The sequence below is a fragment of the Dermacentor andersoni genome, chromosome 1, assembly GCF_023375885.2.
Source record: "Dermacentor andersoni chromosome 1, qqDerAnde1_hic_scaffold, whole genome shotgun sequence".
In the NCBI taxonomy this organism is placed as follows: domain Eukaryota; kingdom Metazoa; phylum Arthropoda; class Arachnida; order Ixodida; family Ixodidae; genus Dermacentor; species Dermacentor andersoni.
Genome location: NC_092814.1, coordinates 145895712 through 146019340, shown reverse-complemented (window position 1 = coordinate 146019340; position 123629 = coordinate 145895712). Strand labels below are relative to the sequence as shown.

The following is a 123629-nucleotide window of genomic DNA, read 5'->3' as shown; positions in this document are numbered from 1 at the left end:
AAGCAGTAGGTGCTCTAGCAACGTTCTTTCTTTTTCTTTTCTTCCAAAGCGCGAGCGCTGCCGCATTCTTTGTTTTGCCTAACGACCGGGCTGCCTTCACAGGGAGTCAATGCTCGGGCGCTCCTCCTCTCCACAAGAGGATGGATACGGCGAAATGGGCTGCCCGTTTTAGAGATGCGACCTCAATACGGTCACCTATAACCGAGAAAGGCTCTCTTTCCTTCTCGTGAACGGCTCTTATTGCTGGCACCGTGTCGTGGATCCTTTTTTCTCTCGTCCTTCCGCTGTGCAAGCACAAAGAACTATTTCTGCGCCTCACTCCTGTTTTCATCGTTGCCCCTTTTATTTTAGCGATCGAGCGGCGGAGTGGGCACCGAGGCCGGCTGTGGCGCCCACTGCACGGCACGGGCCGCGCGCAATGACATTCCGGGGGAGAAATAATACAGCCACGTATACAGGAGCCACACTGGATCAGCCGTCGTTCGAGCCATATTTAGACTGCATCGCAGCTGGCTGATGGAAAACAATGGATCTGATTCTTTCTTATGCGAACTCCAGGTCCAAAAATATGATCAGTGAGCGCTCGCAAGTATCTATAAGAGCGCGATCCTTCCCTAAACCTTTGTTCCAAACTGGTTGCGCCGTTGTATTTGATTTTCCCACAGCTACACGCCCATTCACGTTGCGCGTGCCTTTCATTACTTGATCGTATCAGTCTCTTCTCCTTTCAGTAGTTTTCTTTTTTTTCTTTTTTTATCGTGATCGATGACATTGTTTCCTTCTACGCGGACTTTGTCTTGCGTTTCTTCCAGCTTGTCCTTAATTGCGATGTACGACTTCCTTTCTTTTCTGTGTGATAATGACCGCGCCCAGGAATACTGCGAAAGTGAATCACTTCAAGGAAGTGCTCCGCATTATATCCTCAAAGCATTGCAGCGAAGATTAATCTTCGGAACTCTCGCTTACGCGCAGCTTTGGAAGAGAGTTCCCTCAGCTTATGACTTGTAATGTCCACGGCCCCTATTCACAAAGTTTTTCGTTCTTAAGAGCCTTTTGCCATTTGTAGGTCACCTTCGCTAACAGCACGTCCAGTATCACAGTTGGGCATAATCCGCTGTTACGAACAGTTACAGCGTAAGAACGTTTTCGATACCGACCCACGTTGTTAACAGCGTTAGCAGGCTGCGCTTGTTCTAGTGTCCCGAGTTCGGCGTTCTGTTACACGTCTCTTTGGTAAGGGCTCACAACGAGAGTGGACAACCGAATGACTTCACTCTTTAAACCTTTACGCAGCCACGTTCTTAATAATTAGGACCGTTATGCTGTACTGGTCAGTGCTGCTCGCGCGCGCCATGGTCAGACTGATGGCCCATGTGTGCTATTATCAGTAAGGTAATTAACGATATTCATGAATCCTCATTTAATTCTCTTTATCTCCTCCGTAAACAATGCTCACTTTTTCGCCGTATATGACATCTTATGCGTTCTGGTGTGTACTCCGTAAGCGTGGGTGCAGGCTACTGAGAGCGTTGGTCAATCATGCGCAGGTTCTGTGTTGCGCCTGGTATGCCTGTACTTATACTTTGTTTTGCTTGAGTATAGTTAGCTGCGTTGGTGAGTTTTCAGTAGCAAGTGGGTAGATGTTTGATTGATTGATTTTGTAATAGCATGCAGGTGTTGTAGCCAACAAATTTCTTATTGTATCACACACGGACAGTGCAGGAGTAGGAAGCGTAGTTGGAAAAAAAAAGAGCATCACAAATGCGATTCGTTGCAAAGCGTTAGCGCATGTCAATGTGTGCATCGCGCGCGGCACTCCTTATCTTGAGTTAATATCACTTCTTTTTCCCCATACCTTCCGGCATATCGACCCTGATGTTTACGATAAGACGTTGGCGAACATTCTGCATGTTTGGAGCTTCTGCGACGTAAGCAGTGTCCTTGGCGAAGTGCACGGAACTCTAAGGAAAGATTACACCCTTTGGGGCGTATGCTATCTTAAAAAAGTGTGCACCCTTTGGGGCTTATCTTGTCCCACAACAATAATCGCCATCTGCCTTCCTGGCGTTTCCTTTCTTGAAAAATCTGCGCTCGCTACCTTCCTCTCGAGAATGCTATGTCGCGCGCTGATAACGCGCATGCCTTTCGTGACCTAGAAGTACAGGGCTCGCGGCGTTAAAGAAAGGAAACGTAATGACGGACCCACGTTGGACCCACGGACCGAGCAAGGCAGATGACGATTGTTAATGTCGGCCCACATACTCCCCAAAGAGTGCAAACATATTTAAGAGTGTATATCTGTCCTAAAACAATATTCGTTATCCGTTTGCTTGCGTTTCCTTTCTTGATAATAGTGCGCTCACTACCTTCCTCTCGATAATGCTCTGTCGCGCTGATAACGCGCATGCCTTTCGTGACCTAGAAGTACAGGGCTCGCGGCGTTAAAGAAAGGAAACGTAATGACGGACCCACGTTGGACCCACGGACCGAGCAAGGCAGATGACGATTGTTAATGTCGGCCCACATACTCCCCAAAGAGTGCAAACATATTTAAGAGTGTATATCTGTCCTAAAACAATATTCGTTATCCGTTTGCTTGCGTTTCCTTTCTTGATAATAGTGCGCTCACTACCTTCCTCTCGATAATGCTCTGTCGCGCTGATAACGCGCATGCCGTTCGTGACCTGGAAGTATACCGGGCACGCAGAGTTAAAGAAAGGAAATGCGTACAAGATAGGTGACGATTATTGCTGTGGAACAAAGTAAGCCCGAAAGGGTGTAATTTTTTTTTTTAAGTGTAGAGTGAGGCTTCAAGTTTTAATTGGGCTACAATGAAGATGCTCAAAGAGGGAGAGGAAGAGAGAGAAAAGGCTGAGCGAAACTAGAGAAAAGAAGGAACACTAGCAGAAAGCAACCAATGAGTCGGACGCCCGGCAAGGAGCTGCTTACTTGCCGTGATGTTCTCTGATGTCGCGCTTCACAATGTTCTTGACTGCGTTTTGGATGATGCTATATAGTAAATGAAGTTGATCGATGTTATAAGCACCGCTAAAGACAACCAGTGGTTGGCGAAAATTGGCATGGCAGGCATATAGATGGTGATCCAGAGATGTTTGAGTCTTTACACCCGTCATGTGCAAATAATGCTATCTATGCAGCGTCTTTGAAAATAAAGCACTTGGTGTTATATATTTCTGTAAAATTTCTGTATTCTACGATGGCGACTTGAATGTTATTTGCATATCTAACAAAAAATGTTATAAAATATATTTATGTAATATTGTTCTGATGTCATATGTCTATATGTCCAAATGTTTTTTTTTCTCTGCAATTTTACTTGTCTTTGTTCTGCCCCCGTTTTTTCCCCTTCATAAAACAATTGGTTATGTTGATCCTATTTAAAGAGAAGGTGTACTGCTACGTACGTGTACTGGAAATAAAGGTGCATTTCATTTTGTCGTATATCGATTTATAGCTGATGTACTGTTGAATTATTAGATTATTTTTTTTCACGAAGCGGTTGCGCCACACAGCTTCGCACAGTGACAAACGTGCAGTTGCCACTTTACCAAGAAATGTGGGTGAATTAATTAGTCTTCGCAAATGTGTTGTACCGATTACACCATCTGCTTTACGCCTCAAGCAAATGCGCCAGACATTCCCAGTTCAGGAATAATTCACGGGGCCGCCCTTTGTGTGCCTCGAAATACGCAGTCGCGTGCTGGTTATCTGGAACATTAACAAACTGCATTACAATGGCTGCTTACATGCAAGGTGATCTACAGGACGTGAATTCATGGCGTGATCGCTGCATTTACAGCACCTTTACGGAATGCTTGGATGTATTGCTAATATATTTCGTGTTGCCATCTAACAATGTTGGCGGGTTCTCTACTGACTCACTTTATTCACCAACGCAGCGTTTTACTGATGTTTCCTTCTATACATTCTTCCTTTTTTCACTGCGTGGTCTGTCCCGAATAAATATGAAGGTCAGGGAAGTAATACGAGTGAAAACGTTTACTGCGCTAGCAGAAAGCATGGCGCATTTACCGCTGACAGTTCTACAGAAGCTGGAGCTACCTTCGTTTCGTGCCCGATGCCTATTTTCCTGACGAAGTCTCACCGTAATGGAATGCACTACGACCTTTATCCGCTTGCGTGCACTCGCCACCAGTGGTTCAGACGAGCGCCGATTTTTGCGTCACCACGCGGCAGCCTGCATACTCGTAGGTGGAGGCGGCACCCGGCTTTACTGGCCCTCTTAGCAAAGTAAGTTGTTGGGAGAATTGGTACACGTTCGTGGTTCGTGAATAGAAAATAAAACTCCGATATGGAGAAAAACAACAGGAGGAGTGCCCACGTACATCTGGATATTTGAAGTGTTAATAAACGATGATAAACGATGATGAGCCCTCATACTGTCGTCATCCATATTTAGTGCACTCCTCGAGAGAAGCGCTAACGTAATTTAGAGCAGTTCTATAAGTGCACTGTGCCATTGCAATAACTCAGCCCACGCGAGCGCAGTATACAAACACGCTTCCGATGGGAACCCAGAAGCTCCGAACGGATCGCGCCGGTTCCGAGGAAGAGGCAGGCTTTCTTCTGCCCGGTAACACAAGGGGGGCCATGCAGCAGCGGCGGCAGCTTCTTGTCCGTATACAGTGGTCTGCTTCTCGAGAAACTAGGTTTACGCGATGAGGAACTCTCGTGAGACCTAGCTCCACATCCTAACGTTTATCGGCGCGCTCAATCTCGGCCGGTCAGCGGAAGCGGCATAAGAAGGCTTTCAAAAGGGAGGCATGCACTAAAACGAGAGAAAGAACGCTTGTCGTTGGATCTGGACGAAGGGAATAAAAAGAAAACTATAATAAGAGAAGCAAAGAGGCAGAGAGCGTGCTACGCAGTCCGGGGGATACATATTACTGCTCTTCTTCAAATAAGTTACCATGGTTCGCAGCTTGTATTTGCTTTGTGTGTACAGCATCGACGTTGCAGGGCGTTTGCGGTCACGGTGGGGACACCATGTCGGCGTCGTTTTCGTGCCTGTGGCCGAGATAAAGAAACGCAGAGCTCCGTGAAAGCGCTTGGGAAAAGGCTGGAAGAACAAAGGCCTTAAGCCGATTTCAGGAACAAATACCGCTTTTTTTCTTGTGCTTGTTTTTTTCGCTCCTTGTCTTCCTATAGGAAGTATGTTAAGAAAAATACACGTTTCTCTGTTGTCAGAAAAACAGGCAGAGCGTAAAGCTGCGCGAATTTTTTTGGTTGCGTGGCTCCCTTTGCGGTGTCGACCAGTCTGACTAACTTGTGAGAGCGTATAAAAAATGTAGGATGCGCAAACATAGAACAACAACAAGGCCACTCACTTTAATGCTCTTGCCGGCTTCCTAGAGGGTCCTTCGCAGTAAAATCTTTTGGAAGTAAATGAGCCGTTTTTCAAATTTGTCAACTGCAGCCACCCGTATAGAGCGAATCGTGGCTAAATGAGCGAGAAAGAATTCTTGTATATTGAATTTTTTGTTTCAAAAGCACTGTAGTCCGTTGAATAGACCGATCTGGAAGAATATAGAATGCTTCCGGCGTGCCCAACATCGGTACCGACGCATAAAGTTCATTCATGACATTAGAGCAGCACGGTGGATGCAGAAGAACCAGTACACATCGATAAATTCGAATGTCAACGCTGGACAGCGTCTTGCGAGTCACTAGAACCGCAGAAGCTGCTGCCTCACACTTGGACGACAGTGCGTGACCTGCGTTTACCTGGTGAACAACATTTCCCATTTAAAGCGTCGGAATATTTTTGTCGCAGAAAAGTTGTGGGCAAGGGTCATCGGCCAAGCACCCCTCTCCAGACTTCCGAAAGAAATAACTTTCTAAGGAATGTCAAAGGACTGTCAGTGACGCTGCCCTCAAACACAGGTCTTTAGCTAGATAACTTTCGTTCGCCTAGACTCCTTTGACGCCCAGACCAGAGTGTCCTTGCACGGGCGCTGCAGGCGTCAATAGTCGCTGTTTACAGCCTACTGGTATTCACGAGACATTAAGTTCCTACGCTATCAAAGTGCGTGATAGGCAGACGTGGTGAAATGCAAGCCTGAGGGATTGAGGAGAAGAGTGTGGACTACCACTCGGCGTATGTAGGCAAGAGTTCGGTAGCGCGAACTTTCATAAGTCAAGACCTTTGACAATCTCTGATTCCCCACCCCCGCCCCCCAATAGCCTTTTCAACAATTCCATCCAAGCTCAGTTTGAAGAAAGTAAACGTCCTAAAATTCTGCATGATTAACACGTGAAATAACCGGCTAATCCCGCAACGCTTTTGTTAAATTATGGCGTTTTACCTGCCAAAACCACGATCTGATGATGAGGCACGCCGTTGTGAGGGACTCCAGAAATTTTGACCACCTCGGGTTCTTTAACGGGCACCTAAATCTAAGTACACGGGTGTTTTCTCATTTCGCCGCCATCGAAATGCGGCCGCCGTGGCCGGCATTAGATCCCGCTACCTCGTGCTTAGCAGCGCAACACCTATAGCCACCAAGCAACCACGGCGGGTCGCAACGCTTTTGTCACAGTTTGAGAATGCCATTGGCTACAACGCCAACTCTTATATCTTCCTGGATCATAGGCGACAGTGTACTTGATGAGCTGCGCTAATGTGCATGAAATCAAATTATTGACGAAAACGGAGGGAAGAGAGCGGCGCAGGATCTAACCGCGCGCCCATGCTGTCCGACATCTGACTACAAATACCTCCAGCCACAGTGTTCCCGTAAAAGGGGCGCGCGCAGAGGGACGCGATATTTCGGTCGCACCGTAAACCACCTCCCGGATTCCATCCACAATTCACTCGCATATCTGTAAATGGAGACTCGTCGTGTTCGGCTCTTGAGTTTCACGCTTCATCACCAGGTGGCCGTGATCGCCGAACAAGATGGTTACGACACCGCTGCGTGCAGGTGCGGGCGGCCAAGCGGATTCTCTCGACCTTCTTCCGTTCGCGGTTGCGTGGCCGAAGATGTTGCCTTTGTTTTGAGAACGCGCACGCGAGCGAGGCTCTCCTCGGAGCGCGGTAGCGCCAGCCGCAGGCGCCCCGCGAGTGCATGTGTGCTCGCGCACCGCCGGGCGCATGAATGGGAGCAGGCTGAGAACAGGCGCCTACGCACGCGGCCATTGAGGCGTGTCAAGCGCGCAGCTCTTGTTGGCGCACTGGCCGGCTCTGCCGCAGAACCGGATGCCGCTCCGCCGATCATCCATGGTAGAGGCTGTTGGAATCGCACCGCTGGCCCGAGTTGTTGGGGTCTCGGTGCTGACGCCCGATATTGCCAATGGGTCGCAAGCCCCAAGGGTAGCGTTGGCCTGGCGGCCTGGGGCACTGGAAGCATCCGAAGGTCCCGGCAAAGCAAGAGAAGACTGGTAACAGAACAACTTGTTTATTCTAACATAGCAAAAGAGCGGCCGGTCAGGTCGACCGAAGTGGAGAGACGGGAGAGCACGTAACTCAACAGTACAAATCGGAGCCTCTCTCCTGGCGTCCGGGGGCAGCTGCTCTTATACTCCCGGCGTCGCGGTCCAAAAGGGAAGGAGGGAAGGTCACGGGATGAAGGTCACGGGACGGCGCAGCAGGAGCCCACGACGGCGCGAACTGTCGGGCCGAGAGACCTGCTGAACCGAGTGTAGTGACGCCTTGCCAACCCTCACCCACACGACGGCGCGAACAGTTGAGCCGAGAGACCTCCAGGCTCCTCATTCGGGGAACTCCGCTCCCCGGCTGCCGCGCTTTGACAAGCGAGGGCACACACACACACACGCACACACGAAGACACGTGGCACTGAAACACGCCTGGGCACGCTTGGCGGGTAGGCGTTGCGGCGGCGTCGGACGGGCCAAAATGTCCGCCGCTTTGAACAAAGCCCCGGCGTCCGTTGCATCCGCGCCGGCATTACCGCGCGTTGTAGGCGAAACGTAACAGACCGCCCCGCCGGGGGAAGGAGATCCCGAAGGTCAGGGGACTGCATCCGCTGTCCGGAGGGATGTCGCTCGATGATGCTCATAACCGAAGTTGGGCGTCCTTGGGCGTTTCTTGAGCGCAGCGCACAGAGAAGGCCTCGTTCTCACGTTCAGGTGCACACAGGACACTGCAAAGTGACTTCGGGAGAGTTGACATTTTTGTTCTCGTTTCCGGCAAGCGTTAGAACCACGCCAAAAGTCAACCGCTCAGTTAGCAAGCACGGCACAACCCTCACTAAGCCCTGCCAGGCTCTTTCCCCTTTTATACTGCTGCCTAGTTCCTTACAGTAGTTTAGCAGCACTCAGAACGCGTCCACAAATCGGAAAAATTGCACTAAAAAGCACATCATCACTTTGAAACACTACACAAAAGCAATAAGTTAAAAAAAATCCTGCCTCAGGAAGAAAAACATCAGTAACAAGCAATTTTGAGGCTGATTCCCACGTTAGGGGCTTCGACTTAAGCCATCGGCGTTACCGTTGAGACTCCCCTTTTTGTAACGCACCTCAAAGGAATATTGTTGCAAAGCGAGGCTCCAGCGCAGGAGGCGGCCATTTTTGGGAGAGATGGTCTGCAGCCATTGGAGAGGGCAGTGATCCGTCTCAATGATAAACCTCGAGCCAGCTAGGTAACATGACAATTTCTGAACGGCCCACACGATACACGCACACTCTTTCTCGGTGGCGCTATACGCCTGCTCACGACTCGTCAGCTTACGACTAGCATACAGGACGGGGTGTTCTACTTCTCCATTTTCCCGTTGGCACAGTACAACGCCCATGCCTCGCTCACTAGCATCACACTGAACAACGAACCCTTTTGAGTAGTCGGGCGATCGTAGCACAGGCTGGCTTGTTAGGGCGCTCTTTAGGGCGCTAAAAGCTCTTTCCTTCGTCTCATCCCAGACGACTGTTTGCGGCTCTGTCTTTCTTAGAGCATCCGTCAAGGGAGCCGCGATATCAGAGTACCTGGGGATGTACCTCTGATAGTAGCCGGCGACACCTAAGAACGACCGAATATCGGTCTTCGTGCGCGGTTGCGGGAAGTCTCGCACAGCGGCCACCTTTATTTCAGAGGGGCGGCGACGACCCCGACCAATCACGTGTCCGAGGTAGACAACCTCGGCCTGTGCTAACTGGCACTTGGGAGCTTTGACTGTCAAGCCCGCATCGCGCAGGCGGGTTAGCACTGCCCGCAAGTGCGCCATATGTTCCGGCCAGGATGCGGAGAATATCGCTACGTCGTCTAGATACGGTAAAGCGAATTCTTGCTGTCCCCGCAACACTTTATCCATGAGGCTTGAAAAGCAGTATGGCGCGTTCTTCAAACCAAAACTCAAAACTTTAGGACGGAATGTCCCCATTGGTGAAATGAATGCCGCATACCTACTAGCCTCTTCTGTAAGTGGAACCTGCCAATAACCCCTGACAAGATCTAGGGTGGAAATAAACTGAGCGCTACTCACTCTCTCAAGGCGCTCCTCGATGTTAGGGATCGGATAAATTTGATCCTTAGTGATGGAATTAAGCCTGCGGTAGTCGACGCAAGGACGAGGTTCCTTGCCCGGTACCTCAACTAAAATCAAAGGGGAGGTATAATCACTCTCACCCGCTTCAATAACACCGAGCTGTAGCATTTTCTTTACCTCAGCCTCCATAATATCGCTCTGGCGGGGTGACACCCGGTACGCCTTGGATCGTACTGGCTCTGGGGAGGTAAGTTCTATGTCATGAGTAAGGACAGAAGTCCTACCAGGCCTCTCAGAGAACAGACCTTGAAACTCTTGTAAGAGCTGGTGTAGTTCGGTTTTCTGCTCAGGCGACAGCGATGCTTTACTTATTAAGTCACTAATGACTTGATCGGTGTCTTTCCTGTTTGTCACTGAGCCTAGTCCCGGAAGCTCGACCGGAAGCTCTTCTAACTTTCCCGCATCGGGAATTTCCTCTCCAGTATCTGGTGCCTTTAACGCTACAGGCTCAATTTTATCCCGTTCGGGCGTGCTCTGAATACTAGCTTGCTGCGCCTCTGACCCTTTCTCATCGTTCAACAACGTCGGCCCCGCAACTACCGCCTTTGCAGCGAGCTCCCGAACCTTCGATCTGGTTAAGGCCTGAACGCTAGCCTCACCAAACAAAAGCCCCTTCTCGCGCAGGAGGTGATCGGACCTGTTCGAAAATAAGTACGGGTACTGGGGGGGCAGCATAGATGACACTGCGGCCTCCGTCTCAAGTGCTCCGAAAGGTCCTTCAATAAGCACTTTTGCTACCGGCAGACACACGCTATGAGCTTCCACTGCTTGCTTGATCCATGCGCACTCGCCCGTGAACATATCGGGTTCTACGTAAGAGGGGTGAACGACATCCATCGTAGCTGCGGTATCGCGAAGCACTCGGCACTCTTTCCCGTTCACGAGGAGGTCTCGCATGTAAGGCTCGAGAAGCTTCATGTTCTCGTCAGTGCTGCCTAATGAAAAAAACACGACTTTTGGTTTTGTTTCTGGGCACTGCGCCGAAAAGTGACCCGGCTTCTGGCACGTATAACACAGGCGCGCTTGCCTCGCCTCGAACCGCTTTCTGCGTTCGGCTTCGGCTGCCGCCGTCTCCTTACGTTCGGTCGGACTGCTTTCACTCGCATCCGCACTACGTGTATCCCCCTTTGCTCTCATGGGCGTGAACTTTGGCCTCTCAAACTTGGAGCCAAATTCACCCTTTTGACCGTCCTTAGCTCCGCGAGCCCGACGCGTCACAAACTCCTCGGCTAACTCAGCGGCTCTAGCCACCGTACTAACGTCTGGCCTATCCAAGACCCAGTACCGCACGTTCTCAGGTAACCGACTATAAAACTGTTCTAGCCCGAAACACTGCAGAACTTTCTCGTGGTCACCAAACGCTTTCTCTTCTTTGAGCCACTCCTGCATGTTTGACATTAGCCTGTAGGCAAACTCTGTATACGACTCACTTCTGCCTTTCTCATTTTCCCGAAACTTCCGACGGAACGCCTCCGCTGACAGCCTGTACTTTTTTAGCAGACTCGATTTCACTTTCTCGAAATCCTCTGCCTCCTCTCTCTCCAAGCGTGCGACTACGTCGGCCGCCTCGCCGGGTAGCAAAGTGAGCAAGCGCTGTGGCCACGTTTCCCGAGAGAACCCCTGCTTCTCGCACGTTCGCTCAAAGTTAACCAGGAACAAACCAATGTCCTCTCCAAGCTTAAACGGCCGCATCAGGTCAGTCATTTTGAACAATACTCGTTCTCCTGCACCGTGTGCCTGACTTCCATTACGAGCGCGTTCCATCTCTAACTCGAGACGCTTCATTTCCAAAGCGTGTTGACGGTCGCGCTCTTCTTTTTCTTTTTCTTTTTGTTCTTTAAGTTCGCGCTCATCTTTCTCTTTCTGTTCTTTAAGTTCACGCTCCCTCTCCTCAATGGTCTCAAGGCATTCCGACAGCTCGTCATCCTCAGCTTCTAACTCAAGAATAGCCCTTAGCAGTTCTGGTTTTCTGAGTTTGTCTGAGACATCCAGACCCAACTCTCTTGCAAGCTCCAGCAATATCGGTTTGCGCAACGACTTCAAATCCATGGCTGCTCTGAATGCTGCTTTCTCTACTGCCTACTATTGTCTTGCCGCAAACTAACCCGGTAGCAACGACAACCACAATTACCAGCTCTGTTTCTAACACTAACAAAAGCCTGGCAAAACTCAGAAGAAGAAAGTCCCGCACTCACCAAACCTTGCAGCCAAGACTTCAGCGCAGTCGTTCCGCTGCAGGCAACCAGTCATCACACAGGGCTGTTACGTTTCGCCTAAAACGCGCGGTAATGCCGGCGCGGATGCAACGGACGCCGGGGCTTTGTTCAAAGCGGCGGACATTTTGGCCCGTCCGACGCCGCCGCAACGCCTACCCGCCAAGCGTGCCCAGGCGTGTTTCAGTGCCACGTGTCTTCGTGTGTGCGTGTGTGTGTGTGTGCCCTCGCTTGTCAAAGCGCGGCAGCCGGGGAGCGGAGTTCCCCGAATGAGGAGCCTGGAGGTCTCTCGGCTCAACTGTTCGCGCCGTCGTGTGGGTGAGGGTTGGCGATGCGTCACTACACTCGGTTCAGCAGGTCTCTCGGCCCGACAGTTCGCGCCGTCGTGGGCTCCTGCTGCGCCGTCCCGTGACCTTCATCCCGTGACCTTCCCTCCTTCCCTTTTGGACCGCGACGCCGGGAGTATAAGAGCAGCTGCCCCCGGACGCCAAGAGAGAGGCTCCGATTTGTACTGTTGAGTTGCGTGCTCTCCCGTCTCTCCACTTCGGTCGACCTGACCGGCCGCTCTTTTGCTATGTTAGAATAAACAAGTTGTTCTGTTACCAGTCTTCTCATGCTTTGCCGGGACCTTCGGATGCTTCCAGTGCCCCAGGCCGCCAGGCCAACGCTACCCTTGGGGCTTGCGACCCATTGGCAATAACGGGCGTCAGCACCGAGACCCCAACAACTCGTGCCAGCGGTGCGATTACAACATCTGGTTGCCAGCGGTGGGATCGCGACAACGGAGGCCAGCAGCGAAGAGATGCGGTTGACTGTATGCTGAGCAGCACAACGACCATCCGGGAGCAGCGCAACGAGCCCTGTGTGATGACTGGTTGCCTGCAGCGGAACGACTGCGCTGAAGTCTTGGCTGCGAGGTTTGGTGAGTGCGGGACTTTCTTCTTCTGAGTTTTGCCAGGCTTTTGTTAGAGTTAGAAACAGAGCTGGTAATTGTGGTTGTCGTTGCTACCGGGTTAGTTTGCGGCAAGACAATAGTAGGCAGTAGAGAAAGCAGCATTCAGAGCAGCCATGGATTTGAAGTCGTTGCGCAAACCGAAATTGCTGGAGCTTGCGAGAGAGTTGGGTCTGGATGTCTCAGACAAACTCAGAAAACCAGAACTGCTAAGGGCTATTCTTGAGTTAGAAGCTGAGGATGACGAGCTGTCGGAATGCCTTGAGACCATTGAGGAGAGGGAGCTTGAACTTAAAGAACAAAAAGAGAAAGATGAGCGTGAACGAAAAGAACAGAAAGAAAAAGAAGAGCGCGAACACGCTTTGGAAATGAAGCGTCTCGAGGTAGAGATGGAACGCGCTCGTAATGGAAGTCAGGCACACGGTGCAGGAGAACGAGTATTGTTCAAAATGACTGACCTGATGCGGCCGTTTAAACTTGGAGAGGACATTGGTTTGTTCCTGGTTAACTTTGAGCGAACGTGCGAGAAGCAGGGGTTCTCTCGGGAAACGTGGCCACAGCGCTTGCTCACTTTGCTACCCGGCGAGGCGGCCGACGTAGTCGCTCGCTTGGAGAGAGAGGAGGCAGAGGATTTCGACAAAGTGAAATCGAGTCTGCTAAAAAAGTACCGGCTGTCAGCGGAGGCGTTCCGTCGGAAGTTTCGGGAAAACGAGAAAGGCAGAAGTGAGTCATATACAGAGTTTGCGTACAGGCTTATGTCAAACATGCAGGAGTGGCTCAAAGAAGAGAAAGCGTTTGGTGACCACGAGAAAGTTCTGCAGTGTTTCGGGCTAGAACAGTTTTATAGTCGGTTACCTGAGAACGTGCGGTACTGGGTCTTGGATAGGCCAGACGTTAGTACGGTGGCTAGAGCCGCTGAGTTAGCCGAGGAGTTTGTGACGCGTCGGGCTCGTGGAGCTAAGGACGGTCAAAAGGGTGAATTTGGCTCCAAGTTTGAGAGGCCAAAGTTCACGCCCATGAGAGCAAAGGGGGACACACGTAGTTCGGATGCGAGTGAAAGCAGTCCGACCGAACGTAAGGAGACGGCGGCAGCCGAAGCCGAACGCAGAAAGCGGTTCGAGGCGAGGCAAGCGCGCCTGTGTTATACGTGCCAGAAGCCGGGTCACTTTTCGGCGCAGTGTCCAGAAACAAAAACACAAGTCGTGTTTTTGTCTATATGCAGCACTGACGAGAACATGAAGCTTCTCGAGCCTTACATGCGAGACCTCCTCGTGAACGGGAAAGAGTGCCGAGTGCTTCGCGATTCCGCAGCTACAATGGATGTAGTTCACCCCTCTTACGTAGAACCCGATATGTTCACGGGCGAGTGCGCATGGATCAAGCAAGCAGTGGAAGCTCATAGCGTGTGTCTGCCGGTAGCAAAAGTGCTTATTGAAGGACCTTTCGGAGCACTTGAGACGGAGGCCGCAGTGTCATCTATGCTGCCCCCCCAGTACCCGTACCTATTTTCGAACAGGTCCGATCACCTCCTGCGAGAGAAGGGGCTTTTGTTTGGTGAGGCTAGCGTTCAGGCCTCAACCAGATCGAAGGTTCGGGAGCTCGCTGCAAAGGCGGTGGTTGCGGGGCCGACGTTGTTGAACGATGAGAAAGGGTCAGAGGCGCAGCAAGCTAGTATTCAGAGCACGCCCGAACAGGATAAAATTGAGCCTGTAGCGTTAAAAGCACCAGATACTGGAGAGGAAATTCCCGATGCGGGAAAGTTAGAAGAGCTTCCGGTCGAGCTTCCGGGACTAGGCTCAGTGACGAACAGGAAAGACACCGATCAAGTCATTGGTGACTTAATAAGTAAAGCATCGCTGTCGCCTGAGCAGAAAACCGAACTACACCAGCTCTTACAAGAGTTTCAAGGTCTGTTCTCTGAGAGGCCTGGTAGGACTTCTGTCCTTACTCATGACATAGAACTTACCTCCCCAGAGCCAGTACGATCCAAGGCGTACCGGGTGTCACCCCGCCAGAGCGATATTATGGAGGCTGAGGTAAAGAAAATGCTACAGCTCGGTGTTATTGAAGCGGGTGAGAGTGATTATACCTCCCCTTTGATTTTAGTTGAGGTACCGGGCAAGGAACCTCGTCCTTGCGTCGACTACCGCAGGCTTAATTCCATCACTAAGGATCAAATTTATCCGATCCCTAACATCGAGGAGCGCCTTGAGAGAGTGAGTAGCGCTCAGTTTATTTCCACCCTAGATCTTGTCAGGGGTTATTGGCAGGTTCCACTTACAGAAGAGGCTAGTAGGTATGCGGCGTTCATTTCACCAATGGGGACATTCCGTCCTAAAGTTTTGAGTTTTGGTTTGAAGAACGCGCCATACTGCTTTTCAAGCCTCATGGATAAAGTGTTGCGGGGACAGCAAGAATTCGCTTTACCGTATCTAGACGACGTAGCGATATTCTCCGCATCCTGGCCTGAACATATGGCGCACTTGCGGGCAGTGCTAACCCGCCTGCGCGATGCGGGCTTGACAGTCAAGGCTCCCAAGTGCCAGTTAGCACAGGCCGAGGTTGTCTACCTCGGACACGTGATTGGTCGGGGTCGTCGCCGCCCCTCTGAAATAAAAGTGGCCGCTGTGCGAGACTTCCCGCAACCGCGCACGAAGACCGATATTCGGTCGTTCTTAGGTGTCGCCGGCTACTATCAGAGGTACATCCCCAGGTACTCTGATATCGCGGCTCCCTTGACGGATGCTCTAAGAAAGACAGAGCCGCAAACAGTCGTCTGGGATGAGACGAAGGAAAGAGCTTTTAGCGCCCTAAAGAGCGCCCTAACAAGCCAGCCTGTGCTACGATCGCCCGACTACACAAAAGGGTTCGTTGTTCAGTGTGATGCTAGTGAGCGAGGCATGGGCGTTGTACTGTGCCAACGGGAAAATGGAGAAGTAGAACACCCCGTCCTGTATGCTAGTCGTAAGCTGACCAGTCGTGAGCAGGCGTATAGCGCCACCGAGAAAGAGTGTGCGTGTATCGTGTGGGCCGTTCAGAAATTGTCATGTTTCCTAGCCGGCTCGAGGTTTATCATTGAAACGGATCACTGCCCTCTCCAATGGCTGCAGACCATCTCTCCCAAAAATGGCCGCCTCCTGCGCTGGAGCCTCGCTTTGCAACAATATTCCTTTGAGGTGCGTTACAAAAAGGGGAGTCTCAACGGTAACGCCGATGGCTTAAGTCGAAGCCCCTAACGTGGGAATCAGCCTCAAAATTGCTTGTTACTGATGTTTTTCTTCCTGAGGCAGGATTTTTTTTAACTTATTGCTTTTGTGTAGTGTTTCAAAGTGATGATGTGCTTTTTAGTGCAATTTTTCCGATTTGTGGACGCGTTCTGAGTGCTGCTAAACTACTGTAAGGAACTAGGCAGCAGTATAAAAGGGGAAAGAGCCTGGCAGGGCTTAGTGAGGGTTGTGCCGTGCTTGCTAACTGAGCGGTTGACTTTTGGCGTGGTTCTAACGCTTGCCGGAAACGAGAACAAAAATGTCAACTCTCCCGAAGTCACTTTGCAGTGTCCTGTGTGCACCTGAACGTGAGAACGAGGCCTTCTCTGTGCGCTGCGCTCAAGAAACGCCCAAGGACGCCCAACTTCGGTTATGAGCATCATCGAGCGACATCCCTCCGGACAGCGGATGCAGTCCCCTGACCATCGGGATCTCCTTCCCCCGGCGGGGCGGTCTGTTACGTTTCGCCTACAACGCGCGGTAATGCCGGCGCGGATGCAACGGACGCCGGGGCTTTGTTCAAAGCGGCGGACATTTTGGCCCGTCCGACGCCGCCGCAACGCCTACCCGCCAAGCGTGCCCAGGCGTGTTTCAGTGCCACGTGTCTTCGTGTGTGCGTGTGTGTGTGTGTGCCCTCGCTTGTCAAAGCGCGGCAGCCGGGGAGCGGAGTTCCCCGAATGAGGAGCCTGGAGGTCTCTCGGCTCAACTGTTCGCGCCGTCGTGTGGGTGAGGGTTGGCGATGCGTCACTACACTCGGTTCAGCAGGTCTCTCGGCCCGACAGTTCGCGCCGTCGTGGGCTCCTGCTGCGCCGTCCCGTGACCTTCATCCCGTGACCTTCCCTCCTTCCCTTTTGGACCGCGACGCCGGGAGTATAAGAGCAGCTGCCCCCGGACGCCAAGAGAGAGGCTCCGATTTGTACTGTTGAGTTGCGTGCTCTCCCGTCTCTCCACTTCGGTCGACCTGACCGGCCGCTCTTTTGCTATGTTAGAATAAACAAGTTGTTCTGTTACCAGTCTTCTCATGCTTTGCCGGGACCTTCGGATGCTTCCAGTGCCCCAGGCCGCCAGGCCAACGCTACCCTTGGGGCTTGCGACCCATTGGCAATAACGGGCGTCAGCACCGAGACCCCAACAACTCGTGCCAGCGGTGCGATTACAACAGGGCTCGTTGCGCTGCTCCCGGATGGTCGTTGTGCTGCTCAGCATACAGTCAACCGCATCTCTTCGCTGCTGGCCTCCGTTGGCGCGATCTCACCGCTGGCAACCAGATGTTAGAATCGCACCGCTGGCCCGAGTTGTTGGGGTCTCGGTGCTGACGCCCGATATTGCCAATGGGTCGCAAGCCCCAAGGGTAGCGTTGGCCTGGCGGCCTGGGGCACTGGAAGCATCCGAAGGTCCCGGCAAAGCAAGAGAAGACTGGTAACAGAACAACTTGTTTATTCTAACATAGCAAAAGAGCGGCCGGTCAGGTCGACCGAAGTGGAGAGACGGGAGAGCACGTAACTCAACAGTACAAATCGGAGCCTCTCTCCTGGCGTCCGGGGGCAGCTGCTCTTATACTCCCGGCGTCGCGGTCCAAAAGGGAAGGAGGGAAGTTCACGGGATGAAGGTCACGGGACGGCGCAGCAGGAGCCCACGACGGCGCGAACTGTCGGGCCGAGAGACCTGCTGAACCGAGTGTAGTGACGCCTTGCCAACCCTCACCCACACGACGGCGCGAACAGTTGAGCCCAGAGACCTCCAGGCTCCTCATTCGGGGAACTCCGCTCCCCGGCTGCCGCGCTTTGACAAGCGAGGGCACACACACACACACGCACACACGAAGACACGTGGCACTGAAACACGCCTGGGCACGCTTGGCGGGTAGGCGTTGCGGCGGCGTCGGACGGGCCAAAATGTCCGCCGCTTTGAACAAAGCCCCGGCGTCCGTTGCATCCGCGCCGGCATTACCGCGCGTTGTAGGCGAAACGTAACAAGGCCAAAAAAATCAAAGGGGGGGGGGAGGGTATGACCAGACAGCCGTGATTCAGTCCGGCCGTCCTCGAGGGCTTCCCCGCCTGGGGACAATTTATCAGCCAAGAAAAACAATGAGCGGCGGCCCCCATCCCCCTGCGGGAGAGTCGTTCACCCTCCCCCTTTCACCCGAGACACTCGGACACACGACTGAGGATGTGTCCAGGCGGCTCGCATGCTCCAGTGACCCTCCCCCCTTGGCTCTGCAAAGCGTGTCAAAAGGAGCCGCCGCCATTAGGGGCCCAAATAGCCGCGAGCCAGAAAAAGAGACGCTGCTGGTGACGCAAACGACCGAAAATGACGACACTTGGCAGACCTCGCGGGTCCCACTGTCCGGTCCGGTGCGCAGACGCCGTTTTTGAGAGTCCATTGGGCAGTGGACGACGAGGACGACGCCTGGTCATTTCTCCCGCCGAGCGGTCTTGTTAGGTCGCGCGTTACTGCTTTTGCGCCCGCACGCGTTGATAAATTCTGTTATTTCATTTGTGATGAAAACGCTTGCAATGGGAAAAATGTAGGACACTGGTACTTCGATAACATGGCAGGAATACATTGGTGAACAAATAAACACGGAAGACACCACGGTGGGCCACTTGCGACTGATTTATTGGGAAGGATACGTGGAACTTTTGGACATCTGAACCCCCTTTCCCATTTCACCAGAATCACTCCCTCACCCCCGCTTGCAAGAAGACAATTTCTTCAAGCGATAAGTCAACCAACGAGACACTGGCGCATGCCAATTTGGCCTTTCTGATGAAGTTGGCGTCAATTATTTCACACACCGTGTTGTTTTTGTGACCTGCAAGTATTACGTGATCGACAAACGCGTGGAGCTGCACGCATGGCAGTGTACAGAAAGGTGGCCGCGCCGATAACTGCGCTCGCGTAATCCATAACTTATAGACTTGCTCGTTTGTAGGGCATACACTTTCGCACAACGCAATATAATCCCAAAGATCACCCCTTGCACGCACTCAACATATAGACTCCATACGTTTCTTTGCACAACGGGGCACAGCCTTGTAGGAAGGGCTCGTAAGTTTACCGAGCTTGTTCCGAATATGCAGAAGACCACCTTAGCGTTAACAGTGTTCCCCATTCTCTTTATTAGTGCGCGGTAGCAGTGAGCTGAAAGTCAGCCGTGCAGTCTGGGTGGAAGTCGTTGTGTTCTATATATACGTATGCGTGCCACTCCAAACCGGGGAGGATAATCTTTGACGTTGCTTTTCTCACAAGGAAGGAAGGAAGGACGGAAGGAAAAAGTGGAGAAGGAAAGGCAGGGAGGTTAACCAGTTTAGCTCAACCGGTTTGCTACCCTACACATGGGAGTGGGATGGGGGGGGGTGAAAGATGGCGAGGAGAGAGAGAGAGATCACATAGCACAGCACACACATAGTCAGTTACAGTTCGTCACTCTTGCGTCGTACGTGACATCACTGTCACAGCCGATCGTCCAAGCCCGTATCTTTCAAAAACCGAAGTAATCCCTTCGTCGCCTTCAGCTGCGATGTCTTCTGTCGGCGACATGTGAAATCGTTTCAACTGACAATGGTGTATTGTCAAGAAAAAACAGGCTGAAGTACCATTGAGCTAGCGCAAAGCACGTTCGAGAGGAGACTTGTCGCGCTTCAAGAACGGAACCAGGCGACCCGTATTCCATTCTTTAAGAACAATATGTATCTACACGCTGGCTAACGCGGTCTTAGCGTCATGTTCAGGTCAAAAGAAGCACAGGGTACATTTGATGCTAAATAATAGCGGAAACGCCTAATAGTCATTGTAACAACTGGAAGAAGCAAATATTTCACACTGTCGTTACCGCCAGCACCGGTCACTTGGCCTGACGGATGATAGGAACTGAAAAGAATCAGAAAAATAGAATCCTTTCAAAATACGGTCCCTGAAGCAGAAGCGCCTGTTTGAATTGTGCGCTTGAGAATGGCCGTTCCCGTGTACCCATCTAAAATATTATCAGCACGTGAGCAGCGGTTGACGTTTCGCTCAGCTTCTCAATACACGGAAGAATCCTAACATGACAACAAAACAGACTCGTGGACCTTCTCTTGTACGGTTCCGTTTCATTTTCCATTCATTCTTTCTTACCATGCATAGCGCCGAATTGAAGCTGCCAGTGATAACAGCCGCGTCGGAGCCAACCACGAAGGGCGTAAAGAATGGAAAAGGAAATGAATCGTTAGAAAATACTGCCCCAGGCTGTCTTTCTCTCCACAGCCGACAATAGCAGCTTCGTTTAAGTCAAACGAATTATTCCTGGTGCATCTCTCAAAGAACTGTTCCCAACGGTCCGTTGAGAACGGCGGCCGGGCAGCCATGATAGCAAACCCGCTGAGCGCTGAGAAACAGGGATGGAATTCACAAATATTTTCCTGCGTACTAGCTGTTTGCCATTGGCTGGCTGCCCTCACTAACATATAGTTCGTAATCACAATTTGCCGGTGTCTGATCTTCAATACGAGCCGCTCTGTTATATCGTACGGATAGCTTTGTCATTACCAGCCAGTTCTTCCTGCATGCAGCGAAAACTCTCGAGGATCCTGCCCCTCATAATTGAGGCACGGTTCGTGCGATGCGTTGGGTGTTCGGAAATGTCCGCAGCTTTCACACTGATGTCTAGCAGGCATCGTATTTAGCAATTTTGAACGTATTGGGGCCGATATGTATATACGCACTCGTCGAAAGGTGCATCTTGCGCAACATGAGAATGGCACTATATGGTAGAATGAGGAATGGGTGACGACTTTGAAGCCCCGAATGAAACGGCGCTCCTTGAGTCGCAAGCACTTCATGAGGGACGCTTGAACGGATATGAGCTTGAAACCGGGCACAGCGACGGATCCACGTGAAGCGTTGGCAGGGTGGCCCGCAGCGTCGTCGGCGCTTTGCATTCGCGCTATAGTGGCAGCGCCAGCAGGCGCGGCCTAAATGAGGAGAACAAGGTCGCGCTTGTAACACCGCCGAAGGATGCACGCGTCTCGACACACATCTCGCGTCGCGGGGCCCATTACGGGACCCCCGTGAATGGCGGGCCATGGCTGACCTCCTGATCGCCGGACGTCCGGCGTCTCATCCTCGAGCGCCCGTATATGCGCGCGCCTTGCTGCGAATGGCTTCATCTCCCGCCGCCGCGGTGATCCGGGGTGGTGGCGCTCTTGTCTACTTAGGATTCGCGTACGCTCCCGTTGAACATCTTACAGGTTACCAATGTTACGTCAGCGTCGGGCGTGTCCCACGAAGAGCGTTCCAGCCGCACGTTGCGCGGAACATTGGCAAACCCGACCATGGGGATATACGCTAAGAACGTACATATGGTTCCCTAGGCATCGTTGGCCTGTTTCCTTGTTTTACTTTCTTTTCTGTCTTTTCTTCCTCCTCCTTTTTGTGCTACAGGGTGACCCCCTGCTCGTGAAGGATACCTCGGTGTATGTCCAGATTCATCTTGACCAGCATGCATAATTCCTTAACGTGCTCCTAAGCACGGCTACTTTTTGCCTATTTTCTTCACATGCACTCTATCTTACTGCGGCCGATCGAAACTGCGACCCTGAACCTAACAGCACTCAATTGGACGGCAACCTTGTCTTTTTAATATGTTTTTTTTATGTTATCCGGTCGTAGCATGTGGCAATCGCTATTGAAGGCGCCTGACCGTCCCAGCAAACATGCGCTCTGACATGAGCACACGCGTGGCCTTCAAGAAAGAAGCATGTCCCTGCCCAATCAAGCAAATGAAGAAACCGCCATGTCATTTGTACGGAGTGAGTGGTTTATTCAATTCCTCTGACCTAAAGGACAATGTATGTATCGGGCAGACGAGCAGATGCTTTAACACGAGGCTTACAGAGCACAACTATCACTGCACAGCTTAAGATTCAGGACACTTGGCCTTTTATTGCAGATATTGTGGCTGCTCACCCGCACTCCCTTACAAAAACAGAGATTGTGCACAGGGAACGTAATAAGCAACTAATGGAAATTTTAGGGGCAATACAATTCGACAAGTGCAAGGACACGCGATATCAGCTGCCCTTCAGTGTCATTTTCCGAAAAAGCCCGCCGCTATCTGGGTATGTTATTCTATCTTGAGAGCACACAGTGGTGATCATCTAAGTCTATTTATTATTTTTTGTTCCCGTTTTCCTCGCCATGCACTAGGCACAGCGCGTGCGCTTAGAAAAGCGCTTACTAAAAAAAAAAAAAAAAAAAGCGCGCCTTTGAGCAATAAACCAATGGTTGCTACACGGTGCCTGTGTATTTGTACTCATCATTCGTGTTTGTGTGAACGTTTCTTTTCTTTTTCCCCAACTGCACTGATTCACCAGTATCACTACAAGACGCAGAGAGAGAATAAAGATGACGCTTCCTCCTGGTTACTGAGTAATTCCGGTCAGTATAGGGGGCGCGCGCACCAGCTTGTATTCCAGCAGTCGCAGCATGCCTAGGTACCAGTTTGATGGAGCTCATTTAACCTGTATTGTACGTCGGCCCTTCGTGTGCAGACTTTGGCACGTATGCGCCGCGAGTATATTCGCTGTCGCACGTGCGGGACAACACAAAGTGTTTGAGCACTACGCGCGCACCGCGTGCACAGATGGCCTGCCGCGCAAACGCGAGGATGAAATAAATAAATAACGGTGATCTTGACAACAGGCGCGGGGGTGATAGACGCGGACCACAAAGACCGAAATCTCCGTCCGTGACCTCATTTGTGCGCTCGTTGTCAAGAATGATTACCAACTAGCCCAAACTTCACGCTGTTTCAAATATTGTTTTAATGTTATTTATTTGCATAATACTGCCAGCCGCCTTTTGGCAGCCAAAGCAGGGAAAGGTAACAATTACAACATTGAAACAAAAGAAATATTAGCGAAGCGCGTGAATAAAAAAAGCGCGAATACATAATCTGGCTAAATATACGCAACTAAATAAAACGCATAGGCAAATAAAGGATCGGTTACAAAGGGCTGATACAAAGGCAGGTAGGAATGAAGTAACTGACGATGCGCGCGAAAAAAATAAAACGAAACAAGTGCATAATATGGTTCATTATACAGAACTAAATAAAACGCATAAGTAAATAAAGGAAGGTCACGAGCCATTCCACTCTGTGAAGGTCGATCACCAGCGATGCTGTTTAGCACACGGCACAGAGGTGACACGGAATGTTGAAGAAAGGTACGAAGACGACTATATATATATATATATATATATATATATATATATATAGGGCATTTCCTGCTCGCTTATGGGTTTATATGAGCCTTTGTTGATGGTGATAGTTTTTGTTGACGCAGAACAAAAATACATGGAAACCTAGCCATAAGCAGCTTCGCTGTAGTTACGGAGGCTAAGGGAGGTAATATAAGGGAGGCTGTCAGCTGTCACTGAGATGCGTTAGTGACAGCTGCCACGAAACACTCAACTGACAGAAGGCCAGCGACGTCATGTGGCAGATTATTCCAATGTGAGATGGATCTCGAAAAAAGAAAGGAAGACTGGTAGGCGACCATTCTGCCAAAGGGAGCTACTGTATATGGTCCTGTCGTCTTTTCCGCGAGTTGGACTAGCACTGTTAAGTGACATGTAATCGGTGGAGTGAAGCTTCGCTGTATTTTTCACTATATTGTGAAGCATTTCTAGCACGTGCATCTTACAGCATGATTCTAGAGTCCAAAACAACTGTGAAGTTCTGTTATGGATTGATGCCTCGCTATAGGTTAAAGGAATCTGAGGGCTTTGTTCTGACCTCGTTAAATTTTGTAAATACCAGCTTTTGCATATAGGTCCCGGATAACATCTGCATATTCCAGCAATGGCAGAACAAGTGAGGTGTAGGCAATTAGTTTAGTTTTATTTGTCGAATGCGTTAGTTTGCATTTAAGCAACTATAACCGCTTAAAAGCTACCGACGCTATATTAGTACCGTAGGTACGCCAGGACAGATTACTAGCAATAACTATACCAAGGTACTTAAACTGCTCGACTGCCTGAATTTCTTCATTGTTAATATAATAATAATAATAATAATAATAATAATCATCATCATCATCCTATTTTATGTCCACTGCAGGACGAAGGCCTCTCCCTGCGATCTCCAATTACCCCTCTCCTGCGCCAACCGATTCCAACTAGCATCCGCAAATTTCCTAATTGCGTCGCACCACCTAGTCTTCTGCCATCCTCTACCGCGCTTCCCTTCTCTTGGTACCCATTCTGTCACCCTAATGGTCCAACGGTTATCTAATCTGAGCATTTCAGGACCTGCCCAGCGCCATTTTTTTCTCTTAATGTCAATTAGAATATCGTCCATACCCGTTTGCTCTCTTATACAAACCGCTCTCTTTCTGTCTCTTAAAGTTATGCCTAGCATTCTTCGTTCCATCGCTCTTTGCGCGGTCCTTAACTTGTTCTCAAAGTTCTTTGTCAGTCTCCAAGTCTCTGCCCCATATGTCAGCACCCGTAAAATGCCCTGATTGTATGCCTTCCTTTCCAGTGATAACGGTAAACTTCCAGTCAGGATCTCACGATGTGTGCCGTATGCGATCCAACCCATTTTTATCCTGTGAATGTCCTTCTCATGGTCAGGGTTCCCTGTGATTAGTTGACCTAGGTAAACGTGCTCCTTCACAGACTCTGCATGCTGACTTCCGATCCTGAACTCTTGTTCCCTTGCCCGGTTATTCATCATTATCTTTGTCTTCTGTACATTAACCTTCAACCCCACTCTTACACTCTCCCTGTTAAGGGCCTGAATCATTTGTTGTAACTCGTCTGCAGTGTTGCTGAATAGAACACTGTCATCGGCAAACCGAAGGTTGCTGAGGTATTCGCCGTCGATACTTACTCCTAAACCTTCCCAGTTTAATAGCTTGAATACTTTTTCCAAGGACGCAGTGAATAGCATTGGAGAGATTGTGTCTCCTTGTTTGACCCCTTTCTTTATAGGTATCTTCCTAGTTTTCTTGTGTAGAATTGAGTTGGCTGTGGAATGTGTGTAGATATTTTCCAGGGTATTTACGTGAGTGATCTGTACTCCTTTATTACTCAATGCCTCTATGACTGCGGGTATCTCTACTGAATCAAATGCTTTTTCGTAATCTATGAAAGCCATATAGAGAGGCTTATTGTACTCTGCGGATTTCTCGATAACCTGGTTAATGACATGGATGTGATCCATTGCAGAGTATCCCTTCCTGAAATCAGCCTGTTCCCTTGGTTGACTAAAGTCCAGTGTCGCCCTTATTCTATTGGAGGTTATCTTGGTGAATATTTTATATAATACTGGGAATAAGCTAATGGGCCTATAATTTTCCAGTTCTTTAACGTCTCCCTTGTTGTGGATTAGTATAATGTTGGCATTCTTCCAGTTTTCTGGGACAATTGCAGTCGATAGACACTTCGTATAGAGAACCGCCAGTTTTTCTAGCATTATGTCTCTTACATCTTTGAATTAATCTACTGTTAGTCCATCTTCTCCTGCCGCTTTTTTCCGTTTAATGTCTTGCAAGGCCCTTCTGACCTCATCTCTAGTTATAGCTGGAGTTTCTGTATCCTGTTCACTATTGTTTCGAATGGAGTACTCCTGAGTCCTCTGGGTACTGTACAGGTGAGTATAGAATTCTTCCGCTGCTCTTATTATACCTTCCAGATTGCTGATGATATTACCCTGCTTATCATTCAGTGCATACATCTTGGTTTGTCCTATGCCAAGTTTCCTTCTCAGTTGTTTCAGGCTGCGTCCATTTTTTACAGCTTCAGTCTTTCTCATGTTATAATTTCGAATATCATTTATTTTCTCCTTACTGATCAGTTTTGACAGTTCCGCGAATTGTATCTTTTCTCTTGAGTTGGCACTTTCATTCTTTGTCGTTTCTTCATTAGGTCTTCTGTTACTTGGGAGAGCTTGCCTAACGGTGGAAAGTGCGGAAAGTGCGCAATGGTAGCATTCACAAGGAAGCCAATGTCTGCTTACGGCGTATCTATTAACGGACAACTTATACCATAGAGCAGAAGTCACAGGTTCTTGGGAGTCGTAATTGACAGAGACCTGTCTTGGACTCCGCACGTGAATTATGTCAAAAAGCGGCTGATTGCTATCTGTCACCTGTTCAGATTCCTTACAGGAAAAAGTTGTGGAGTATCTATACACGCTATGTTACAGCTGTACATGGCGTTGTTCGTTGGATGTTCGTTGGCAATATCCAACACCTGCAAGACTAACCTGCGTATGATTCAGAGCATTCAAGCCCAAGCCCTTAAGATATGTCTTGGCTTACCACGCAGTGCATCAACGGCTGAAACCATTGCCCTTGCGCAGGATTACCCAATCACGACGCATATTGCCGTTGAGACAATGCGTATGCACCTGAGACATTATGCTAGGACCCCTTCCCACCCCTTGGCGAGCCTCACTGCTGCAAGGCCCTGCTCGACATTTAGCGGTACTGTCAGTGCACATCGTGCGTAGTTTACTTCAGGGTACGCACCTGCGGCCAAGCCAGCGTTTCCTCCGTGGGGTTTGAGCCATCCACAAGTACATATAATGATTCCAGGACTACAGAAGAAGACAGATCTACCGGTCCCTGCTCTAAAACAGCTGAGCTTACGTCTTTTGAATGAAAAGTACAGCAACCACGTGCACATCTATACCGATGGATCGACTACGTCGTGCAGTTCTGGTGGTGCGGTGGTCATACCAACGCGAGCAATGACACTGTGGTTCAAGACATCGCATGTCACGAAATCAACGGCGGCAGAACTAACGGCCCTGCGTCGAGCACTGAAATTCATTGATTCTGAAAGACCTAGAAAATGAGCTGTGTTCTGTGATTGAAAACCGGCATTACAGTGCACGCAGTCAGTTCTCCGACACGGATGTCATGACCAAGTGACATACGAAATCATGAAACTTGACCATCACGTCCAATAAAAAAGTCACGAGGTCGTTTTTCAATGGGTACCTGGCCATTGTGGAATCAGTGGCAATGATTCCGCCGATAACGCGGCTCGCACAGCACATCAAGAACACAGCGTTCCAATTCCGCTTTCGAGGACAGACGCCACAAGGCAGCTTCGACACCTGGCACGCAGTCTCTCACTCACCGAGTGGAACTCGCCGAACTTACGGGCTTGTGCGACCATCTGTGACTATTAATGCAATTTCTGTAAGACCACACGTGTCAGTGAACTCACCGCAATTTCCTTCTTTCCTTCCATCCTCTCTCTCCCTGTGATCATTGTTTTCCCCTTTCCCATTACCCCGGTGTAGGGTAGCCAACCGAACGTTATTCTGGTTAACCTCCCTGCCTTCTGCTTTTCTCTTTCCTCCCCCTTGCCTACTGGTGGCGTTAGGTGCCTTGCCTCCCACTTCAATTGCTGCCTCTGAAGCCAGCCCAGTTACGGTTTCATTCATTACCTCTATGTCATCGTCATCATCTCTCTGTTCTAAGGCAGCATATTTGTTTGCATCTACCAGCCTAAATTTGTTTGCTTTTACTATTACTGCCTTTAAGTTGACCTGCTTCTTCTTGACCAATTTTACTCTTTCTTTGTTCAAATTGAGGTGAATCTTAGCCCTCACTAACCTATGATTACTGCACTTTACCCTACCTATCACTTCTACATCCTTCACTATGCTGGGATCGGCAGAAAGAATCAAATCAATTTCATTTCTTGTTTCACCATTAGGGCTTTTCCAGGTCCACTTTATGTTGCTACGTTTCCTGAAAAAGGTGTTCATTATTCTCAGTTTATTCCTTTCTGCGAATTCTGCCAGCATCTCTCCTCTAGCGTTTCTAGAATCGACGCCGTAGTTGCCAATTTCCTGTTCACTCGCCTGCTTTTCCCCCACTTTTGCATTGAAGTCACCCATTACTACTGCATACCGAGTTTGCACTTTTCTCATCGCTAATTGAACGTCTTCATAAAACTGATCTACTTCCTCATCGTCGTGACTGGACGTTGGAGCGTAGGCTTGTACTACCTTTAATCTATACCCCTTATTAAGTTTGATTACGACTACTGCTACCCTCTCATTAATGCTGTAGAATTCGTCAATGCTGCCCGCTATGTCCTTGTGGATTAGGAATCCTACCCCGTATTGCTTCTTATCAGGGAGACCTCTATAGCAGACGACATGGCCGTTATTTAGTAATGTACAAGCCTCACCAGTTCTTCTAATATCACTAAGGCCGATAATATCCCAAACAACGTCTGATAGTTCCTCAAAGAGTCCTGCTAAACTAGCCTCACTCGACAGAGTTCGGCTGTTAAAAGTTGACAGGGCCAGTTTTTATTGGCGGCCTGTCCGGACCCAGAGATTCTTAGTACCCTCTGCTGCATTACAGGTCTGACTGCCGCCTTGGTCAGGTGCTCCGCAGCTGCTGGGGACTGAGGGCCGTGGTTTAATTGTAGACATCATCAGGGAGGTTGTGGCCGAATACTCCACCAGGTAGGCCAATTCCTGTTCTGGTGAGGGATGTTAATATAGTAAGTATAGTTAATTGGACTTTTTGTAAGCGTTAAGAGGAAGCTTTAGTTCGGGCCCAACTCCGACGCGGTTTATTCAAATACATGTAAAACGCAAAAATGTTTTTCTGAGATAACTCCTGGACCGATTTTAATGAGATTTGTCGCATTTGAGAGAGAAGGTAAATTCTAGTGACTGTTGGAAGCGGAATTTCTATTTAGGACCTGAATTTTATTAAAAAGATTTTCAAAAATTCGAAAGTTCGGAAAAAATGGAAGCACAAAGTTTACAAACTAATAACTCTGCATCAAGAACCAATATCGCGGTTCTGTAAACAGCATCCACTAGGTCATTGAACGCGAACAAATTTGATATGTCATTTTATATCTTACGTGAATTTGTGACGTTGTGTACAAGCTTTGTGCAAAAGCTGTATTTCCCTATTGCTGAATTTTTTCAGATTCATGTGTAACATATCACTTTTATCCGCTTTAGGTGTTAGTATTAGATGCAATTCACATAATTATGATATAATTTTTCATTGTTGAGTTACAGAGTTGTAAACTTGATTGTTTCGTTTTCTGAAAATTTTTGAAATTGGTACTTTTGAATAAAAAAATGACGACTTAAATAAAAAATTCAAAACCAACAGTCACTAGTTTTTCTTTTAAATGCAACAAACCTCGCCAAATTTGGTGCAGTGGTTGCCGAGAAAAACGAATTCTCCTTTTACATATATTTAGACAGGAGCATCCGAGCTAAAACTTCCTCTTAAAGACATTTCGACACATTTAGAATAATTGAGTTGCATACTCCAGGCGCTGCACCAATTAAAGATCGATGTTAAGTAATTGGTAAGAGCAATATGCCCATCCTCTGATTTAACGCTATCATGTATAAGGCTGTCGTCCGCGAAAAAGCGGCAGCCGGCCTGAAAGTCGAATCTCAAGTCATTCAAGAATATGAGAAAAAGCAGGGGAGTGAGGACAGGTCCCTGCGGAACGCCGGACAGTACTGCAATATGGGAAGACCTGCAGGAACTGACAATATGAACAACTTGGCTCCTGTTCGACAAATAACAGTCAAGCCAGCGCACAATTTGTTCATATTTTAATAAGTGTAGGATTTTCTACATTAGTTTGTTATTCGTGGCGCGATCAAACGCCTTCTCGAAATCCAGAAAAAAATATATCTAGCTGTTCATCTCTGTCCAAAGCTGCAATAAACTCGTTTGTTGCATGAATCGGTTGAGTAACTGTTGACAGGCCCCTGCGAAAACCGTGCTGAGTTTCAGAGAAGTTGTTGCCCTCTAAGTGCGTAAACAAGTGTTTTAAAATGGAATGTTCCAGTACCTTACTGTAGGTGCTTTATAAAGAAACAGGTCTATATTTGGCAACGGAAAGCTTATCCCCTGATTTGAACATAGGAATTACCTTGGGTAGTTTCCAATCATTAGACAGCTCTTCTTTGAGTAAGCTTAAATTAAATATAACATACATATATTTGGAGAACCACTCTGCGTACTTGTAAAGAAATTCATTGGGAATATCATCTGGTCCAGTGGACTTTTTTGTGTCTAGATTAAGCAATGTGGCAAAGATGCCCTCTTCAGTAATCATTATTTCTGGGATTTCGATGGGTGAGGTTTGGAAATCCACGGCCTCGTCACTGCGGGTGGAAAAGACCGAAGAAAAATAATCACTTAATACTGCAGGCACATCAGCAGACTCAGGTACGACCTTGTACTTTGCGCGTATATTTTTCACAGGGTTCTTCTTCTCTTTAAGATGCCACCAGAATTTTTAGGGTTCGATGTGATAAAGTTGTACCTCTTAACATTAAAGAAGTGGAATTTGGAAGCTTTAATTTTAGCCCGCAAGCTATGGCGAATAGACAGGTAGGTTCCTGGGACAGATTTAGAGTGAGCACGAGATAGTCGTTTCACTCGACGTTTTAGCTGAAGCACCTGACGCGCAAGTTGTTTTTTCCATTTTTCTAAGTCTTTGAGCAACATATTTCTTTATACACGTCAGCGCGGTGTTCTTGAAATGAAACCACAGATCGTTAACACTTGACTTACCCTCCGTACTTCTAGTAACATTGTCGTCATAACCTACTTCGAGGCTGCCTACTATGGTTTCGTAGTGAGCTTTGTTGTAATCAAGAAACGCTTTGAATGACACATGTGGGACACGACAGAGCAGTTGGCTCCTACAGAAAACTGCTTCATGATCGGATATACCCGCTACAATCTCAACCGTATATCCTAGCTCGCTGGCTGCGTCGGAAACGAAAACACGGTCTAGACAAGAACTGGTAATATTTGTTATTCGTGTCGGCATGTGCACAATCTGTTTCAAATCGAAAGAAAAATAAATATTTATAAAAGCGGGGCAGCTCCTGATAGAGAAGGGGCGAAACATTTCTTTGAAACATTCACCATGTGTTTCGCACCACCACCATGGGCACGTATGGTTGTCCATTGTGATCACCCGGCGCTCAAGGCACTAATGGGGTATGGGCCAATCACGAACCATTTTATCGCATGTGGAGAACCGTGCGGATTCGGCCTGCAATATCTTAGTGACTGTCAGTTGAAGCCTTTACCACGTTCATAGCTTTACCTTTACGGTGATGGATTCACGTGGTTAGGTTACATAAACCTTTAGATAGATAGATAGATAGATAGATAGATAGATAGATAGATAGATAGATAGATAGATAGATAGATAGATAGATAGATAGATAGATAGATACTGAGTTACTGTGGTGGCTACGAACTGTTTCTAATCAGCACTACCCATATCGTACGTATTATATACATATATATATATATATATATATATATATATATATATACAAAGTGTTTCATTCAGCGAACCCTTTCAATTATATTTAAAAATTGCCTGTGGCCACAAATTGCCACAATTCTATTCCCTGAACTGGTCTACTCGAAGAGGCGGACATTACTTTCACAAAAAGTGAAATGCATAATTGACTAACTAGCAAAAAATTGATAATTAAGTTTTAACTAATGGCCTTATGGCACATATTCCAATTTACAAATTCTAGCGTGTGCCGCTGCAAGGCATATCCACTTGAAAAGAATCGTGTGAGTATTTATGAGATATGCGCCGTCCAATTTGCGGTAAGAAGGCACTATCGTTCCACATACTTTCCTAACAAAACGTCGTTGCATTGAAGCACAAAAGTAACTGGAGCGCCAGTGCATTTCTCCGCAAAGTTCGAGAATTAATATCTTAAAACTGGTGTCATCCTGTCCATTCGTTCCAAGTTGCGAACTCCCCGGCTAGAATTAGTAAAGTGCAATATGTGCCATAAGGTAATGATATAGTGTTTTTGTTAATTAGTCAATTATGCATTTCAATTTCTTTCCCAAGTAATGTCCGCCTCTTTGAGTAGACCAGCTCATGGACTAGAATTATGCTATCTGCCACAGGCAATCAAAAAAATTTAGTGTTCGCTGAAACACCCGGTATATATAATATATTCAACTTCTTTTTATATTCCTTTTGTGTGTGCGCGCTCCTCGAAAGGCTCGAATGGCCTTCCCGCTGGCGCCATGCATCACTCCAGCTCAAACCGCTTCAAGGAAAACATTCTACATCTTCTGCTCTGTTGTCCACCCTATTGTCCTCCCTAATGTAACTATTGTCCACCCCTAATGTAAAACCCCTAAACCCTATGAAGTATTACGTGTTTTGTACATATTATTTGAGATGACCACGAGGGTGTAACGAGTATTGGATGACGACGACTGCATAACAACGACTGTGTGACGACAATGGCGTGACAATGACGGCATGATGACGACGGAGGGACCACAATGGGATGACGGTTCTGAAATATTGCGGATAGTATAACGACGTTAGCCTGACGACGACGGAATCAGGACAATGGTATGACGACGACTGTGTGACAATGATGGCACGACGGCGACGGCGTGAGGAGTTTTGGATGACGACGACTGCACAACAACTACTGTGTGACGACGACGGCGTGACAACGACGGCATTGACGACGACGGGGGGACCACAATGGGATGACGGTTCTGAAATAGTACGGATAGTATAACGACGGTAGCGTGACGACGACTGTATGACAATGATGGCATGACGACCACGGTGTGACGAGTATTGGATGACGACGACTGCATAACAACGACTGTGTGACGACAATGGCGTGACAATGACGGCATTGACGACGACGGCAGGACGACGATAGCACATACCCAGAGGCATGATGTGACATAGCCAGTGTCATATACCCAGCCGCAAATACTCAAGGGAACTGTAAACCGCACTATCTCCAGGATAGACGCACCACTGTGGACGGAGCGAACGGCACAAAACTGAGCAACGAGCTAAGAAAAGCTAACGCTATAAAAACAAGAAAGAAAATTACATCACACTCTCATAACAAGTCAACAGACTAAGAAAAACAAGGAAAGGAAGGAAAAATAATTGCATGCATAAGCGCACGTGACGCTGAAGCGCAACTGGCGCTCCGTACGTTAAGCTTATCGTTGTGAAACCCGGTGTCCCTCTCCGCTTATTGAAGGAAACATAATACCGAAACTCGTCTGGCGACAGGATTCGAATCGCCGAACTGCACGTACTGAACACGGTAACCACTGAACCTGATCCATTGCCCAAGTGCCCACAGTTCTGTTTTATGCGTAGTGGAAACTGCACGCACCTCTTATGCGCCAGCACTCGCCAGGCGACATACGGCCTATCGGGATTGAAATAGAAGCGCCCTCATGATAAAGAAACACGGCGCTTGAAAATATCTTGTTCGTTATACCAAGAGAGCTTCCATTTCTCACTCTCTCTCTTTGGCTAGACGACTAAGTACTGGCAAGCTATGCGTCCTAATTGGGGCAGAATATATATCTCTGTCGCTTTAATAACCGCGTCATGAGTGGCAGTAGGCGCTCAATACCAGCGCACGCTGGTATTGAGTCAGTGAGCTTTGAGTAAACACATAAAAAAGCATACTAATCGCATTTGGGCTACTTTATACAATAATCAAAGCGCGACCTTGGGTCAGCGAGTGCGTCTGTGCGCGCGCGCGTGTGTATTTTTGTTTGTGTGTGTGTGTGTGTTTGTATTGTCCTTATTCTCCAGGTTTCACTTGCACTCTTAGCCCAATCAAGTCTCGCGCCCAAGGGCTCTGTGATCAGCGCGGCAAAAAAAAAAAGAAACATTACCTTGTCGTCTCGTAGGTACAGAAACAATTTCTCTGAGGCACGGCTTGCAATCACGGCGGGAGCGATTGCTCTTAATCAGGGCCGGCATACACGGCCCGGACCTCTGAGCACCCACACACAGCTTCGACATTCGAGACATCCAAGGAAGTTCGCACCCACCGGCCCGGTCGCGGGCACGCTGGACGGCCAGGATTTGCTTTTCTAGAGCGGGGCTACGCAGATGCGAGTCCCACTCCTCCTTGGTGAACTTGGGGTATGTCGACCCGCACTCCCAGAGCATGTGAGGTAGAGTGGAGGTCTGGCCGCAGGACGGGCAGGCGTCGTCGCGATACACGTCGGGGTAAGCCTCGTGGAGAGCGGACAGACACGGATATGTGCTGGTCTGTAGGAGCCTAAGCGAAACGGCTTGCGCCTTATTCAACTTGGGGTGAGGGGGTGGAAAGACCCTTCTGGACATGTAGAAATATTTAATAATCTCGTTGTGAGTAGCGGGAGCGTCCCTGTGACCGTAGAGAGAAGGGGAGTCAGTGCTCCTTATAGAGGAAGCGCGGTCGGTGAGGTCACGCGCAGCCTCGTGGGCAGACTCATTGAGGTTCGGGGGAGCACCCTCGACCGATCCTACGTGAGCGGGAAACCAGTGAATTGAATGGTTTGTGAGAGCATGTGGACTCGAGCCGCTAAGAAGACGAACAGCTTCCTTGGCGATGCAACCCTTCTAAAAAGCCCTAACTGCCGTTTTGGAATCACTATAGATTTCGGACCCACGACCGTCTAGCAGGGCGAGGGCGATGGCGACTTGCTCGGCGACTCCGGGGTCTGAAGTGCGAATCAAGGCGCTATTGGAAGTGTTTCCGCTCGAGCCGACCACAACGACGGCAAAGGTCTTCCCGTCACTGTACTCCGCAGCGTCGACGAAGCTTGCGCTAATGTCGTGTCGCTTGATCTGTTTGAGGATGGCTGCTGCTCTGGCCTTGCGTCTGCCCTCGTTCTGGACGGGATGGACGTTTCGGGGCACAGGGGCCACTACGAGCTTGTCTCGAATGCACCTAGGGATCGGGATACTGGCCATCGAGAATTCCGCAGGGTGGTAACCCAGCTCTTCGAGGATGCGTTTACCTGCTGCTGTGGTGGCCAGGCGACTGAGTTGCGCGCGTTCTTGGGCTTCGGCAGTCTCCTCAGCGGTGTTATGTACCCCCAGCTTCAAGAGATCCTCGGTATGGGTCCTGATGGGTAGCCCGATAGCCCTCTTGACTATATTGCGGATAAGAACGTTGAGCTTGTCTCGCTCCGCTCTGAGCCAGTTGTGTATAGAAATCGTGTACGCGAGGTGGCAGAGTACGAAGGCATTGATCAGCCTGAGAAGATTCGTTTCCTTCATGCCGCGATTCCGGTTTGCGATTCTGCGAACGAGGCGGAAAGCGTTGTCCGTCTTTGCGATGATCTTGCGGAGAGCAGTTCCGTTCCCGCCGTTGAATTCGACAAACATGCCCAGGACCCGAATAACGTTGACCCTGGGTATCACTCCCCCGTCACAAGTGCAAAGTCTGATGCTGCTTTCAGAGACTGGCTTCCAATCTTTGGGTCTGCCTCCCTTCTCTTTTCTGTAAAGTAGGAGCTCCGACTTGGCGGGGGAGCATCGAAGTCCGGTGGGGCGGAGATACTCCTCGATCACGTCGATCGCCTCCTGCATGGCTTCTTCAACTCTGCCCTCGCAGCAGCGGGAGCACCATATGGTGATGTCATCATCGGCGTAAATGGTGTGCTTGACGTCCTCGACGTGCGCCAACCTCTCGGAAAGACCAATCATACAGATGTTAAACAGTGTTGGGGAGATGACGGCGCCCTGAGGAGTGCCCCACCCTCCCAGGGGCACATCTGCGGAGCGGAAGTCTCCAATGCGAAGCTTGGCCTTCCTGTCAGTTAGAAAAGAGCTGACGTAGTTGTGGAATCTGGAACCGAGACCCAGGTCTGAAATTGTCTTGACGATGAAGGTGTGGAGCACGTTGTCGAAAGCCTTCTCGAGGTCCAGACTGAGCAGAGCCTTGACGTCTCTGGAACGGCCATCCACAATCTGATGCTTGATTAGTTTCATGGCATCCTGCGTTGAGAGTCCGGCGCGGAAGCCGATCATGTTGTACGTGTAAACCTCGTTGTCTTCGAGGTACCCGTTAAGCCTGTTCAGGACGACGCGCTCCATGACCTTGCCGGCGCAGGAGGTCAGAGAAATCGGCCTCAAGTTTTCGATGTTCGGGGCCTTGCCGGGCTTGGGAATGAGCACCGTGCAGGCCGTCTTCCATTCCGCAGGTACAATGCCGCTCTTCCAGGACTCGTTTATCTTGTCGGTCAGAAAGACAATCGACGTGTCGTCGAGGTTTCTCAACATTCTGTTGGTGACTCCGTCCGGACCCGGCGCAGACTTGCGATTGAGCGCGAAGATGGCCTGTCTGAACTCGGCAATGGAGAAGTCTTCATGAAGCTATGGGCGTGAAGGGCCTCGGTAGTCCGGGAGTTGGGTCGACGGATCTCCGTTGCGACGGACAGGCAGGTACTTCTCTATGAGTTTTGCGACGAGTTCATCGACCGTGTTAGACCTGGTGGCTTCGTGAAGGGCCCGGGCCGACGTATGCCTTTGATTTGACTTCGAGCCGCTTTCATCGAGAAGGTGCTTCAGCATACCCCAGGATTTGCCGTTGCGCATCTGTCCGTCGATGGATTTGCAGAGCTCGTCCCACTGCTGCTGCCATAGCGCCTTGCAGTGATCATCGATGACCTTGTTGAGCTCCGAAATCTTCTTTCGGAGTCTGCGATTGAGCCTTTGACCCTTCCATCGGTGGAGCATGGCGGTTTTGGCCTCGATCAGGTGGGCGAGTCTGCTGTCCATCCGCTCGACGTCGAGATCTGTTTCCACTTTCTTGGTGGCCGCGGAAGCGTCGTTCCGGATGCATTCACACCATACTTCGAGAGTGGCGGGTGCCCTGGCTCTCCCGGGTTCGTCACGAATCTTGCGAAAATGGTCCCAATCGATGAACGTGAATTTCCTGACCCTACTCCGAGACACATTGAAGTTGGTCTCGAGAATGTAGTGGTCGCTGCCGAACTCCATAGCGGTGTTCTCCCAACCCACGTCCTCGATGTTCCTCACGAAGGCGAGGTCGGGTGTCGAGTCCCGGCTGATGGAGTTGCCAATGCGCGTAGGAAAATTCTTGTCAGTGACCAGAGTGAGGTCCATATCGTTGGCATCTTGCCACAGGCTGCGCCCCTTGGTAGTGTCGTAGACATAACCCCAGATGCCATATGGTGCGTTGAAGTCGCCGACGACGACGAAGGGTCGAAGGCCGGCCAAGTCGGTCGCCTTCTTGAGAATGGTCTTGAACTGCTGGAGCGAGTCTCTGGGGTTGCTATATATATTGAGGACGAACACGCTGTTTCTGCGCTGATTCCGCTGCGGAACGTCGAGCAGGATCTCAACTATGACATATTCGATTCTACTACTCGCCAGCTTGAGGTCGTGGGTTATATGAGTTAGCCGTTTATCGATCAAGGTGCAAATCCCTCGCCCCCCGGGCCGGCCCGAAACGGCCCTAATGTTTCCTTTAGAGCAATGACCTGAGGTTTCGCAGCAAAAGACCTGAAAAACTGCTGCAGAGGGGCTTTTTTGTTAGAATACCCTCTGCAGTTCCATTGCCAAATGCGAAAACTCTCTTTGAATCTATCCATTATGGCTGACCTGACGGACTACCACCTAACGGGGCAGGAGCGCATGACACTTCCGAATGAGTTTTTTGGACTTAGTTGATAACCATGAGAATGATGAACTTGCCTTCATCGTTGTGCATCGTTCTTCTATCTCATCATCACCCCTCATCCAGCCTTTACGTAGCCGTTCCCCCCTCCCCCTGTGCAGAGTAGCAGGCTAGAGCGCGCTATAGCTCAGGTCGACCTATCTGCCTTCCTTCGAACAATTTATCTCTTTGTCTCGAGTTCTATATAGTCAGTATCCTGAGACACTCGTCACCACTTTGCTATGCCCTGCGCTGATACGTATGGTTTAAGAAGGATATCGGTCAAGAGGGAACAGTGGCGAGAAATGCAGTTCCGGGAAATAGGAGAAGATACGGTGCCCCTCAACGAAAGCTCGCGTATTCCTCAAGGTGAACTCGGGCACGGCTAAGCTCACCCGTTCCTGTTTGCCGCATATGAACTTTTTTGTGTGTGTGTGTGTGCGATAGCAATTATATCGACACTCCAGCCGCATTTCTGCCGTCTGCGTCGCCGCTGCCGTCGCCGTGAGGTTCCGTATAAATCCAAGGCCGATGAAGTAGTCACCGCGCCCCGTACGCTGTATGTGCGAGTGAATGCTTGCGAGGGTGAGGCCGGCGATGGCGGCTCAATCTCGTGCACGCAACGGAGGAAAGTGTGGAGGAAGCTCGGTCCTTCCGCCGCGCGCTATAGGCTCCGGGGGAAGGATAGGGAGGGGGCGTTCTACTCCGGTCGGCCCGGGCGGCCACGCCCGCCCGGGCCGACAAAACCGCCTGCGAAAACCACCTGCGACGGGGACACAGTCCACCGCACGCCTAGCCGCGCCACTGGCTGCTCGAGGCACTTTCCGTCTATTCGAGGGCTTCTTTCACGTTCGGAAAAACACTTTTATGCAGTACGTATTGAGCAACAGAAAGCTGTACCGTGAGCTTTTCATGCTGCTCTACAATTTTCTCATTGGCACTTTTCATGTAACTATAATATTTGAGAAGTTGATTAGTTAAGACTAATTACGTAATTAAGCAGAATAAAAAAAATACTCCGAGTAACTCCAAGCGACGGCAAACCAAATTACCTCGGTTCGGTCCAGCTATGTGGCAGTTGGATATTTTTAAATTTTGGTGCATGATATAGTTGGGACACCCTGTATAGAGCTGGACGCATAACATTTTTGCGCGCTGTCGCGGTGCCCCTCAGGAGGTCAACACGCTGCGCACAACGACGGTGCAGCCTTTCGCACGGTTTGGCCGTCTACAAAAACAAGTGTCGCGAAAGCGCAAAATAGCAGTGAAACTTGCGGTAAAAAAAGTAAAAATAAGAAGCAGACAACAGTGTCCTGTTAGTAGCTTTATTTCTTCTTTTCTACTGTCTCAGCAGAAAACTCGTATAAAATTCAAAGAAATATTGATTGATGTGAATAAATGTCCTAAACCAACACGGCGTCTCTCGTTGCCTCCGTGTTGGAAATTCTCTACCAGTGGAGGTCTTTAACGTGCACGAACATTTCGGCACACGAGCGTTCTTGCATTAAAAAAAAATTAAATTATGGGGTTTTACGTGCCAAAACCACTTTCTGATTATGAGGCACGCCGTAGTGGGGGACTCCGGAAATTTCGACCACCTGGGGTTCTTTAACGTGCACCTAAATCTAAGTACACGGGTGTTTTCGCATTTCGCCCCCATCGAAATGCGGCCGCCGTGGCCGGGATTCGATCCCGCGACCTCATGCTCAGCAGCCTAACACCATAGCCACTGAGCAACCACGGCGGGTCGTTCTTGCATTCCACCACCATCCGAACTCGGTGGTGGTGCCCAGTGTTACGGTTGACGTCTAGCACCCCGTGCAAAATCGATTCTCGACCACCATGCCGAATCGAAACAAAGTGACTTCCTAATTCGCCATGGTTGTCTCGAATGTATGCCGGTCTGGCGGACACCCCGCAGTGTTTACAGGCCCCTTTTGTGTCTGTGCGACTTTAGAGGGACCCTTTCCTCGAACTGTCAAGCTCTACAGGAGAACTTCCGCGAACCAGCAAAGCGCGAAAGAGAAGGATAAGCGTCTACGATCCCGGGCCTGCGGCTTGGTATCTACGGAGGCGGGACGCTCTTTCCTTGCGTCGGCTTGGTATCTACGGAGGCAGGACACCCTTTCCGCGAACCAGCAACTAGCAAAAGAGAAGGATAAGCGTCTACAATTCCGTACCTGCGGCTTGGTATCTACGGAGGTGGGACGCTCTTTCCTTGCTGCAGGCTTGGTATCTACGGAGGCGGGACACTCTTTCCTTGCGTCGGCTTGGTATCTACGGAGGCGGGACGCTCTTTCCTTGAGTCGGCTTGGTATCTACGGAGGCGGGAGGCTCTTTCCTTGCGTCGGCTTGGTATCTACGGAGGCGGGACGCTCTTTCCTCGCGTCGGCTTGGTATCTACGGAGGCGGGACGCTCTTTCCTTGCGTCGGCTTGGTATCTACGGAGGCGGGACGCTCTTTCCTTGCGTCGGCTTGGTATCTGCGGAGGCGGGACGCTCTTTCCTTGCGTCGGCTTGGTATCTACGGAGGCGGGACGCTCTTTCCTTGCGTCGGCTTGGTATCTACGGAGGCGGGACGCTCTTTCCTTGCGTCGGCTTGGTATCTACGGAGGCGGGACACCCTTTCCGCGAACCAGCAACGAGCAAAAGAGAAGGATAAGCGTCTACAATTCCGGACCTGCGGCTTGGTATCTACGGAGGCGGGACGCTCTTTCCTTGCTGCAGGCTTGGTATCTACGGAGGCGGGACGCCCATCCACAAACCAGACTCTGTGCCAGTCACGTGACGTCGACGGGAGCAAGGTTCCTCCCACAATTGTAGAGAGCCTATTTAAGGGGCTCCGAAATGTACTTTTAGAACACTTCGTTCTCTTCTTATCATCTTTCACCAACCTTTGAATAAACCGTGCAAGTACTAGAAATCGTCTCGTCCTTGCCTGGTCGCCATGGTCTACTGGATGCCTGCAGCCCGCCGACAACGCCACGCTACCCAATAGTAACGTCGGTCGAGCTTCGATAATCGAACGTCGCTACAAATCGGCAGCAGCACGATACGCTACCCTGGAGTACGCAACACCAGGCATGTATAGAAAGGGATATGCGCTGAACCATCGCGGTGCATTCATTCAAGCAAAGAAGGCGTTTTCACGTTTTGTGCGGACCTCTCCCCAAAACAGCTATCACGTTGCTTACATTCAACCACTCTATACGTGCAGTGTGATACATAAACGGCGTGATTTCATTGCGCTACACTCCTGGAAAGTGGTGATTAGCAATACTTTTATTTCAAAGGGTGACTCTTGAGCCACTTTTCATAATGGGTTGAAGGGACTATAGATGAGCTGCATTTTGTTCTGAACGCCTGTTTCAGGGACGGTGGACAGCGGTGACCCGAGCAACGTGCGCGCCACCGCAACGCACTGCACAGTATACACTCAAGGAGCCACGCCGGCGTGCAATGCGCGCTCCTTGAGCGGATTGCTATAGCGCGATGATTCTATATTTTCATTTATTTCGGAATACTGTCAATCCCGTCTTGGGATTTTTACAGGAGAGGGCAAATCATACAAATACAGGTTCAGTGCTAATATATATATATATATATATATATATATATATATATATATATTGTTGTAATCGCACCGCTGGCACGAGTTGATGGGGTCTAGGTGCTGACGCCCGTTATTGCCAATGGGTCGCAAGCCCCAAGGGTAGCGTTGGCCTGGCGGCCTGGGGCACTGGAAGCATCCGAAGGTCCCGGCAAAGCAAGAGAAGACTGGTAACAGAACAACTTGTTTATTCTAACATAGCAAAAGAGCGGCCGGTCAGGTCGACCGAAGTGGAGAGACGGGAGAGCACGTAACTCAACAGTACAAATCGGAGCCTCTCTCCTGGCGTCCGGGGGCAGCTGCTCTTATACCCTCGACGTCGCGGTCCAAAAGAGAAGGTCACGGGATGAAGGTCACGGGATGAAGGTCACGGGACGGCGGAGCATGACCCCACGACGGCGCGAACTGTCGAGCCGAGACACCTGCTGAACCGAGTGTAGTGACGCATCGCCAACCTTCACTTGGGGAGCTCCGCTCCCCTGATGCCGCGCTTTGACAAGCGTGGGCACAAACACACACACACACACGAAGACACGTGGCACTGAAACACGCCTGGACACGCTTGGCGGGTAGGCGTTGCGGCGGCGTCGGACGGGCCAAAATGTCCGCCGCTTTGAACAAAGCCCCGGCGTCCGTTGCATCCGCGCCGGCATTACCGCGCGTTGTAGGCGAAACGTAACAGACCGCCCCGCCGGGGGAAGGAGATCCCGAAGGTCAGGGGACTGCATCCGCTGTCCGGAGGGATGTCGCTCGATGATGCTCATAACCGAAGTTGGGCGTCCTTGGGCGTTTCTTGAGCGCAGCGCACAGAGAAGGCCTCGTTCTCACGTTCAGGTGCACACAGGACACTGCAAAGTGACTTCGGGAGAGTTGACATTTTTGTTCTCGTTTCCGGCAAGCGTTAGAACCACGCCAAAAGTCAACCGCTCAGTCAGCAAGCACGGCACAACCCTCACTAAGCCCTGCCAGGCTCTTTCCCCTTTTTTACTGCTGCCTAGTTCCTTACAGTAGTTTAGCAGCACTCAGAACGCGTCCACAAATCGAAAAATTGCACTAGAAAGCACATCATCACTTTGAAACACTACACAAAAGCAATAGGTTAAAAATCCTGCCTCAGGAAGAAAAACATCAGTAACAAGCAATTTTGAGGCTGATTCCCACGTTAGGGGCTTCGACTTAAGCCATCGGCGTTACCGTTGAGACTCCCCTTTTTGTAACGCACCTCAAAGGAATATTGTTGCAAAGCGAGGCTCCAGCGCAGGAGGCGGCCATTTTTGGGAGAGATGGTCTGCAGCCATTGGAGAGGGCAGTGATCCGTCTCAATGATAAACCTCGAGCCAGCTAGGTAACATGACAATTTCTGAACGGCCCACACGATACACGCACACTCTTTCTCGGTGGTGCTATACGCCTGCTCACGACTGGTCAGCTTACGACTAGCATACAGGACGGGGTGTTCTACTTCTCCATTTTCCCGTTGGCACAGTACAACGCCCATGCCTCGCTCACTAGCATCACACTGAACAACGAACCCTTTTGTGTAGTCGGGCGATCGTAGCACAGGCTGGCTTGTTAGGGCGCTCTTTAGGGCGCTAAAAGCTCTTTCCTTCGTCTCATCCCAGACGACTGTTTGCGGCTCTGTCTTTCTTAGAGCATCCGTCAAGGGAGCCGCGATATCAGAGTACCTGGGGATGTACCTCTGATAGTAGCCGGCGACACCTAAGAACGACCGAATATCGGTCTTCGTGCGCGGTTGCGGGAAGTCTCGCACAGCGGCCACCTTTATTTCAGAGGGGCGGCGACGACCCCGACCAATCACGTGTCCGAGGTAGACAACCTCGGCCTGTGCTAACTGGCACTTGGGAGCCTTGACTGTCAAGCCCGCATCGCGCAGGCGGGTTAGCACTGCCCGCAAGTGGGCCATATGCTCAGGCCAGGATGCGGAGAATATCGCTACGTCGTCTAGATACGGTAAAGCGAATTCTTGCTGTCCCCGCAACACTTTATCCATGAGGCTTGAAAAGCAGTATGGCGCGTTCTTCAAACCAAAACTCAAAACTTTAGGACGGAATGTCCCCATTGGTGAAATGAACGCCGCATACCTACTAGCCTCTTCTGTAAGTGGAACCTGCCCATAACCCCTGACAAGATCTAGGGTGGAAATAAACTGAGCGCTACTCACTCTCTCAAGGCGCTCCTCGATGTTAGGGATCGGATAAATTTGATCCTTAGTGATGGAATTAAGCCTGCGGTAGTCGACGCAAGGACGAGGTTCCTTGCCCGGTACCTCAACTAAAATCAAAGGGGAGGTATAATCACTCTCACCCGCTTCAATAACACCGAGCTGTAGCATTTTCTTTACCTCAGCCTCCATAATATCGCTCTGGCGGGGTGACACCCGGTACGCCTTGGATCGTACTGGCTCTGGGGAGGTAAGTTCTATGTCATGAGTAAGGACAGAAGTCCTACCAGGCCTCTCAGAGAACAGACCTTGAAACTCTTGTAAGAGCTGGTGTAGTTCGGTTTTCTGCTCAGGCGACAGCGATGCTTTACTTATTAAGTCACTAATGACTTGATCGGTGTCTTTCCTGTTCGTCACTGAGCCTAGTCCCGGAAGCTCGACCGGAAGCTCTTCTAACTTTCCCGCATCGGGAATTTCCTCTCCAGTATCTGGTGCCTTTAACGCTACAGGCTCAATTTTATCCCGTTCGGGCGTGCTCTGAATACTAGCTTGCTGCGCCTCTGACCCTTTTTCATCGTTCAACAACGTCGGTCCCGCAACTACCGCCTTTGCAGCGAGCTCCCGAACCTTCGATCTGGTTAAGGCCTGAACGCTAGCCTCACCAAACAAAAGCCCCTCCTCGCGCAGGAGGTGATCGGACCTGTTTGAAAATAAGTACGGGTACTGGGGGGGCAGCATAGATGACACTGCGGCCTCCGTCTCAAGTGCTCCGAAAGGTCCTTCAATAAGCACTTTTGCTACCGGCAGACACACGCTATGAGCTTCCACTGCTTGCTTGATCCATGCGCACTCGCCCGTGAACATATCGGGTTCTACGTAAGAGGGGTGAACTACATCCATTGTATCTGCGGAATCGCGAAGCACTCGGCACTCTTTCCCGTTCACGAGGAGGTCTCGCATGTAAGGCTCGAGAAGCTTCATGTTCTCGTCAGTGCTGCCTAATGAAAAAAACACGACTTTTGGTTTTGTTTCTGGGCACTGCGCCGAAAAGTGTCCCGGCTTCTGGCACGTATAACACACGCGCACTTGCCTCATCTCGAACCGCTTTCCGCGTTCGGCTTCGGCTGCCGCCGTCTCCTCACGTTCGGTCGGACACTGCGCCGAAAAGTGACCCGGCTTCTGGCACGTATAACACACGCGCGCTTGCCTCGTCTCGAACCGCTTTCTCATGGGCGTGAACTTCGGCCTCTCAAACTTAGAGCCAAATTCACCCTTTTGACCGTCCTTAGCTCCGCGAGCCCGACGCGTCACAAACTCCTCGGCTAACTCAGCGGCTCTAGCCACCGTACTAACGTCTGGCCTATCCAAGACCCAGTACCGCACGTTCTCAGGTAACCGACTATAAAACTGTTCTAGCCCGAAACACTGCAGAACTTTCTCGTGGTCACCAAACGCTTTCTCTTCTTTGAGCCACTCCTGCATGTTTGACATAAGCCTGTACGCAAACTCTGTATATGACTCACTTCTGCCTTTCTCATTTTCCCGAAACTTCCGACGGAACGCCTCCGCTGACAGCCGGTACATTTTTAGCAGACTCGATTTCACTTTGTCGAAATCCTCTGCCTCCTCTCTCTCCAAGCGAGCGACTACGTCGGCCGCCTCGCCGGGTAGCAAAGTGAGCAAGCGCTGTGGCCACGTTTCCCGAGAGAACCCCTGCTTCTCGCACGTTCGCTCAAAGTTAACCAGGAACAAACCAATGTCCTCTCCAAGCTTAAACGGCCGCATCAGGTCAGTCATTTTGAACAATACTCGTTCTCCTGCACCGTGTGCCTGACTTCCATTACGAGCGCGTTCCATCTCTAACTCGAGACGCTTCATTTCCAAAGCGTGTTGACGGTCGCGCTCTTCTTTTTCTTTCTCTTTTTGTTCTTTAAGTTCGCGCTCATCTTTCTCTTTCTGTTCTTTTCGTTCACGCTCATCTTTCTCTTTCTGTTCTTTAAGTTCACGCTCCTGTCTTTTTGCCGTCTCCCTCTCCTCAATGGTCTCAAGGCATTCCGACAGCTCGTCATCCTCAGCTTCTAACTCAAGAATAGCCCTTAGCAGTTCTGGTTTTCTGAGTTTGTCTGAGACATCCAGACCCAACTCTCTCGCAAGCTCCAACAATTTTGGTTTGCGCAACGACTTCAAATCCATGGCTGCTCTGAATGCTGCTTTCTCTACTGCCTACTATTGTCTTGCCGCAAACTAACCCGGTAGCAACGACAACCACAATTACCAGCTCTGTTTCTAACACTAACAAAAGCCTGGCAAAACTCAGAAGAAGAAAGTCCCGCACTCACCAAACCTTGCAGCCAAGACTTCCGCGCAGTCGTTCCGCTGCAGGCAACCAGTCATCACACAGGGCTCGTTGCGCTGCTCCCGGATGGTCGTTGTGCTGCTCAGCATACAGTCAACCGCATCTCTTCGCTGCTGGCCTCCGTTGTCGCGATCTCACCGCTGGCAACCAGATGTTGGAATCCCACCGCTGCCACCAGATGTTGTAATCGCACCGCTGGCACGAGTTGATGGGGTCTCGGTGCTGACGCCCGTTATTGCCAATGGGTCGCAAGCCCCAAGGGTAGCGTTGGCCTGGCGGCCTGGGGCACTGGAAGCATCCGAAGGTCCCGGCAAAGCAAGAGAAGACTGGTAACAGAACAACTTGTTTATTCTAACATAGCAAAAGAGCGGCCGGTCAGGTCGACCGAAGTGGAGAGACGGGAGAGCACGTAACTCAACAGTACAAATCGGAGCCTCTCTCCTGGCGTCCGGGGGCAGCTGCTCTTATACCCTCGACGTCGCGGTCCAAAAGAGAAGGTCACGGGATGAAGGTCACGGGATGAAGGTCACGGGACGGCGGAGCATGACCCCACGACGGCGCGAACTGTCGAGCCGAGAGACCTGCTGAACCGAGTGTAGTGACGCATCGCCAACCTTCACTTGGGGAGCTCCGCTCCCCTGATGCCGCGCTTTGACAAGCGTGGGCACACACACACACACACACACGAAGACACGTGGCACTGAAACACGCCTGGACACGCTTGGCGGGTAGGCGTTGCGGCGGCGTCGGACGGGCCAAAATGTCCGCCGCTTTGAACAAAGCACCGGCGTCCGTTGCATCCGCGCCGGCATTACCGCGCGTTGTAGGCGAAACGTAACAATATATAAAGAGTCAAAAATTAAGGCGAAACATGCAATACACATGACATTAATAAATAAAACTGATGATGGCACTTGAATACAGTAATTACCCTGAGAGGAACACTGTAATATAAAATTATGAACAAGGTTATGCTGAGAGGAATGTAAGCACACAGCTTTCAGCGAGGGTAATAAATTTGTCTATGGTGCGCTGGGCCGTGACTGAAGGATGCAAGCGATTCCAATCTCGGACAACTTGTGGAAAAAAAGAATATCGAAAAGTATTACTGTGACAGAAATATTCTTCAAGGGTGAGTGCATGCTTGTGACGTGTTAGCCTTGTAGTGTTTATACGAACAAAATCTGTGGGAGACATCTTTAATGCATTATTAAGCAGTAAATACAAAACTTTAGACAGTGTAATTTAGCACGGCTGGACAACGTGTGAAGCCCAGCCATGCGTAAAAGATCTGTGGGTGAATGCATGGGCCCATAGCAGTTGAAGATAAAGCGCACGGCTTTCCTTTGAACCATTTCGAGTGTTTTAACGTTGTTTTTAGTGTGGGGGAAGCAAGCTATGTTAGCGTATTCTAAGACCGGATGGATAAAGGTAACGTAAGCTAGAAGTTTTGTATCAGATGTAGAATGACGAAGGGCCCTTTTAAGAAAAAATAACTTTTTCATTGCTTTGTTAGCTATGCTTTGAACATGCGTAGTCCAGTTTAAGTCAGAAGAGATGACTACACCCATGTGTCTATATTCAGTCACACTACTGATATTCATGTTATTGCAAGAGTATACGTAATCTAATTTGCACTTTTTCCTTGTAATGGACATAGAGACCGTTTTTTCGAAATTAATTACCATCTGTCATTTATTACACCACTCTGCAATTTTTCCTAGAGCGTTGTTAAGTTTTTCCTGGTCATTACAGTCTTTTATTTCTTGGTATAGCACGCAGTCATCCGCGAATAGTCGCATTTTTACATCAGTTTCATTTGTTATGTCGTTAATAAAAAGTAGAAACAACAGCGGGGCTAAAACTGTACCTTGAGGTACTCCTGAAAGAACATGTACTAACCTGGAGGCATGATGGTCGTATTGGACGAATTGATAACGATCAGAGAGGTAATTATAAATCCATCGTACCAGTGGTCCATCGCCAAATATCATTTTAATTTTAAAGTGGAGTTTAGTGTGAGAGACTCGGTCAAAAGCCTTCGAAAGATCCAGGAAAAGGGCATCGATTTGCGACTGATTGTCGAGGCTTTGTGCAAAATCATGCATAATTTCTACTAGTTGCGTAGCGGTTGACAAGCCACTACGAAATCCATGTTGGCTTCTGTGGAGTATGTTACTGACTTCGACAAAATTTGTCAGAAATTTTAAAATGATGTGCTCCAGTAATTTGCAGCATGTACATGTCAGTGATATTGGTCGATAATTAGCTGCCGATAAAACATTGCCAGATTTATGCACCGGAATTATTTTCGCTAGTTTCCGCTCAGCAGGAAGGCTACACTCATCGATTGATTTTTGATATATCAGGCAGAGGTATTTACTTATAGGCTCGGCATACCACTTGAGAAATTCGTTCGGGATTCCATCTGGTCCATCACATTTCTTATCCATGTTTAACAACATCATAAGCACTCCCGCCTCGGATATTAGTGGAGTACCTGTCAGCGTGGTCTTACATTCAAATTCGAGGGCAAGGTCAGAGCAGTCGTTGTCATGTGTGAACACTATATATAGTTTATATATAGTTTATATAGTTTATATATATAGTTTATATATAGATATATAGTGTATATTTATTTATTTATTTATTTCATACATACTGCTAGCCTCCATTTGGAGGCTGTTGCAGGACATGGGAAAATACATTGCATCAAAATAAGAATGACAAACTTATACACTTGTTAGTATTGTAGTTTACAAGAAGACGTAGTTGAGCAATACAATAAAAGGGTGTGACCTTCTTGAGTCAGCCCTTAAAGGTTAATGAACAGAAATACAGAAGCGTAAGATAAACATCAAAAAAGTACATCATAACCAATTAAAGACAAAATGCGGTGCCTGCAGGCGATACTGGTAAATCAAGATGCGTACTCATAAACATATTTTTCCAGCATAGGAAGGAAATCGTCAGGTGAGCAAATTATAATATGACTAGGCAATGAATTCCAGTGTCTGATTGTCTGGGGAAAGAAAGAATACCTGAATGTGTCTGTGTGGAACCTGTATTCAATTAAATGTTTATGATATTTAGTTCTAGTGTTTCGCTGTTCAGTGAAAGATACATATGCACCACTGTTTAATTTGTAGCCCCCGTTAAGGAGGTGGAACAGAAACTTGAGGTGTAAGAATTTCGCACGCTTGTAAATAGTCGGGAGGCTAGCTTTAGCAAGGAGTACTGTCGGAGAATCATTACGGTTGTACCTATTATAAATGAATCTGATGGCTTTTCTCTGTATTGTTTCTAGGCGTTTTTGCACTGTTTGGTATGGGGAGACCAGAAGGTAATACCATATTCTAGTATAGGACGAACGAATGAGGTGTAGGCTGGCATCTTAGTGTCTGGTGAACGAGATTTTAAAGAGCGTTTAAGTGAACAAAGTGTTGTAAATGCCTTAGAAGATATGTGTGACACATGTTTGTCCCATTTCATATCAGATGATAGGACAATGCCCAAATATCTATAATCATCGACTATCTTTAATTTTTGCTGTTCGATCGTGTAGGTGAATTCTAGTGGGGTTCTTTTTCGGCTTACTCTCATAAAAACAGTCTTGTCTAAATTATTCTTCATTTGCCATGCCTGACACCAATTTGCTACTTGCGCAGGCTCGTGATTTAGTGTTACTTGATCATTATGGTTCCTAAACTCCCTATATATATAGCGCAATCATCTGCAAACATGCGCATCGTTGATTTCGTGTTATCTGCCATGTCATTGATGTATAGTAAAAAAAGAATTGGTGCTAAGACTGTTCCTTGTGGTACTCCGGATGAAACCTCTACCCATTCGAATTGCTGACTTTCGATTTCTATGTACTGTTGTCGACCTGCAAGATAAGCTTTTATCCAGTTTATTATGCTGCCAGATCTGAGAATGTGTTGTAGTTTGCCCAGGAGTTTAGGATGGGATACCCAGTCGAAGGCCTTCGATAGATCTAAAATATTATGTCAGTCTGCCCGCGGTTATCAATTGTTAGAGCGAGATCATGCACAGTTTGTGTCAGTTGCCTAATAGTAGACAGTCCTTTTCTGAAACCATGTTGGTGGTTGCTAAGCAAGTTTACGCAAAGGTTACGATGTGCTTTAGTATGATGTGTTCGAGAATTTTGCAAGATGTGCAAGTTAGCGAGATCGGTCTATAATTTGATGGGCTTGTTGCGTCACCTGATTTGAGAATCGGGACAATCTTTGCTATTTTCCAGTCTTTGGGCACGTCAGATGATTCTAGAGATTTTTTTAAAGGTAAGTAAGAGGTATTTAGAGACCCATTCTGCGTATCTCTTGAGGAAAGTATTTGGAATCCCATCTTGGCCGCAAGATTTTTTAAAGTCGATGTTAAGCAGCAGTGAAAGTATACCTGATTCCGCTATCTCTATATCACCAAGTATGTCGCCGGTTCCCCTCGGCTCATGGTTTAAAGCTGGTGAAGTTCCGTTGTCTTGTGTAAAAACGGGTTTAAAAAAAGTTATTGAACTGATTTGCTCTTTGGAAAGTATCCTTAGGCGGCAAATTGCTTTGCTTATGCATGTGCGCGTTAAAATATCTCCAAAATTTTTGAGACGCCGTCTTGATGATGTTGCTAAGCGTGACGTTCATGTAAGTATGTTTTGCTCGTTTTATTACTGCTTTCAACTCATCTGAAATAGGAGGAAAGAAATTACGCTTCGGCGTATACCGTGACGTGGGAAGTGCGCGCTAGGTAGACTGTGGCCGCAACGAAGGCGAAGGAAAAAAAGAAGCAAGCCTTTTCCGTCCGGAAGTGAAACGGGCGGAATACAAAGCACCTATCGAATGCCGTAGATATCGGCACCGCACGTGCCGCTATTTCGGCCACCGCCCGACGCTGGTCTCAATACGAACCTCAACAGCCCGCCAACACGATCGCTGCGACAACGGCCGCCATTTGGCATGGAGTGGCAAAACGATCCGTATAAAAGCCCGCTGTAGATAAAGGAGCAACGCGTCTGAGTCCCGAGAGCCAATAAGTTTATCTCCACTTCGGCAGCGTGCGGTTTCGATGTGGCGACTATCTTCTAACGATCTCTCGACACTTTTTCCTTTCTTCTTCGGGATGTTTCACAAAATACGAGCAGAAACAAATAACGAAGTTGTAATAATAATCCCAATCCAACCGCACTATCTCGACGGTCCGATGCCAGGACGATGCCGGTGGGACCGCAGTCACAGCGGCATAGGTCGTTGTAATACATTCGGAGAGCATTGTTATCGGACTCATGCCCTCCCTCCCACACTCGCGTCTACGTATACGATCAGCGGGCGAGGATGGCGAGGAGAAGTGAAAGGGACATTTTTATCGGCAACGATTTTCTCTGCGCAGATCATCGGATCATCCGCGGCGTACAACTTCCGCTTCCGCGGTACCACATGCCGGGAGGTTTCCGCGGCCTCCCCCGAGCGGCCATTGCTTCGCATCGAACGGCGTTTGTTTCGTCCCGCGAACAAAGGAATGGCGGCGGGTCGCACTGATTACTCTTGGAAGGCCGTCGCGCAATTCCCGTTCGCTTCGCGCACTCAAGCGCCCTACCGCTGCGAGGATGTGGTGACCTTAAGTCACGAACTTTTCTTGAGCGGAGTCCCTATGCGGTAACGCAGGATGTGATTGATCGAATCGCTCGCGTACCGTTCGCGGTTCGCGAGCGGTACGCGAGCTGCCCAATTTCTGCCCGTTCTTGGTTAGGGAGGCGTCTAACGACAGAAACGCTTATCGGCATCGACCGCCGCTGCAATGGTCCACCCACAGGTTATATACACGCCCAGTCATTCCTTCGCTAGATGTTGGGATCTAGCGTTCTAGAGTCAAAGTGCTTGCGGAGATCCATCCATGCGCAAGTTTGAACCCAGCCCTATGGTTCTTGTAGAAAGAAAAGAATCCACTGAGTACATTAATTAGCTCCGTTGCATGTGCCTTACGCGTGGGAACGTGGTGAAAGTCACCAGCATACGAAACATTGCAGAACTAAACTCAGTTACAATTAGCGGTATTTATTAAACCAGCTTTTGTTATGTCAGAGTCGCCGTGTAGTCTTGGAGCCCCTTCGACCCCGGGCACCGCTGTTGCACTTCCCATTGGATGCGATTGTACATTTGTTTTAAGGTAGAATCCGTTTCGTAATAGACAATTCATCCTATCTTGCATGCTTTCATCCACCGCAGAGTGAGGACGACAATGGCATCCTTCTTTTTTTTCAAGAGGTCTTTAATTTGTGTTATGCTTACGTAGGAGTTTGTAAATGAAAGCAAACAAGACACAAAAGTCCTGGTGTCACGCGAAGGAAAGCGAAAGTCTTCATTGCACATGCATGCCGTCACCAACTGACGTTGAAGTCAGGCGAGACGGGACTGTCGGCATTGGTTCAATTGGTGACGGCAGTAATGCCTATGTTCGCTCTTTCTGGGGATTCCTTGCAACAACACCCTGTACTTCCATGGCCAGCTTGAGCGTGGTAAGGAGTTGACACAGCAGTTACCTCAACGGTTCGTAGAGGTGCAGCAATGACAGAAAGAGAGACAGAGGAGTGGAAAGGCCGCCATCTTTTCTGCGTGGCTCACCGATCGTAGGTACGAGTTCACATACCTAGAAGCGTTGCAGCGCACTGAAACTAATCCTGTGTGGTTTGGTTCTAAGGCTGCGCATGAGTGACAGCCGCGTTGCCCAGTGACTCGTGACTTCCTCCTTCGAAGCCATTCTATACGTACCGCAAAAGCACTGCAATTCCTTAAGTCGCTGGCATCCTTCTGGCGCCCGAGGAACGCCGATTCGCCATCACTCGACGCCGGGCTCTTGATAAGCGCTGCAAGCGAACAACTGGCTTCAATAGCCACACATCGGGGTCACTCACATGGCTGCGTTGCAGTTCTATCTCCTGTATGGGCACGAAAGCGTAAAAATTTCGCGCCGAAAGCAAGGACTGCATCAGCCGTCGAGGCACAATGCATTTGCACCGTCGAGCGTAAGAGAAGGAAGACAAAGCTACGGCTTTTGAAGAGATTGTACTGGGTACATCTGCCGTGGCTGCCAGGTGTGTTCATTCGTTACACCAGCATTGCCACCCGTTACCCTGAAACACGTCAGGCTACTTGCTTATTTCGTGTATATAGGCAAAATGCGTAGGAATTTAAGAATAATAAATTCTGGGTTTTACGTGCCAAAACCAGGATATGATTATGGGGCACGCCGAAGTGTGGGACTCCGGATTACTTTTGACGACCAGGGGTTATTTAACGTGCACGCAATGCACGGTACACTGACGTTTTTGCATTTCGCCCCCATAGAAATGCGGCCACCGCGGCCACGATTTGGATTCCACGCCCTCGGCCTTAGCATCGGAATTTCCTTCCCCGCAGACGAGCTCATTCCTGCATGCTGTCGCTACGTTCGCACAAGTTCCTGGGGCCGTATATATAGATACGATTATTCGTTCGTAAGAGAAAATTTCGGCCAATCCAGACGGCGAAAGTATTAGCGAAGCGGCTGGCCAAATGGCAAAGAGCACTTACGAACAAAATGCTTTGTCAATTCGGTCCCATGGGTTCAGTTTGGCATCTCTCCATTGGTGGGCGAGATAAAGGAACAGAAAAAGTGCCAAAGAAAGCGAGTAAAATGTACCTGAAATAAATAGCAAAAAAAAAAAACATAGCGACAGGGATGAATGCGGAAGTCAACATGCCGTGCCTCCGACAGAACGCCCGAATATGAAAGGAAGCGTCCGGATTTAATAAGCTTGAACTCGCACTGCGCGGCACACACGTATCGCGCACATAAATGTTTCGAACAAACTCAAGCCGTCGCAGTAACGTTACGCTGACAAATGTGGTACTAATCGTATCCGTATACCCCGGAAGCCCCAAAAAGGGAAACGGAAAAAGAAGGCAGCAGACGCGGCGCATTCGTGGTGACAGCTGTCGCTTCCGCGACAGCCGGAGCGCGTGTGTCGCATAAATTATTCAAGTAGTAGGGCGTAAAGGTGTGAATTATACGATTCATCTCCGAACGCAGAAGCTACAAAAAAAAAGGAAGAGAGAGAGAGAGAGAAGCGCGTTTTTGAGGCCGTCGCAGTCAACACTCACTGCACCGCTGGCGACGCAAATAAGCTGCGCCGCGGTGCCATTTTTCTTCCTCGGCTGCAGGCTGCGTTTGTGCTTCCTCGAGCGCGTAAAGAGCGCTCGGAAGTGCATCGCGGCTGCCGCACGCACCTCAGGTGTCGCCGCGCCGACTGTCTCGTGGATATCGCTCTTACTCGTGCTGAAAGAACGCTGAAGCCGTTTCTTTTCCTTTTTTTCTTTCTTTATCCCCCCCCCCCCCCCCTCTATAGGCATCGTTATGGCCGCTGACGTCTCGAAGAAAAGTGGAGAATACATACGCGGCCAGAATTCTTGCGGCCAGAGGAAGCAACCGTTTATTGCTGCTAATTGTCGCCGCCAGGGTGCTGTCGGCACTTGAGGAATTCGCGCACGAAACAAGACACGATGCTTCTACACATGCTCCAGATCGTGACTAAAACAAAAAAACAAAAAAGGAAAGGAAAAGACCAAATGAAGCGATCCCACAATTTCGTCGCTTGGACGCCGGCGTTCCCTTCAAGTAGATCCGTGGGAGTGCGCAAACGTTAGAGGAAGAATGAAATTGGCCCCGTTTAACGGGCCTCCGCGTGTACATACCAGCGCGAGAGCGTTCGTCGGGTTCAGTGGGCGTTTCGAAGCGATGCAGTGGATGCCGCAGAACAATTCGCACGTCTCTCCCGAAAGCAGCACGGAAAGCTTTTAACGTCCGCATACAGATAAACAACGCCGGTAACAGCCTTGAGGAGGCTCCCTGCCTGGAACTTTTCGCGTCGCACATAGTGGAGCATGCATGAAGCGCCAAGCATGCTTGGAACAGGCGACGATCGATACCACGCCCTCGTGCGTCGAGAGGTGCAGGCATTCAATGTCGCCATGAGGACGCCGAAAGAAGTGAGGGGAATTATGCCAGAAAATATACTGAGTGAACATGCACAAATCGAAGGCACTGATGTGAAGCCAGTTTCTCGTCGTGAGCAGTGTATACGAAAAGACGGAGGTGGGAAAACACGGACGAACAAACGCAGCGCGCTGCTTGTTAATTTGTCCGTGTTTTCCAGTCTTCGTCTCTTCGTGCATATTATAGCGCAAGGGGAAAGTATGAGTAGCCATCAACGAGCACCATTCATCGCTATTTTGAGTTAGGAAAGGTGTCCAAGTCTGTGCCGTTGCATATTCTGCGTATACATACATTTGGACAGTCGTCGGCAACTTTTGATATGTAGAATTATCCAGCTTGTATTTTTCGCTCAGTAAACACACACATGCGCGTGCGCATATACAGTATAAAGGCGTGGTAAATAATTGCTAGAAAAAATACATAATAAAGTACAATACTACAATGAATAATATTAAACAGCGCGAAAGGATAGTGACGCAAATCGGTTGTGCAATCGCCAAAAGCGAAATCATTTGCTGACGTAATATTCTGCCTCGTACGAACAAAACGCATGCGAAGCTATCATTGACAATTAACGCATGCGAATAAAGCTCCACAAGCGTTGACGTCAGTAGTGTCCAAAATTTGCTGTAAAAAAAGAGAGAGAGAGAGAGAGAGAGAGAGAGAGACTCCTCAATCGTCTCTTACAATGTGGGAGCGCCTCTCACGGGTAACAAAAGCACCACTCACGTGTATAGTGCTCATGCGGCGACGTTACTTTCGGAAATACGTGTACTTTCCAAGCGAGCGTCGTGTATTTCTAGGGTCAATAACCGACTCCGTTTTATAGCCGTTTTCTTTTCCTTATCGGCTCTTCACGCTGCCCTTTTCTTAGAAGCAGAGAAAAACGCGCTCTTGGAAGCAGTCGCGGTTCAAAGAGCACTGTAAAATATACGTGAAAAGCGCTAGTACGCTGCTCTCGGCTCGCATATATGAGCATATGCAGAAGCAGTAGCCCGGCCTCAGGCTTCCGGAACGGAAGCAGCGGCAGCGCGGCGGAAGGATCGTTCCGAGTGACCAGGAAATGCCTTGTCGTCGTCGCGCCATCCTCGTCGTCTGCGCACATCACGACGCAGCAGGGCAGCGATAATGATGCCAGTCAAGCACTTGTGCGCGAACGTGTGCGAATGCCTCGCGGGAAGGGGGGGGTGGCGCCGAAGTATTCGCCAGAGATGCTCGAGCAGGGGGTTGGTACAGGGGCTTTAAGAGGACCGGGGTGAGGATGGTGTCTTCGGAGAGCCGTATGTGGAGCGCTCTGCTTGTTTTCGTTTCCTTGTAACGGTGCTCGAGCGAGTGCGGGGCGTAAGTTTCCTTAATGTGGTGTCGTCACGAACTAGCGGTAAGAAGGCATAGTCTAACGAAGACTCTCGTGTGGCTCTCTTATGGGTAGGTAAGGTATAAATAGCGCGCCGATGCCTGGCTGTTCGTCGCAAACCTCCAAACTATTACTTCCACTAGTGAGCCCTATTTCGACGCCAGCACGAGGAGGCATCCGAAGAAAATTGCACTCGAAGACGAAGTGGGCAGAGCGGGTCGGAGTGAAAGAAAGCGATATCATCGCGGGCACGTTATTTTCAGTTGGTGCGAGCGAGCAGGTTCACGGGCGGTGTACGTAACGTATTTTCTTGGTACGTTATGTAGGGTGCACATGACTAGACTTTTTTAATTATCAAACAAAATTTAAACAATAAGAAAGCGTATTTCTCATTAAAATCCGGGCCAGCTAGTCTAACCATCACTACTTAAATTGAACGTCGCGGGGCAATGACTTTTCCACCAAATAAATAAATAAATAAATAAATAAGAAGAGAAACAAGAAAGGAAAGAAAGAAAGGACAAAGAAAACTTTAAGCATAGTAATTGCCTTCATTTGTTAACTTCTATCTGTTACTAGCTTTGCACGGATCTCTTAGTAGCACCAGATACCCACGCATAATTGATTTGTATGTTCAGTTAGAATGCGCAACTACTTGGTTACACCTGTATTCCATTATTCTGTTAACCAGTGTTTCATTCTGTTATTGCGTTCTATTGTTCTGTTTTGCAATTTTAAGGGGTTATTTTATGGCGTATAATTTCTTCGACGATGCTAAGTTAACACTTCTATCCCAATTTCTTAATCAGAGAATTGTGGTAAACTGACTCGAAAAATATGATACGCAGCATTCTGTGTTTCTGACAAACAGTTATGCACTCACTGCTTCGTTAGGTACCCTTGAGATGACGGCTAAAAAATCCGTTATACGGCACTCGTGCAGGGTCTCACGCGATGTTGTTATCTTGTTGTGTGGTTGCTGATGTACGTAATGGTGAGTTGCAAGACATAAATCATGTCTCGTCCCCATATGCGCAACTCTGTGATCGTGTCATGATACGTTGTGCAGTGTCAAGCCCTTATAGCATTTGCTGCGAGTTTTCGCGAAGTTTTCTTTTTGCACCGAGCTTGCTGACCTTGACTATTTTAACGAACTTAACAGTTACTGTAGCTGCGCCTTGGTAGGAACCTATCAAGACGATGTGAGAGGGAGTTACTAACGTTATGGGAGCAACTGCTTCCCGATGTCCATACGACGTTAGATTTTCTTTTGTATACGTCGAGCGTTTCCTAGGTCAGGAATTGACTTAATGCGCCTATATCGTCTCTCCGCCCTCCTACGAATCGTTCGAAGTCACTCAAGTTCCATGTCGAAATCCGTACGTTTCGTTGTGTATGTAAGGTTGTACTAAGACGCTTCCAGCACACTAGTAATGAGGTCCTCAATGCTGCAGGCAAGACCTTCTTTACACGCCTCTTCCACCTTTTTCTTATGCGTTGACCGCTTTACTTGTCGGGAAGTAGAAAAGGAGGTGCTGCCAAACCATATGATTCTGAAGCAGGTGGGAATATGGTCACTGCCATGAGTCTCGATATAGAGAACCATCGAACATTTTGACCAAGATGCCGTGACACCAAAGTCAAATCTGAGCAACTGTTATAAGTCGAACCACGCAAGTACGTTGGACTGCCATCGTTCATAATGCTGAGTTTGAGGTCGGAAACAAATTCCACAGGTTTCCGGCCCCTGGAATCTATTCTGGAGCTTCCCCAAACCAAGTGATGAGCATTATACCCGTGTCACACGGGCGTTTGAAAGGCCTTCCAACCGATAGTCAGTTGACTCAAAGGTTAAGTTTGAGCTGCTACACAGGCGGTTTCGAAGGCCGCCGAGTCAATAGACTATCGAGTCAACGGAGCACCTTACAACTCTATCGAAATCTCGATGGCCTTTGAGCAACGGAAACGGAAACAGCGCGAACATGCCCTCTCGTTCACAGGGTGCTCGTACTCACGGTTAGAAAGAACAAATCAAATCAAAATGCTCTAAAATACTATATATGAGTGTTATTAATTATTCAATAAAGTATTTTTGCCACTTGATATGTGCGAACCGCACGTACTCTCCACAACAGCGACGTGCAGTGACGCAAACGTTGCCGCAGTTTCGCTACTCAAGAACTTAAAAACTAAACATCTATGTATGGCAGTGTATAAACAATTTTTTTAAACGTATAAACAAACATGAAAGAAATTATAGAACTTTTAAGTAGTTTTAATGTTGTTTAACTTATCGTGACAAGAAAACGAAAATAAAGATCCGCAGCGCCACAGAATTTTGCGAGAAACACCTGAACCACTCAGCAGCCTTTCAAAAGTGCCGTGTAGCAGCGTGACAACTCCTTTGAGTCGATAGAGTTGTGGCGTTTCGAAGGCCGTCGACTGGAAGGCCTTCCAAATGTGCCCGTGTGACACAGGTATTAGTCACCAGTGATATTCCAGGGTCCAGAAGTCGCCGTCGGATGTCTCGCAGTCGGTCGCCGTCTAACCGACTAGATGGGGAGATGCAGGCGTCGATAAGGATGAAAGCCACTTTCTTCTGTGTAATTCGGAGACACACGTATTGCTTTCCATCGTGAGGTTGCTGCGAATGGGGAATGTAGGTTAGTTCTTTGCGGACATAAACAATTACTTTGCAGCATTTACCGCACTTCGACGGCATAAAGTCTTCGCATCCAGAGAGTCTTATCGCTTTGGCACGTTGGGTTCACATATTAACACTATAGGAAATCGGTTGGTAAAACCGTATTGGCGAAAACAGGAGATCCCTGATTTAAGTCCTCTGGCATAATTCCGCTGGAAAAATCGTCGTACTACGCACTTCGTCATGGAGGGAAGCAAGAGTCATTGCGCCTACGCAAGCTTTGCAAGCACTGGGCTCAGGACATCCAGCACTTGCACTGTGCTTCAACCTGTTGGCCTATTCGAATTGCCCACAAGCGTGCAATTCGCATTTATCAGACTTGAGTATTGTCACAATTCGGCGGTCATGCTCTGTCAGCTCATCTGGGTGAGGTGTGGAGCATTGTGGTGCCTCTCTTTCTGCAATTTACCCGCAGTTGTAGTTGTATCCTTGGCAATGGTGACCATGCGTCAAGCACGGCATTATTTTCGGTTGCTAAATTGTCAATGCATGGTTTGGATACTCTCTGGAGAGGTGAGAAAGCGAAGTGAACATTAAGAAGCTTTGAGGAACGTGTCTTCTGCGTGCGCCGAACAGAATTCCTTGATGAGCGTCTGCGACGAGAAGGATGTCGCCTGACGTCAACAGTTGCTTCTCGATGAATCGAACGGTCCCTCACCATTTTCTTCAAGACTAGTTGCTTCAGTTTTTGGACATTCCTTTGATGAGACGTCGTAGGACCCGTGACAGTTTGGACGCTTATAAGTTTTAGCCTCTCAGTTGTATGCAGTACGTTGTGCTGCACAACGGGAGCATATCGTCGACTTTCCGTAAACGGCGCTCACGTGACCGAATTTCTGGCATTATTTTTCTGCACTGAAGTGGCTTGAGAACAAAGGGCCGGACAGCATGTCGGAAATGACCTACCTTGAGATGCGAGGGAAGACATTCACCTTTGAATACGATTTTTACACATCGGAAATTTCCGAGACGGGCTACCTAGAATATTTGGGTCCCACCATCCTCACTTGAAGTGGTCGCATCAATGTCATATAGAACGCCTGTAGTAGCCTCTTTTCCCAGTGGGATGATGGTACGAACGTTCATCCCACCAAGGACAGTGACAGTGCTCAGCAAGTCTAACGCTGACGCTTGAGCGACGTCTACCACAACAACATTCTTCCGTGGGTTGACTCTGACGTTTCCAATGCCATTTGGCAACAGTGTCTTGAGCTCAACCGATGCAACTTGCCTTTTGAGGAGCCTCATGTTTTCGGAGGTTAGCGCAGGTGATAAGAGGCTGGTGTACTTCGGGGAACTCTGCGGAACCCTCATAGTAGTTGTCCACAGAGGCCCTGAGCATCCACCGCTTTGCTTTCTGACTCAGGACACTCAGGACTAGTCGTCGTCGGAGCTGTCATCGCTCTCGGTGCAGTCTATCAGGGTAGCCTCGCTGTTGCTCGAGAGGCAGTTCCGCTGCCAACGCGGACGCCGCTAAATCAGATGGGAGCGCGGGTGACTCCACTTCCGTTCCCGTCGAGCAGGGAACAGTAATTCCACGTAAAAATGTGGTACACTTGAGACTGTCAAAGGCGCTATAGGGGAAATGAAGATGTTGTCGGTGGTGTAAAAGTTGACGATATGCACTCGCGGTCAGCAGTGATTTGTTCCGAGAACGTAGCTTGGAGTCACTGTGCCTGCAGAGAAGCCAAGTGATAGTCGGAGACTCTTGAAATATGTCGAATGTGCGCTCAGACGAGTGCTACGTGAGTTGGAAGCAAATGGCATCTGTCATTATCGATGGTGCACTAAGAAAGCTCTAGATACACGAGTAGAGTGCCAATGTTGGTTCGGCGTGTATTTGATAAGTCTGGCAGACTATACGTAGGGGCGCCATGAATAATGGCCTGTACAGCTCTGACATAAATTGCACAGGAGTATCCCAAGTTTTCCCGAAGAGAAAATTCAACACCTGAGTAATGGCGAAAAGCTCATTTTTCAAATCGACGAAGTGAGGCTCCTCGACAACTTGCGGTCGATGACGACGCCTATAGAAAAGCGGGGCGTCTTTGCATAAGATGGAGTGTGGCTGTTGATAGAAACCGGATACGACGACACATATGTTTGCTTCAAGTCACACCAGAGGCTCCAAGGCAAATATCATCGGCGTATATGGATAGACGAAGTGTCCGGCAGTAACATTCAGCAAGTCCTATGAGGGTGAGCTGGAAGAATATTTCTTTCAAAAATTCACATTGCAGGAGCCCTCTACGGATGTAGTGTGCCGAATTTCGGCCATCCTTAGTCTGAAGGAACACACGCCTCTCAATAGCGGCCCAGAGAGAGAGAGAGAGAGAGAGATGCGAATGAGAGAAAGGCAGGGATGTTGACCAGAGTTAAAACCTCCGGTTTGCTATCCTGCACTAGGGGAAGGGAAAGGGGAAGTAAAGACGGAAAGGAGAGCGGGGACAAAAAGAGGGCGTGGAAAAAGGGACGGTATCATTATAGTCTTTCTAATAGGTCAGTGCCACGTAAAAAGGTCAACAAAGCCTTGACCGACTTTCTATGTACGATGACAATTCATGTCTGCATTATAACACTCTGTTCTGAAAGTGGCCTGTCGTCAACGCGTGCCAACACGGCCGCTAGCGACAGCCGGTGCGCGCTGTATCGAGGACAGTGGCAAAGTGCGTGTTCGATAGTCTCCTCGCCGCCGCAGTGACTGCAAGCCGCGCTCTCGTCCATACCGACTCGGAAGGCAAACGATCTTGTGAAAGCGACACAAGCCACAGTTAGCAAAGTACTGTTGTCTGGAGTCAAGAGAGTCCAGATGGGGGTCGAAGTCGAAGGGACGGGTCCAGTCGGTGCAGACGTGTGTGCTTCAAGCTTGGTGTGTTCCATAAAGATCTTGTGGCTTCATTTGCAAGCACACCAATTCTCATTGCTGCGTCTGTTCTTGAGAATGGAATGGAGTCTTACAAGCCCTCCTCATGAGCAGATCGCGCTGCTGCATCAGCATGTTCATTGCCCATTATGCCACAGTGGCTTGTAATCCACTGTAACGTGGTGTCGTGTCCTTGCTCGACGAGGAGGTGAAGCAGCAGCCTGGTTTCTAGAACTAGTTGTTCGTGTGGTCCGCGGCGTAAGGCAGAAACGAAACAATGAAGAGCAGCCTTGGAGTAACTGAACATGCTCCATTTCTTGGGCAGTTCATCAGAAATTACGAGAAGTGCACAACGAATAGCAGCGAGTTCCGCGGCCGTCGATGTTGTCTGGTGAGATAGTCGAATCCTTACGGTGGAGGTTTTTGCAGGAAATATCACTGATCCTGCAGACCCATTCACCGTGGTTGAAGCGTCAATATATAGATGATGATGCTCGTTGTAGTGTCGTACAGCAAGAACAGTGAAAGCTGCTTGTGTGCATGGAGACGATAGTTGTGCTTTTGTTCGTATTCCTGGTACCATTAGTCGAGAGATAGAGCAGAAGAAGAAAGGCAGGGAGGTTAACCAGAGATCAGTCTCCGGTTTGATACCCTACACTGGGGTTGGGAGATAGGGAGTACAAAGAGGACAGAGAGGGAAGGGTTAAAAAAACACACAGAGAGACACACATACAAAGGGCGTTCTAGTTAGAGCCGTTCACAAATGCCGGTGGATCGCAAGAAGCGCAGTAGCGCTTGCACGGCCCTCTTCTGTGACGTTAGGTCCTGTCGCTGGTGTAGAATCCTTTCTTGCGATAGTGGTTGATCATCCAGCTGGTCGAGTTCGTGACGAAGGGATTCCCTCTGTGGACTGTACTGCGAGCAGGCGCACAAAATATGGCCAATCGATTCCTCATGGTCGCAGTGGTCACAGGTTGCGGTGTCGGTCATCCCTATGCGGACCGCATGGGCTTTGGTAAACGCAACGCCTAACTACAGTCCATACAAAAGCGTGGCGTCTCCACGGCGAAGCTTTGATGGGACTCGAAGACTTAATGTGGGATTAAGGGAGTATAGTCGGGAATTTCTGAAATGTGGCTCATTCCATTGCTACGTGGTGCACTGGCGAGCAAGTAGGCATAGCTTCCGTGCTGCGTCAGTTCTAGAAAGTGGTAAGGGTACGTAGTGGTCATCAGTATGGGTTGAACGGACAGCTTGATCGGCCCGTTCAATGCCGATAATCCCGCAGTGACTTGGAAGCCATTGGGAAGTTATTTCATGGTCTGCATCACTTATATGGCGCATCGTCTCTGTAATCTGAAATATCAGCTGTTCGTGCTGTTTGCGTCGTAAAAGTGACAGTAGAGACTGCAGTGCTGCCTTTGAATCGCAGAAGATCGTCCACTTGTGTGGCGGTTCATCACAAATATAATGAAGAGCAGTAAAGAGTGCTGCGAGCTCTGCTGCCGTCGATGTTGTCGCGTGAGTCGTCTTAAATTTGATGATTGTAACTTTCCGCTAGTATCACTATTGCCGCAGCTGAGCTGTTTGGCAAAACAGATTCATCAGTGTAGATATGCGGAGAGTCACGGTAGTTCTCATACAAAAGTAGTAACGTGAGCTGCTCTGGTGATGACAGATCAGCTTTTTTCGTGATGTCAGGCATTGTGAGGTTGATTTTTGGCTGAGTAAGGCACCATGGAGGAATCTAAGGTCTCGCAGCCGGAGTGAAAAAAGCTGGCAATGATTCATCATATGCGGTTATCGTTTGGCTGAAAGATGCGCGTGGTCTGTCCCCTGGTATAGTAGCTAGGTGGTGGCGAGGAGTCCTGGCAAAATGCCTTATATGGGTGCTCAGCGCCTAAATTTCAATGTGGGTCTTGACAAGGTGGTCTCTAGCGATTGCTATAGTCGCCACTGTTGATGCATTCTGAGGCAGACCTAGACAGATCCGGAGCGCTTGAGCCTGAACGCTTTGTATTGTGCGTAGATTCGTTTTACCTGCGTTGGTTATTGCTGGCAAGCTCTATCGCAGAAAGCCTAGAAAAAGCACCCTGTACAGTTGTAACATAGCACTTGTCGTCATTGCCCAAGTCTTGCCAGGGAAAAACTTCAACAGGTGGCAAATTCGTATCAACCGTTTTTTTCACGTATGATACGTGAGGGCTCCATGACAAGTCCCCGTCGATTATGACAGCTAGAAACTTGTACGATTATTCGGCTATTTATTATTACGCTGTGGTTTGTCATGGGTTTGCGCGTAAATGGCACTAGTGCGCATTTCTCGGAGAAAATTTCCAGGCATCGATTGCGGAGGTAGATAGCAGTTTGGGTGGCGGCTCTCCGAATTCTCGCTCGCAACTGTAGAAGTGTTACTGCAGACGTCCATATGCAGATGTCATCCGCGTACATTGATAGCCTGACTGTGCTTGGCATGTGCTCAAGGAGAGCAATTAGGGTTAGATTAAATAACACAGGGCCAAGTACACCGCCCTGGGGAACGCCGCGGTAGCTATAATGTAGAGAAGTATGGCCTCCCTCGGTGCTTACAAAAAAGGATCGTATGGAGAGATAGCTGAAACATCCGACCACCCACTCATGCCTCTTCGAGAGCAGAGAGGATGGCTTCATGCGTAAGTTTGTCATACGCCCCTTTGAGGTCAACGAACAAAGAAGCGCAGAGACGCTTACGGCGTTTCTCAGGCTGAATGTAGGTGACCAGGTCGACGACATTAACGATCGATGATTGACCACGTCGAAAGAACGCCATGGCATCCGGGTAGGTGTTGTGGTACTCCAAGTACCACTCCAGGCGTCCTAGGACCATCCTCTCCATTACTCAGCCCACACAACTTGCCAAAGCGATCGGGCGATATGATGAGAGTTCCAACGGCGACTTGCCAGGCTTCAGCAGTGGAACAAGGCGACTTGTCTTCCAGCGTATTGGTAGCGTGCCATCTCTCCAAGATTAATTGTACAGCTCAATGAGAACTCTCGCTCTCTCACCCAGGTGACACAGAGCTTGGTAGGAAATTCCATCAGGTCCTGGCGCTGATGTACGGCCACGCAAAGCTAATGCTGCCTTAAGTTCGTGAATTGAGAATGGTAGATCCATGCGGTGATTACGTGGTGGTGGTCAACTACTCGATGGCGGTGGAATATTGGGAGCTGGGAGTTGGCCGGATAATTAGTCGAACTTTTGCTTGAGCCAAGCACCATGGGGAAAACAGAACTCTTCCTGGCGCTGTATAACCTGATGGAAGGTATGTACGATAGGACAGGATTGTCTGACAAACGGAGGCACGTAGTTGATGCTCTGGCAGTGAGGCTAGACGATGGGCAGGGGCTCGAGCAAGGTGTCTTACATGTGCTCTGAGCACTTCCATGACTGTATGGGTCTTGGCTAGAAAGTCATGTGCAATCGCAATTGCTTCAGCTGTTGACGAGCATCGCGGCAATCCAAGACACGCTCTACCCGCCGTGGTTGCTCAGTGGCTATGGTGTTGAGCTGCTGAGCACGAGTTCGTGGGATCGAATCCAGGCCGCGGCGGCCGCATTTCGATGGCGGCGAAATGCGAAAACACCCATGTACTTAGATTTAGGTGCACGTTAAAGAACCCCAGGGGGTCGAATTTTTCGGAGTCCTCCACTACGGCGTGCCTCATAATCAGAAAGTGGTTTTGGCATGTTAAACCCCCAAAATTTAAAGTTCTTTAAGACACACTCTAAGTACCTGGGCCTGGACGCTTTCGAATGTACGGATAATAGTTCTGCAGGTGTTGGTCAGCACAGGCAAGCTGTATCGCAAATACCCAAGAAAGAGCGTCCTGTATAGTTGCATCATTGCATGTACTGAGGTATCCCAGGCTTTTCCTCCAAGAAACTTGAACACATTAGAAGCATACGGTCTTGCGCTTCTTTAGGTAAGCCGCATGAGCACTCCAGCAGAGGTCACGATCGATGATTGCGCCTAACAATCGGTGCGTCCTGACATAAGGTATGCTTTGACGGTCGATAGAAACGTCGTATAATCTCATTGGCTTTCGGCTAAACGCGACCAATGCGCATTTTTCTGGCGAGATCTTGAGGCCTTCTTTATTTAGGTACGTCGATATTAACGTCGCCGCTATTTGAAGCCTTGCGCGTACCTGCAGCCGTGTCACACCTGATGCCCTGACGCAGATGTCGTTGGCATACATAGATACTTTAACCGCGTTCGGCAGTCGTTCTACGAGACCAGTGAGTACAAAGTTAAAGAGCGTGGGACTCAAGACACCGCCTTGCGGAACTCCATGGTGCGTGTAATATTGCAAGGTTGGACCAGCTTCAGTGTTAACAAATAGAGTCCGCCTATGTAAATAACTGCGTGTCCAACGATGTACTTGACCACCTAGGCCCACCGATTCCAATGCTTCAAGTATGGCGTCATGAGGAACGTTGTCATAGGCTCCCTTTATATCTAAGAACATTGCGACAGGTAATCTCTTACACGTCTTCTGATGCTGAACATAGGTGACCAGATCGGTAACGTTATCGATAGGACATCGGTGACGTCGAAAGCCAACCATGGTTCTGGGTAAATTTAGTAGTGTTCGAGGTAGCACTCAAGTCTGCCGAGGACCAGTTGCTCCATTACCTTCCCAACGCAACTTGCCAGTGCAATTGGTCGGTATGAAGTAATCTCTAAGGGAGACTTGCCAGGCTTAAGGAGCGGTACCAGGTGGCTGATTTTCCAATCTTGAGGAACCTTGCCCTCCTGCCAGGACTCGTTATAGATATTAAGAAGCGTACTTCGGGCCCGTTCACCAAAGTGACATAGCATACGGTAAGATATGTCATCCGCATTAGGCGACGACGACCGATTACATAGGGCGAGCGCCGCGTCAAGCTTTTGCGTTGTGAAAGGCAGATCCATGCGTGAATCTCGTTAGTCTGGAATATGGTTCAATGTAAGCAAACCTGTGCAAGTTGGCTGGCCTGCAATATAGCACAGAAGTCTTCCGCCACATCGATTTCTTGTTGGCGCTGGAATAGTGCTAGGGCCTTAAACGGAAAGCGCTGTTCCGGAACAGAACGTAGACCTCGCACAGTTCTCCATATTTGAGATATCGGTTTGCGGGGATCTAGCGACGCCCAAAATTTCGACCACCACTGTGCCTCTAGTTTATCAATGCGGCGTTGTATTTTATCTTGTATTCGCCGCGCTGTTCTCAGATCCTGAATTGACTTAGTGCGTCGGTATTTTCTTTCAGTGTGACGGCGAATTGTACGAAGCTGCTCCAATTCCAGGTTGAATTCAGAGTACCTTGGAGAACAGGTGAGTGCGCGCGTGGCCGTCTGTGCCGTTTTCTTGATAGCTTGTTTAAGTCCACAAGAGAGGCCTTTGTGACAAGCAGCCTCTATCTGAGATTTAGAAATTAGTCCAATATATATATATATATATATATATATATATATATATATATATATATATTTCTTTATTTCGTCATTCATCATTAGTACAGAAGGAGGTCCTGGTCCCGGAGTTACAAGAACTGTCAGGGGGACCTCCTCTTAGTAATTTAACATTGCATGAATTAATACATTTTGGCAACATAGCAGCGACAGAGATCAGAAAACGCGAAGTTAATGAAAAAATAAACAAATACAAAAAGTTGCTTACAATAATTGAAGTTCAAAACAAGCAAATGAAACCGATACAGCGTATGAATAAATAAATATGTAGTATTTGACACGTTATGGAACATAGGAATGACACATGTCAAAGAACACGGGGTTAATGTAACAGATAATTAGAAATAAATATATGCTTACAATACGCAAAGTACAAATGTTATATAGACTATGCGACAAAAAATTTGAAATGCCTAAGAAAGGAGAAAAAAGAAAACAAAGGAAGATATAGAATAACCAGTAAATAAAGGCTGTCGATACAATAGGTAAGTACAGAACCATTGAAGACTAGGAAATAGATTTGTACACAATATATACTTATAGTAATGAATCAGTAGCCAGTAGTGTCGTTAGTAAATATTTCTTCGTCTCTCTCCTGAATGTTAATGTTGTGCGGCAGGCTTTAATATGGGGTGGTAGATTGTTCCAGTATTTAATGGCCGTAAAAAGGGAAGTAAACATTCCATAATTAGTGTTTATTCGAGGAAGTAAAGAATTGTTGTTAGAGGAAAATCTCGTATTGTTAGTGCTGGTAAGAGCAGAGTTATTAAATGCATCTAAAATTATTTCATGATTTAGTGTGCGGTATATTAGTAAAACCAATTTGAGCTGGAGCATGTAACGTAATGGTAGTATTTTTAAGGAACTGAAAATTGGTACTGCATGTGACATGTAACTAGAGAAATTAATGATCCTCAAGGCTTGATTTTGTAAATGTTGTAAATGTATTATGTGCGAGCAATATGTGTTTCCCCAAACTGAGATGCAGTATTGTAAGTGACAGTGAATAAATGCGTGATAAAGTGAAGTTCTAACGTTTTGTGGAAAATACGATCGCGTTAGGATTAGTACTCTTATTCCAAAGGCAATTTTTTTTGAGACCATGTCAGCATGCAAGTTAAATTTAAGTTGGGGGTCAAGTTTGACGCCAAGGAAGACAACTTCATGTGCAGGTGAGAGAACATGAGTTTGTAAGACGAGCGGTGGCGCGGGAGCGATGACGCGTTTATGTGTATGAAAAAGCATAAACTGAGTTTTCGAAGGGTTGATCTGAAGTTTGTAACTTGTGCACCACGCAGATAAGTTGCTTAGGTCAGAATTTAGTCGTTTTATTACAGTATTTATGCATTTGCTATTAGTAAATATAGTCGTGTCGTCAGCATATAGAATAGATGAAGTACTGGTTAAACAGTGAGGAAGATCATTAATGTACACTAGGAAAAGTAAAGGGCCTAAAAGTGAGCCTTGTGGGACACCCTTAGTGACTGGTTTAGTACGTGAAAGTGAACCTCCGAAATTTACAACTTGAGTTCTGTTAGTCAAATAACTGCGGATGAGCGTAAGAGCTGGGCCACGAATGCCCAGAGCTTCTAACTTGTAAGAAAGGATGTTATGACAGATGGTGTCAAATGCTTTACTGAAGTCAATGAAAACTGAACCAACAATATGGGAGTTGTCAAGGGCATGTTTTATTTTGTCAGTGAATGATGTTATAGCTGTTTCAGTCGAATAACCTTTACGAAACCCGTGTTGTTCAGGCGAGAGAAGATTAAATTTGTGAAAGTAGTTTGTTAAGCGGGTTACAAGTAGTTTCTCAATGACTTTGCTAAAAAAAGATAGCATGCAGATAGGACGGTAGTTTGAAATTAATTCTTTGTTACCTTTATTTAATATAGGAGTTATTTTACCGTGTTCTAATTCGTCGGGGAAAACGCCTGTTATGAACATGCAGTTAACAATGTGCGCGAGTACATCGGCGATATGAGATGATACTAATTTGATTTTAGAAGGTTGTAAGTTATCAAGGCCAAGACCTGTAGTTCGTAAACTAGCGATGGAATCGGATACTTCTTTGGGTGATGTAGGGAACAAGTAAAATGAATAAGGGGTTTGCCTGAGTACTGGCTGTGGTATACTGTCTAGTGAATGATCATGTGTAGGACAGAAAAAAGTATTGAATTCATTTGCGATATCAGTGGCTTCCTTTACTACCCTTGTTCCTGTATTAAGTTGGTTCAGTGCGTGGTTTGGTGAAGACAGATGAAGAAAGGACCTAATGGTATCCCAGGTTTTGCGGGTGTTATTTGTGTGTTTAACAATCGTTTTCTCAAAGTAGGAACGCTTGGCTTCTTTCAAGAGTCTGGTAAGTGTGTTAGAATGAGTTATGTACCGCGACTTTAAAGTTACATTAAAAGGTTGGCGTTTTATTTTTTTATGGAGGTTATCACGTTTTTTAATACTTCTTAAGAGGGATCCTGTTATCCATGGGTTTCTAGGGGCGGAGAACCAGTGAGTATTTTGTGTTAGGCTAGTACATTGCGAGTACACGCTTTTAACTTTGTTGTTAAATTGTTCGAATGCCAGGATTGGGTCTGTTATAGAAAGAATCGGGTTCCAGTCGATTTCAGCAATTTGACTAATGAACTTAGTGGTGTGAAATTTTGCCGTCTTTATGTTTCGTTGGTACGGTGTGTTAATAGACTTTAATAGAACGAATATGGGATAGTGGTCTGTTATGGGAACAGTGACTACGCCAGCACATTGCTCTAGGTGTAAGTTTGATAATACATGATCTATTAAAGAGTGAGATCCGGACGGAGGACATCTTGTGGGTACGGTTATTAATGAATCTAGGCCATATCCCGCATAGCAGTTGGTATAATTAGACCAGTGACTATCATTGGGGTTAGTAATATCTATGTTTATGTCATCGAGGATGACAATATTTTTGTTTTCGTTTGTAATGATGTTCAAGATAGCATCTAGTTGAGAACAAAAGTTTGCAGAGCAAGATGATGGGGAACGGTATACTGATCCAATTATTGTGTTTATACTGTTAGCTGAAAGAAAAGTTTTATCGAATTCCAAAAATACAGATTCAACGTTAGGGCAAGAGAAAGATAGATCATGGCGACGGTGATATGGATGGTTATCTTGGACAAGAATTGCTGAACCACCATACCGAACATCCTTACGGACACATACTTCCATTGTGTATCCGGGTATACCAAATAGCATGCTATCAGCGTTTGTCAACCATACTTCTGAGAGGCAAATGATAGTGAAAGGGTTATTTAGATTAGAAAAGAAATCTATCATGTTATCATAGTTCTTTGAGAGGCTACGTATGTTGAAGTGTATCAGGGATTTATGGGTGAGCCTGCTGTTATTTAGTGAACGTTTTAGTTCTTTTGAAGAAAAATACATTGTTTAGAATATTTATTTGATTAGATGTAAAAACGGAAGGCTTGGACAGCTACGAGGCGATTAGCGAAAGGTCGCGTGCGCTAGAAATAACGTACACGCGGCCTCCTTCTGTCTTTCGTGCTTTGATGCGGCAGTTGTCCGTCCATAGAAATTTCCAGTTGTGCTGCTTTTTTAGTTCGAGGGCTTGAGCAAACAGACGTTTGTTGTCTTGTGTTAAGTGGTCGTTAATAAAGACCTTCGCCTCTGCAGATGGAGGGAAGCCGAGAGTAGTAGTGTTTAGTCGTGCTTTTCGGGCCTTATTTATGAAATCAGTCTTCTTAGTGCGGGAACAGAAGCGTGCAATTATATGTTTATCCTTCTTCGCAGGGACGCGGTGAACAATGTCTATGTCAGATGGTGCCACAGGGCAGCCAATCTTGTCGCCGATTTTTTGGAGAACAGCGACACAACTCTCGCCCTGTGTGGACGGCACACCCCGGATCTCGACATTGTTTGTACGAGAATACTGCTCGAGGTCCGCTACGCTTCTAGCCAGCTTTTCGTTTTCCTTTGCGAGTGTTTTGTTCTCTGCATTCACAGCGTCACATTTTCCCCTCGATTCTTCGTACAGGTGGTTCATCATGCGCAAACTTTCACGCATTTCTGCGATTTCTTTCCGAAGGGCGTCAACATCGCGAGCAAGTTCTGCATTACTGGGCATTGCTAAAAAACCGCGGGAGTAACCTTGGCAGCAGCAGGCGTGACAAAAGTTAAGAACAAAATTGTAAATGCCGTATAAAAGCGAAGACTAACCTGCGTAACCAAAAAAGTACTGCTTAGTGGTGTGTCCTTGTTGCCACGGCTGCTGCTGCCAAGTGAAGCGCAGGACCAAACGGATCCCTTTTTTGTAGTGCTGGCGGCGCCACAGAGCGGTCCAGTTCAGTGGTAGCGTTGCGAGATGTCACCAGGTGGCCACGGTGATATCGACTGGCGGGGATGGTGGGCGTGAAGTCCACGTGCCAAGATAGCCGTATGCTTGTCAGCACATCGGCGGTGGAAATCAACGCTTGCCGATTACTGTGCTCCGATCTGCGTAACCAAAAAAGTACTGCTTAGTGGTGTGTCCTTGTTGCCACGGCTGCTGCTGCCAAGTATGTATATATATATATATATATATATATATATGCTTCGTATCGTGGGGGACGTATACGTGTTAGACATCTCCTTGATCATCAGGTAAGTGGGGACGTGGTCGCTTCCATACGTTTTAATGTCCAAAAACCACTCAACATTTGTGGCGAAGAATAGCGGCCCAGTTGCCAACATCGCCTACGTCGCACAAGTCTTTTGATCGTCATTAGTGCTGCCGCGTTGAGCCTTGCTTTCTTCACCTGACCAGTAAAAATCTAGACACTTTTCCTTCTTACAGGGGACGGGGGAAAAAAAAGGAAAGAAAAAGAGCACAGAATTGCACAATAAGTTGAGATTTGCGAATATTCAGAAGTTTGAATACAAATCGGATAGCCTTTGTTATTCGATTCGTATTCTTCTCGAGAATTCACTATTCATTACTGCCTAATATTCGTTACGCTCGAATACTACGAGGCGATCATTTTTCAGTTTCCGAAAATTTTAAAAATTGTCTGCTGCAGATGACGCACTTCTAACCCTTGAGCTGCATTATTCAGAGAGGCGGACATTACTTTCACGAGAAATCAAAACACATATTCGGCTAACTAGAAAAAACACAAATTAACTTCTGAATTAATTACTTTAAGGCACATATTGCTTACGAATTCTATCCGATGAGTTGGCAAGGCGTATCCACTTCGAATGACTTTCCAGAATGACACAAGTATGGAGATATGCGCCATAATACTCTCTGTAGAAATTCACCGCTGTTCCACTTACTTTTTTAACAAAGCGCTCTTTTATGCATTAAAGCGCAAAAGTAACTGGAACGCCTATGTATTTCATCCCACACTTTGGGAAACAATATCTCCAAATTTGTGTCATCCTGGAGACTAATTAAAAGTAGCTACGTCTTGCAAACTCACCGGCTACGATTCGCAAATTGCAATATGTGCCGCAAAGTAATCAATTAAGGAGTTCACCTGTAAATGTTTATAAAGTAATTGAAGATGTGTTTCAACTTCTCGTGGTAGTAATTTCCGCCTCTTCGAATAATCCAGCTCATAGACAAGAATTATGACACCGGCTGCAGACCAACTCGAAAAACTCCGGAAAACTTAAAAATTATCACCCCGTTTAGGGGCAACAATCGTTGTTGCAGCCTACAGGGAAAATACTGATGCAAGTGGACACTTTTGCGAGTGATTATGCTGCAGCAGAACCGCGGCTGACGAACCAGTTCCTGAGCGAGCACGCAGGAGATCACTGCTACGCAAAATAGGTTCCAGTCGTTAAATGAGCTCGTCTCTCCTTCCGCAGCGTACGAATTCACTGTTTCCATTCAAGCGAGACAATTTATAATTTGTCCGCTATCACAATGCTTGAGTTCCTTTAATACGACTTTTAATGATCTATATAGTATTGCACTAATTGGCTCTTTAACAAACACTACGTGCATCTTGTGACATGCTCTTGCTTCTCTTTGTTCTCTCTCTCTCTCTTTTATTTTTCATTATGGTCATTGCCATGGGGCGCCAGATACGATCACGTTTCCCTAGCTTCACGTTTGCAGGCTTCCCCGATTACCTGACATCCAGTTGTTAATGGCAGTAAATGTGTCAAATAACCTAAATAACCATATTATTGCCAAACAGGCTCCATGGATGCTTTATATTTCGCTCTGTTTAGAAACGGCAAATGCCTGGTTTTCAATTCCATATTCGAAGGCCGTTTTTCTTCAACGCATTCGATTCGACTAGAAAATTTCGCTGTGTTCGAACACCCTTCAAAATAAGTAAAGAAAGGATAATACGCTTGAACAGTGCTCGAAAGCAGGCATTGTCGTTTAGCGCTTTCAGCCAATGCCAAAAAATGCCAATAGGCGACGACGCGAAGGGTACCAGATCAATTCGTAATGTGCTCAAAGGAAAGTTCATATAGGACCCGCCGTGATTGCTTGTGCTGTGGTGTTGCGCAGCTAAGCACAAGGCCACCGGATCGAATCCCGGCCACGGCGGCCGCATTTCGATGGGAGTGAAATGCGGCAACACCCGTGCACTTAGATTAGGTGCACGTTAAAGAACCCTAGGTGGTCCGAATTATGCTGGAGTCCCTCGCTACGGCGTGCCTAATAATGAGATCGTGGTTCTGGCACGTGAAACCCCGTAACTTAATGTAATTTTTTAAAGTTCATATATTTACAGCACACGATGCTCATGCGCTATAAGGTCCTATAAGGTGCCCGTTGACAGTATTCAAAGACAAACACTCGCGCGCGTTCGCCCTTTCGCTGATCAAGCTGCGCCTTATCGCACCGATGATGTTGAATGCATTCTAAAGACCACGGAAGTTTCTTCCAGTTATCACGACAGATACTGAATAAAAGAAAGAAGCGTTAGTAAGAACGCGCCGCTCTTGCTAAGCGGTCAGTGCTGCTCCTAATCGCGTAATCGTGACGGCATACGTCGCGTTTGGCGGTCAATATAAGCTATCACTTTCCCATCCGACTTGTAGGCAAGTCGCGATGAGAATGCCCATATTGGTATGGAGTAGTCAAGCTGAGCCTACCGCCTTTTTTCAAGAGTTTGCGTAGACAGCTATTAGCACTGGCTTCGGGTTGTGCAGCGTGACCGTTTATTGTACAAGCTGTCTTCTGCTTTTTGTGTTCTTGGGCGCCAGCTACCCGACATCCATCAAGAGACAGATCAGCGGGTCTAATCGTGCGCGATATGGCCTTTAATGTTTTGGCAAGGAAGGTGTACGCACTCCTTAAGCGACCACTGAGTGCACATGTAGCAGTCATCGAAAGTGGGAAACCTAACCAAGGAGGGCGCCGGCGCATCACGCCTTGGAACCCACCGGCGTTAAGAGGAAGCGCAAACCAGCGTGAATCGTTGAGAGTGCCGCAAAACTGCGACACGGCATTTCGTGCCTCTGAACAAGCACTCCGTTGAAATCGGAATAAATCTGCATATCGGCCTCCCCTAACTCACGTCGGGCACGGGGCCGTGCGCAGAGTCCGTAATGGCGGTGTATAGTATCCATGGGTCGGGGGTAAGTGGCGAGCGAAAGCGCCCGCAGACATCGCCAGCGCAGTTCTCCCGTGCAGGAAAACGGCGAATATAGCTCCGGTTGCGGAAAGCGTGCGCTGTGGTGCACCTATACGAGAGCGGACGGCGCCCATGTTCTGTCGATATCAACGCGACGCATCGTGACGCTTCGCTGCGGGCACGCTTTTCCTTCCGGGTCGGCGTTCCGTTTTCTCTGCGCCGATTGTCGGCAGCCGGGAGCATCTTCGTCGAAATGCCGCGCCGCTCGCTGTGGCAGCGTTTTTTTTTTTTTTTTCTGGATGTGGAAAGCACATCTTCAGACACTAAGGTGTCGCCTGGAACGTGAATCGCCTTGTCATGAGCTGTATGTACAGCACGCAATCACGTGAAAAGCACAAGCGAGAGAAAGAGAGAGAGTAAGTGACAAAAGCTCTGCCACTCGGAACTAAGCTTTATTTCGAACATAAATTGGCATATATATATATATATATATATATATATATATATATATATATATATATATATATATATATATATATATATAATGTTATGTTCCTGGTTTTGCGCAGTATGAATAGAGTCAATGTTTTGAAAGTACACATTTATGCAATATATTCCGCCCTCAGACTGATGCACTTGTTACATCGTTGCTTCAGCTTTTCTAGTCCATTTAAGAAAAAACTTGTGACAGGTCGTCTAACCAGCTATTAGCAGCGTGTTTGACATCAACAATATTGTCAAAATAGCGACCCTTCAGGTGTTTCTTCAAGTTAGGAAACAGGTGGTAGTCGGAAAGCGTCAGGTCAGGTGAACAGGAGGTATGATGGACAAATTTTAAACTTTGGGTCTTCAGTTTGGCAGCCACAACTTTGGACGTATGCAAAGGTGCATTGTCCTGCAACAAAAGGATCCCTTTGGTCAACTTTCCCCGGTGTTACGTCTTTACTGCCTCCTTCAACTGCTCCAGGAGGCTGGCATAGTACTCCCCATGGTAGCCCGCAGGCAGGTAGTTCGCCAAAAGAACACCGTCTTTTTCCCATAAAATTGATGCCATGATTTTTCTGACCAATTTATGGGCGCGGAACCTTTTCGGTCGTGGGGACCCGCTGTGACTCAATTCCTTTGACTGTTCCTTGGTTTCTGGTTCATAAATGTGCAGCCAGGTTTCATCCTCGGTCACTCCGAGGGGCCTGATTTTTATTAATCATATCATGAGAAGTCAACAAACAAAGACACCAAGGATAACATAGGGGAAATTACATGTACTTATTAATTGAAACAAAGAAATGATAGATTAATCGCAATAAAAGTGGATGAAAAAGAAACTTGCCGCAGGTGGGGAACGATCCCACTTCTCGCGTTATGCGTGCCACGCGCGTGCGATGCTCTGAGAGCACACTTCTCCCCTAATGTTTGTGACATCTCAGTGTAAATGTCCTTTGCAGACTTTCTCTGGAGACAAAAAAAGTTTCACGACGCCCCGTAACTTCACAGACGGGAAAGTTGCTTGTTCCTCTGCCATCTGAAGTCCTATCTGAAATTAAAATAGCTATAAAAATCAGACACATCTCTCATTTTCACCATTGCTTAACAAGATATCAAGCTTTTATATGGTACCATGTTTATGTTAGAATTCCGAATGCAAGGTGGCAAGGCCTGGAACTTTTCAGCACCCCCTCGTGTCTGTGTGTGTGTGTTTGTGAACAAGAAGAAAGAAAGCCGAGGGGCAAGATTATTATTAGTCAAATCATAAGAAGCCAGCAAACAATGATGCCAAGGACAGCACAGGGGAAATTATCTGCAGTTCTTATGTGAAATAATGAAATCAGAAATAAATGGAAATGAAAGTGGGTGGAAAAACAACTGGCCGCAGGTGGGATACAAACCCACGTCTTCGCATTATGCGTGCTGTGCTCTTACCAAAGGAGATACCACGGTGCCGTTTTCCCATACACTTTCTGGAGTATTTCTGTGTATCTACTAGAACTGTGCCCCTGGAAGTATTAGCCAGCGCCACCACTCACAGCCTTGGTGGCGGACGTGGAACATCCTCTCTGCCGCAGGCGTCACGTCTACATGTACTTTTTAGGTGAAGGCAATAGGGCAAAAATTGACAGTCACTTAGGTATCATTACGTGATTTGAATGCGAAAGCATATGACTTCTGTAATTATTTGATTACGTCCATGATACGTGACATCATACATTGTAACGTGTCCTTCAGAACTCTACCTTAATTCACCTTGTTCTAATTTGTACTAACCTTAATCCATCTTGATCCACTTTAGTTCACCGTCATTCACTTTACCTTAATTCACCTTATTCTAACTTGTTCTAACATTAATTCACTCTAATTCACTTTAATTTGCATTTATTACCCATAACTACAGCTAATTAACGTTGTTATACCATTTAATATATATCCTGTGTTACTACTGACGTCATACAAGATGCTGATGACGTCACTGATGGTGATTATGATCTTTTGTGCCATCGTTTGATCACGCCGAATTTTCTGCCTCATGGGACATTTGCTTTCGCATTAATAAACCCACACCTGCTAGCTGAAGGCATCAAAAGAGCCGGATTCGAGACCCTCGCTATGTAATGAACAAGAAGAAAGAAAACCGAGGGCACGATTGTTATTAGCAGATCATACGAAGCCAACAAATAATGACACCATGGGCACCATAGGGGAAATTATATGTAGTTCCTGAATAAAATAAAGAAATGATAAATAAATCGAAATGAGAGTGGATGGAAGAAAAGAGTGACAGTTTCGCCCGAAAGGCCAAGCGTCGATTGCGATAGCAAATTAGTAGACAGCCATAAGAAGTAAGGATAATAGTTTCATCGGCCATATAAACTTGTAAACATTCGCTTACTAACTAAATTAACAACCATGGTGTCAGCGTGCACAGGCAAACACGCACACATCACTCTCGATGACCGCGGACCCTCGCTTTCAAAACGCTGGCGTAAGGAAGCGCGACAGCAGCAGCGAGCGAAGTGAGCTTCGTGCTGTCTGTCGCTTCAACGCAAGCTGAGCGGCTAGAACACTGCACACGCAAGCTACGAGCCGTCGGCACACCTAGACTCTGCCCCTAAAGCAGATTGCTTTCAAGATAAAGCCCGCGCGACCGCGCCATACGTAGTTGCTGCCAAAGTACAACGCCCCTCCCCCCCTACCTCCCCTCTCCCCGGTGCCATGCGCGCGACGGAAGACGGCGCGCTTCGACCCCGCTTTCTTCCCCCGCGTGCGCGAGGCCACGGTGTTATCGCCCTTGAACTTTATGCGTAACATCATGGCGACGGCCACGGCGACGCCAAAAATGCACCTGGATTGTCTATATATAATTGCTATCACCATATAAACTGGCCGCAGGTGGGATACGAATTCACGTATTCGTGACGCCTGCGGCAGAAATGATGTTCCACATCCGCTGCTGAGGCCCTGGGTGGTGGCGCTGGCTAACTCTCCCAGGTTTAGTTTTAGTAGACAGACATAAATACTCCAAAAAGTGGGCGGGAAAACGGCGCCGCGGTTTCAGCCAGTCCGATGACTGGCTGATACACGCGTCGGTTTGTTTGGCGATCTGAAAAGCCTCGATGGTGTCAATTGCCAGGTCCCTTTGGTGGAAAAGTAGTGCCGTTTCCCAGACTAGCGGCAACAACCATACTTCGAACAATGACCTTCTAGGTGTGAATATTATTTTCCGGTAAGCGTGTGTGTTCCGACAAACATGCGTTGAAACAGCAACTGCAGTTCGGCTAATGGATACATTCGACCGCAGGATACAGGCAAAGAATAAATCATGGAAATCCTACATTTAACAAACGGGGACACGTGCCGAATTTGGTGTTTCCTATCACCACATCGATCCAGTTTGTTTGACAGCTTACGGTCTACCTTAGCACACAGTTTTACAAGTTTGTTGGGTGCAGAAAAAAAAAGATGTCTTCAGGTCACATCGGCTGGCTAAAATCCTGGGGCTATAAACCAACTTGTGCACATACGGTATTAAAACGCGTTTCTTATTCTTTCTTTTACAATGCGCCTTCAGCTAGGGTCCTTACGTATGCACCCAGCCAATGAATGTGTCTGTGCTGTTCGGCGCAATACATGCTCATCGTACCCTTCATTATGTAGTCTGATGACCTGAAAACTTTAATTGATTCTTTCTGGACAATATTTGGCCAAAGCAGCGCGCAATTAAGAATAAGCTTTGCCATTTTAACTACTTTTGAGTGCCCGGAATAGTAGACAAGGAGAGGCTTTTCATACCGTGGGCTCGCACCTAGCAAACGCCAGAGGAGCGACCGCGCTTCATCACAGATTGTGCGGATGTGCCATCCTAGACCCCTTACTACGGCAAGAAAGAACTCCACGCAAATAATTTGTTGGCCTTTGAAAATCGAAATCGTTTACTTATTTTGACCACAGATAAGCAGGGATGTTTTGTTCCACCTTAGGGAATGTTCCATAGAAAGGCAGAAACAGCAGTGAAGATCATTTTCATTCCTGTGAGTTTGAAGTTCAGCCAGAGTAGGGATGAAGCTATGGCTTTACTTTCGGACCATATCTTTGGCGACTTGCATCTGTAGTAATGTGCTGGAAAAACCTGCACCTAGAGCTATCTTTTGGCAGCGAAGACTCATAAACCTGATGTTATTTATCAGGCAATAGTTTTCGAAAGGAATTATTGCAGCTAAACGTCTCGTCGTATTCGAAAAACAAGCTTGGTGTCCTTAGAGGTGTTGGATTCATTTGGACTATAAATCATTAGCTAGTTATCTCAGCGCGTCAAATTATGGAAGGCGCAATATTTTTTTACCCTTCATGGGCAGGATTTATGCTACAGAATTACACACGGTCATTTAACGTCAAGTCTAAGTCAATGAATAACAAAGGATAATGACCAAGGAAACTTTGCTAACAGATGGGATGTAAGATTATTTTTTCCTAATATATATATATATATATATATATATATATATATACCCTGGAATCCACGTTCGTTGAGTATATAGAATGGCAAGCTATATCAGCAGAAATCGGGTGTATGCATTGGGCTGACAGCGGCTCCTATATATATGCTAAACAACAATTTTCATGGCAAAATAGATTTAAAACTTTCGATAGGAACCTCAGCGCTCTTGAACCACTGAGGTTGTGCGCTGAGATTGTACGTATTGTGTACGTATGCGGTTTCAGACGGGTTTTGGGCGTCCTAGGGCAGCCTCAAGCAAGAACGTCACGCACGAAGCCCAGACTGCAGTACGCCTCCTGGCCTGCCAAGCACTCTTAACCCTGCTTGTTCGGCTAGGTGAGTCCTTTCCTGGCAAAGCCTTGCTCAAACGACTTGGCGCTTCTCTGCTGCGATAAATACACTGGGCGTCCTCGGTCTCAAGAGCCCGAAACGAAGGCGACGAGCTGATCCTGCTTCGATGTTCGAGGACGTCAATTACGACCGTACTATTCGTGGGTGCAGGAACATACTAAGAGCATCTGAGACCACATAAATTGCAGCAGTATTTGCACTCTAACCGATTGACACTTCCTTTTGATGCCCGCTGTTTGGCATTCCAGTACTTGCATGTAAATTACCCCAACCAAATGTCTACAAGGGTGGATCGGTCAACATGGATTCCGTTATCTGTACCGCTGCGTATTGAATCTCGTCATTCCATGCTGCATGACCTGTCCATCTGTACCACCTGGTCTCTTCGACTATTGCAATGAGTGCAGCTCTCGCATTGTTCTTCGCAAACGCGTAGAATGGACCCGCACATAACGTACCCGCACATAACGACTCTCGGATCCGAGGTCTAATTCAGCAGCTATATCGTGCCATGCCTCCAAACAAGTTCAGGGGTCAGTCGCTGGCTTTACTTAGAGAAATCACCACCGAAGGGATTAAGATCACATTTTAGTTTATATTTTTGTATGTTGGTGTCACTGGTAACGAAAGAGCAGATATTTTTGCCAATGAAACGCTTTCACTGCACCTAGCGGTGAGAGCTGAGATGAATCACCGAATACCTAAAGATTCGTAGCCACTTTCGATTGCTTTGGACACCGGAGCACCAACCTTCTGTTGTAAAGAGACTTAGCCGCATGCAAGCCACCATGATATAGACCGTAAGAACAGGATCGGTCTACGCTCCAGCATAGTCGGGCGCATTGTTGCTCCATGTAGCAATGAATGCAACGAAGGACGCCATATAGAGCACTTCATCTGGTCCTGCCAGCGCTTCCGGGTGCTGGAAGGAAGAGGCTTTTGGACAGCATGAGAAGAATGCTTCCTCCTGAACGTGTTCGCCTTTCTGGAAGGACTGCCAGTAGTGCGCAAGGAAGTGTCGCCATTCCTCTCGCATTTCTGCGAGGGACTCAATTGATCCACTCAGGCCGGGAGCACACATTCGTGCCACAAAAAGAGATGCTAAGGCGGAGTAATTACCTGCCTATGATTTCCAGGCTAACCCCGCCCGTATACCGTCACCACCCACTTGAAGTCGGTGCGCGCGCCTGGTGAGCATCGTTTGCTGCTGAAGAAGGGCGCTCATCGCTTCGCGACAATTCATGTTATAAAAAGATGGGCTTCAATGCTGCTTGGGGTTAAGTGACTTTTCAATTGCTGCTTCTTCCGAGTCTTTCTTCTATTTTAGCATTGAAAACTATACCGTGGTCCGAGCACTCAAATAAGGATGCCTAGATACACCCATAACAATTCTATAAAGTGAGGCACGCCATGTGGCGTCCTCCTTTTCGCTCAAGCGTTACGTTAACCTGCCTGTACACGGACGCACGGCTTACGTTCTTTAACTCGTGATCACTTTACCACGATGCGCGTTTTCCCCTACATTTCGAAAGCACCACATCGCAGGAATGCACTTAGCTGTCGCATCAAGGCTTCGTAAAGAAGAACGACAGAACAGGGGCTGCTTTCACTTGCAAAGTTGCTAAGAGGCTGTTTGCATCTCGATGCATTCAGGAAACGCACCTCCAGTTCTGTGAGGACATCAAATAGAAAATCTGCGTGATGCCACAACATTCACGAAGATGCATGCATAAATGTTTATATACGTGCACTGGAGCGTCACTAGGTGCTTTGGACAACAGTATACGTTAGGATGGATCACCCAGACGCCTCTCAAAATGTTACGTGATTCAAACTTCAGATGCGCCGTCTGTACGGAGAAGGTTACGTGCACGTGCTAAAGGGCGTTATAACTACTACTGCTACTACTACTACTACTTCTGTTATTATTATTATTATTATTATTATTATTATAATTATTAAACAGCCACATTAACGGAAGTAATAAATATTTTTCTTTCGCGAATGTGCGCCGAACAATTTTTATACTGGCGTGTGCGTTATGCGTATCATCCCTACACACACACACACACACATACACACACACACACACACACACACACATATATATATATATATATATATATATATATATATATATATATATATATATATATATATATATATATAATTTGCAGGGACAACATGGCCACAATTAGCACATGACCGGAAAAGTTGAAGAAGTATGGGAGATACCTTTGCCCTGCAGTGGGCGGGCGTAACCAGGCTGATGATATATATATATATATATAGTTGGGAGACAGATTAACGCCTTGCGACATTGCACAACAGTAGGCAAGTATGAAATGAGTTGCACTTGAATATCATTCTTCCGGAACCACAAGGACGGTGACAAACGCTATTTGTTCGACTGTATGCAATGAATCCAGATTGCTGTTATATCGAAAACTTAAGCCGCCGGCGTTGAGTACTGCAGTTCCTCTGAGGGACTGCCCTGTTGCGTTATATAGGAAGCCATGTTTAACCTAGCAGCCGAGATCGTATCGCGCAACTTGCGGGGGACGCCTCTCTCGCCTCCCCTGACGTTCGTTTTCCTCGCACGACTCTTGAGCCTTTCGAGGTTCGGCTTCCCCCTTGACACAAACGTGATGATGGGAGTTGGTGTTTATTCTTAAACAGCTACGACGAGACATGCCGCGAGTGTTCCGATGCTAGTGCCTCCCGATGACAGGGATAACTAAGGCGCGAGAACAATATATGCTTCCTTTTTTTTCTTCTTTCTTTCTTTTTTTTGTGGGAGGGAGGGGGCGCTTAGTAGCGGTGCGCTACCCCCCCCCCCCCCCCCCCCCCCCAAAGCCCGAGGTCTCGGATCTAATGTGGGCGACGTGAAAAAACGCCCATGTACCATGCATTGGGTGCACGTCAAAGGACCTCAGGTGGTCAAAATTCATCCGGAGTCCCTCACTACGGCGTGCCTCATATTCATGTCGCGGTTTTCGCACGTAAAGCCCAGGAATGTTTTTTATGCGAACGTTATTCACTCAATATCTTTGCTTGGCGAATCCAACTTCCCCAAATGCTCGGCACGTCGTCATCGAAGAACGAACTGTTCTTTGTATATATTTCGGCTAGGTAGTATTCTTGTATAGAGGGGATCAACAAATGCCCTTCTTGCTTTCGCGCTACTGTGTTGTTTTCTTTGTTACCAGGAGCATCTGAGACCTCGCAAACTGCAGGAGTAGTTAAGACAGAAAGTTTGGCTAGTTGGAGCCTAGCTAGATATTTGACACATTTCCAGCGCTTAGTGGAAGAAAACGCACTATAATAATAATAATAATTATTATTATTATTATTATTATTATTATTATTATTATTATTATTGCCACAAAATGTACAAATCTTCGTTACATAGGCCAGAGAATAATAATAATAATAATAATAATAATAATAATAATAATAATCTTTATTACAAATAATCAATTTGTGCATAACATTTTTCTAGGTCTGCCGAAGGCTTCTGCGGGCTTGTATGGCAGAAACCTGGCAGTCAGGGCAATGCATTATGTACCTTATTACATACAAACTAAATGTCAAACTAAAAAAAAAATAAGAAAAACGTATCACAGGTTTTTCAGGTAAACATGCCCAGTAAACAACACTTAATGTTCAAATAAAAACACGTAGCACACAACAACCCTTAAAACTGAGTAAACATGGCACAATATGTAAACAAAGTTACAACCTATCGAGAACAAAAAAAGAAAGAAAAATCGGGAAAACAGCGAAAACAGTCTTACATTCATTTTGGTAAAGATCACACTCCAACAAAAGAAACTTTATACATGTGAAAACTATTCTATCATTGCCTTCAGAGCCTTTTTTAATCCCGACAAATTTGTCTGATTCAGTACACCACTGGGAAGGTTATTAAACAGGTGGGGGATATAGTACCTTCTTTGTCCTTTTCCATAACGAGTTCTTGTCCGAGGAACTACATATCTGGGATGACTACGCAAAGCAACACTTTTATGGACAGGTTCTCGGGAAGCATTGCTCCAGAAATAACGCATCACAATTGTTGAACGAAACAAAGACTCGAAATCGGGCATTTCTAAATCTCGAAATAAGTTATCTGTGGTTTGGTTGTACGCAACACTTTTTAGTATGGTTTTTAATAGGTTGTCAATTTTATGTTTCCAAAATCCGCTGCTATTAAAAAAACAGCAAATGCCGTACCTTATATGCGAGTATAGCCTAAAGCATGCACTATCGCTTTTTTAATCTTGGTAGGTGCATAACTCCTTATACGGTAAAGGATACATGCAACATTACGTAATCCCGCACAAATTCGAGCCATTTGAATATTCCATGATAAGTCAGTCGCAAAGTATACTGCAAGGTACTTGACACTATCCGCATATTGTACTGGGGCACAAACACAGTCTAAGCAATCAGAACCGTGAAGGAAGACATGTTGACTTGTTACAAGAGCCTTAGACGGATTTCTAAAACATACTAATCGAGTTTTCCGAGCACTGACATTTATACGGTTTTTTTAAACCAGTTCATCACATTCTTTATGTCGCTTTGTAGTAAAGCGACAGCTGCTACGTACTGCATGTGTTTAGAAACAAGCAACGTATCATCTGCATACTGGAAAATCGTACATGAAGTTATTACCTGTGCCAAGTCACAGACGTACAAATTAAAAAGAAGCGGAGACAAAATGCAACCCTGTGGAACCCCTGCGTTAAGAAACCGCAAAGAACTCTTTTGGTCGCCAGTACATACAACCTGGGACCGATTTAGCAGCTGGTTTTGTATAAATGCATGGAAATGCCCCCGAAAACCGTCATAATCTAGTTTAGCACATAGAATACCGTGGCTTACCGAATCGAAAGCCTTAGATATATCTAGAAAAAGTCCACAGGCTACCTGGTTAAGTTCAAATGTTTGATATAGAAGATCGAAAATAATAATAATAATAATAATAATAATAATAATAATAATAATAATAATTATTATTATTATTATTATTATTATTATTATTATTATTATTATTATTATTATTATTATTATTATTATTATTATTATTATTATTATTATTATTATTATTATTATTATTATTATTGTTATTATTATTATTAATCAGATGTGTTTATTAAAATGCCCAGGAACAACCTCGAGGGTCTCGGTGCGGGCGTACTCGGCTAAACAATGCGGAGGAAGAACAATGCAAGCTTACACAAGTCGCCATAAAAAGATAATTTCACGAATACAGATTTTAACAGTGCATAAAATGTCTACACAAAGATAATACAAAGCAAAAGGGGAGAAACAGAAAAAGTATTACACAATGACGGAACACACAACAGATATGATAGTTTTTGTTCAGTTATTGGAATTTCTCTGCAACTCCTTTCAGAAAATATTAAAGTTAGGCATGAAGATATCTAGGCACTCTGAATGGGCGATATATGTCACCTTCATTCTAGACAGAGGGTCACAAAAATCTGAAAGCTGAAAGCCGCGCTGTTTCGTTTCTGCGGAATGTAAAAGCGCACATTAGGAAGCAAGTGCGAGCAGCAGATTTTTCCATGTATTAATTTGTGAAGAAAAAGAACCTCCGATTTGTTGCCTCTACAAGTGAGGATAATAATAATAATAATAATAATAATAATAATAATAATAATAATAATAATTTTATTCTATTTAATACTTTATATTTTGTATTAATAATAATACTTCATAATAATAATGAGTAATACCATGTTGCACAAAGTTACAAGGAAACAGCGTACAAATCAGGCCTAGCTAAAGCCGCACAGAGCTTGAGGGGCAGTGGCTGGCAGGTAGCGGAACCGCACTAATATTAATTTACATACATTTGAGCATCTAAATTGCATTGAATGAAAAAAGAATATTATCTAACCAAAAGTAAACGGGTAATGAAAAAGATGGAGTAATTCCCTGAGGCGCCTATTGACCAATGTGCCTGAGGACCTTTCTGAATTTATATTAATTTTAGCGCGCCAGACATTTGCAGATAACTTATTAAAATATACACTGACGAAGTAGTCTCGTATTCTCTTTCCATAACTTGTAACATGTCTGCAGATACGAGGTAAGGATCTGTAGGCCAGAGACAGCGTGCGGGAACGTATTTAACGTTGAAGTTGCTTTCCTAGAAGTGTCTTAGCGTAACAGTTTCCATTAGCAGGTGATTAAAATTAGGCATAGGCAAGTTTTCGAAAAGATCACATTTGGCATTGAAGTTTAAATCATAGATGATGTTTTTTTAAGGTATAACGAAGAATAAAATTGACCCTAGTCTGCGAACGAATCGCACAATGGCCGTATACATACGCCCTCCCTCGTTCCCCCTATGCCATACCTCAATATACACATAACCTAAAGCACAAACCACTTTTCGAAAAGAGAGGGGCACATATCACACTGTACAACCCACGTTATAATGCGCGAAGTCGTTTTCAAACAAAATCTAAACGTGAGTTTCGCGAAAGATCACGGGTGAAGTACGAGCCAAGGTATATTGCAAAAGCCACGGAATTTAAAGGTTTAAACAAACATGGAGAACACCTCGAATTATGTTACAGAAGAGGGCAATTCACGTCTAGCATTTTCGAAAGATGGTGAAAACAAAGTAGTTTTCATTTAGACGCTGTATTATTGTTAAAATTAGCAGAAAATCAGTCCATAGCCTTCATTGCCCCTGCTTGTAAAGAAGTGATGACACGAAAAAAGACAAAACTACAGTAATTACGGTGGTTTCTTCGTCTGATTTTACTCCCAGGAAAAGAATACGTCAAATAAAAAAAAAGTGTCACACGGCAACAGACGGAAATCACGGCGCATGCGCGATACCGCTCGTCACAGATGTTCGGCACAATCGCCTTGCCAGAGTCTTTTCTGATAATAAAATCAGTTGAAGACCAGCAGTGTGTTCAATGGGGCTGGTTGGTTCATCTTTAGAATAAAAACAGGAACAGCGCAACCCAGGACGAGCGAGTAAACAGCGCAGGGCAGCGCCGTGTCCCGTGCTCTTTACTCGCTCGTCCTGTGTTGCGCTGTTCCTGTTTTTATTCTAATGAAGACCAGCGTTCTTCCTACCCTGCTGGCCTCCCTTAAGGTGTTCATTTTTCCCTTGAGCGCTGGAAATAAATGGTAAGCTGCCCCAGGGGCTGATCTGCGTCGCCTGGAAACAAGACACGCCGGCTTCTTGACGAGGCGAAAATTGCCGCCCCACACGTGCACAGTAGCCGCAGAACGCGAGCCGCGTTTGCTCGAGCACGGGTGGCACACAGAGCCAGCGGCTTTTTCCAGTCAACTGGGAGCCGATGAGTGATGAAAGAATCGTGTGCCGGACCCGCGATGACGGCCCAGATTGGGGCAGCGCACAACGCCACTGCAAGCAGAACGGACGTGGAGACTCCCTGTCGGTTCGGCTGCTGCTGTAATGATAGACCTTCGCATGGCGCGTTTCCGTCCCAGACGGCTGCCCGCTGCTGCGGCCGCCATTGAATGACCGCGCTCGGTAACGTGTGATCAAGCCGCGGCTGTCGATAACGCGATCGAGTCAGGCGCAAATCGAGTGGGCTCGCGTTACTGCACCCGCAAAACGGGGTTGCCAGATTTAAGGAGCATGACGAATCGCTCGGCGAAATGAAATTGGCGCCGCAAATCTCCAGTCACGTTCTGCGTGCTTCGCGCTACTGCCCGACATCTACTCCCCATCTCAATCGCCGTATACGCTGTCGTGAGGAAAGCCATTCATGGATGATTTCCGGAAGCATTATAGGTATTTGAAGTCCGCGTACTATGGGTACAAATTGGACCGACCTGCGATCCGTTTCCTTTTGTCGTATACATTATGTCGCAGGTCAACAAACATAAGTTAAGCGATATTACAGAGCTGTATTAATCTGGCAGAAAAGAAAAAGGTAACTGCCGTCTGGCAGGACCCGTAACACCGCAGATAATGTGTCTGTCGACAGCCATAACTTACATTGTAAACTGAATAGGTGGAATCGCAACTACCATGTGAACTTGAACAACACCAGTTCAACCTCATAGGTAGACGACTTTCGTAATAGATCTTCCGGTGCACATTTTTATTGCGCAAATATTAAGACTGCTTATTAGGAAGTCTTCTAAAACGCACTCTGCTGACGATGCTTTGAGCACTCATGGTCTGTGTGTGAAGGAGTGTATGCATCATTTATTCAATATATATATATATATATATATATATATATATATATGTCCTGTTCGAGGCTCAAGGGCCCCTCAACTGGTTTGAGCATCGCAGACGAACAAACGCGGTGCGTAGACCACGCGGTGACGATCGCGTGTCTGCAACTATTGCACCCGATGTACGCCACAAATACAAATGAACATTCGAACGAGACCCTGCGGGCCCCCTTCTCGAGGAACCACTGTCGCCGTCCTTGCTGGCGGTGAGGCAGTCGCCTCCACGTCACACCCGTGCCGCATGCAGGGCACAGATAGCAAAGACGTAGGAATTTAGGCTTTAAATAGCAGCACGACAATAAAGTCGACAAGGGCGTATATGTGTACCTATATGCTTTCGGGAAGGCGACCGCTGCTTCAAGCGGACGACGCCTCTGATCCCCAGCGCGTTTGATCCGAACAGGTGCGACCTAACCGGCTTCCTCTTCCGGAACATCGCACTCCGCGTAGAAGTGGTCTCTCCTCCTGCAGAGCAGGCCGACTGTTTCGTCACTGTCATTTGAAGTAAAATGGTCATTTTTCAGCACCGTGCGAACCTCTGATCCAGTGGATGAAAAGATACTGACACCGGCCGAATGGAGACTGCGCTGCCATAAGGCTATTGTCTCAAAGAGCTTCATACCTGCCGCCACATTATCACGTCTGAAGCTCGTGGTAGTTCCGCGTTCCCGACAAGATTGTCTAAACTAAGTCGACACAAGTTGAGCGCAGTGCATAGCCTTCTGCATCGGTACACACCAACGAGGAAGCGTTTCACGGCGTCCGCATGCGAATTGAAAGAACTCAGGCGAAGGCAGCTCTCCAAGCTGTCGCGTAGAAGAAGCAAGCTTCGCTCAAAGGCCTGTCCGCGAGGCAACCATTCTCTTAATTCACTCAGACAGACTACTTTTTCGCATTTTCCTTTCTTTCTTTCTTTCTTTCTTTCTTTCTTTCTTTCATTCTTTCTTTCTTTCTTTCTTCCTTTCTTTCTCTTTCTTTCTTTCTTTCTTTTAAAATTCCTTTCAACGACTCTTGAGGCAATGTATATTTAGTTCCCTGGAGCCTCGGCGTGACCTTCCGACACACCTGTGGGCAAACCTCGCGACGAATGTTGTATAGCACGTCAAGCAGATCACTCGATGCGGCGTGTGTTTGCACTGCCTCGGTCACGGTGCGTTCCACGTGTCCGTGGTGGAGCCGTCGGCGCGTCCCGCCTTGGGTCAGCCGCCAGCGGGGACAGCGCGCAGGGCGCCTTGACGCCTGCCGCGAGCGCTGTGCGTGAAGCCCGCGTAGACGGCGGGGTCCGTCGCGTGCCGATTAACATTAGCGCGACACGCGAGGCGACAGCGCGGACACGCGGTCCTGCTCGCCATAGTCTGCTCGCGTCTCCCGCGGGGTTGACATTCACGCCGCGAAGCGCGCTGCCGGGGTCGCCGTAGCACGTGTTTGCTCTTGGCTGTCGGATCTATATGCCTCTCGACATCTTGCCCTGCTGCCGTGTTTGCATGGCCTAGAAGGAGCCGCGCAGGCCAGGCGGTTGACCTCAGCTCAGCACAAGCCACGAGGCGCGGCCTGGGGAGCCTCTCGTGCGAGGCCGCGCAAATGCATTCGGGACCGCACCGAGGGTTGGCCTCGTTGGGCCTCTGCTTGTCCGTCAGACGTGGCACGGTGTCTTGCAAGTGTATTTTGCTCAACTTCGTTATAAAAAAAAAAAGACGCAAAATCTGACCTGGTGACGCTGAATTTCGTGCTGTGATCTGGCGCTTTGGATTCTTCTGTCCTTTCCTTTCCAGCTCTTTCGCAGTACTACTACGCACCCCTCTCTCCCCTCTTTGTCCTCCATTTGGTGGATGTAATGGGGAGGGGGGGGGGAGGCATACAGAGCGTAGAATGTGTATTCTACGGATCGCACCACATGCCAAGTGAAACAGTGATCCACTGGCGCTCTCAGACATCGCCGTTGCTGCCAAATCCAAACATAACCTCATCGATGGAGCTTTGCCTCTGGTTAATAAACGCGCAAGGTAGTTGAACAACAATTTCGAAAGGGACGGTATCTCACCATCTTGCGCACTTTGGCAACTGCGAGGGTGTCCTCATTAAGTATGACCCGCCACGGTAGCATCGTGGCTATGGCGTTGCGTGCTACTGAGCTCGAGGTCATGGGTTTGAACCTGGACGCAGCGGCCACATTTCAAAGGGGGCGAAATGTAAAAACGATCCTGTACCTAGATGTAGGTGCACATGAAAGAGCGCTAGTTCCAAAACTAATCCGGAGTCCCACGCTATGGCGTGCCTCATTATAACTTCGTGGTTTTGGCACCTAAAACCCCAAAAATTTAACTCGTTAAGTATGTCAAATAGGCATTTCACTGGGGGTTCCAAATAATACGCGCGTACGCGCTTCAACTTCCCTGGCGGGCGCACAGGTCAAGCATTCGATCGCCAAAGCGCAGTGTCGCTCTCACGTGCACTCCTTCTGTATGGAGAACAGTACGGGTCGCAGAGGGGCAGGGAGCTATATGCGTCCCTGTTCACGTCGCAGGAGCGAAGATCGAGCGCGGACATTTCCCCGGCACGTTTGATGCGAGAGTCCACGAGAGTGAACGGCGAGCGTGCGCACGGCATCAGCACGCGTGCGTACATACACGCGCTGACGCTGCAACGAGGCGGCCGTGATACATCGATCACGTTGCCCAGCTCCGCGCTGTTTGCCTTTTAATCCACCGGAGCTTTCGCTCTGACGCACAACAGGCGCGGGCGCGCCGCGTGCGCACGCGGTCTCGGTGTACACGACAAGGGTCGTCGAAAGAAGCAGATCGAACGCCTCGAGTCGTTTCCTCGCTAATGAGGCCGCGGACGTGATGCTCGTCTTCGCCGCGCGGTATGCACGGGGCTCCGGCGCCCCGCCAACGAGCGAAGCGAGGTTTCGCCACGCATGACCTCTGCACCGGCGATGCTTTCGCGTCGGCGCGCCTTTTCGGAGCGACCGCCCACGCGCGACTCGGCGGCGCGCTTTGCGAAGCGCCGCGTGCGTTGGCCTCACGCGGGCTCTCTCGTGTGTGCGTCCGGATCGGTCGGTGAGCAGCGAAGGAGCACGGTGCGAACGAGCTTGCGGATGACATGCTCACGACACTGCCAGTGTCGTCGGAAGTAAAATGACAGATGGTGGAGAGGGGCAGGTGCTCTTCTACGGGCTCCCCGTGTCACGTCACCTCTCCCACCATCGCCCCGACACTCAGTAGCCCTGTACAAGAGGTCGAACTGTTCATTTCTCTGTCAGGGTGAACGCCACTGTGCACGCTGAATTATACTATAGTGTTCGCCCCTCACTTTGAAGGTATGGCGCAAGGAGCAAGAACGAGCACATTGATTCTGCTGAATAAGCCAACGGGCGACGAAAGAGCATCCAGACTTATTCGAATAAGAATACCCCAGATCCACATTTGTTATCAACAGAGCCCTAAAATAGTTCTAATTCACTTAAACCTACGCGAGTGGGTCGATCTTAATGTTAACGAGGCTTTAATAACGTTGTCTCGGTGAATTAGAATGCTTCCCAAAATATACTCCATTGGCATATTCATTGGCACTGTCATCAATGCCTGTGAGCGAAAAACACTTTAAAGGGTTATTTGAAACAGAACAGCGCGGTATTCACGGGGACAAGCAGGGAGAAACGACACGGACGAGCGCTGACTTGCAAATGAAGTTTATTGTTTAGAACGAAGCATATATAATAGCTCCAACCAACAGAAGAAACCAAAAAAGACCATACATATATTCACAATGAATACCGCGCTGTTCTGTTTCAAATATGTCTTACCAACTCGTCCAAACGTCTGTTTTAACTTTAAAGGGCCTGGACGAAGTCATGAAGGAAGGAAAAAAACTTCCTTCCTCCATGCACGAAACCGCCATATTCGAAAGAAAGACGATGTTAATGTCTCGGGTTCTCTTGGTATCCAATTCCTAAGAGGAAGAGGCGATGCCTGTATTTGCTCGAGATTCAGAGCGACATCTGCTATATAATTAAAATAACTACAGCATTTTCAAGCGGAGCTGCATATGAAATTGCGCTTGACAGCTAGTCTGCGCTCACTACGTCAACTTACACCTCCTCAGCGACTAATGATCGAGCTTTGGGCAGTAATTATCATCGGGACAAAAGAAAATAAAGAGAGTTTGACTTTACGTATATCCACGCAGAAAGTACGATTGGATGCTATAGAACGTGGTTTAGGCCGCCAGACTCTAAATACAGCACCGTTATTTTACTCATCGGCCTGCTTCGCGCGACGCGCACGCCGACAACGGTGGCCGCAGGAAGGTGCATGCCACCAGCTGCGCATCCTCGTCCTCTTGAAACACCTGTCGGCAGCGATGCGCCGATAGCAGCGCGCACAGCACGTTCTCCTCCCGCTTTGACCGAGGCTCTAATTCGGCTCGCCGCAAGCATTCTTACACGAGTTCCCGTATGTAGCAGAAGAGAAATATAGATATATAGGGATTACAGCGAGAGAGCGCGAGTTGATTTTCATGCCTAAAGGACCTTGCGGCATGCTGGCAAACATGTAATAAGCGAGGGGTCGCTTATAGTAGCGGATATATGGATTTAAGATACTGATAACAAACAAACAAACAAACCACAAAAAAGGACATGCATTAACTATCTGGAGCAATGTCAGACTTGCTGTCCGATATATGTGCGTATTTAATTTGCATTAACCACTTTAGCTGTTCTCAATTACACTAGGCCCGTTCTCTTAATTTCCTGCTTCCGTGAAAACTACACAGCGGACGCGTCAACGGCGAAAATTTCCGAATAAAAACTAAAAGAAGAAAATACTTTGAAACACTACAATCTCGCTGGATGCACCTAATGAAACGTCTGCGCTCTTCTACAGGCGCCAGCAGCTCTGAACGAAAATACGAGTGCCGTCGAGTCAAACTCGCTGCCTTGACGAGACGGGCCCATCTTGCCGTCCCCAGGGGCCCAGACGGTGGCCCCTGCATGCACTCGTGGCGCACTGCGTATACCGTCATCATCAAATGGTTTCGTTCCAGATCTAGCCAATCGATCGGCTCATCCGAGGGGGATCCCTGCGAGGGGGTGGCGCTATTAATAGCGAGCGGCCACGGCGGCCGAGACGGCCGGGGGCGCGCCGCGGGAGTGGGCGTCGCCTCCGCCATTAATCCCGCGGTCCGCTGCATGGGGATGCTCATCGAGCCACCACCCCGAATTTGCTGACCCATTTCGAATGCCGAGCGCGTGGGGCTCCTGCATTACTGACAGTTTAGTGTGCGCTGGCCGCTTCCGAGCGTCTACACCGCGCGCGCGCGCTCTGCTGGGATCGCCCACCGGGCCACGTTCCCCGGGCTGCCGCTGCCGTCCTCGCAGCAACCCGGAGCCGCCGCTGCGGTCGACGTCAGTGCCAACACGCACGGCGCTCGTCCTGGCGATGGCCGTCTTACTATGCACTCTTCGCGGCGCTGCGAGTGATCATCGGCCGTCCGAAGATTATGTTCTTCAGCCATGAGCACGGTCCACCGAACTGTCATTACGATTTGCCCGTGGCATATACGCTATGGCAGAAAGCGACACCAGTCGCGCGGTATATAGCAATTTTTGTCACGAACCGCTGAATGAGTCAATACGCATCAGCGAACGCTTAATATGCAGTCGACTGCGCGGCGCATTGGTTCGTACGCTGTTCGAACAGCAGCGCGATACAGCTGTCACTTTCAGACACGCCCAATGCCTGAAGGCTTATAGCGCAGTGATTCGATCGATGTTCCCACGCCACCTGTATACTTGCTCGACGCGGGTTTATTGGTCATTAGCACGCTCGTTGATGTATTCGTGCACTTGGTATGGGGTGTCTTTATTCACCTGCTGCATGTGTTTGAGCAACCACGTATGACTTGCCGTTAGCCAGCTTGTGTTATTCTCATTGCCCTTAATTGCAAGAGTTTTCTTTGTTACAGAGATACATATTTGCAAATATTTGAGCTGTAAGTGAATGCTCTGAGCTGTCTCATTTACAACCGACATTGCAAATCAAGCAAAAAATTGTGACCAAATGCCATTGTGAACACCATGATATATATATATATATATATATATATATATATATAGATGTTGCGTTAAGCACATGCAACATGGCTGTCCGTGATCACCATCGCGATGTTTCTTTGGTGTCAAGGAGTCTGATAATGTTGCGCATGCAGCCATGCAGAAGGGCTTCAAATCATAGATATAGATGCCTGCATGTGTACGAACGGAGATCGGACTACGTCACTGGTAGGTCACTGTACTTCTCGACCGATTGTGATTGTGTGTCTATGCTCCTTCCTTTCCTTATCTCTACTTTGTTACCACTTTACCTCCCCCTCCCCTCTCTCCCCAGCGTAGGGTAGCCAAACGGATCTTTTCCTCTGGTTAATCTCCCTGCCTTTCCCCTTTCCTCTCTCTCTCTCTCTCTCTCTCTCGACAAATGAAAGCGACATGGCACCGCACCATATATCCATGACATTTCCACTGAATCTTAGCTTAGCTCATCACTTTTCAACAAATCCGACGTATTAGCTTCGAAAAATGCATTCGGCATTCACTGGCCATGTCTGTTTTACGTTGATATATGGGTATTATGTAGAAAAGACGTGTGATCGGTGGTAAACTGCAGAAAGTCGTCGAAAATTAAGTTGACACACCTTCAAAACCGACCTGACCCACTCTCATATGGCTTGGTTACAGAGTTCCTGCTGTAACAAGGCCTTGAAATGTCATCTGAAAAGAGTGCTGCAATTTCCAGAACGAACATGACGTCTCGTACTACACATTGAAAATTGCAGACACCCATATGCATGACCAACGTTGCGATACAAATTCTGGGTTGTCACATTCAACAATTAATTTTATTACGTGGTCATCGCAAGAGAAGCTTGGCCCGTTCGCCCATGTCTGGCGCATGCTCTGTCGATGTCTGCCCGCCGACTTCATGCTGCAATATGCGAACGCCCCTCGCTTGCTGCACTCCAAGGGTCTTCCCACGGGACGCAAACTCAAGGAAGAAACACAAATTATACTTGTAAGCATATTGTCTTTCCCTTACCGATAACGCTGAGAAGGAAAGATGCGGAAAACCCCGGATGTGGTTGTGGATTTGTAGATGATGATACACATCACCTCCTTCTAGAATGCCCACATCACAACACACCAAGACGCCGACTCAAATCAACCCTAATTACATTAGACCGCAGACTTTTCAGTTTAAAGAAACTTTTGGGTGCTTGGCCAACAACGGCCTTGCAGAAGAGATCTTTAAAATCATTAAAAACTTTTCTCGAAGACAGCGGCATTGCTGGACCGCTAATAACGCTTTTAATGTTCCTTTCATTTCAATATGTTGTATATATGGTATGTGTTTGTGGATTATGTTAGGTTGACTGTTCTGTTGTGACTATACGTGATAATGCATTTTATTTACACGATGTATGCACCACCCGCTCACTAGAGCCTGTATTATTAGGTGACAGTGTCATTTGTATTTTTGAGACTTTCTTCTACAGAACTGTAGCAGAAAGTGGTTTTGGCATGTAAAACCCCCTAATTTAATTTTTTTTTTAAATCTGTGGAGTCATTTAACTTGTATATTGTATGCACCATGTATTTCTTGCGTCATAGTGGTACTGTGAAAACGTTGCTTGACAAGTTCGGGTGTCTGTATGAAAAGGTTATTTAATATTTAATCTTGAATCCTGTATGTAGTAGGCTAGACCTATTCAAGAACTAAGAGGTAGCCGGTGCCTTAAATTGTGCGTCAACATCTCCTTATAACATATCAATAAAAAATGCGCCTCAGATATCCATTTTGTTTAATAATAGAGCTAATTTGATTCAATGTATGCACAATATAGAGTTTATTCTAGTATTTTTGAAAATGTCTTTAGTTTTTCAGTATAATACCTGGTATTTTTCTACGCTCCCTGACAGTGGGAAAAGTACGGTCCCTTGTGCAGGGTTCGGGCTTCGTACCAGGCTTAGGAGAGGTTTATAAAATATCCGGTATTGCTCCTTATAAACAAATAATTGCAAATAAGCTCAAAAATTACTTTATTTAGGTTTTATTATTTGAAGAAAGAAATGTGAACTTCGACTTTAGTTATCGATAATTTATTATTGGCTTCGTAAAATGCACTGACCAATATTGCTTCAAATGAGAATAAACGCTAAATATTTGCATTCTACACTTCCTTGTGCATGCGAATACAAAATCTGGTCCAGATTGAGTCAAATTAAGCACAAGAATTTTCGCGCGGAAGTAGTAAAAACAGCGTAACAGTTGAAAAAAGTCATAAATGAATTTGGAAGTTTGTAAACATGCTTATTACTATTGCAGATCATAAAGTTGCATGAAATGCAGCCAGAATACAGACCAGTCTTTCCAAACTAAGTGTAAAATTTGAATAATATCCTGTCGTGTAGGTGTATACCCTCGGAAGCCTTTCGAGCTTCCTCCAGCCAGGCTTTCTTTGCTATCACTTCAATGATGAGATTTAGCTTCAGTTGTCTATTTTTAGAGATGCTTTTGATTCTTCCCTGATATTCCCTAGTCTCTCTGGTTGCTCGGTGCGGTCACGTCCCGAGCTGGAAGGACGCCCAACTCCTGTAGAACGTTGTCAAAACATTTGTGGCCTTTATGGAACCACAGTATGGCTATAGATTCGAAGTGGTCATCTCCACAGAAGTGTGTGAAGCAAATCTTGTTTTGTGTCACAGGCGACGAAACCTTGCCGTTGAGAGACGCTGCCGCATTTTGGAATTTGCTATGGATAGAGCGAAGCAAGCTTTCGCTTGCCTGCTTGTAATACGCACGAAGCCTCCGCTTGAGCACTGGTGATAAGTGGAGAATGGGCTGGTGCCGGCGGCACAGTCAGGCCTGGTGCTCGCTTGTTGTTACACCAGGAAAGCTCGCTCATATGGACAACACTTGCGCTTGTGAGCCTCATCAGTCGAGCATGAATGCCTCGACCATGCCTCGAATAAAATCATTTTTCACGGTCTTCTGATTAGAGAAACCACTTGACTTTTTGACGCCTGAAGATGGAATGTTGTAACGTGATTCTGCAATTAAAAATTATTAAAAAATATATATTTTTTTAAAGAAAAATACGATTTCTCGCCCTGCATATTCCTTTAACTATGGGAATCATGACGAAGACGCCTCGGGATAGCGGCAGCTAATAACGCGAACACAGAAGCAAGCACGTACCCAAGGCTTTTTTTTTTGGGGGGGGGGGGGGGGGCGGGGGGGGGGAGCAACCCAGGGTAACTTTTCTATGCAAATGAGGGGCGGGGGGTACCCTTACTAGTACAAATGTGAATAATGCCCACCGTTCGCCATAAGGACGCGTAAACTCGCAAAAGAGAAATGAAATAAGGTGCATCTCACACGTACGCCTGTCAGATACACCGCTCCTTTACTTGACAAACAAGAAACTGCGTCAAATATACTCGCGCAGGAAAGAAGCGCAGGGAGAACACTGCCAAGAACAAGTAGACAAGCGAAAGTGTAAAATAAAGATTTCAAGTAGCGTTTTTTGAATTAGCTCTGGAAGAACTATAGAGAAATATATATTTGCGGAACAATCTCAGTTCTTTTCGATCCCTCGTTTACTGCTCTACCAAGTTAAGTGCCAAAACCGATTCGTACTTTTATTTGGGAAGTTGCGTAACGATGCGTGGCCGCCAGTCCCGTACAACCGCGTGGAGCGTAGGACGCTGCCCCCACTTAGCTGCCTCCAGGACGTTCGTTAATAAAACGGAGGCAGCCTTACCCTTCCCCTTTTGCCACAACACCCCTCCCCTTTCCACCGCAGCGTCTTCGGCGCATTTTAATGTGGAATAAACGTGGTTTCATTCATTCATTCTGCGGTTCTAGACGTACTGCGCCCACCGCAGAAGGTTAGAAAAACACCCACATAAATACAGTAGAGAAGTGGCTACGTAACGTGGCTCGACTGATAACTGTAGAAGCGTCATTAACAACACACGGAATAATTGTCCACTTCCTGTAGCGTATTCTATACTTCATTTTTAAATAAAAAGATGTCGATGCATAAATATTTCTACAAACACAATTAAATTTGTTAATTTTCGCTTTCCCTTCCTCCGCGGCTGTTGCCACGGCTCTCTCACTTAGTATATCGCTGAATTTCTCAGCTCCTTACGACTCTTCTTTCCAGTTGCCAGTTTTGCACGAAAAGCGCTGTTCGATTAGGGAAAAACCACACGAGGTAATGGGTGATATTCATATTGCTTATGGGTTTAACGGTTATTGCAGGTTTTGATGATGGACACGGTTTCGAGTGATTTTATTTTCTACCTTATTTAACGTATATCACGGGTACGTAGTTTTGAGGATCTGCCAACGTCGCGGCGAGCCGTCACTCGAGGAAATATTGAAGCAAAAGGAAAAGTTAAATGCAACTGGCGTTTTCTCCGGCCGCACCTCGTTCCACGAGCATACAGACCAGCTGACTAAGCACTGAATCCCTTTCCTGGTCCCTGGATGAGCCTAAACAAAGAAGGTTGAACCAACGAAGCAACAGCGATGCGCGAGACCATTCCAATAGATGGTGACAACTCAACGCATCTCGAGTTAATCGCGCGGGCACCGAATCAATGAGAAAATTGGCCTTCACACGCCAGGCCTTTACTACCGCCATCCAAAAGAAGAGAAAAAGACCGCAAAATATTAACCGCTGAATAGCTGTCAAGCCTCAAGATTGATTTGGCGGCGCTTTAGGAATGTGTGTGAGGAGTGGTGGCGTTGGAGGGAGGGGCAAGCCGCTTAATTTGGCAGCAGCAGCAGCGCCGTGTACACATCGTAACTGTACCTCTGTAAATTTGCAGTTGCCGCTCAGCCGTGCAGTTACACTCAAGTCGAGTCTTCTTCGTGCCTCTGGGTATCGCCTACAATCGCCGAATTCCTACTGAGCTGCTTCGAAGCGCCTGCCTTCATCATCGTTCTTCGTCTGCCCTGCGGTGCACTTGGCTGCGCAAACGCCAGGTTTCTACCAGCCCCAGATAAACCCCGTCACGTGGCTGGAAAGCCATTGGGCAGCAGCAGCAGTGCCGTGTACACATCGTAACTGTACCTCCGTGAATTTGCAGGTAAATGCGCTGGTTTATTTGCCTTGGTTACACTTTGTTCTTGCCGCGGTTTCTGCTGCTGCTGCCACTTTTATTGTCTGCATGTGTGCTCCGTGAACCTGACGTGTGATGCCGCACTACTGCTAGTGCAATGTCGGACACATGTGCGTCGTGCGAAAAGACCATTTCCGCTCAAGGAGCGAACGTGAAGTGCGCCGAACGTGGCCCTTCGGTAAATGTTCGGTAGACGTGGCCGGTTCGGTAAATGCGCCGGACTGACCGAAAAATCCTACATAGGCAAAAATGAGGCTGACAGAAAAGCTTGGCGTTGTCCTACATGCCGCGCTGAGCAGCATTCCAGTTCTAGTGAAAATGGTAATTCTAACACTGATATGAAATGGATTCTTGAGTCTATCAAACAAAGCCTTGAATGTTTACCTGCCCTGAAACTAACAGTTGAGAAAATGGCACTAGCCATCGGCTTCATGTCGGATAAGTTTGATGAATTTCAAAAGAAAATAGACCGACAAGATACCGAGATAAAAGCATTGAAAGCGAGAGTTCCAGACCTAGAGCGGGTAGATGATGCCAATGAAGTCGTGCAAGCACAACTCAAGCAAGAACTGCATGAACTCGAATCCCGAAGTCGACGTCAATATTTGGAAATACATGGAATTGCAGCGGTACCGAATGAGGACCTAATTGCTTTATTAAACACTGTGGCTGAAAAAGTTGAGGTACCGCTCATCACGCCATGTGATGTTGTTTCCGTTCACAGGCTACCCTCTAAAGAAGATAATATTCAAGGCATAATAGCTCGATTTGCAAGGCAAACGACGAGAGACGCATGGTTGTAAATAAAAGCAAACTTAGAGAGAGTACACCACGTGTGTACATTCAGGTAAACATGACTCGGCATGATAAGGAACCACTAAGATCGATAAAGGTTACGGGCAAAGAAAAGGGCTATCGCTACGTTTTGTATGTAAATGGCAAGATTCTCGTGCGAAAAACTGATGGAGCCAAAGCCATACATGTCAAAAGCACCGAGGGCTTCGATCGACTGTAATAGGCACACACTTTTATTTGCCATATGAACTGAATGCTGTCGCGTCACAGTTATTACCTGCTTCCGTAAAATGAGTACACCTAAATGCCAGGTCTCTTAGAAACAAGGTGTTTCTTTTGGAAGAAATGTTTGCTGAATTTAATTTCCTATTTTCGTCAATTATGTTCAGCGAAACCTGGTACACAAATGACCAAGATGTTTTTAGGCTGGAGCATTACAAAACATTCTACCTAAACAGAGTCGACGCGCGAGGAGGCGGATCTTGCTGTCTTGGTTCAGGAAAATATCGAATGTCGACTTATGGATCGTTATTGCCTGATGACGTCTGACTTTGAAGTGCTTGCGCTGCATGCGGGCAAAACAGTATACTTTCTGTCTGTTACCGCCCACCGAGCGGCAGCGTTACTAAGTTCTTGGAATTTTATTACTCTTTTCTAACCTTTATTACTGAAAATAATTTTGTTATGATTACCAGTGGAGACTATAACATCGATATGGGTTCTAATGACCAACGCGCAAGATATTTGAGTACTGCTATCACTTCCAATGGTTTCGACAATGTAATCACTGAACCCACTACAATTACTACTGAATCCAGTTCCGTGCTAGACCTTCTTATTACAAACTCGCAAATATGTACAACAAAATCTGGAGTGATATCGTACCATATCAGCGACCACCTGCCTGTGTTCCTTTGTGTGAATGGTAGTAGACTACAGACAAACAATAATGAGGAAATGTACTATCAGACAATAACAGATACTACGCTTTACAGGTTCCGCGAAGAGGTTATAAAGGCGGACTGGACAAATGAAAGCCAGTTAACTGACGCAAATGAAGGGTATAATGTATTTCTTGATCAATTTAAAAAGCTTTATTCCTCTAATTTTCCTTTAACGTCTTGCCGCAGAAGTCGTAAAATACGGAAGCCATGGGTAACAACGGAATTAAGGCACGAAATGAAAATAAGGGACCAGCTTTACCAACATTTTCTTAGTACACGAACGCCTGGTGACCTAGCCTCTTTAAAAAAAAGAACACCGATATAGATTGACCAAAAAACTGAGATGCACACGAAAAGAGTACCAATTTCTTTTCTAAGCGTGTAACATGACAGACATGATTTACTATGGTCTCGACTGAACATGCTCCTACACCGCCGTCAGTTTCACAACCCGCCTCGAAACTACAAGTCAATGACCAAGAATTATCTGGGAACGATTTAGCTGACGCATTTAACAATTTCTTTTGTAAGACTGTAACAAGTAGTGGCTCAATTGCCCGACGCCTTAGAATACATGAACACTCCGAACAATGACTCTATATTTTTGCAGCCTGCGACAGCTCAGGAAATAATATCTGTGATACAGAGCCTAAAAAACAGTACATGCCGTGATATCGATGACCTCCAGGTGCGCCCTGTGAAACATGTCGCTGATATCATAGCACCAAGTCTTGATAATATATTTAATGCATGCATAACGACAGCGGTCTTTCCGACAAAAATGCAGGTAGCAAAGGTAACTGTAATATATAAAAAAGGCAACCGAAATGATATGGGCAACTATATTGGCTGGTGTCTATACTACCTGTGATTTCGAAGGTCTTTGAAAAACTTTTGCACTTGCGTTTATCCAAATTCATTAACAAATATGAACTGCTTACTTCACATCAATATGGCTTCATCAAAAATAAATAAACTGAACTGGTGCTTCTTGCACAGAAAGAATTTATACTTGAACAGTTTGAAAAAAAGTGTATGGCACTTGGCGTATTTGTCGATTTTTCAAAGGCTTTCGAATTGGTGAATCACGATATATTATTGCAAAAATTACATGGAGTTCGCGGTAAGGCTTTACAACTAATGCGGTCGTATTTATCCCAGAGAAAGCTACTGATTCAGCTAACTAGTTCCTGTTCTGCAGTTAAATCTATCCAAACTGCTGTACCACAAGGTAGCATACTAGGACCTCTCCTCTTTAATTTGTGCCTTAACGACATTGTAAACATAAATCCTGATGTAAGATTTATTATTTATGCAGATGATGGCTACTATGTTGTTCTCAGGAAAAAATATCTCTGAAATGATATCCGCATGTAACAATACCTTGACCACGCTGGGAAAATGGGCAATATCAAACTCTATGCGTATAAATGAACAGAAAACTAAGGCAGTCATTTTCCGACCAATTAACAAAATCATTCCGCCACACCAACCCATAATACTGAACTTTCGCAACATAGATATTGTAGAAAGTTTCAAATGTCTGGGCGTAATTTTCTCTTGTCATATGTCTTGGGACGATCATATAAACTATGTAACGATAAATATAGCCCCAATCACCGTTATGATAGGCCGATTAAAACATCAGCTATCAACACGAACTAAATTGCTTTTCATAACTTCCTTTTTTATTCTCGCCTCAACTACTGTCAACTCGTATGGGGAACCTCAGCGCAATGCCTGCAACGCATTCGTCTTTTACAGAAGAAATACATTCGTGATATTTATAATGCACCGTACAGATCCCACACAGCTCAATTTTTTTCACAATTCCAGAATAATTAGTGTACACAACCTATATAAGTACCGACTGCAAACATTACTATTTAGGACGCAGACAATTCCCATTGCCACATTCAAAACTGAACAGGGCTCAGGCAGTATCACTGCGCTTATTGCAAACGGGTACATATCCCACACCGTACAGCATTAATAAAATATCCAGAGAGGGAGATTAAGATGGACTGCAACGATTGTAATGGCATCATTGGAATCAGACATATGCTGGCGGGGTGTCCCGCGACTCTCCCCAACCTCGTTGAAGAATGGACACAGTGGGAGAAAAGGATTCAAAGCCCATTGTTTCAAGACCAACTAAGGGCAGTCCAGAGGGCCCATGATGTCGCTGAAAGGCGCGGCCTGACAGTGCCAACGTGGGAGCGGCCCGCCTTGGCTTAAGAAGTCGAGCCTCCGGACCACATACAATAAAAGTTTTCACACACACACACCGACTGAGCGTGAAGTTCAAAACAGAAATAAGACATAACCTCAATAGTTTACAACTTCTTGCAAATTTGCAAAACAAATTACCATACTACCCAACTAGATATGCAGAAAGCTGGTTGGTAAATACCCCTCGTCTTCCTACCGGACAACAGCGTTTATCCTACACGTTATCCCCTCTTTTGAACGCCTACAAATTAGATAACTTCGATTTATTTTCTGGTTCTTACCAGAATCGTTGCCTTATTTATAGTGCTTTAATCTGGATACTTCCTTTCGCAGTGACTTCGTGTTATTCCGTGGTTTGTATTGTCATTAGAATCTGTTCCTGTTCGATCATTACCCTGTATTTATATTTGACTCGGTAGCAGCAGCAGCAGCTGCTGCTGCTTTTTTGTTTTCGTACTTTTGAAGTGTTGCTGTACTTGCCAAAATAAACAGACCAGGGATTGCGGGCTCGTCAAGCTGCCTGCCATGAAGCTGCCTGCGAGCAGCTTTTTTCCCTCCGCCCTCCCATCTAACATGTATGATGGCAAATAAACATTATTATTATTATTATTATTATTATTATTATTATTATTATTATTATTTCGTGGGGAGGTGGGCCCCCCCGTGACTCCCCCCCCCCCCCCCTTTGGTACGTGCCTGCACAGAGGGCCTGGCATGTTAAAACATGCCTGCGAGTTGAATGATCCGACGATGATGGGCTGGTTAGACATCCGCAAGTGCGAGCGACATCATAGCAATAGGAACGCTACGCCCAAGCGCGTCTCCAGTCTTCAAAATGTCGCGTCCCAAGAAGGTTCTCTCAGACCCGGAGGTTTCTGCTGCGCTCGAAGCGAAGTGTCAAGCGTATATAGCAGCCAAGAACGAGACGAGCGTCTGAAACAAGAGGAAAAAATAATCAACACGATAAGCACGAATACGGCACCGTGCTTACACACACAGAAGAGTAGTATACAACTGCAGTAGACTTCCGTTAAGGCGAACTGGAAGGGACTATGAAAATTTGTTCGTCTTTTCAGAAGTTTGTCTTAAGATTCACGGAAAATCTTCTATTCCAGGTGCACCCAAATATCTACTAAAAAGAAAGAGAAGAAAAAAAGAAAGAAAAAGAAATACCTTTAAAGCCAAGCAGCAAACGTAAAAAGTGACATTGATTGGATTTTTATTATAGAAATTGTGGCTTTATGACCGCTTGCTTGAGCTATAGAGTGATTGTTTGCCGGTGCTGTGCAAACCTGTGCGCCGTCACAAAAGCTGATATTTCAACTAGCCTGCTCAAAAGTTCTTCAGAGTCCAGAACAGATCCACCAAATTGTCAGTGCATCATCAGCGGCGTCATGTGGCGTCAGCCCTGCATGTTTCACGTCATCATCGACGCTGTTGCTGATATCTATCTATCTATCTATCTATCTATCTATCTATCTATCTATCTATCTATCTATCTATCTATCTATCTATCTATCTATCTATCTATCTGTCTGTCTGTCTGTCTGTCTGTCTGTCTGTCTGTCTGTCTGTCTGTCTGTCTGTCTGTCTATCTATCTATCTATCTATCTATCTATCTATCTATCTATCTATCTATCTATCTATCTATCTATCTATCTATCTATCTATCTATCTATCTATCTATCTATCTATCTATCTATCTGTCTGTCTGTCTGTCTGTCTGTCTGTCTGTCTGTCTGTCTGTCTGTCTGTCTGTCTGTCTGTCTGTCTGTCTGTCTGTCTGTCTGTCTGTCTGTCTGTCTGTCTGTCTGTCTGTCTGTCTGTCTGTCTGTCTGTCTGTCTGTCTGTCTGTCTGTCTGTCTGTCTGTCTGTCTGTCTCTATCTATCTATCTATCTATCTATCTATCTATCTGTCTGTCTGTCTGTCTGTCTGTCTGTCTGTCTGTCTGTCTGTCTGTCTGTCTGTCTGTCTGTCTGTCTGTCTGTCTGTCTGTCTGTCTGTCTGTCTGTCTGTCTGTCTGTCTGTCTATCTATCTATCTATCTATCTATCTATCTATCTATCTATCTATCTATCTATCTATCTATCTATCTATTCGGCGTAACTGGGTTCGTCTTAATTGCAGTCAACTGTAAAGCGAAATTTATTCACACTGAAACTAGGAGAGAATACAAAAAAGGTTCATAAAATAAAAACAGGTGGAAGCACTAGGAATAAATGTAGCATAAGCCACAAGTAAGGAAGTGGATAGCATTAGATTAGAAGTATTACATGGCTGACCATGGACCAAATGAGAAAGCTAAATTCAAACATGTCAAGAACAACTAAAGTGCATTCTTGCACTTACAGGGACGCCTGTATTTGTAAACTTCGTTTAATTTCAGCTGCAAATTGTACATCTGAGATTACACCGTGCTTAGAAACCAGCTACGGACTGGTTGCACATCGCACTCATATGTGTGTTCAAATTAGCGTTTTTTCTTTCTTCTTCGCGCTTCAATAGTATGCTGATGGTACATGTCGGTGGATAGTCATCGAGTGAAAGGGGACCGCAGTGTTATTGCGCCACAATCGCTCAAGAAAAGGATGAGCATATGTGAGCTGTTTTTGTTAGCTTCTTTTTCTCAGTCATTGTGGAAGCTCGCTACCTGCCTCGAATCAAGAGCAAAGTAAGTACTCATGTATTAGTTCTTGCATACTTGCTCTTGAGCACATTTCGAGTTACTATATGGCGGCTGTTACTAGATTTACACTGAGAGCTTGCTGACACGTGCCTTTCGTATTCCGTCAACCAAGTACATCATCTTGGCAAAGCTTAGCCGCAAGACATATCTGCAACTGCCACTATAGTTTTGTTTGCACAAATCCGACGCAAGCGAGTCGGATCGGAAGTCGAACGGACCCAGACCGACCCCACCGCGATTGTGTGCATTTTGCCAAAAGAGTCGAGCGAGTTGACCCCTTCGCAGGCGGCCTGACTGAATCCGTCCCGAAGCTCGCTTGGGCCAATCCACTGTTTATATGAGCTCGACAATGTGGTATCAACCCGATAAGCCGACTCCCTTCGAATTTGTCGGGTTCGCGTAAACATGACAACTGAGTTGACTTTATTGCGAGCAGCTTTGCCACGTCTTAGAACGACCAGCTAGTGCATGGGTCATCGAAGTCGCGGGCGGCAAAACAACTGAAGTCATGCTCGGATAGTTCAAACTTCCTTTGTGCCACGCGGCCCGGAATGAACGACGTGCAAGATCATCAATAGGCAAAAGAGCTCATTCATAGCGAAATTGGAGGAACTTTATTTGTGGATTATGTAACAATCCCGACACGCTCTTGCTATATGCAGACAAGCTGCTTGCCCTTTTGCTTGTTCAACACAGACTGTATACGTATTACACCTGCTTCCGTCCTCTGGCTGCCCCCACATCGCGTCGAGAATCCGAGTGCACTTCGATTCATCGTTGTCTAGTGCTGACTCTGCGCGCCATCATATAGAAGTCCCGCCCGTAAAATTACATCATGGAAGTGGAATTCACTTGATCTATGCTAGCACCTTTGCCAGGAGGCAGAAGACGTCGAACACATTCTCTGGTCGGGCTCATGCTACCGTTCTGAAAGGGACGTACTTCTTCAGAGCTTGCAGAAGAAAGGTCTTCCACGGGATTTTCTAATGGTCGCTGACTTAACAAATTCTTTGCGAACAGTATTTTGCATGCATTTTAATGTCCTCTGTTCTCCTAGCCTGTTCGTGAATATGCTCTTGTGTTTTACTATTTTTGTCATATACTTTTGACAGCATTTTGCACTTTTAGTATCTTTCTTTTGCTTTTTGTTGATATTTAATACCTAAGGCTTTGGGATAGTTGGTCCTTTCTGTAGCCAAACTTCCCATGTTTCAGATTTCAATAAAGAAGATCAGAGCCACCCAAGAATTTTTTTAGACATGAAAGGCATAACGTTGTCATGCAAAGCGCAACCAATATAGGTGGCACAATGTAAGTTGCCTTGGCAGTCAGCTGGCAGTCAGCTGGCAGTCAGCCGACGTGAAGCCAATGACAATCACCAAGGTCAGTTCAAGCTACATTTCCAATAAGCTTGTGCCAACCAATCCTTGGTCGACCACCATCGCCAAGGTTGGGCCAGAAGAGTTGTTCCCATTGGATTGGTACTCCCTTCAGTTACTACATCAGGTCTCGATTGCGAGCCTCCTTACCACCATACTTCTCTACCACCGCACTGCCCTTGCTGTCTTCTCCGAAATAGTAGGAATGGTGGTCTTACCCCTCTTCAAGCACACACTCTGCAGCACTTGCCGGCGTTTCTGGTGCGTGCGGTGAGGCTCTACCGGACCTGCAGACGTCAAAGATTCAATTCCATCTGGCATCATCTCCCGATAAGTTTCGCAAGGGAGAGAGACATGAACGCTTTCTTTAATATCAATAATAGAGCTGGTGTAAGCCCTCAGTCCAAGGCCTCGCCTGTGCAAGTAATCAATAAATTTTGCTGATAAATTTCCCTAGTAAGTTGCTGTGAGTGTGAGTGAGATAAAAAAAAAACGTGATGGCTAAGGAGGCCGCCAGCGGTAGCCGAAAGACTGTAGCCAGTGCAGAAACATCAGCTTGAACACGAGGGGATAAAGCTTCGTTCCGGTGAAGGAGATAAGGCAGATTTTCGCAAGAACTCATTACAACCGCTTTAAAACGAACGTTACGAAAGTTAACAGACTCCGTCGCGACCCCGCAAATAGTACGCTCGTCGTGCATAACTACATGGCGAGCGAGGAAACCGCGGCATACGCGTACGCGTTGTTCCGCTTTGGAAATGAAAAACATTGTCTCTCACCGGTAGCGGAAGAAATGATAGCACCTCGAAAGAGTGCAAACTTAATGCGAAAAAAAAAAGAAGAATGCAGCCGGTTTCAGTGACCCGGCGATCCGTAATTGGGTAGCTCCTTACAGCACTGCAGCCGGAGAGTCCCGCCGCGCGCAACAGGTCTCCGTAGCGGCCGGCGGGCCTCCGGTGGTGCCAGATATCGGCATGCACGCGCGGCAGTACAGCGCCCGACGCCTTGTACCGGCGGACGCTCCTCTAATGAAGCGCAGAACAAAGACGGCCGACGGACAAAGGGGCCTTCCGACAGCTCGGGGGAAAAGAAAGCGCCCCCCTACTCGGGCTCGCTTCCCCTGTTGCGAAGTCTATTACGCGTCGGCGGCAACGCGTGCATGCACGGCAGCGGCCGATAATGCAGAGACGCGCGGTGAACCGCCGCCAAGGGTGCCCGGCGTGTGCGGAGGAGGCACCGCGGCCACGTATGCTACGCGTTGCGCAGCGCACGTCTCGCACACTTGCGGTCGGTTGCATCCGCGTGGCCTTGCAAAACACCGCCGCGATGCGCGCTCCCGACTGGGCTCCTCTGAGCTTCTCTTGGCAGGCCCCATCGGGTCGGCGGACACAATGACACGAAGCCACTGGCGCAAGGCGTCTATCGATGACTGCCTAAGGAGGATGGGGCGCCTGATTGGTTCCGCGCAAGGCCGCGGTGTCATAAGCGGCATCTTTCGGGACCTGGCGGGCGCGTACGGCTTGTGCAAGAGGCAAACTCTGTTGACAATGGGCGAAGGCTTCGTTTACCGAAACGCCGTGTACCGTGAACGTCAGGTACGTTCTCTCTTGAAGAACAATATAGTGTACAAACAACTCTCGTAAATGTTCTTCCTGGGGTTGCGTTATTTTCGTACATGCTGGTGGAGCGAGGACTCACCTGTAGCCCGCTTTCAAGTTAGTTTCAAAACCTTATAACTGTGTCCGTGCTCTCGACATTCCTGCACGAGTGTTCCATTGGGTGGCGACTGTGATTTAAATCGAGATTCGTGTACAGGCGCACTCGGCGCTTAGCGTTGCCATTTCTCGAAATGGGTGCAATAAAACGTAACATTAACATTGTGCTTGCATGCAATACACATGTAGCGATGAACTAATATAAAATTGAGTTATATAAAAAATGTAAAATGTATATGTAAAAAATCTAATTTAGAGATAATTATCAACAACAGTCCGCGAAAACAGTTCTGATTCAGCACGTTGAAATTCCTAGAGAAATCAAATACAGCAGGAAATACAAATTAAATACTGCCACCGCAGTAGTGGCCTTAATGGCGCACACGTATAGTGCGGAAGATGTGGGTTCAGCTCCCACCTGTGGAAAGTTGTCTTTTCGTCCTTATTCATTTTTCTTATTTCTAGATTTTAATTCGCGACAACTGTAAACTTTTCCCATCCTTTCTGTGGATTAATTGTCAGCTTGCCTGGTATGCCTGTGACCTGTGGCTGTGACTAAGAAAAAAATATAGCCCCTGGGTTTCCCTTATTCTCCTCGATCGCTATAAGTGAACGTATTATACTAGGAAAGGGAAGAGCCAGCTGTTCGGCTGTATAGTATAGATATGTGGCAGGCGATGCGGTGGTGTTACCATTTGTGGGCTTAGCCTGGTATCATGCACGACGATTGTTTCATCTGAGCGTTTCTTTCAGGTACACTATATACGTCGGGTACCGCGGCTGCTGTGACTACACATGTACCACACTGCAAAGGCCAGAGCGCCAGTTTTGTGCGCCAATTTCCGCTCCCATGTTCACCTTTCTCTCTCCTTATTACTTTATAACATGTTTCCCCTCCCCATGAAGGGTAGCAGACCGGACTTTTTTCTGGCTAAGCTATCTGCATTTCGCATGTTTATTTCTCTCTCTCTCTCTCTCTCTTCGAGTCCTCTTTCTAAAGATATATTTCGCGGGCTCTCTTTTAAACGAAGAAGAGCCACGCAAGGGAGAGCACGAGGCAAACAACTCAAAGGGATGCTTTCGAATGTGTTTTAATGCCTGTAGTATATAAAGAAATATCTGGGGTAAGTATAAGAACACAGTGAAATACAATACGCGTATTCCAATGTTCTCTTCGATATTCAGTGAATTTGATATAGAATTAGAGCTACTTCGAGAAATCCGGGGACGTGCCGAACGTAGATACCGACGCATGAAGTCAGTAAACGATCTACAGACTGCTAGACGCCTACAAAAGAAGATCCAGCGCCGGTTAGATAAACTGAAGTCACAACGCTGGACTGCTTTCTGTGAATCGCCAGACCCTCGTAAGCCCCGATCGCACTTATGGAGGACGATGCAAGGGCTTAGACACCATCCGTACAGCGGTCTCCATTCAAGGCTGTGGTCCTCTTCAACAACGACGAGACATTGATGTCGCAGAAGACTTCTGTGCCAGAGAGAGAGAGAGAGAGAAAGGCAAAGGAAAGACAGGGAGGTTAACCAGAAACTATCTCCGGTTGGCTACCCTGTACTGGGGGAGAGGCAAGGGGATGCAATAGGTGAGAAAGAAAGAAGAATAAAAAAGGAAAAGAACCTAAACACACACACGCACCTACACACGAACTATTTCTGTGGGCACTGTCACGCAGCCCGCAAAGGCGTTCCTAGTCTTACGCAGTGTCACCGTACAGTCCTACGTCACACAGTGTACAGTCACAATTTGTCAGAAAGTCCTGTGTCTTTCAAGTATCGCAGCAGCGCCTTCATAGCGCATCGCGCTGATGTTCGCGTAGGCCAGGTTCCAAGGATCTTGTTTTCTGTCATTGGGCGCTTGTCCAGTTTGTCTAACGTGGCTGAGAGGACTGCTCTTTGTGGGTTAAAACGAGAGCACTGACAAAGAAGATGCTCGATTGTTTCATTGCACCCGCATAAGTCACACAGTGGGCTGTTGGACATTCCGATAAGGAAAGAGTAGGCATTTGAAAATGCTACTCCAAGCCATAGACGGACAAGAAGGGGGCAGTCACGTCGTGGAAGCTCGGGCGGAATACGGAGCTGTAAATTAGGCTCCAGGGTATGGAGACGTGCACTTGTGAAATCGGATAAATTCCATTGGGCTGATGTCAGGTCACGCGCAAGTGCGGAAAGTTTTTTCACTGCGTCGTCTCTCGAAATAGGAATGGCAACGCACTTGACGCCGTCATGCGCAGATCGGGCAGCTGCGTCTGCTCGATCATTGCCATGTATGCCACAGTGACTAGACAACCACTGATATATTATATCGTGTCCTTCATCAACTAGTCGATGGTGGGCTTCTCTGATCTCTGCGACGAGCTGCTCATGTGATCCATGGCGCAGTGCTGAGAGTACACTCTGTAGGGCTGCCTTGGAATAACAGAAGACTGACCATGCGTGGGATGGTTCCTCCTCAATGAAATGAAGAGCCGCACCGCACGCAGGGCTACCAGTTCAGCAGCTGTCGTTGATGATACATGTGACGTCTTTAGCTGTGTTTTGACGGATCTTCTTGGTATCACCACAGCGGCAGCTGCGCTTGCAGATGTGACTGAACCATCGATGTAAACGTGTACGCGGCCACTGTGCACCTCATGTAAAAGTTCTAATGTGGCCTGCTTAAGGGCAAACGACGGCATGTTGACTTTCTTCATGATTCCTGGGCTGGTGAGGCGTATTTCAGGTCCGTGCAGGCACCATAACGGTGAGGATGGTCTTGCTGCAGGCATGTAGTTCGATGGCAATGAGGTACGATTCGCAACAATTATACGACTGAAAATTGCGTGTGGCCTTTCTGCGGGTAGAGCGGCAAGATGGTGAGAAGGTAGTCGGGCAACGTGCCGAATATGCGCCCTGAGAGCGTCGGTTGCCAAGTACGTTGATATTGGATGATCTCGAGCTATGACAATCGTTGCCGCTGTAGATGCACACCTCGGAAGACCGAGACACGTTCTTAGGGCTTGAGCTTGAAGTCCCTGGAGTACAGAGAGCTATGACAATCGTTGCCGCTGTAGATGCATACCTCGGAAGACCGAGACACGTCCTTAGGGCTTGAGCTTGTAGTCCCTGCCAGATTATCCAGGCAACTCACAGCTTCCAAGAGCATATCCCAATCCATCAGCTTCCATCCACCACGTGAGCCCCGCATGGATCTACATTTTTCCGTCCATGAACTCAAGGCGGCGCAAGCTTTGTGCAGCCCTATATGTCTTCCCCAGGACCTGACGAAATTTCTTATAGAGCTCTGTGTCATCTGGGTGAGCGGGCGAGGAGTGTTCTGCTCGAAATGTATAAAGAATTCTGGCTAACTGGCACACTTCCCCCAAGCTGGAAGACTAGTCGCGTCGTTCCGCTACTGAAGCCTAGCAAGTCTCCGTTGGAGCTTTCATCGTATCGCCCGATCGCATTGGCGAGCTGCATGGATACAGTCATGGAGAGGATGATCATCAGACGCCTGGAGTGGTACTTGGAATACCACCATGTCTACAGGCCATGCCAGGCTTCCGACGTGGCCGCTCATCGATTGATAACGTCGTCGATCTGGTTACCTACGTTCAGCACCAAAAAGGATGTAAATGTCTCTGCGCTTCTTTGTTCCTTGACGTCAAAGGGGTGTACGACAACGTTACACATAAAGACATCCTCGCCGCTCTCGAAGAGGTAGGACTCGGGGGTCGGATGTTTAGATGGATACATAGCTATCTCTCTATGCGATCTTTCTTTGTGAGCACCGAGGATGACCGCACTCCTATACATTACACCTACTGTGGCGTCCCCCAGGGCGGCGTACTGAGCCCTACGTTGTTCGACCTCATGCCGATTGGTCTCCTTGATCCCCTTCCAAAAACAGTTAAAGTATCAATGTACGCGGACGACATATGCGTTTGGGCGTCCGGAGTGACACGCTTACAGTTGCGCGGAAGGCTCCAAAAAAGTGCCACTCAGACTACACTCTACCTCCGCAATCAAGGCCTGGAGATTTCATCGCATAAATGTGTAGTAATCAATGCATAATCGCATAAATCCGCATAACAGTGTATTAATCAATGGGCAGATGACACCATTTGTACGCTCTTAGAAATTCTTCGGTGTCATAACTGACAGAGATATATCATGGAGCCCTCAGGTATTGTACACGAAAAAGCGGTTGACGGGAGTCTGTCAGTCCTTCGCTGGAAGGACCTGGGGAATCTCCAAAAGCGTTATACTGCGACTATATTGGGTACTTTTTCTCGGCTTTTTACGGTACAGCTTGCCAGTACTCACTAACGCAAGTAAAACAAGCCTACGTACTATTCAAAGCGTTCAAGCTGAGGCGCTCAGGATTTATCTAGGTCTTCCTCGAAGTGCTTCAACGGCGGCAACTATTGCAATCACCAGAGACCACCTCATCAAGACCCACATCACAGTTGAAGCACTAAGAGTGCAGGTAAGGCACCTTGCCCGCACTCCTTGCCACCATTCAGCCTCTCTACCTGCGGAGAGACCATGCACCTCGTTCTGCCGAACGGTATCCGCACATCGTGAGGCTATACCATCTTTCTTCACACCTGCTGCGAGACCTTCGACACCTCCTTGGTGCCTCATTCAACCAGAGATCAACCTGACAATACCTGGCATCCGGTAAAAAGCAGATATGTCATCACCGGCTCTTAAACATCTTACATTTCTCCTATTCTCTGTCCTGCCGAAGAGCTAAACCGTAGCTGTCGTCATTCCAGCAAAAGCCACCACTATCAAGTTGAAAACATCTCGCTTGACAACGCCGACGGCAGCAGAACTCGCAGCGCTTCGAGTCGCACTATACAGTTTATTAATGACGAACCAACACACAAATGGTCGATTTTCCGCGACTCGAAGAAGGCGCTACCGTGTTTATTGTCAGCCTTACGGCGCGGTCCGCGCGAACAGTTGGTATTTGAAATCACAGAAGCCGGACAGCACCTGACTGAGAAAGGACATGAAATAATTTTTCAGTGACTACTAAGTCACTGTGGTATCATCGGCAATGAACGCGCCGATCAAGCTGCTCGTTCAGCTCATGCAGAAGACAACCGCCTACCGATCCAGCTGTCTAGGACAGATGTAGCAAGGATGCTCCGCCTACTTGCACGCCAATGCACTACGTCAGAGTGGAATGAACCATATTTTATGCACCCCCGTTTATGCACCCTGGATCCAACGTTAAGCCTCAGACTTCGACCAATACTTCTCCGAAGAGACGCGACCCTTTTGTGTGCTATGGTTGGGCGTCGCATTTACTAATGCCTACGCGTTCCGCATAGGGATGATCGACACCGCAGCATATGGTGATTGCGGCGACGAGGAAACAATTCGTCATGTTCTATGCCAGTGCCCGCAGTACAGTGTCAATCGCTTTCCGTCGTGCTGAATCAGTTGGACGACCGGCCTCTGTTGGAAGAAAGAATTCTGAAACATCGACGCGACTTGACATCGCATCAGAAGGCCGTGCAAGGGCAACTGCGCTTCTTGAGATCGACCGGCCTGTATGAACGCCTGTGATTGGAACGCCTTTTTCTGTTACCTGCCTCCTTGTTCTTTCTTCGTTTTCTTTGTTTCCTTTTTTTTCTCCTCACGCTCTTTGTCGTCTTTACAACTCGTATACGTATAGTAAGAAACCTCCTCCGTAGGGCCTAGGCAGACTCATATTCAAGGAGCAAAAGCCCCTAGGTTTTCTCTCTCACCCCCGCTCTTACTCGCGCCTGGGCACAAACGGCTGGCCATCCCTCAAATGAACGTCTCGTCAAACAAACGGGCGCGCCGGCGCACGTAAAATGGCGGACGCCGCGGCCGCAGTGTGAAGGCCGGTGTCTGTCTTTTTTTTTTTTTTTTGTCTTACTTAGCACCGAAGCACTTCCGCTTCGTCTGCTTGCCCCCACGGTCGTGAGGTCCTGTGCGCAGGTACCGAAGCTATGCCCTTTTCTACCGTGTTCCAGCGCGTGATCATGCTTTGTGATCCACTTGTTCTGCCTCATGCGTGTGGCACTGAATTATACCGCTAGTCATATGTCCTTGTGCACAGCGCACAAAATCGTGCGCTGCAAGCGACAGCGTCCCCCCCCCCCCCCTAGTGTAAGTGCGTAGCACCGAAAAAAGAAAAGCGAGGAGAAAAAAAATGAAAGCGGGGCCTGTGACGTATGCGTCACGCGATCTTCGAGGTCTGGTATGGGAGAACGCAGGAAAGGTATTTCGCTTGCGGATGCTAGACGGAGCGAGTGGAGAGGAAGTCTTGCTTGGCAGTAGAGCTGTCTTGGCTCTGTCTTGGCGTTCCCCGAACCTCACAAGTGGCCGCCACTCTTGCTGAGGCAGGTGCCTGGCCCCTGTCACTACTCTTCCTGCAACAGGGGTTACAACACATTGATCGCCTACACTATGCCGCAGATGGTCAAGCACTCCTGACCCGCCTACGCTCCCGGCCAGCATCACAAATGGGACGGCTGTGTGGCCTCTATAAGGAAGTCATAGGGGACACGCCTGCAAACGCTGTACAGCCTCTCCCACCACAGCGACCACAAGTCCCTATCTCGACGGAGCTGCCAGGTGTCTCGAAAAACCGTTCCCCAACATGTGCCCTACAGCAGACGGCTCTCTCTCCTCCAAGAGAGACTTGGGGACAACCTTCGTCGATGGATCCGTGATACCGGAGACGGGCTCATCCACAGCAGCCTGCGTTGCACCGGCCCTACAAAAGAGCAAGCTGTGCCGTCTCCCGGGACATGCAAGCTCTACCACAGCAGAGCTAGCAGGACTCCACCTTGCTGTGGGCCTACTGGCGGAGGAGCTACCAGCGACCCCGGCTGCCATCTTCTGCGACTCCAAGGCGGCGCTACTCTGCCTGCAGAGCCCTGACAGGGCTAGCCTTTGGGTTGCACTGCTCTCTTCAAGACTGACGGCCCTTCAGGACGCAGGATGCTCACTATCCCTGCATTGGTTACCGGCACACTTGGGATCCAGGGCAATGAAGAGGCGGACACTCTTGCAAAGAGTGCCCGCCACTCAAGCGTCCCCCTCAGCCCTGCTGTAAGGGCCGCAGATTTCTCGAGACACAGGCTGCGCCGGCACATCATCGCCTGCCACCCGGACAAACGGGTATCCCTGAGCCGGCCTCCACGGCCTCTTCCACAGCACGGCCTCCCACGAAGGGATGCCTCGTTGCTGCTCCGACTGCGAGTTGGCTGCTACTGGACGGCAGCCCGCCGGCACCGCTTTGGGAAAGCCACATCGCTAGCCTGGGCCTCCTGCGGTGAACCAGAGACTCTGGAGCACCTCCTGCTGGCCTGCCCTGCCCACCTGCAGCACCGCGGCCGACTTCTGCAGGAGTTCCTCCTGCTGTGGCTCCCATGTTCACGACAGGAAGATACCCTCTTCCCCTGTCGTAATCAGCTACCAGCCTTCCTAAGTGTCGTCAAGTACCTCGACTCGTCGGGGCTCTCGGCGAGACTATAGAGAATTTCTACAAAGACGGATAGCCTAACGGCCATCCCACCACCTCGGGCTTCCTGATCTGCCACAACTTGGCTTCTGCTGGGCCACCTCCTATACGGTCTATCACCAGCCTACTTCTCCGGTCGAACCCACTGGGCCCTCTCGGCCGGGCTGCTCTGATGCTGCTAGGACGACCCTCTACCTTTCTCTCTCCTGCCCTCTCTCTCCTTTACTTCCATCCCCCCCACCCTGCTGGCGCTGAGCAATGCTCCCGCATGGGTTGCAGAAAATAGTGCTAGTCTTTCCTCCTTTCCCCCACAAGAACCACATCTCTCTGCTGAAATCATGGGTTCGCGGCACTGAAATATTTCTATCTCGGCTATTAATGAGCCGATCTGAAAAATATTTGCGGCAGAACGCTCCCTAGAGGACATGTAACAACTTCCAGCGTATAAACAAAATTTACTATGAGGCCTGGTGAGGGGCCCATTAAAGAGGAAGCTTCAGCTCGGGTACTCCTATCTAAATACATGCAAAAGGAGAATTCGTTTTTTCTCGGCAACCACTGCACCAAATTTGACGTTGACTTGCATTTAAAGAAAACTTAAAATCTAGTGACTGTTTGTTTCTAATTTTTTATTTAGGCCGTCAATTTTTTATTAAAATTGGCAAAAATCGCAAATTTTCGGAAAACGAAACTATCAAGTTTACATCTCTTCAACTCAGCAATGAAAAGTTATATCACAATTCTGTGAATTTCATCTAATAGTACATCTAAAGCGGACAAAATTGATATATTTCACATGAATTTCAGAAAATTTTACTAATATGTAAATACAGCTTTTGCAGAACCCTAGTACACAACGTAACAAATTCACGTAAGATATAGATTGACGTATAAAATTTGTGCGCTTTGAGTGATGTAATGGACGCCGTTTACGGAACCGCGATACCTGTTCATGCAGAGCTATTAATTTGTAAACATCGTGCTTTTATGTTATTTTTTTTAACGTTGGAATTTTTGAAAATCGTTTTAACAATATTCAGGCCCGAAATCGAAATTCCGCTTCCAACAGTCACTAGAATTTAACTTTCTTTCTCAATTGCAACGAATTTCCTTAAAATCGGTCCAAGGGTTATCTCAGAAAAGCGTTTCTGCCTTTTACATATATTTGAATAGGCCGCGTCGGAGTTGTGCCCGCTTAAGCTTCCTCTTAAGACAAAAAAAAAACAATATCAAGAAAGAAACAATTCGTGATAACTCAAAGGGAATCTTATTGCTTTTCGAAGCGAGATTAAGAAGCATGATTTTGCTGCGGTAACGCTAGGGAAACGATGGAGCATGTCTTATTAGAATGTGAAGATATATGCCCAGCAGTCGAGTTAGGCACCTTTGGTCTCCTTGAGCCCTCGAGTTCAGCGATAGCAGGGGTAAAGTAAACATGTCCTCAATAGAGATTTAGTAAGAGACGATTCAAAGATTGGTGGAATAAAACTAGACAAACGACAAACAACGGAGGCGCACAAAGACAAAGTTCTCGGTAGGAGTTCAGAAAGCTTGGTACAAGAGCTTGATGCCACAACCCACCACTCCATTCCAACATTCATCCATCTATCCATCCAAAATCATGGGCGGCGGGCGGCGCCGTCTGCTGGTGACCTTGCTGATTCAGCGCACGGTGTTTACGCAGTCGGTACTTGGTCGGTACAGTGGTGAAGTGAAACCACGGTTGGCACTAGTGTCCCTGTATATATGCTCCCGCAGGGAGCAGAGTTGCGCATAGGTCCGCCGTTGTGTTCCAGCTCTGCAGTAAGGCAACTCCTCGAGCGCGCAGGAGGCAAATGCAGCGCGGTGTTCCATTTGCTTTCTTCTCTGCTGGTCGTGAGCTACATGCGGCAATTGTTCGCAAGCGGTGAGCCAGATGACGCTTTTTAGTGCAGGCTACGCTCGAACAATTGGCGCAGCCGGCGGGGTGCCAACCCCCCGAAATTTTTTGTTTTTATGTACATATATACACGCACATGTACAAACACACGCACGAATGTACACATAGGAGTAGGGCGCCCCTCGATCCCTCGAAATAAAATCCTGACTACGCCCGTTGCTCGAACAGCTCAAACGCTCGCGTGCAAACGCTCATTACCTTGCAACAAAAAGCGGTGCAATGTTTTTCAGCATGCATATGAAGTTTTCTCGCGGAGCCGGAAGGCAAGAAATGTTTTAAAGGGTGTTTAAAGAAAACTTCGCACACGTGTGGTGGACATTTAGGTGAGTAGATTTTGGCTGCCGAAACCAGACGAATAATGATTGTGGCCAAGAGAACTATCGTGCCTGCAGTTATGTCAGTGACCGTTAACCGTGACCGTCATTCACAGCTGCTGCACGTTTTCGATATATGCGGTACAGACACGTAGATTTAAACGCATTTCAAATGTTCACATGCGCACATTTTATGTAAAGCTTATTTTTACAATTGACACCGCAAGCTTAACAGCTGCTTCGTAGCAGCAAATCTGCAAGTGGAAAAAGATTCAAGATGCACGAGCTTCTAAATCAAATTTATTTCGTACAAGGGAATGGATGAGCAATCACTGGTGGCAGCAGGGGATGAGTGCTGGTTCTTGGAGCCTTGGGGGCAGAATTCAAAGCCACTGGAAAGGCAACAAGTTATTAAGAGTAACAACAGGTTATTTTTATTGCACTAATCACATAAGACAGCAAATTTGCAAAGTAATTATTCAAGCATTGCAGACTGTAATATGAGAACACATCTTTCTTTATCTCTTCATACTACTCAGGTTAATTTGCTATAACAAAGCGCTTATTAAACGTACAAAAATAATTTCACATTCCTCACGTCGACTAAGGCTTATCGAACAAGCAACATATTGCGGGTGGTAAATGCTGAAGCTATCACAGCTGTCTCATCAGCGGGAGCGCACGATGTTTTCGCATACAAAGCAATGAACACGAGTACATTAATCGACCTTACATGAAAAATTAGAACGCCGACAAAAAAAAAAAAAAAGAAACAGAGTAGAGAAAAGCCACGATGCAGCGGGAAAATTGTATCTGCTTGTACTTACTTTGTTTTGAACACACTGTTATACAGCCGCATAGACAGAACAATCGTACAAGTTACACACCGAATTGGGCGAGTTAGTAAGTTAACATGCCTGCGTATATGTGCAGTGCGACACAGACTTGTCGACCATTCTTTGTCCCGCGTCTGTGTCGCGCTGCACATGCTGCATACTCCAAAAATTGCACAAGTGAACACCCTCTCATGCCAGGCGTAGGCATTTCAGCGTGCACAGGAGTGTTACTCGAGATAAATGCTGCTTTAGTGTAAACAAGCAGAACCCACTTCTGTAAACAAGGCGAACGCACCTCGAATATCCTGATCCCTTTCGGAGCTGGCCGGTCTCATCCGTCCGCACGGCACCGCGTAAAAAGCCTTGCCACCTTCGTGCGATTTGTGCAGTCTGGTGTGCTGCACCTCGTCATAATGGAATACAAGTGTCAAAATGATATGCTGCGTACCACATCACCAAGGTTATTAACTTATTATCGTAGAATACCGTACCTGCAACGCGGAGCCGATCAGTGCAACGCACGCTCTACGGTCCGCTGATTGCAATTTCGATGGCACTTACAGAAACTCAAGCAAGGCAGATGACGATTATTGTTGTGTGGCAGAGATACACCCCAAAAGTGTACGCTCTCAGACAAAGGTAAAGGCGCCGACAAAAGTGGTATACTCCACGCAGTCCACGCAGCGGGAGCCGGAGCAGCGGCACTCTGCATCGCGACGCCATCTACAGGCGGCATCTGGGATCGAGACAGCCAACCGGTGCCCTTTATTATCGGCAGACATGATCCCAGATGCTGCCTGTAGATGGCGATGCGATGCAGTTTGCCGTTGCTCCGGCTCCCGCTGCGTGGACTGCGTGGAATATATACCACTTTTGTCGGCGCCTGTACACCCTTTGGGGTTTATATCTGCCACACAACGATAATCGTCATCTGCCTTGCTTGCGTTTCCTTTCTTGAAAACGCCGCGCCTGCAAGTTTCCTGTCGGGAACGCTTGTCATGCTGATAACGCGCATGATGTTCGTTACTGGGAAGTACCGGGCTCGCAGCGTTAAAGAAAGGAAATGCGGACAAGACAGATGACGTTTATCGTTGTGTGGCAAAATACAACCAAAAGGGTGCAATTTTGCTTTACAGTGTACGACCCAAAGGGTGAAATTTTGTTTCAGAGTACTTTCCTGTCGGGAATGCTATGTCATGCTGATAATGCGCATGCCGTTCGTTAGTGGGATGTACCGGGATCGCCGCGTTAAAGAAAGGAAATGTGGACAAGACAGATTACGATTATCCTTCACTTTAAGAAAAGTTTACACCCTTTGGAGTGCCCCTTCTGCCACACAACGATAATCGTCATCTGCCTTGATGCGTTTCCTTTCTTTAACACTGCGAGCCCTGTACTTTCCAGTAACGAACGGCATGCGTGTTATGAGCATGATAGCATTCCCGACAGGAATGTAGCGGGCGCGGCGTTTTCAAGAAAGGAAACGCATCAAGGCAGATGACGATTACCGTTGTGTGGCAGATATACACCCCAAAGGGTACAAACTTTTTTTAGAGTGTAAGAGTGTACACTCTAAAAACAATTGCACTCTTTGGCGTGTATATTTGCCACACAATGATAATCATCATCTGTCTTGTGCACATTTCATTTCTTTAACGCTGCGAGCCCGGTACTTTCCCGTAACGAACGGCATGCGCGTTATCAGCATGGCATAACATTCCCGACAGGAAACTAATGAGCGCAGCGTTTTCAAGAAAGGAAATGCTGGCAAGACAGATGACGATTATACACTCTAAGAAATGTTTACACCCTTTGGCGTGCCCCTTCTGCCACACAACGATAATCGTCATCTGCCTTGATGCGTTTCCTTTCTTTAACGCTGCGAGCCCGGTACTTTCCAGTGACGAACAACATGCGCGTTATCAGCATGACATAGCATTCCCGACAGGAAACTAACGAGCGCAGCGTTTCCAAGAAATGAAATGCTGGCAAGACAGATGACGATTATACACTCTAAGAAATGTTTACACCCTTTGGCGTGCCCCTTCTGCCACACAACGATAATCGTCATCTGCCTTGATGCGTTTCCTTTCTTTAACGCTGCGAGCCCTGTACTTTCCAGTAACGAACGACATGCGCGTTATCAGCATGATAGCATTCCCGACAGGAATGTAGCGGGTGCGGCGTTTTCAAGAAAGGAAACGCATCAAGGCAGATGATTATCGTTGTGTGGCAGAAGGGGCACTCCAAAGGGTGTAAACATTTCTTAGAGTGTAGTTGTGCGGCAAATATACGCTCCAAAGGGTGTAAACTTTTCTTAGAGTGTAGAATACATTCTAAGTACCAAGATTTCACCGCCAGGTCTCGCGCCTTACTTGTTTTTGAGACTTTCTTTGCCAGGATAAAATTATAATTCCTACTTAAATCGTGAACAGTGTGCTGGGTTCTATCACTATAATTCATGATAATTTCTTTTCCATCAACTTCTCACAACACATTCTGTCCAGTTGTCAGTCCCTTTAAACACGAGGCAATTAACTGTGCCAAATGTTATACAAAACGAAGTAGACTTCAAAATGTGATCTTTTTGAAAATTTTGAGCAAGAACAGTGCAGCAGTGAGCGCAAAATTTTTTTCGAACGTATGCAGCGAAATATGCAGGACCCTGTAGTGCAGTTGAATGCAGTCGTCACCCCTTGCTGTCAGAGAAGCAGGACGTGTTGGTCGCGAGCTGCGATGCAAGACATCACTTTAGTTTCTTCCACTGATAACATTTTTGGCGTCAAAGTCATGACTGGGACAAGTACTGACGTTTGGTGGCGTCAGGCCTAAACGCACGAGACGTTCATTTGAGGGAGCTTTCTGAGGGAGCTTTCTGGTTCTATTTTTTTTTCATTCCCCCCGCTGCCGCGGATGTGAGTGCCATATGGATGGTGTTGCAAGGAACCGAGCGGTGCGCGCAGCGCCCATTCAGACAGGCCTCAAACGGCAGCTGTAAAAGGGGTTTGTCTTCGAGTCTCCGGGTAACAAAAATATGCTTTCTCGTATATTCAAATTACAATCAGACGCTGTCATGTCTGTAGGTTGTACGTCAGTCGTACCTTATACAAACTTTCTGATGCAGTTTACTTTGAGGAATTGAATTCGTTCCGTAACGCCCATGCGCCACTCGAAGAGCCTGCGTGGTTCGGCATCATTTTTCTCACATAGTTAACGGCACCGACACCGGATTTCACCGCGAAAGATGTATATGGCTAACTTTCCGTAGTTCTTTCGGCGTCCGGCAACAGAAATTTTTCATACGTGGACCGATCCCGAAGATAGTGCAATGCTGGGCCGACCCGCGGCGGCGGTAAAGCAGGCATTAAGCACTCCCCATACGTGGGCCGATCCAAAGATTGTGCCACACCGCGCTACTACCGGCGGAGGTGAAGCAGGCGTTAAGCACTCCCCGTTACATGGGCCGATGCCGAAGGTAGTGCAAAGGCGGGCCGACCCGCGGCGGAGTTGAAGCAGGCGTTAAGCACTACACATACGTGGGGTGATCCCGAAGATTGTGCTACACCGCGCTACTACCGGCGGAGGTGAAGCAGGCATTAAGCAGTCCCCGTTACGTGGACTTACGTCCCTTCTTTCATGCCGGCGCCACGACAACCCAACCCTATTTTATTGCTCTCCGTTTCTGAGCATAGGCATGTTTGTACAGTGTACTGTGAAACACCCTCTACTCCCAGGCTCATCCCGATGCCCGGTGGTCGGGTATCGGGATAAGACCGAGATGAGACGATGTTGC

The 123629-nt window shown here is 47.6% G+C and overlaps 1 long non-coding RNA gene across 1 annotated transcript; it reads left to right on the top strand.

Moving 5' to 3' along the window:
- Nucleotides 1-28394: 28394 nt before the first annotated feature.
- On the top strand, nt 28395-99447 carry LOC129388003 (uncharacterized). Its single transcript, XR_011892211.1, has 3 exons — nt 28395-28461; nt 66896-66960; nt 99193-99447. It is a non-coding gene; the product is annotated as an uncharacterized lncRNA (long non-coding RNA).
- Nucleotides 99448-123629: the final 24182 nt, after the last annotated feature.